The following is a 144179-nucleotide window of genomic DNA, read 5'->3' on the forward strand; positions in this document are numbered from 1 at the left end:
TCTGCTAGATTGAGTCCCGATCCTCCACAGGCCATGTACCCTTAGCAACATCAGAGTGCACTCGTCTACAAGTAATGGAAAAATATTTTTGGGCTTTTTACAAATGCGAACAAAACGGTTCCTGCCAAGACTCTGCTGCCCGCATTAACTGCTAATTTGAAGCTCTGGTAAATCCAACTCTTTGTACTACATCGAACACTAGTGATGACCAGCAACACAAGCTCTGTATTTGACAATACAGCAATGACAGTCTTTGGTGGCCCCCAACACAAAGCTCTAACAACAACCATCTGTGACACTCAACTGGCTCTTCGGACTACAGCAACGACCACCTGCTCCTCTTGGTCTGCTCTAGATGCTACAGTGACAACCATCCATGATGCTTTCCCTGCTCTTTGAGGCTTCCTCCACCGCAGACCTGAATCTTTGCACTGGAATTTGAGAACCTAACTTTTTCAGCAGGACTCACCTGTTCCTTGTGTTCTGTCCAGCTGTATCACTGTCTGCCGAACATTTCCCTGCCCTAGCACAAACAGATGGCTGCTAGTGGCCCTTAGTGCTTTTAGCTGCTTTATCTATCTAAAACTTTGAAGTTGCATATCACCAGTTGTCCCTATTGAATGTTTGTCATTTTGGTTTAATTTTATTTAAGAAAGTTTACGCTAATTTTGTGAATTGTTTGCCCTTGTCTTGTGTTGAATGTTTACTTTATTTCTGTTTGTTTTATGCATAAATACTTTACATATTACCTCTTACTTAAGCCTTAGCAACCAGAGGACTAAAGACTGGTTAATTTAATGACTTTTGTGGTTCACCCAGGCAAGGATTTTGGAAGTTTTTTTTAATAGGGCTTTTATGCCCCTGAATTAATAACTCAATATCTTACAGGTACCATTTTTATCTGAAGAAGTGTGGGAACAATAGATGGTGGGAACGTGTGTCATTCTCGGCAAATTCTAGAAAATTCCCACACAAAAACCTTAGACTATTCAGCATTTTCTTCCAAAGTTTCACATTTACAGGACTCTCTTCTTAAGAGACACTAATGATATCTATTCAAGCCATACATGCCGCAAAAATAATTTGGCACTTTGATTAATACCTCTCCTGTCACTTGCATTACACATATCAAGTTATCTAAATAGGGATATAAATTTTACGTCCTTCAAAACATGCCACAAACACAATTTGGCACTGCGTTTATTACCTCCTTTTTACCAAGCAACGCTATGATGTTTTTAATACGACGGGTTTAATATCTGGGGGTCATACGTCCTTCAAAACATGGCGCAAACATAATTTGGCACTGTGATTAATACCGGTCCTGTCACTTATTACACAACTCACGCTATCTAAATAGGGATACAAATGTTAACAGACTGAGGCTCATGAGCCCGTTTCACTGGGCCAACACTTTCTACATAGTCCCTGTAACGTTCCATGATGTGACGTGCCAGGATGCTCACGGTCAATGATGTGTTTAAGGCCCTGTCCTCATGCACGTCTTTGACGTCCTACAAATTGCGGCACTCTACTGATGCCGGGTTAGACGCCAGATCCTTCAATCCCTCTACTTTTCGAAATCAAGTAAGTGTACGGCAGCGCCCCACTGCATATACGCAAAGCCCTCTCGGGCCTCCATTTAATCTTGTTAGACAGCAGCAAGCTTTCTGCATATGATACCCTTAATTTGCCACACTCTTCTCTTGAGAATGAGCTTAATATTGATAGACAGCAGTACGCTTTCAGCACAAGATACCCATGACATCCCGAGATGGGGCGCACATCTCTCCGGATAATGCACTTTGTTATACAACAAGAGTGAATCTGTGCACCATTATTTATCGAGCCACACCCTAATTAATTATTTGGTTGTTGGTTGCCTGTTGCCCTCATTCCATTTTACGGGTCTATAGTGATAACTATTGTTATTCCACCGGAACACGGTTAGTCTCATCACTAACCAGGTAGCCATGTGTTTACCCCGCGTTCTGTTCCTTTTCTAAGACGCTCCGGCCTTCCATTTTGAAACCGGTTATGACAAACCTCTCTTCTTTATCTAGATACTTTGGATTGATTCAAAGCACTCTGTCAGACACTTGTGCTGACATATACGCCATTTTTACTTTGGGTTTACTCCGACTACGATTGCAAGCCACTGAACTACATTGATTTAGTTCCATTTAGTAAGTAATATCGGGAATACTACAGAGTTAGTCTCAAACAGGATTTACTGACCCACATAGGACTGTTTCCTTCTCCTCCCCCAGGAGCCTCTCTGGCCCTCCATGAGGATTGCACGGCGGATGCTTTGTGTCTGTGCATCGCAACAGTAGGTAGCATACCACTGTCAGATACTAGTAGCGTACATAGCCTCCACTCCTTACCCTTACACTTATTTCTCAATCACTCCCCGAGTGCCCTTTCTAGTCCTGAAGAAGACTATGCCGCGAGGACCCCATCCAGTCCTGCCCCAGGGGGTTGAAACTTTGACAACACACAGACTCTAGGGATACTATTTGCAAGAATCACCTGTCCAGCCGAGTCATGTTGTACATTGTGAACTCTTGACATATTCCAGGCAGAAAAGCTTGTATAATAACAAATTGATGTGTTTATGTCACGACTACCTTTTCACTGTCCCTATTCTTACACTCCAACACTCACCTTGATCCCACCCTTCTCTCACTCCCTGAGCACTGTACTATATTGCACTAAGAATGATATTGAGCAACATGCTTGCTTTTAGCCTCCTAATGCTTTGAAATAAATCGCATTTGAGATTTTTTTGCAATAACATTGAATCATTTGAAGATTTCGCTTTATTATGCCTCTTTGACTGTGTCTTTTGTACTGCTACTAGAACCTAGATTTATTCATTTATATTGATTCAGCTACCAAGACCAGCCCCCTCTTGTTATATACTGCACCTGTAGTCAGAGCCTGAGTCTTGTCCTTGTTAAGTTTATACCCTGAAAGAGAACCATATTCAGTGCAATTATGTCTATTGTCCGTAATGCAGTAGCCAGGGTAGAGGTCAGAATGGCCACAACATCAGAATGGGCTAGAACTTTAAGCTCTAACTGATGTATTTGCAGTGGACAAATATCGTTGGTCATTCTGAACCCTTGGATGTAGGGCTCGATATATAGCGCAAACAGTTGGGTTGCCCCTTGTGATAATTATAGGGTCCAGGGAATACGAACACAAATCCCTAACATTCAAGCCTTTATACTGTTGCTGAACTCAATTGACGCACTGAGGACCAAACCCAGACGCATCCATAATTGCCCAAAGAAGTGCTCAGGAAACCCAGTTGAATGCCTTTTCTGCATCAAGCATTACAATTCTGTCCCCATCGGCCGACCCAACTTTCAGGGCTGTAATGGTTGTATTAACTTGGCCGGTGGTATCTCGCCCTTGTACAAACCCATATTGGTTCTCATCAACCAAATCACAGAAGATAGTCTATTAGCCCGCATCTGACTGTATATATTTTGAGTCAACATTGATCAGTGAGATTGGGGAATATGATCCACACACAATGGGGTCTTTCCCCTTCTTGGGAAAGATAACAATATTGGTTTCTGACCAAGATTGAGTCACTTGCCAGAAATATTTAAAGGAATTAAAAATATCACAAAGAAAAAATGCAAGAACCTGTAGAAAGGCCGCATTGAATTCAAGAGGGATTTTGTTTGGACCGTATCCTTTTCCCCTGGCGAGTTGACTTACTGCATTCTCAACTTCGAGCAGGGTGATTGGGTCCACCAGACTAGAACGGTGTAGCCCAGTAAGTTCACAATGGTAATACTTAACAAGAAATTGATTGACAATATCTACAGAGGTCACCCGGTGCTCCTTATATAGATTTTGATAGTACCTAATGAATTCTTCACAAATGAGTGTTTGATCATTAACTTGCTTACTCTTATCATTCTATCCTTAATCCAAAAAGAAAGTATTCACCCATCTCTTCATTGTTTTCAAAAGCCTAGAAAAGATGGTGGCACGTGGCTAGTTAGGCGAGGAGGTGAGACCCTCCTAAGCCACCTGTGGGAAGAAACTGCATGGTGGCTTGAACAAGGCTGTGGTTACTTACCTTCTTGCTTTGAGGACAGTGGGAGTGGCTGTTGGCTTTTCTCTGCTCCTCGGCAGTCCTGTTTGAGACTTGATGGAGTAGTGAAGCAGCAGGGCCAAGGGAGGAAAGTTGTGATGATGGCTGCTGAAGGCTACAGAATGGTGGGTGGGACCACTTCTCCTTCTGGGGCCGAGCTTGATGATCAGAGAGGAGGGCTTTGTGGCCATGGGGAGTGACAGATCATGGCTCAGTGAGAGCTCCACCAGAAAAAGAGACATTGGTGCTTGACCTGGAGTAAGACACGGCTCAGAATGGTTTCAGTGACTCATGATGAACTGTCTTGGTTACAGGTGCAGGCTATTCCGTGTCTGGCTCAGCTACAAAGTTGTCAGAAAAGGGATTGTAGCAAGGATTGTGAGCTGCATCCCTGCAACTTGGTTTCTTTCTTCCTTACTGTGGTTCAATCTCCGGCAACTATTGGTGAAAATTAGCTGGAGGAGCTGTGATTCTCTGCAGAAGCATTTCCCTATTCGTTATCTCTGCAAACTTTTGGTGAAGTTAGTAGTTGGGGGGTGTCGGTGCCCAAGACTCTTTGATTCACTCTACTAGCCTGCAGAGGACGGGAAGTAAAACGCTTCCGCCCTCAAAAACTGTGACTATAAAGCCAACTGTTAAGGCTACTAATGTGGGGAATTCATCTACCACTATGAAAGGGCCACAGTGTTCTGCTTCTAAATTTGATGTGGAACCGCAAAATCAAAATCAGGACAAGACGCTTGGAGCTTTTTCAACCCTTTTGGGAGACATGGGAGTAGCCCCCTGCCTAAATATATTTTTTAAAACTCTTTTATTTTGCAGATGACAAATGCAAACAGAAAGCAAAACCATGACTTTAGTCACATAAAACAAAGCCGCCATCGACAAAATCCCAACCTTCCTTGATTACACAGTTCGGGTTAGTAGATAGTGTTTGCCTTCTATGTCTGTCTCCACCTCAAAGTCCACTAATGAGGGTGACATGTTGTGTTCTTGCCATGTTAATGTATCTGCTCAAGGCAGTGTCCACATCTCTGACTGGCAGCAGTGTGGGGTCATGTACAGTGGTCCAAAGTTCTTGTCCATAGTATCGCTTCCATGGCCCCCCAAACCTTGTGGGATTTTCTGGGGCATCCACTGCTCAGGTTTGTAGTACTTTCAGCAGCCATGTGTAAATCCATCCCCCTTGACCACTCTTTTATCTAAGGTTTTTTCCACTCCCAGCATCTGGACACATCATGCTTTGCCACTGTCAAACCCAGGGAGGCAAAGCACAGTTGTGTCCTGGTAACATCAACTTCACTCGTGATCCCTAGGAGGACAAATGCAGGGTTGAGCAGCAGTGACACCCCCAGTATCGCCCCAATCCTCTAATTATGGCCTCCCAATAGGCTTGTACAGTAGGTCATGTCCATATCATATGATAAAAATCAACCTTTACATCTCAACATGTGAGACAATTTGGTGTCTCTGAATTGACCATCTTAAGGATATTCTTCCTGTCGTAATATACTCCATGTAGAGTTTTATATTGTACAAGTTTTAGCCTTGCTTTGATGGCTATCTCTCTGGGATGCATTTGGGCCTTTCCATGAGGGAGACTGCCTTGTCTGCGAGCTCTCCTTGCAGTAGTCTCCCCTCTAGTGTAGCCTATTCAGGTAGGTCTGTGCATAATATGTCCTCTGTCTGCCACACATGGTGCAACTGTGCATACTTAATAAACTGGGATCCGTACAGGGAGTATTCCTGACTAATTATGTCCAAATGTTGAATTCCCCCCTTTCCAGGATGTCCCCAGGATGTGGATATACCCAAGAGATCCCAGGCCTCAAATCCCTTTAATTTGCGTAGTTCTCTGATCCGTCCCCCTTTCCAGAGCAGCATAGCCTTTATGACCCAGTTTGTCCACCCAATAGCTTTCGTTGCTCTTTCCCATTCACCTATGGTGACTCATGTTGCTGGCAGTAATTGAGAAGTGCCCTTTTCACCATAAAGATAGCGTAGATGCATATGGGGCTTTATCACTTCACTTTTTAGTTGGTATTTAGGGTGGTCCCACACCCACTGTGCTCATTCAATAATGGGATTGGATGAGCAGCCCAAAAGTAGGCTCCTATATCCGGTAATGCAATCCCGCCATTGTAGGGGTTATGCTGTAACGTCTTCAGAGCTATTCTGGGATGCCTTCCCTGCCACAGTAGGGATCTGATGTCTCTCTCTAGCCAGGTGAACATTGTCCAAGGGAGTGGGTGGTATGTGTTTTGGAGCGTGTAGAGAAGTTGGAGAAGGGTAATCATTTTAAAGATAGCAGCTCTTCCAAGCAAAGAGAGAGGGAGGTCTCTCCTTCTCTCCACTTCTTGTTTGAAGTTCTGAAGGACCTTCCACAGGTGACGGTGTCTACATCTCTCTCTGGGGTGATACAAATTCCCAGATACTGAAAGCCTTCCAGAACCAGTAAGGTCTTCAAATAGTGGCAACCATGCTGGGGTTCTTCTAGGGCAGTAAAGTAGGGACTTATTCCAGTTGATCCTGTATCCGAAGTGCCGTCCACACTCGTCTATAATATTGACCAAGACAGGGATGGTGGGGCCAGGGTTAATGTCATATAGAAGAATGTTGTCAGTGTAGACGGAAATCTTTTCTAGCTCTTCACTGTTTGATGGTATCCTAAAACCATGGATTTCTGGGTGGTGCCGGATACTAGAAGCAAGTGACTCAAGAGTGTGCTCTAACAGAAGTGGTGAAAGGGGACAACCCTGCCTCATCCCCTGTCTTATGGGGAAGGGTGCTGATATTCTCTCATTTACTTAGACCAGTTGCCATATTATTATGTAGCACTAGTCAGCTGTGGAATATGGGATCTATAGTTCGTTTGGCCAGTAAGCACTCTAGAAACTGCCAGTGCATGGCATCACTTGCTTTTACAGCATTCAACTATAGAAATATATGTGGTTTATCTTGATCCTTTACTTCCATCAGCGAGTTGTGGGCCGTACAAATATTTAGTCTAGGGGCATGTCTAGGCATGATGCCTGACTGGTTTTCATGGATGAAAGATGTGATATATATTTAAGGAGACAGGCTGCTAAGATTGTTGCCAGTATCTTTACTTCACCGATCAATAGGGATATGTGGCTGTTGGAAATGGCCCTTTTTGGGGGGTTATCCCCTCTCTTGTTTTTCCTGAACTATGTTTGTGGGCAGTAGGACTTTGAGCACTTTACCACTGTTGATCAGTGCTAAAGAGCATATGCTCTCCCTGTAAATTATTACTGTGATTGGTTATTCATGATTGCATATTTGTTTTACCTGTAACGTCCCTAGTAAAGGGCACTGAGTGTGCCAGGGCTGGTAATTCAAACGCTACTAGTGGGCCGGCAGCATTGATTGTGCCACCCACATGAGTTGTCCTATAAAGGTGTCTCAGGCATGCCACCGCAGTGCCTGTGTGCAGTCTGTGAACTGCCATGTTGCCCTGGCCAGTGTCCACACGTGCCAGGCCTGACCCTTCCCTTTTCTTACACATTAAACATCCCTATAGTAGGTCAAAGGTACCTCCCTGGGCAGGGTGCAGTGTATGTGAAAGGTAGGACATGTACTAGTGTGGTTGACATGTCCTGATAGTGAAATACTGCCAATTTCGTTTTTCAATATTGAACGGCCATCTTGCCCAAAGGATAGAATGGGGAATGCTGTGTCCCATGTGTACCTGCATATCTCCCCATAGGAGCAAGATGGGAAGCTGAAGTCTGGTATCCCTGAACTGAATTTGACACTGCATCTTTCATGAAGGATGGTTTTTAAATTCCATGTTTGAAAATAGCACTTTTAGAAAGTGGCTATTTTCCTGGTCCACCTTTCTGTGTGCCTCTGCCTGTTAGAATATTGACTGTCTTGTTTGTGAGTGACAGGGGCTGGGGGTGGCTGCAGGAGGCTGGGGGTCAGCCCTAGGCTGAATAGACCTCTCAACACTTAGAGTGGTGGAAGTAGTTGCACCTGGGCCTGAATAGGACTGTGCCTGCCTTCCACAATGCTGGCTCCACCTCCTGAGGTGTGTCTGATAGCCCTGGCCCACACTCACAACGAAAGAAGACTATGCCGTGGCAGAGGGCACCCAGAACTGGTTGGGACTGGATCCTGGACCCCTCACACATGAAGAACAAAGACCTTTGTGGTATAAAAGTAAGACCTGAAACCCCAGTAAGATTAGACTTCTACAATCAAGAGGAACCTCTACCCAAGGAGATCAACTGAAGAGACTGAAAAAGGAAGACTGCCCTTGCTGTGTGTTCTGCGCTGACCTGCAGTTTGCTGATTCTACTGAGGGTGAGGACAAGGGACTTTGCTGTGTGCTGTGTCTCTCCCTGCTTGAAAACAAGGACTTAGCTGTGTGCTGTGTCCTGAGAGTATCCAAGGACCAGAAGAGAGCTGGCCTCCTGTTAAAACTCAGGAACACAAAAGTTTATCAGAAGAAACCATTTTTATCAACATCTGAGTGCGTGTCTCTGCTCTCTGACTGTAGCCTCCTGAGCCTGCGCCTTCACGAAGCTGCCCATGTGCTCCAGAGTCCAGACTCTGTGTGCTCAACGGCACACAGCTGGGGGCCTGTCATGAGGGCTGAGCTTCCTCGGGCGTGATCTGCCCAGGATCGTGATTTAGTGGGCTTTGCAGACAACTGAGGGTCTGCTTTGCCCTGGATTGCTGCTCCAGTGTGTAAATCACTAACGCTGGCCCGGGAAACGCAGGATCTCAAGGTCTGGCCCTTGTCTCACCTGTGCGTTGTTCCCTTTGCCCAGCCCCGATCACCGCTGCCAGCCCGGGACAACTCGGAATCCCTGACTCAGCCGTTCGAGACCGTGACCTTCCTGGACAGCTGGAAGCATGCCAAAATCAACGCCCTTCTGAAGAAACCCAAGGCAGATCCGAAGGACCTCAAGAACTTCCGGCCCATCTCTGCTCCCGTTCTCAGCAAAGGTAATCGAGAAGACCGTCAACAGACAACTGACCCGCTACCTTGAAGAGAACAACATCCTGGACCCGTCCCAGTCCATGTTCCGCAGCAACCACAGTACCGAAACGGCCCTCATCTCCGCCGCAGCCGACAGCAGGGTCCTGCTGGACAATGGTTAAACTGCACCCTTCATCCTCCTGGACCTATCAGCCACCAACGACACTGTCTGCCACCGCGCCCTACATACATTCCTCTGCAATGCAGGGATCCGAGACAAGGCTCTGGAATGGAGCACCATCTTCCTCTCCAGCAGAACCCAGAGCGTCCTCCTCCCCCCTTTCAGATCAGAAGCCTCCGAGATCACCTGCGGCGTACCCCAAGGATCATCCCTCAGCCTGACACTGTTCAACATCTACATGGCACCACTCGCCAACGACACCTATTTCATCCTCTCCCTCACCAAGGACCTTCTCACAGCCAAAACCAACCTCCACGAAGGAATAAAAGCTATTCCCAAGTAGATGAAGAACAGCCGTCTGAAACTGAACTCTGACAAGACAGAGGTCCTCATCCTTGGCTACACCCCCTCAGCCTGGGACGACTCCTGGTGGCCAACCACACTGGGAGCAGCACCGATTTGCACCGACTATGCACGCAACCTGGAGTTCATCTTCAACTCTACACTCTCCATGACCAAGCAACTCAACGCCGTTTCTTCCTCCTGAATCAACACCCTACGCATGCTCCGCAAGATGTACAGGTGGATCCCCACCGAAACAAGAAGAACAGTCAGCCAGGCCCTCGCCAGCAGCAGATGGGATTACGGCAACGCCCTCTACCCAGGAACGACAGCCAAACTCCAGAAAAGACTCCAACGCATACAGAATGCCTCCGCACACCTCGTCCTCGACATCCCCTGCCGCAGCCACATCTTTGATTGAGAGACCTGCACTGGCTACCCATCAACAAGAGGATCACCTTCAAGCTCCTCACCCACGCACAAAAAGCACTCCACAACACTGGACCAGCATAACTCAACAGAAGACTCGCCTTTTACATCCCGAACCTACAGCTCCGCTCCGCCTACCTCGCCCTCGCCACCGTCCCCTGCATCCGAAGAGCAACCACCGGTGGCAGATTCTTCTCCCACCTTGCCGCCAGGACCTGGAACACCCTCCCCATTCTCCTACGGCAGACCCAGGACCTACTTACCTTCAGGAGACTTCTCAAAACCTGGCTATTTGAGCAAAAGCAGCACCCTTCCCCCAAGCGCCTTGAGACCCTCACGGGTGAGTTGCGCGCTTTACAAATGTTATGATTGATTGATTGATTGAATTGGGTAGAAATCAATTCTTGTTTTGAAAGTCCCAATCATGGTGTTACCTTTTAAATTCTGAGTTTGTGCTTCTCAAGACCAAGTACTCTTAGAATATACTTTCTACCAGTACACATGACTTGGGAATACTATACCTTCTAGTCCTCTGTCTGATGTAACATTTCCTATACATTCATTTACACACTTTTGAGTCATTGTCTCTGTGCAATGTGTATAAAACAAAAGAAACGCATGTGAGAGAGAGGGGTTTTGGAGGGTTGAGAGGCACTGTTAAAGGATGGTAGTGAGGGAATCCATGGAGAAGGATGATATTGGGGGCGCCAACAAACATTTTAGCACCAGGCAACACCAGAGCTAAAGCCAGCCCTGACACCAATTCTGACGCGGGATCTGCATCCAACTGCTGACACAACTTTCCTGGCTCCAGCGAAAGCAAAACACCCCCTGGCGACCAGCTTTTCAAGTCAACAATGGTCGTCTTGTGATCCTCCTCCAATGCAAAGTGGCAACTGTGGCTCGTCACATGGATCTAGACTGAGTAAAATGATAAACCTTCTCCCGGGACAAGCCTGATCCCTGGATCCAACAGGCCTCTATCACGGTCAGCCTGAACTCTTGACTTTGACCTGAGCCAGCGCACACAGATTACCGCTAGTGCTTCTTGTCCCAATTTTTTTCTACAACTTTTAAAATCCCACTTATTGGATTTTCTTTAGTGTCCTGGTGTCATTTAATTTATTAAAATGTACATTTTTCTAAATTGGTTTGTGTTTTTACATTATTACTATTTAAGTGCTGCATACATACATCTAATAAACATTTAAAAAAAAATAATATTTAAGTGCTGCCTACATACTTTACACATTGTCTTTAAGTTAAACCTGACTGCTTTACTTACTTTTGTGGTTGATCCTGACAGGGATTGGGTTTAGTCGTTGAGTGGATCCCCCATCTCTCTCAACTAATAACCCAGGGACATATTATCAAGAGAGGCGATAAAATTATCGCTGTTTTAGCAGCAGAAAACTGCTGCTGAAACGGCAATAATGGGCTTGATAATATGCTCTATGGAATTCCAATTGAAGGTCATGTTAGATATCCTTCACATTTAACATGGGCATTTTAGCTGCAGTTTTCTGCCGCTAAAGCAGCGATAATTGTATCGCCTGTCTTGATAATATGGCCCCCAATTTCTCACACCTATCTTGAGCAGTACCATTAAGTCTCGCTTTACAAACTCACCGCCTTCCACGTCCTGCCGTTTTCTTTTCAGCAAGGTTGATTTTTTTTTATGATAATGTAATTAGTAGACGATTCTAAGAGTTTTGAAAACCTCCAACATGTGCCAAAATGAAACATAATCGGAATAATTCTGATAGAGTTGGTCTAAAATTAATCTTTGCCGGTGGTGCGTCGTGCTTCAGGCACATTGATCATGATATCGACTGTGTCACCAGTGTCTGGTTTTGGCAAGTTCAAAATGAGCATGAACGCACCACATGGATTTTGATACAAAGTGCATCAAAAGCCACCAGAAGAACGTGTTTTATTGCCGCAGATCCATCATAAATAGGTCACTTCAATCACTTGCTTTGATGTGTCTCCTTTGAAACTGCGTTTTATGACATGAATAGAGATTTATGGAGCAGTGCGGCACATGTTCCCATTATTACATCTACTGCCTGTAGCAAGAGGCGCCATAGTTGCAAGATATGTCCATTTAATTTAAAAAAAGACAACAGACAAGAGAGCAATATTTTGACCGCTTTGGTAATAAATAGAAAGCTGCAGGCAACACGTAGCAAATGGTGATTTGAAGCTACAGGTAGAAAGCTATCGAGGAAACTAACGGTTAAGATGAATAAAACAAACAATATAGATGCAGGAGAAGAAATATTTTATTCCCAGGGGGCAGGAAGAAAGGGAGCTCCACACATTTTCCAATCCTGCTTCCTGATATGTCCCCGGTAAGCGCATTATCATTGCTAGTTACCAAGATGCTTATTTATGAGAGCCTTGTATCACTTTTGCACCACATAAAGTGGTACATGCATGAAGCAGGACTCTGATAAAGAATTACAAAGCTATTCTGCATGACTTTGAGTAGTCCTATAAATCATGAGGAAGGCAACACGGCACTGTGGCACCTTCCTCTGCTCGCAGGAGGCGTTGCATGAGCTTTGTGGTGGGATTTTTCATACAACACCAAGGGAATTTGACACTGCCCCAGATTTAGAAATTAATGTAAAGCTGAGAAAGCGCCAAATTTGGACGCCTCCTGAGTTGAGGCGTCCGAGAAGAAATATGTTTTCCTCTTTCGATGTGTGGTGCATTTTGCAGCACACGTAGAAAGAGGAAAACACATTGAGTGATTGTTATTGGGCAGGAAGGTGCCCCTTCCTGCACAATAACAAACCTCCCTGCAACTGAGACACCCTGGCACCATGGTACAAGGGTGTCTATGTTGGCGCTAGGCTGGCAAACAGCTCACGAAGGACAAGAATGCACCCCATTGCTTAAATACAGCGCATTTCTGCACTTTCACTTTAGCATAGAGCAGCCCAGCAAGATGTTAAAAGTGGCACAGGGCTCTCATAAATAAACACCTGCGTATAATAGGAGCTCTTGTTGGAACAATTCAGGTAAAAGTGTGTTTTGATTTCTTTTCTGAAATAGGAATATTTTGGGCATAGATTCAGTCTCTGAGGAGCATCGCATATGTTCCATACTTAAAATGTATGGATATGAACGCGGTAGTTGTGCCAGTGGTTAATGATCAGCCACCACAGGCCAGCATACTATCAATCACAATATCTGTAGAGCAGAGGCCTCTACACTCATATATACAGCCTACTCATTAAGTAGCATAGTGAAGTGCATGATCGAACTGGGACAAAAAAGCGTCCCAGGACCTAAAATAAAAGTGGGTCCCGTTATTGGGTTAGAAAGCTAAAAAATTCCCTCTGTGTGCAAATCGGGGCAGTTTTGAAATTATCCAGGTTTTGCAAGGTATGGAAGATTACATGGATTTAAACTTGCTGCAGGCAATGTTTGTTTGAATATCAGGGAAATCGACAGTAGAAACCAGCCCAATAGGCCACAAACTAGGCCCACCAAAAGCCAGATAACAGCCCAACCACTGCCCTGTTAGACCAGAAACTGGTCCTACAATCCAGTCTTACTTGGTGATGTGACATGACCAGTATTGTGCACTAACCCCTGTCCTTAGGGAAGATGTGTGCACTCCAACTATCATGCCAAGTCATTGCTAAATGCAGGGAATGAGGCACGAGAAATAAATCGGGAAGGGATGTTTTCAAAAATCTTCTTAGCTGTTGTTCTCTCCTGCAGGTGGATCTATAGCTAAGTGGTGTAATACAAAGTGATGGCGGCCCCCTGAAGAATGTTGCAAGGGTCCTCTGAGTCTCCGATATCTCATAGACATGTATTGGCTTTGGGCTGAATGTGTCCCACCTTGAATGGTTGGGCGCCCCAATGCACCATAGGGCCTGCAGGGGCATGTGCTCCTCCTCTACTATAACTACACAAATATGACCTTCAAATGTATCCCCCAATCCAGAAAGACCATCACCCATGCACTCATGACAAGTAGACTGGACTACGGAAATGCCCTCTACGCCAGAATCAGTTCAGTTCAAACGTCTTTATTTCGATATATTTCATCATAAAAGACATCATAAAACACTTTCTTCTACTATTTACAGCATATACCATAACAAGATACTTAAAAACTTGCTTAACCAAAAATTCCCAAACCCATCTCCTACCAGTACAAAATTACACATTTACACAGAAATACTAAAAGGTTAATTGGTTAAAATACAAAAAACAAAATTAAATTTGCGAATAAAGACGTTCCAAAAAATACATTACTGTTTAAAACAATCAATTAATCGACTAACAGGTATCGGTTGGGTGCCTAACACTAATAACCCAAGTCCAACCCAAAAATATAGCTACAGCTATGGCCACGGGGACTGATGTTGTCGTCCTCAGCAGCCATAGAGCCTCCTGTCCCATCCGTGTTCTCAGGTAGTTACAAATTGGTTTTAACCATTTTCTCCGGGGGGCTAGGTATGCGGGACAGACAAAAAAGACATGGCCAATAGACTCTATCTGATCACTACACCACGGGCAGGTGACCTTGGACTGACCCCCCCATTTCTTTGTAAAAGATCTTAGTGGTAACGCCCCAACTCTAAACTGGTGGTACAGTTTCCTATCAATACTCTTGGTGATAACATCCCAGTAAATTTCAAACGAGGGGTCGAGCTTATGATTCAGGAACCTACCAGTCAGGGAAACTGAATCAGACTGGGCAATGAGCTGATTCCTTTGGGCCGCCCAAAAAAGATCCTTAAATGCCCCGTTGGCAGGGAATACATTAATTCCAGGGTCCAACTACAGCTGACTTAGCCCATGTTCTCCAATATAGATTTAACAGTCTTAAACCATGGAAGATTACCAGACTACGGAAATGCCCTCTGTGCCAGAATCAACAAATCCCTGTTCTGCACACAGATCCAGAACACCGCGGCCAGACTCGTCCTCCCACGTCAAAAACACATCACTCAACATCTGCAAGACTTCCACTGGCTACCTGTCGAGAAGAGAGTAACCTTGATACTACTCACCCACATCTACAAATCCCTCCACAATACCGGACCTCAATACCTCAACAAAAAAGTCTCCTTTCACGTACCCACCAGAAACCTCTGCTCCGCTGACCTTACTGAAACCACACGCATCTGCAGAGCCAGAGCGGGTGGAAGAGCCTTCTCCTACATCGCGGCAAAGACCTGGAACTAGCTCCTTATCAACATCAGAAGCTCCCCCACTCTGCACACCTTCAAGAAGTGCCTCAAGACATGGCTCTTCAGCTGACTCTAAGCTGCAGCCCCACGCCCTGAGACCCTCACCGGTGAGTAGCGCACTTCACAGTTCCCAAAATTGATTGATTGATTTACTGTTGACAATTTCTTTCTAAAGACAAGAGTTTGTTCATCATACGTAAATTGACAACATCTATATTTTCATGGTAGGAAAACTGTTGCTAAGCTTCCTCCTGCTGTACCTGTGTGATAAAGGAGCTGGCTACCTTTTTATATATATTTACTGCACCACAATTCTTTATTGAAGTTCCATATATATCAAATGTGAATGTATATTGGGCAATATACCAAAATGTGTTATCATGATTCGCTAAAACCCCCTCAGAAGTGCAACAATGAGCTGAGAAATTGCCAGTGATTATCTGGAGAACCTTAAACAAACTGCTTTAGCCCTTAAAGCAGGGTGTGAGCTTAGTACAATAACTCATATTTCCTTCCCACCCCAGATATAACCCTCTTATTGATAAATACATGTGTGGCATATGAGGTCAATTACAAGTACCTTAGAAATCCACAGTCACAAGGATGAAGAAAGAAAAAGAGAATGCACAATGGCACAAAAGTAAATTAGGCTCAACAGAAAGTCCAAGTCAGTCTGTACAGACATGGCTGACGGTCAGTGTACCCTGGACTGAGGTTGGCATTTGATAATGGGCCCTAACTCCTCAAAGCTCTGCAGTTGATCATTGCGTTTATAAATCAGCCCCTCAAATACAGCCATCTGATATGTGTCTTCAGTGCCAAGTCCAGGATGCTCATTGTGTACTTGACTTCCAATGATGTAGGGTACCTATTTTCGCAACACACAGTGCAATAGCCAACCATCTATTTGCATTAGTCGTAAGAGCTGGGAACCCAGAGAGAATATGTAGAAGGAACCAGAAGGGCTTGTAGAGGGGCAGATGTGTGCAGAATATTTTGATATAGGCCCCTATCTGATGCCAGTAGCTCCCCACATCTTCAACACTATAAGTTAGTAATAAGTTTCGCCACTTGCAATTTCACCCATAACCAATGCCAGTGATATAAGACTTTTAAAAACCTGTCCTTCAGATGGGATTCTCTGCAGTCTTTGTTTCAGTGCAGTATAGTAAGTGGTAGGGGAAGGCACCAGTGTGAATGGGGGGGGGGGGGAGGTGGTACTCCCAAGTCTCCCAGATAAAGCATGCACCATTTGGAGATAGCTCAGTTTCTGTGCATCAGGAATGCCGTTTTCTCAGTGGAGCACAGGATTCTTTTTCAAAGCACCCTGAGACAGGATATTATCAACATAACAAATGTTACACCCTTTCCAAAGAAACCAAATAATTCCTCCCTACCAAACTGTGTGGCAGTGTTGCACCATAACAGCTCTTTAGAATGAAGATGGGTGGGGATTTTCAGAGGAGTATGGGCTTCTTCCAGGTGTTTTGAGAAGTATGGATAATGGGGTTAGAGAGCGATTTGAATCAAGAATGTTATGTGTAATATATTTCTTGTTCAGTCCTCGTGTTCAAGAGATGGTCATCTACATCCCAGGGGGGAAATTCTGGGGATGTCCTACATGTAGATGGAGTGTGCCATCTGCTGTGCCAACCAATATAATTCTACATTAGGTAGGCTTAGGCCCCCATTAATGGACGAAGAGTATAGGGTTGAGTTTATCAGTCTCAGTTCATCTCCTCCCCATAGGAATCAAGCAATGGTTCATTGAATGTTTGTGGAAAGGGTTGCAGAAATTGAGAAAGTTATCATGCCAAATGAGCAGTTTAATTTGGGCCACGGGTAGATTCATGTGGGCCCAACAATTAATATAATTTTTATTTGGTCAATGATCGGTAGAAGGTTATCCAACACCATGCCTTGGATACCATGATTACTATAAACACAGAGATATTTGAATTTAATGATCAGCTATTTGAATGGGAGGGTGCCAAGTGTTGCTTTTGTAGTGTTTTGGGATAGTGGTAGTGTCTTGCACTTGGACCAGTAAGTTTTGCAACCCAGGAATTTGGAAGAAGAGTCCAATTGAGTTTTGAATGAAGCGTCTGAGTCTAAAGGGTGGGATAAGGGTAAAAGGATTTTGTTCATGTAATAAACGCCTTCATCTCTTTTGTCATTGTGGTAATCCCATTATTTGGGAATGGTATTACAGATAGCAATCACCAGGGGTTTTAGGGGCAGTATGAACAGTAAGAACAGTAGCTAACAGACTTGTCTAGTGCTGTGGTGTATGTCAGAATATGTGGAACTAAAGCCAAAACAGCTAACCAAGGCAGTACTGGGCATAATGCAGTCCCTCAGTTAATGTAAGGAAGTTTGGCCTGATCCATGTGTGTTCTGTCATCCAGGACAGACATCTCTGTTCTACTTGATCGAAAACCTTTTTAGCATCTGGAAAGAGAAGGACTCTGTTCTCAACATTGCTTTGTACCTACCAGACTACGTGGAGATGAGTACAAAGATTATTAGTTGAGTAGAGGCCCAACACAATACCCACTTAGGAGGGATGAATTAAAAGTATAATGATTTTGTTCAGGTGGTTGTCCAGAAGTTTAGCTAATGTTTGAATATCATCATTAATAACCAATATAGGCTTCTAGATGAGGCAGTTAAACAGATTTTTCCCAGTTGGGGGTTTACATAAATTCAGGTCCTAAGAAAGTCGTCATTAAGGCTACCCTTATTGTAGGAGAGTAGGATCTGCCTACTATGGTTACCCCCACTTTTTGCTTGTGTTTCACTGTTTTCCAGCTTTCCAGGACCCCAGCCTAGCTGCTCCCTCTCTAAATTGATTGCATGTACTTTAGGAACACCCCAGTTTAGTTACTGAGGTACCCTTGTGAGTCCCTAGTATATGGTACACTAGGTACTAATGGCATAGTTTTCCCAGAGGCCTACCAAGGGCTGAAACATGTATTATACCACCCCTGGGAAGCCTTCCAAAATGGCACCACAGGACTGCTCCTGCAGTCTGGGTAAGGTGTGGAATACACCCCTTACTAAAATATAGGTTACATATATCTACCGTTAAACACTGACACTTTAAACCTATCAGTCACTCCTATGGTAGGCCTTATCAATCCTGATGACAGAGTGCTTGGTTTTGTGTGAGAGGATGCTCATGCATGAGCAGGACCCCTCTGCAGCTTTCGGAATCTATTCTCTGAAGCTGTTCTGTGATGCAGCCAGACCATATACTCAAGTGCATTATAACATTGCGGTAAATACTATCTTTGGAATGGTGCATGGAAACATGTTGTGATGGGTGTCAAACACTTTGGAATCCTAACCCCCCCCCCGCCAGTCCTGGCAACAGGGGTAGCATTCCACCCTTCTAGAGGGAGAGAAATGTACACACTGGTCTGCCCGGTAATAGTTTAAACGAGCCCCAGCATCACAAAATGGATGCTGCAGACACAGACACGCGCCTGACCTCCTGCTGCTGGATGAAACTCCGGCAGGGTTGGCGTGGCCAATAGGTTTCCTGTCACAGGGAGGTGTAACCACCTCCCAGACTGGCTTTAGTGTATTGGGGCTGGGTGGGTGCACTCTTAGAGTGCCAGAAAGCCTGCACTGAGGGCACATTTGGTGTCCCTGTGCATAGTCCACTTCAAACAGCCCACTCAGCCCCTTCTCTGGTGTGAAACTGGGCAGAGGAAATGGGTGTAACCACCCCTCTTTCCAGACCCTCCCTAAGGTGGGTCCCCAGAGTATATCCAACCCCTTTTCCTAGTAACAGGCAACAGGGCTTTATAGTACACCTGGACAAAACTCTGAAACTGAATCCTGGAACTTCAACGCTCTACTAACCATTAGAGGACAGAAGAATCTCCCTTGGGGTCAAGGAGTGACTCCCCTGTTCAAGCAGGCATCAACAAAGCATTTGCCGATCTGTATCTCCGAAGCTCCCACCGGACTTTGAAGTATTTGCAGCCCAGGAAGAGGATTTTCAAACATGTTGAAGGCTGACACGAGTCTCCAGCAAAGCTGAGATCGGCAGTCCATACGAGTGACGTGGAACCAAAACCCTGGACACCATGCACATTTGCTAAGTACTCGCAGCACTCGACATCTTTTGTGGGATAGCTCGAATCCAGCTCCTGGTTGTCGTCGACATCTCCGGGACCTCGTGGCTGAAGAGTCAAGCTTCATCTTCTTCACCTGTAATCACCCGACATCGGTAGGCATCCGGCTATCAAGCTCCTGGTGACGTGGAACCAAAACCCTGGACACCATGCACATTTGCTAAGTGCATTAACTTCCCAATCTTTTCTGAAGTTGTGGTTTGGGTTACTTGTACCCCCAGCCCCGAGCATCATCTGTATTGAAGATTGTGGGCATACACTCCACAAGTGTTCTGTGAGCCTGCTTCTTGCATTTCCACTTGAGGCTCCTTTGCGATCCCTGGTCATTTGACTGGTGGGTCCCCATGAAGGCCATTCTGATTTACCTTGGGCTTACTTAGTTGCGCCAGATGTGCCCTGACTCTCCACTATGTGGTGAGTCCTTCAGACCTTGCTGGTCTGCACCGAAGCCTACCTCTGCTTTTTGCATGGGTTCCTGTTGCCAAGGCTTGTTGGTTCCAATCTGAGCCCCTATACCGCAGCACTCGACATCTTTTGTGGGTTAGCTCGAATCCAGCTCCTGGTTGTCGTCGACATCTCCGGGACCTCGTGGCTGAAGAGTCAAGCTTCATCTTCTTCACCTGTAATCACCCGACAACGGTAGGCATCCGGCTATCAAGCTCCTGGTCACTGGCAAATGACCAAGACTCTGTCCCCTCTGCTTTCAGGTTCTTCACATTTTTGATCCAGGCTTGGATCACTCCGGAAACTTTCCACTTGGACGCCAGCAGCACTTTTCAGCAGATCGCCATTGAAAACGACGATGAAATCCAACACGAAAAGATACGAATGCACCCGGCTTCCCTGGGTGAGGTAATTCGAATACTCCAGTGCGCCCGTGGGTGTTGACTCTAGAACCCCCTAGTTCTAAAGGGGTTTGCTCCAAGTCCTCTTCTAAGAGTCCTTTAACTTTAAAATTCCAACCACTACTTTCCCCGTAGGAGTTGATGGTGATTCGCGGCTGTGTTCACACACTGCACGTGTCCCCTGTGGGTCCCCTGTGTCACTACCTTGGGTGGTTCCTGGTGGCTCTAGTGGTTCTAAAGGCTCTAGGCCTTGTGTTTATGCAAGTCGTGGTCCTTATACCATTTTATTGATGTATGGGTTGGTACGCCCCTAGGGCTCCACGTATATTGTGCTAATTTACTGTGTGCTATTAAGTTTTCCTTGTATACTTTTGCCTCAAGCCTCATAAAGAGACTAGTGAGATGTGGTTAGAATAAATATATGTTAGAAATGGGATCTCTGGTTGGCTAAGGCTTGCACCAAGGCCAGGCTGAGACCACCACTCTAGTCAGGGCAAGGGAGTTACACGTCAAAGATAACTCCTGCTCACCCCCTTAGTAGCTTGGCATGAACAGTTAGGCTTATCCCGGAGGCCATGTGTAAAGCATTTGCGCACGCACACAGCAACAAAATCCCAGGCACACTACAAAAGGAACTCCACACAAGGTTATATCAAAAATAGCCTTTGTATTCTCATAACACATTAGAATTGTAAACACATAATATACATGGTGCCACCTGGCACTGGGTCATATCTACAAGGGATTATATACACCTGAAAGGGCCCACTGGACCACTGTCAGAACCATCAGAAAGCGAACTTAGTAAAAGTAAAACAGGTCATAAAAATACAGTTAGTAACCCCTGGTAATCACTTTACTTAGCATCAGCCTGTAACACAAACAACATTATGCACAGTATCACATCAGGCACAAATTACATTCTGCGCCAACCTCACCAGCAGAAACACATTATGCAATCCTCTCATAAGTCTTAACACATTAGACCCTAACCTCCTAAGCATAACTCACATTAGGGGCATAAATCACACAGTGAACATAATCTCATTAGCATAAACCATAATATGCAAAAAAAACTCATAATCGTAAAAACCACATTTAGAGGTATAACACAGGGTACATAAAACATAGTAAATACATTACATTTCGTAGCACCACAATCATATTAGGGCCTGGCACCCGTTAATCTATTAGTCCCCCTGGCCATTGGCCATCTTAAAGGGGGCTCAAATGCCCTATGTCCAAAAGTCAGGGCGCGCTGCCTAGGCATCGAAATTCATGGCTGCGGACTCTGCGCAGGCCTAAATGTTGCAGCTGGCACTAAGTGCTGTGCAGCTGTGAAGGTCAGGGGCAAAGGAGTGCATCTCACTCCTAACTCAAAAGGTATGTCCCCAAATAAAGAAAAACCTAAACGGTGCAGCTGCCTACTACTTGCTGGGCAGCTGGGAATATTAAAATGCGGCTTGGGTGCTCAATGTGCCCTTAGAACAAATGCAAAAGGGTTGTGGCTGCCCGCACTGGTGCAGTGCAGCTGAGAATCAGGTAAAAGGGGGCCCTGAAACATCTGTGCCTAGAGGCCTGACTGGGGCTTCTCTAAAATAATGTTTGACCCTTAAACTTTTCAGTTGCCCACTGTCAAGTGGGGCAACTGTAAAAAAAAACATAAGGCCACTACTGGAGCAAACAGGGTTCTGAAAAAAAATATGCCAAACGTTGGAGCCACACAGGCTCTGTAAACAAATTATGCCCCCAAGCCCCCATGGGGACTTCGAAAACAAATGGTGGCCACATTGGAGCGGCCCTCTACCAAGCGGTTCTGTCGGGTAACCAAACAACTAATTTGCAATATATACAAGTTTTTAAGAAAGGCCGTCTATTAATACACATTTTCAGAATCCTATTTGTTGCTCGTTAATTCCATTGGGATTCTGGGATATTAGGGCCAGTTGAAAAATGTCGACGTTTCGACCCTTCCCGTGCCAGGTTGAATAAGGTTGCAGCAGGTCTTTCTCAAGACGGGTATATAGGGTACGAGCAACAAATAGGATTCTGAAAATTTGTATTCATTGACGGCCTTTCTTAAAAACTTGTACATATTTGTATAAATTGTCCATACTGCAAATAATCACTGTACATATTGTATGTGTCACATGATCTTTATTCACTATTGTCACTTGTTGCACTTTTTACTATGATATTGACAGTCATTTATGAATTGTTTTGAATGCATTTTGAAAAATATAAAGATACATAGTTTTATACAGGCTTCTCTTTTCATTCATTGTAAGAGCCTGTTGTTAAATCTTGTCAGAGGGAGGAGTAAATATTGAATGCAGATAGAATTTGCAAATTAGTTGTTTGGTTTCCCGACAGAACCAATTTTCTACCCAGGTTCTGAGGGACACAGGGTCAACCCCAGTTTTTCATGAAACTCTACCAAGCGGGGCCGCACAGGGGACCAAATCACAGGCATGGGCAAAGAGGGCGGGCACCGACAATGTGCCCTACACCAGCGTAGGATTCAGCCCTTACTCACCGGGCTCTCTCTGACGCTGCTCTTAGCCTCCTCACTACTCAGGCAGCTTCTCTGAGGTGGGAGGCTCCGTCCAGCCTCTTCACTCATGGTGCTGACCTCCTCTGGGCCTCCTCGTGGGCCCCAGGGCTGGCACTCCTCTCTTCGCACGGTAACTCTGCTGGGACTAGGATTTCAGCATGGAGCCTGCGGGGTTCCCGATGTCTCCTCAGGCAGCCGGGGGGTGCACAGGACTTCCTCCGCAAAACCAGAAATCCCACCCGCCACCAGGCACATTGATGCCTGACTTCCGCTTTTTCCGCAGCTCGGGCCAGAGTGGTGATCTATTCCTTGGCACAGATGAGGTGAAATAAGTCAGGTAGGCACCCGCAAAGGTCACAAAGAAGGCGGGGTGGGCACCCACCTGTAAATAAGGAAATGAGCAGGTGGGCTCCCGGCATTAAAATTAAAGTACAAGAGGGGTGGGCACCCGCTCATCGTGCACAACGGGGGAATCCCTACATTGAGGATTCACTCTCAGCAGTGATGGGCCGCCCAGCGCTGCAAAGCTCCAGCATTCCTCTCTCCTGGGGCAATCAAAGTCCAGCGCTCCCCTTCAGGATAAAAATAAAAAGCGCTCACAGGACGAAAAATATACTGCAAAGGTCCTGGGTCCTGGAGGGTGAGAAGAAAAAGTCAAAAAGGGTTCCAAGAAGTTCTCACAGGTGAAAAGGGCAATGCATGGTCCAGGGAGGCAAGCCCTCATGGTAGCCCTCCTGGTCCCTAGCAGCAGCACGCCTTGGTAGGGACAGCAAACATGAACTGAACAATTTTTAAGGGGTCACAGACCCTATATTTATAACAGTAAATCCCTTTGTGTCATATTGTAGGGCATGGGAGAACCAGATGCAACTGGTTCAGGGGAGCTTTGGAGCACTTTGTTTTTCTCGGCTCCTCTCTCCTTTGTCAGATGGGGGCTCAGGGATCAGACGCACCACAGGGGGTGGAGTCAGCATTATGAAGGGAAGGCACAGTCCTATTCAGGTCCCAGGTGTAACTCCTCCCTCCCATCTGCATGCAGATCTCTCTATTCACCACTGGGCAGACTCCCCTTGGCTCCTGGAGCCACCTACCCCTCACAGTTCCTGTCACTCACAAACCAGACTTGCAATTCTTATCATGCAGGCAGATACACAGTACACAGAAATGCCAACTTCTAAAAGTGGCATTTCTCCACCAGTCCTCATAAATCTGTGCACACCATTGCTCAGTATTTATTCTCACGAGTTCACACATACTAAACTCGCCCCTGCACTCCTCTCATATCAGGAATTACCATGGACACACATATCCCCCATGCATTCCTATGGGAGGGCAGGCCAATCTCACCACACGCACTCAGAGAGCGCACGCACTTTACACTGGGCCACAGTGCTGAAGTGCACAGAGGCCTAAAATCACAACAGCTATGTCAGAGCTTAAGGCAAAAAGTTCGGGGGTGAACCTTCCAAAAGGGCCAAGTCCAACAATACATATATTTTACATAGATCCCTGATGTGGTTCTCCTTTCATTTGGTAATTCACGAGATTATAGACTGCTAAAACAAGCTGCTTTACATTCCTTCGAGACTTAGCCTGAAGGCTTCTCTCCACAACTTCCAATAGAGTAGCTTTCAATAAAGGTTGTCTTTAACCTACCATCATTAAAGGGTTGTTTGGACTGGTGCAAGGTGCCCACTAGAATAGTGGACAGCATATGCCAGGCCAACTTCTCACACCTATCAATTAGTTTGTTGAACACCAAGGCAAGAAATGGGATAGTCTGTGCTTTAGTCATTAACTTAAGTTTTCATTGGAAACATTGCCTGTATGACCCACTAAGTGCTACACCCTGGTGGAAAAAGACCTTCTAGAAGTACTAGCTCCCTTCTACTTAAGCCACCTAAATTTAACAAAACAAAAACCTTCAATTGACTCTTTTCTGGAATCGCACCTACTATTTGGAACTCCCTCCCTCTGGAGACCAGGGGCAACTCTTCCACTTCATCTTCAAGAAAGAAGTAAAACTGCTACTAGTCAAATGATCCTCTCACATTGAGGTCACACCTCGCAGGCAGTCCTTGTGTGAACTCTTCAACTTGTTTCTTACCATTGTGAAATTCTGTGAGCGAAGTCTACCTGTCTGCAACCAGTTCTGCATCAACAACTCCCAACATTGGTGTTAGTCATGATCCAAGGGGTCCACCAAGCTCTGTCCTACATTAAAAGTGAATAAAGTGCCAGAACGCACTTGTACAATGCTAATATGAACTGTGTCAAGATCGTCCAAGAAAACAACAGGGCTCCTCCATCGTGGTATTCTTTGTATGACATTGGTATGTGATGATCATAGTGGCTGGCTCTAAGAGGCTGTATTCAATGTTTCTTTTCCAAATGCCTGGTTACAGGGCCAGAAATTGCTTCAAATTGAGATTGCTGGGTCCTTAGAAATCCATGACAAAGGGGACGTGGCTATTCTCAAACCAGTACAAATCATGTTTTTTCACCTCTAGGTAGATCTGTTGTGCTTGTTGATGGCGTACACAACATGCTAGGAAGTGGCACAGATTAGAGTTGAGAGGAGCCACATGTGAGTGCATGGGATGTGCTCCCGTGAATTCCTAAGGCAGTGTGAAAGCGGTGTTCATCAGGGTTGGAATGGGAGCACTGAGGAAGGCCGCCACATCTTCCCCTTCATTCTGTTTTGGTACACCTTAAATGCGAATATTGTCCCTGTGGCTGAGGTCCTCTAAATCAATGGTCTTCCGGCACATGTGCCATAACTCCTGATCCCAGTCTGATTGGTTGTCCAGGTGCCTATCCATACTCAACATTTGCCCCTTCACAGTTGCGAGTTGTGCCTGGAACTTGATGATTTCTCTCCGAAATGATTAGACCTTGGGTGTTGATGAGGTGACCACAGTGGAAATGAAGCTTTTTTATGCCCACCACTTCTTTTAAAATCCTTGCTTAGGCAGTGTCCGCATTGTTTGGAGCCATGGCTATTGTAGATAGTGAGATTTTTACCTGGTGGTGGTTAGCCACAGCTTCTTCAAACTCAAGCTGCCTCATGCGTTATACCTTTGAAATGGACGAATAGAGAGTAATAGGGTTAGTGTGCAGGATGTAGGAGGACCTGCCTCAGTGATAAGATATAGTGCCATTAATACCAAATTAGGTGCATGAAGAGTTTAGTGTAATCATCCAGTGGGGATCCTTAGGGTGGCAGCACTGGTTAGAAGCAGCCGTTGGCAATTAAGGGTCTTTGAAATCAGCCAGTCAGTTGCATTAGTCAAGTAAATAAACAGAGTGTATTGGAGAAGATAGCCTAAGCAATAATTTCCAAAATGTGGAGGCATGAGCCCAACCCTGAACTGTAGAATGGTCTTTATGTTTTGCAACTGGTTCAAATGTAAATCGCTCTGACACCTTCGGGTAAAGTTTGCGCTATATAAAATCGCATTAAATAATATAAATAAAAAATAAAATAAATAAAACCTAGAGGCAAAGTCAGAAGAGAGCAATATGGCCATTTAAAAGTTGGGCCTTCTGTGCAGAGCGGTCTTCATTCACCTGTTCCAAGATGTTGGCCTGACACATAGTCCTCTGTCTTTGAGGACTTCCGGTAAAAGCAAGTTTGGGCATGGCCACTGGTAGACCGTCACTTCCAATAGAGGGCCATTGATGACTCTCATGCGTCCCACACTGACGGTAATGATGACAACTATACTGGGTTGGGAGGCCGGTGTAGGTGACATCGTTATAAACAGAGGCTTCCTGGTAATGGATGCAGTTCCAGTGCCACAACAGCTCTGTTGGGAAGAATCTCACACTCAGGATAGTGGCTACTGCTCTCAGAGGGGCACATAAAATTATCACATCCGATAGGTGCCAGGGGCGCCTTGCCCTGCTGCAGGGACCCATTGGAGACTGCAGGCCCTTTCGCAGGCCATACAATAGTATCCACGCTGCAAACTGGGACAAGCGTGTTCTGAATTATGCAGCCAGCACTCTCTCTTTATGAAATATAGAATTGCCACCATCAGGATAAGATCAAGGGCTTGTGGCTCCGCATTCACCCAGGAGCTTCAGGGGTGAGCAGTCGTTCCATCATCAAAATTCAACTTATTCAGAATTTCTATGTGCTTGTCAAACCTAGTGACAGGAGGACATGAGATGGCTTGATTTACTTGCTGAATATTGTTACAGATGCATAGGAGGAGGCAATGGTGGAGAAGCGTGGCTCAGTGGTTAGAGGCGGCAGACCCGGAAGCTGAGATCGACTGTGGACCAGGGTTCGATTCCCCGCCTCGGCGGGTCTCGGGCTCAAAATTCCACAGACTCGACAATTCTCGCTCTGGTGCCTACTCAACTCATGGGGTCACACTCTGCGACTCTGGGCAATAGCTTGCTTAATCTCCACTACGGCCCCTTGCGGCGGGATGCCTGGCTTTCACCTTGTGGACACCCTGCCGTGGTTTCTCACAGGGGAACACCAGGACGGGTTCCCTAAGCAAGTGCCGGGACGCTTACGGGCAGCTGTGCGCTTTACAAGTCCAGCACATTTACATTTACATTTACAATGACCTCCCTTCACCGCAATACGTCATCCTGCAACGTGTCCTGTGCATTTCACCTCAGCTACGCTCCCGGATACTGAGTCAATTACTTCATCTGACAATTAAATTGATTGTAAGCCTCAATTTTAATATACAAAATGTTACATGAGAAATACATTTGGAGTAAATTCACTTTTTCATGCTGAAAGCGCAGTCTGGGTTAAATTGTTTCTCGAATCAGACTGTTTAAGGCTAATCGAAAATACTGTCTATTTATTGTCTAAAAACCATGTTTCACCAAACGTCACACATTTTTCATGATAAAAGATTTTGGTTTTAACAAGCAAACATGCCACAAGTGGTAGGAAAATCTTTCAAACAGAATTGAGTTTCACAGTGAGCTCTATCACCAATTTTGGCTCAGATATTAGTGCTAAATTACAACTCATTTTGGAAAAATGTCACCACTTTGAATATTCCTGTTACTTTACCAGGGCCAGTTTTATATTAACAAGAGTGTGTGCAGATGGTTAAGGGAGTCTTCACCTTATGTATGCAGTTAGGCTTAGAAGGATAAAGAAATGTATAATGTTACTATTCATGTTTATTATATAATAGCTAAAACAAATGGGCAGGCCTGAATATATTTTGCATCTAAAATCCTATACATTATGTTATGGGAGATTCTAGCATGCAAAAAAGAATAGTTATTAGTAAGACTTGATCTGAGCTTTGCTCAATGGCACAATTTCAACCAATGATTTCTTAAGACATTAGAATTATGAATCAGAAGTTTGGAGGGATAGAAAGCTTCGCAGCTTTGAAAACCAGGAGATAATATTAGAGAGGTCACTAAGTGGAGGAATTATTGGGCTTTAATTCCCTATCTCACAGTTATCCACAATTAGAAGGTGCAAAGCTACCTATCTTAGTAGTCACGTGTTAATTGGATGCTATTATGGATGCTAGCAATTGTTGGTGGTGCAATGTTGCAGGGATTCTGCACAAATACAGAACTATGTGCAGGAAATGGCCCTTGGTTTATAGGGACTGAGTCTTCCTACCACCTTAGTACCCACAAACCCAGGACAGACTAGCTATAGTGTCTCACTTGCTCTCCTCCTCACTCACAGAGAAACAAACGATTAGACATCCAAGAACACAATACTCCCAGATCTCTCAAGAATCTAGTGACCAAGACACACTCTTTCACTCACTCTCTTGTACTTGGCCACAATAAGATCTGACGGAGACACAAAACTGTTTAAAATATTTATTTTAACTAACGAGTCGTAACATGAAGTATACAAGCCACAACAAGCAGGAAAATGAATAGTACAAATATTATCAGCATAGCAGTCAGTCAATAAATCTTAAAGGGAGATGTCATCATAATAAGACAATGAAGAAAGGACTATAGTGTCTAACATCCCTCCCTTTGCTAAGAAGTATTATTATATAATAAAAGATCTCTGGGCTTTGTCAGCAGACCCCATACCTTAGCCTATAGATGGTAGATCTACAGCATGGGTGCTCTTCTCCCTGGAAAGGTCCCTCTCCAAGTTTCTCTCACATGTTCGTGCACCACTCTTAAAACCCAAGTAGGCTGTCCAAACAACGGCTGCATCGGTATGTTTTGTCTAAGGGCTAAGGACTGGCCAGAACAAAATAACAAGGGGCATTGTTTTTTGACCTTGCACATAATGTTCAGTCAGAATTCCAGGAACATGCAGAGTCAACACAGCAATGAGCTCTCAAGTGAAAGCAGTCTTTGAAATTATTGCATACAATAAAGATGTGTAGTAACGTGTGCAAAACTGCAGGCATGTTGCAATGTGCTCATGCTAAGTAAGTAAAAAACAACAATGTCCCTATGACAAGTACATCTGTCACCTTGGGGATAACTGTCACAAGAGAGGTAAGACTCTTGTCACCCTCCTCCATGAGGCTTTTTTCTATTTTAAGGAGAGGCAGGCCACGTAGCTCTCCTACCCAAGCCATATTAGGTCCTGCGGACGCCATACCCCAAGGTCACAAATTAAAATAAAGGGTGTTATAGTCCCAAGTTAGAACCATGTAGCGAGGCAGCTTATTCCTTACATTGTCCTACAAAATAAAATTTCAGCAGTGAACTTTTGCAAACATTTGCATGCACAATAATGTTCGATTAGTTTCTCTGAAACTACTTTGTTTACAAATCCAGCTTCTCACAACATTATGCCTTGAACATCATGTACTAAGACTCTCTGCGCACTAGGTACGAAAGCCATCCTATCTTCATTCACAGGGCAACAGCGCTATCTACATGCCCATAACATAACTAATCTAGCATGCACATCGCGAAGGCTCCTTTCTATTGTAAATATTAGGCATCCTTAATAGATTGGTAGAGGAGGCACTTCTGCTGATACTGAAGGTCCCTGCATGCAGAGAAATCACCCTGCACTGGTCTGACATTCTGTGAGGGGTGTCCAACTCAAAACCAAGATGGGTCCTTCACTCTCTCCTATCATGGAATGGGGTTGGATCGTCCCTTAGGGGAATTCTTGGCTGCCCACCCATACACACTCTAGGTACACTCAGAGTGGAGTCCATTAGATTACCGTGTTTTGCATATATGCCTGCATATATTCATTGCTTCAGCACCATGGTAGAAATGTATCTATTGTTCACACTTTCAGTGCTTTTAATCACGTTTATCTGCTTCTTTCTACAAATCATTGCAGCACATGTATTTTATTGAAGAATAACATTGGTTCAATAAATACTTTGAAAACATCCCCCGTGTATTCTGTATATTTCTCTGAGAATAAGTACACACGAGTGACTAAGCGAAAGGTTCTGTACTGTTTCCATGATCCCTGAGTGATAAGGGTTGTCATGTTCAGTGGTTGCCAGAGTTCATTCGCTCACTGATAAGGTTAGAGGGACTTCTGTTGGCACTGAGAGTGAGCTGGTCTATAGGCAAGCATATCCTGCAGGGGTGTCGGCAACCAGTTTAGGCACCAAGCCCTTAGTTTAGGTTTTCCAAACAATTCACAGATCCTATAGGTTTGTAGGAACTACAGCACATGGTGCCACCAATGTTGGTTAGGCAGTTATTTAACAGTCATATCTGAGTAGTTCAGTTGTGCTTTCTCAGAGACCCCTACTCACATGAAACAGGGGACGGCCATAGTGGGAAAAGGGAATCTGCCTTAGCTGAGTAGGTATGTCTATTGTTTTGTCTGTAGGTTTTATCAAGCTTGGAGGAATAAAGATTATTCTCATATTATAAAAACTGAATCTCAATATGTATATTCATTTTTAATATAAAACATTTTCATTTTTTTACAATGTTCGAACATGGAGAGGACGTTGAAGTAGATACTCTAAATATTTCTGAAAACTGCAGACAGGTAGTTACTATGAAATTATTACAACATGACCCCCCGGCAACGGGTAGAGATGTTACCTTCATGGTTGAGGCATGCAAAGCATTCAGGACAGAGGTAGTCTATTCTTGCGTTAGATTCCCAGCTGTAGACCAACGCACAAAATTGTTTCATACTTACATTGAAGCTGAGACACCAGAAGTATACTTTCCATACGTGGACATGGAATTCCTGTTACTTTCCAAAAGCATATAAATTGGTTTAAAGGCGCCCGCTCTCACACCGTAGAAAACGTGAGACTCGGTCTTCTCAGTAAAGAAGGAGCAACCTGCCAGGCCTTTGCTTCGTATACACCACATCCAGACAGTCACACATTACCAGCTGCAGAAATGTGCACACTATACGAAGATTTAGTAAAAATGTACAGAAATCTTATACTGTTCATAATGCAAACACATAGTTCAACCTGTGAGGGCTTGCACAGGCTGCACATCCTCAATTGGCTAGTACAGCTATCAGCTCTCAAACACTGCATGTCATAATTTGAAAAGTTCCCACCAGTCAGAAGCAACTACATTTAGGGAAAGCACAAACAAAGCAAAGCTTGAAGCGTTTTTTTCCCATAGAGGTCCACAGGATAAACATAGAATTCTAACAATTTGCTTGACAATGAGCATGACTTGACCAATAGAAGATTCTGCCACTTGAGGTACAGTCTTCACTGCCGTTTACACCACAACTCATGGTACCCCTTTATTAGCAGTAATACCAGATGTATTGAAACAATACTGAATGAATACGGGCCAGACCCTGCCATGGGATTAAGATTGAAACTAATAGGCAATTTTCCCACATTTCTGCAACTATGTTAAGCAACATAAAAGGGGAGGCAGCCACAATGGCTATACGCCAATGTCTGAGGTAATTCACCCCTATACAACAGTAGAGGGAGTTACCTAAAATTATCGCAGAAACATACGCCTTCCAGGGAAGAGATAGTCTGGGAGTCAGACCTGGGAAAACAGTGGTTAAAGGTAATTCTGACTAGGATAACTCTAAGCAAGCACTCGATTCTTCGAAAACAAAATGGGATAATAAACAAAAAATAAACTAAACAAACAACAATTACGGAAAGTGTCTCCTCAGCAGGAGTGCACTAAAAGGAGAAACAATCTCAGAAACCGTGACAACATTAGAAAACCTGAGAATTATCCTTATACTGATACATGTTCCTCCTATCCCTTTCAGGATCAATCTGCGAATCGCTCAGAAAGAGGAGGACGGTCAGAGCAAAGATCAGAAATAGCGAGACAAGCCGAAAATGGAGAGACATTGCACTTCAGAAAACAACATAAAACAAGAAGGAAAAAAAATCCACAAAATCCAATAATAAAATAATAGCAGAAATTAAGATCCAAAATACCTAGGCTGCTGAGGACACTGCTTCTGAATGGGAACTGGGCAGTGACAATGCTGGACAGTGCAGCAGAAGTCACAATAGTTCGCCAGAACCTGATGGATTTTCTGGAAGTAGTAGCACTGAGTGATTATGTCACAGTGGAAACACCTGATACAAGAGTAAGTGTCCCACATCTTTTACACAAAATTACACTCCAGATAGAAGGGGACACATAAAGACAGATGAAGGGTTGGCCACCTTAGTTCGTAATAGATTGCTGAATGGGTGAAGAAGTCATTTTACCTGCTTTCTCCAGCCTCGTAGCAGTCAGAGAAAATTGTATTCACACAGGAGTGGGCGTCAGCATTAACGCCTGCTCTATACTGCGGTCATGTTTGGTGGGATCTTCATCAAGAGATCCCGTTAAAACTTATCCCTCAACTACAGAGACAATACCCAATTAAAAATAAAGCAAATAAACAAGTCAGGGGGATCTTAGATTAATTTGAGTACCAGGGTGTAATAGAGAGTTACACCTCATCTATAACTAATCCTTTGTTTCCCGTAATGAAACCTGACAATTCATATCATTTAGTCTTAGATTACAGACTTTCAATTGCATCCACACACACATTTGCAGTTCAGAATGCACACAGTGCCACACTGATGAATAACATTGTGCAGACGAAATACAAACCAACACTTGACATCTCATATGTTTTTATTTGACAGAATATAGCCCCTGGAAGTAGATATTTGACTGTATTCTCAGTGCTAGGATCTCAGTGGCAATTTGTTATTTACCACAAGGGTATAAGAATAGCCCTGGGCTGTTCTCAGCCAGAGTAACAGAGTATCTTCAAAGTGTTGATTAGGAGGCGGTGTCCTATGTAGATGATATTTATCTGATGGATGATGCATTAGTGGAACATTGGGCTAGAGTAAAAACATAATAGTGGGGGTTGCTTACCTGGGCTACAAATTTAATTTAAAAAAATCTAAAATAGCCCACCTCAGTGTCTCGTTTTTGGAATACGAGTTATCAATTTTTAGAAATATGTGTACTGCTTTAACCTCCAACAATTCATTCCCCAGGGCTCTTTTTTAATAATAAAGGGGAGAGGGCTGTGTGCCCCCCTCCTAAGTTTTGTTATACCCTAGAAACCCCATCCCTGAGGGCCGTATATTTCAATTAAGGTGAGGGGGCTGCATGGACCCCCATTTCAGAGCCTTTTTAGGCCCAGGGACCCAATCCCCAAGGGTTTTTCTTTTATTGAAAAGGGTGGGGGATCGTGTGCCTCACCTCCCTGCAAACGTTGTTAGGCCCTGATTACCCATCCCCAAAGGCAATGTTTTTCAAAATGGGAAGGAGGCCATGCGGCTCCTCTCCTCGAGCCTCTAAAGGCCCCTGGTCAGCCCACCACAGATGCTGAAATCATACAAAAATTGGAGGGGGCCAAGCAGCCCACCCCCTGAGCATTTTCAGGCCCTAGGGACCCCAACCCCCGGGGCTCACACTGATAAAGATTGGTGACCTGATGTCTACCAAGGCCACCACACAACACATGTGTTGAGGGCCATAGAGGAGCCCCAATACCCCAGCAAGCTCCCTGCATGCAGTGAGATCCAATATTGTTCCCGCTCAGCGGGAGCAGCTACTAATGCTGCTCCCTCCGGGTGAGAGTAATAGTTTTGTCAAGACTCGGTCTGGGACACTGGCATGAGTCAGGGAGTCTGGCAGTGACTGGTGCCAGGGAAGACAAAGTAGGCAGAATACTGGGTACAGAGCAGCCCGAGATCACACAGAGAGTCAAAGGAGAAAGGGAATCCTAAGAGGAAGCTCTGTACAATAGAATAGGTGAGTTAAGGTTCAGAAAGTACAGGCCCTCAGAGATGATTTAACATTCGGAAAAACTACACAGAGGAAGGATGTGCAAGACATATATATTAAAACAACATTACCAATGAAGGGAATGTGGGGTACAGCACTCGGGGGCTCTACACGGTAAGACTGAAGCTCAGTAAGTTCCTCACCCACAATTGCTTTTACAGATACTGACTGCAAATACCCACATATAGGATATCCATACAAAGGCAGGGTTTGTGGAGTTGAATCCTATGGTGATGTTTTTATTGTAACTCAAAGACAATAAACACAGTGAACAAGAAACACCACCTAGGTTGTCAGCTGACCCCATGGATCCTGGCGATCAAACTGGAACACAAAATGCAGTAACAGCAAAGGGGTAGAACTAAACACAATCAATCAATCAATCATAGCATTTGTAAAGCGCACTACATACCCGTGAGGGCCTCAAGGCGCTATGGCGGAAGCAGCTGCTGTTCGAAGAGCTAGGTCTTTAGGAGTTCCCTGAAGGATAGGAGGACTTCAGTCTGCTGTAGGGGGATGGGGAGGGTGTACCACGTCTTGGCGGCGAGGTGGGAGAATTATCTGCCACCGGCTGTCACTCTTTAGAAGCGGGGGGCGGTGGCGAGGGCGTGGTCTGCGGAGCGAAGCTGGCGGGCGAGGTTGTAGAGGCCGAATCAGCTGTTGAGGTAGGCTGGTCCGATGTCGTGGAGTGCTTTGTGTCTGTGGGGGAGGAGCTTGAAGGTTATCCTCTTGTTGATCGAGAGCCAGTGCAGGTCTTTCAGGTGGGGTGTGATGTGGCTGTGGCGGGGATGTCGAGGATAAGGCTTGCAGACGTGTTCTGGATGCGTTGGGGTTGTTTCAGGAGTTTGGCCGGGGCTCCTGCGTAGAGTGCCTTGCCGTAGTCCAGTCTGCTGCTGATGAGGGCCTGGGTGACTGTCCTTCTAGTTTTGGTGGGGATCCACTTGAAGATCCTGCGAAGCATGCAAAGGGTGTTGAAGCAGGAGGAGGAGACGGCGTTGACCTGCTTTGTCATGGAGAGTGTGGAGTCGAGGATAATCCCCAGGTTACGTGCATGGTCGGTGGGTGTAGGGGGTGCTCCCAGTACAGTTGGCCACCAGGATCCTGATGTCATCGTGGCGGCGATGAGGGCAGATTCGGTGCTGTGGTTGCTGCAGAACCCAGGCTGCGATGGATCCTGGATGTTGTTCTCTTCGAAGAAGTTGGTCAGTTGTTTGTTATTGGCCTTTTAGATGACCTTCGCCGGGAATGGGAGCAGGGAGATGGGTCCGAAGTCCTTGAGGTCCTTGGAGTCTGCCTTGGGTTTCTTTAGTAAGGCGTTGATCTCTGCGCCCTTCCAGCTCTCCCAGAAGGTCGCTGTCCCGTAGGAGATGTTTATGGTTTTCCGGAGGTGGGATGTGAAGATCCTGCTGGCTTTGTTGAAGGTGTGGTTTGGGCAGGGATCTTGATGGTGTCGTCGACGTTGATGTTGGTCCCGGCGAGCAGGTGGTTGCTGCGTGTGGTGGTCGTGGGAGCGGGAGTGTCAGTGGTTGCCGGGGTGCTGACGGCGTTGAAGCTGTCGTGGATGTCTGTGATCTTGCGATGGAAGAAGGTGGCCAGTGAGTCGTACAGCTCTTGTGACGGTGGGATGTCATTGGTGTTGGAGCTGGGGTTGGAGAGTTCCTTTACAATGCTGAAGAGCTCTTTGCTGTTGAGTGCGTTGTTGTCTATGCGATCTCTGAAGGCGGTCCTTTTGGCGGATCTGATGAGTTGGTGGTGTTGGCAGGTGGCATTCCTGTAGGCTGAGTAGCTTTCCGGTGTTCTTTCGTGGGTCCAGTTTTTTTCTAGTTTTTGGCAGGCTCGCTTGGAGGCCTGGAGGTCTTCAGTGAACCAGCTGGCTTTCTTGCTGGTGTGGGTATTGGGGGGCTTCTTGAGCAGGGCGAGGGTGGTGACGCAGTTGTTGATCCATTCACTGAGGCTGCAGGCTGCGGCATCGGGGTCGGTCGGCTCCGTGGGTGGGCTCTGGGCAAGGGCGGCGGTTAGCTGGTCCTCGTGATCTTGCCCAGCTGCGGCGGGGTATCTACTGGGTGTGGTGGTGTGTGGTGGGTTTCTGGAAGGTGAAGTGGATGCATCGGTTGTCGGACCAGTGGAGTTCGGTGGTGCAGTCGAAGAAGATGTGAGGGCTCGCTGAGAAGATGGGGTCAATCGTGTGGCGGGTGGAGTGAGTGGGTGTTGTGATGGGTTGTCTGAGTCCGAGGTCGCCAACGTTGTCTATCAGGGTGGAGGAGTTGGAGTAGGTGTTCTCGAGGTGGAAGTTTAGGTACTCGAGGAGGATGAAGTCTGTGGAGGTAAGGGCATGTGTGCTGATAAAATTGATGATGGAGTCGCTAAACTGCGGTTGGGGTTGAGGGGGTGGAACCGAGGATGAGGAGCTCCTTCTTGTTCGAGTTCAGCTTCAAACGGCTGTTCCTCATCCAATCAGCGATGGCCTTCATTCCTTCATGGAGGTTGGTTTTCGCGGTGTAGTGGTCCTTGGTGAGCGAGAGGCTAACCTGGGTGTTGTTGGCGTAGGAGATAATGTTGAGGTTGTGCTGTCGGGCGAGGTGGGCGAGTGGTGCCATGTAGATGTTCAACAGATTTGGGCTGAGGGATGAGCCTTGGGGTACGCCGCAGATGATCTCGATGGCTTCGGAGCGGAAGGGGGGGAGGTGGACGCTAGGGGTTTTCCCAGAGAGGAAGGAGGTGGTTTAGTCCAGGGCCTTCTCTTGGAATCCGGCATCGTGGAGGCGTGCTCTTAGTGTGCGGTGGCAGACTGTGTCGAATGCAGCTGACAGGCCCTGGAGGATGAGGGCCGCGGTTTTTCCGTTCTCGAGCAGGATCCTGATGTCATCGTGGCGGCGATGAGGGCAGATTCGGTGCTGTGGTTGCTGCAGAACCCAGGCTGCGATGGATCCTGGATGTTGTTCTCTTCGAAGAAGTTGGTCAGTTGTTTGTTATTGGCCTTTTAGATGACCTTCGCCGGGAATGGGAGCAGGGAGATGGGTCCGAAGTCCTTGAGGTCCTTGGAGTCTGCCTTGGGTTTCTTTAGTAAGGCGTTGATCTCTGCGCCCTTCCAGCTCTCCCAGAAGGTCGCTGTCCCGTAGGAGATGTTTATGGTTTTCCGGAGGTGGGATGTGAAGATCCTGCTGGCTTTGTTGAAGATGTGGTTTGGGCAGGGATCTTGATGGTGTCGTCGACGTTGATGTTGGTCCCGGCGAGCAGGTGGTTGGTGCGTGTGGTGGTCGTGGGAGCGGGAGTGTCAGTGGTTGCCGGGGTGCTGACGGCGTTGAAGCTGTCGTGGATGTCTGTGATCTTGCGATGGAAGAAGGTGGCCAGTGAGTCGTACAGCTCTTGTGACGGTGGGATGTCATTGGTGTTGGAGCTGGGGTTGGAGAGTTCCTTTACAATGCTGAAGAGCTCTTTGCTGTTGAGTGCGTTGTTGTCTATGCGATCTCTGAAGGCGGTCCTTTTGGCGGATCTGATGAGTTGGTGGTGTTGGCAGGTGGCATTCCTGTAGGCTGAGTAGCTTTCCGGTGTTCTTTCGCGGGTCCAGTTTTTTTCTAGTTTTTGGCAGGCTCGCTTGGAGGCCTGGAGGTCTTCAGTGAACTAGCTGGCTTTCTTGCTGGTGTGGGTATTGGGGGGCTTCTTGAGCAGGGCGAGGGTGGTGACGCAGTTGTTGATCCATTCACTGAGGCTGCAGGCTGCGGCATCGGGGTCGGTCGGCTCCGTGGGTGGGCTCTGGGCAAGGGCGGCGGTTAGCTGGTCCTCGTGATCTTACCCAGCTGCGGCGGGGTATCTACTGGGTGTGGTGGTGTGTGGTGGGTTTCTGGAAGGTGAAGTGGATGCATCGGTTGTCGGACCAGTGGAGTTCGGTGGTGCAGTCGAAGAAGATGTGAGGGCTCGCTGAGAAGATGGGGTCAATCGTGTGGCGGGTGGAGTGAGTGGGTGTTGTGATGGGTTGTCTGAGTCCGAGGTCGCCAACGTTGTCTATCAGGGTGGAGGAGTTGGAGTAGGTGTTCTCGAGGTGGAAGTTTAGGTACTCGAGGAGGATGAAGTCTGTGGAGGTAAGGGCATGTGTGCTGATAAAATTGATGATGGAGTCGCTAAACTGCGGTTGGGGTTCAGGGGTGTGTAGATGAGGATGCCTCTGAGGATGGTGTTAGGGTCGGTGTCGATCTGGAAGTGCAGGTGTTCAGCGGTGCTGAGGGTATCATCGGCGTGTGTCGAGATTTTGAGAGTGTTCCTGTGGAAGATGGCTATTCCTCGTCCTATTCCGTTGGTGCGGTCCTTGCGGGTGATCTTGTAGCCTTCCGGGATGGCTATGGCGATGTCAGGTGTGGAGGAGGGGTCAGCCAGGTCTCTGTCAGGAAGGCGAATCCTGGGGTGTTGGTGTTGAGTATGTCCCAGTTTGATGGCGTGTTTGCGGGCGGAGCTGGTGTTGAGCAGGATACATCTGAGGAAGTTGGGTCCTTCGGTGGATGGATTGGTGGGCCCGATGCTGTTGAAGCCACAGTTCCGGCAGGCGAAGGGTCCTTGGGTGCGCTTTGGGGCGGCCTGGTAGGACTTGTATGATCATACGGTGTTGAGTACGTGGAGGGTGCTGGAGTCGTAGCGGAGGTGGGCATCGTGGTGTGTGCGGGGGCCCGGAGTTCTAGCGCTGGGCACGTATGGGCACAGACAGGCTAGCCTTAGGCACACCTTTGGCGCGTCAGGGGCACGCCTGCTGCGCGGGACCGCTCGGCAGCCGCTGCAGGGCCTCCATATGACGGGATGAAGAAGGGAGGAGCAGCTGGGAGGTGGGAGCAGGGTGGCGAATGAGAATGCAGGGGGTGGGGACATGGGGTCGCAGCATCAGGAACACAGAGTGGGGAGCGGGCAGGGGTCACAAGAGGCACGGGGCACAGGAGAAAAAGGGGCACAAGAGAAAATGGGCACAAGGGAGTGAGAGAAAAAAAAGCAGAAGAGGTACAGTACTTACAAGCACAAGAAGAAGGCAGTATTTAGTGGGGCACAAACCAGTAACGAGCAGCAGCAGCAGGGGCTGAGGTCACACAGGGGGGTTGCGTGACCTCCATATGAGGGGTTGAGGGAGGGAGGAGCAGCTGGGAGGCATGAGCGGGGTGTCGAATGGGAATGCAGTGTGCGGGGGGCAGGGGACGCATGATAGACAAGGAGGTAGCGAGGAGGAGTGCTTAATAGGAAAGGAAGGTAATCACAGGACACACTTAGCAGAAAGCAAGTAACAAACATACAAGGTAATTAGAAGCAAGACAGCAGGGATAGAAAGACAGCAAATTAGGAAATGGAACCAAGCAAATGGGAAGAAAGGTAAGGACTGGAAAAGGATATACAGAAGGGGAGGCTACAAGAATATACTAGACTAGTGCAGGTTCAGGAATCAAGAAAAAAGTAGCATTGAAGGAAATGCTGGGGCAGGAACAAGAATTGAGCTAAGGCTCAGGAGTCAAGGTAGCACTGCAAGCAGTGCTAGTTTTGGTACAAGGAATTACTAAAGCTTGGCACTCTAGGTATCACTGCAGCCAGTGCTGGTCCAGGAACTGAGAATTACTAAAGCTTCAGGGGTCAAGGTAGCACTGCAGGCAGTGCTAGTTAAAGGAAACAGGAAATCGTTACAGCTCAGGAAACAAGGAGTAAAGAGAGCCTGCAAACAGTGCAAATCAGTAACAAGGAATCACTATAGCTCAGTAATCAAGGAAATTGGATTAACTATATTTCAGGTCTCAAGGAATATCAAAAGCTCAGGAAACAAGGATCAGTCACACTGGAACACAGCTACAATGGCCAACACTGTCCTGAAGGGACCTGGCGCTTAAAAGAGCTCAGATTAATCACATGTATCAGGTGAAAGCAGGCTAGCAGAAGCCAGCACAGGTGAGCTAAATTCCTCCACTCATCCTTGACCTGCTAGGGTGGAGATGAAGCACTGAGCAGGGAATTCTAGGTTATGAAGTGTCAAACATGAGCAGGCTGGCTTCAAGCATTAGCTGGCTGGCTTTCACAAAACCCGGCATGGATTGGGAATGGATGACTGTTTGACCTTGCACCATTGGCGTAGGTCTCCCTTCCCTTTTTGCGGTTGCCTCATGTATTTGTGCTGGTGTTAGATGCTTTTGGGACTGTGCAACTGCTGTCCAGTGCAACAGTGCAAGTGCTCCCTATTGTAAATTGATGTATTAATCAGTGGTTCCATGTTTGGATATTTGGTTCACTTGTCAGACCCTAGTACAGTGCACTAAGTGTGCCCAGGGCGCGTAAATCCAAATGCTGCTGATGGGCTTGCAGCACTGGTTGTGCCACCCTCAGAAGCAGCCTTGTAAAATGTGTCTAAGGTCTGCCATTGCAGAGCCTGCGTGCAGTCTAGTACTGTCATGCTGACTTGGCAAGTGTACCCACTTGCCAGTTTCTAAATCTTCCCTTTTCTTCATATCAGACACCCCTATGGTAGGCCCACGGACAGGGTGCATTGTAAGCATAAGGTAGGACAAGCCCTGATGTGTGTGGCATGTCCTGAGAGTGAATTACAGCCATTTTCATTTTTCAATATTGCAAGGCTACCTGTTCTCCATAGGCCAGAAGGAGCAGTTAGAATATTACATTATAATCCTAACTGACTCAGATACCATGGTGAAAATTTGAGTTTAGTATACCTGGACTCAGAATGATAAAATACATCTTTCAGTGAAGTTGATTTTAACATTCTGTGTTTGAAAATACCACTTCTAGAAAGTAGGTCTTTTCTTGTCTAACCTTTCAAGCCTGCCTCTGCTAGGTTGTGTATACCTTGTCTGGAGTGACAGGTCTGGGGGATTCCAAGAGACAGGATGAATGAGCCCTGAGGTGAATAGAGAGATGTGCATCTAGATGGGTGGGATGAGTTGCACCTGGAACTTGAATATGGGTGTGCCTGCCTTCCACAATGCTGGCTCCACCTCCTGGGGTGCAGCTGAAGTCTCTGCCCTGCATACTGAAGGAAGAGAAGGAATTCTGTCAACAAAGTGCTCCAGGGCTGTAGGAGCCTTCCACAGTGCTGGCTCCACCTCCTGTAGGGCGTCTGATGTTTCTGCCCTGCACTGTGAAAGGAAAGGAGAAGTCTGGTAAAGAGAGTGTTTCAGAACTGGGTTGGACTGGGCAAAGGCCCCTCTCCCCTCAGAGAACAAAGGATTTTGGGGAATAAAATTTGGGACCCTAATCCCATGAATTTGAGACCACTTTTGGACTACACGAAGAAACCTCTGCGGAGGAGAGGACCCTGAAGAAACGGAGGAGAGACTATTCCTAAGCTGGAGTGCTGCTTAGGAGATTGGCCTGCAGTGGTTGCCTTACAGCCAATGAGAGGAGAAAGAACTTTGTGTGCTTTGCTTTCAACTTGTGAAGGATCTCGAAGGGCTTGGAAAAGAGCTTGCCTCCTGCTGAAGTCTCAGGGACAACAGACTTCAATCCCCAGCTTCCCAGAGTTCTTTTGGTAGTGCCTGCTGCTGTTTGGGCTTTCTAAGGGACTGCGTGTCGCAAGGAGCTGGATGTGCAACTCACTGAAGAAGAGGCGTGTCGCTGTCGCTGCTGCTGATGTCGTACTTCTGAACAAGGGTGTTGCCGCTGTAGTTGTTGCACTGCTCCGCATCGAGAGAAGCGTCTTGCAACAAAGAGGAAGCATGTTGCCGCCACTGCTGCCTGCCGTCGCACTTCTGAACAAGGGTGTCACCGCTGGAGCTGTCGTATTGCACCGCATTGAGGAAAGCGCATCGCATCCCCAGAGAAGCCCACCGCCGTCAGAGCTTCTGCCGTCGCATTTCTGAACAAGGATGTCCCTGCTGTAGTTATAGCATCGTACGGAAGCTTCAAGCAAAAGTGAGAGAAGAGTGTCGCAGTGGAAGCTGTTGCCGTCACATCGCTGAACAAGGGTGTCACTGCTGCAGTCCACGCATCGAACCGAGAACTTATTGCATCAACGGAGAAGCGTGCCACATTTGGAAGATCTTCACGTATTTATTTCTTTGAACCGGAACTTTGCTGCATTTCCATTGCTGCACATTACTTGTTGTGGAAGCACATCGCATCATAAGGTACATTGACGCAAAGTGCTGCATCTTAAGAACTGAACTGAACTATGCTAAAACTACCATCTTAAATTAACAGTATTGTGTATTTTTGTCATTTATGGTCTTGTGGTAAATCTATATAAAGTATACTTATTTTTTATATAAAACCTTGTGTGGTGTTTATTTGTAGTGATGACACTGGGTTACTGTATGTGATCACAAATGCTTTACACACTGCCTCTGAGATAAGCCTGTCTTCTCGTGCCAAGCTACCAAGTGGGTGAGCAGGGGTTATTTAGGTTTGTAATCCCCTTATCCTGACTAGAGGCAAGGGTCCCTCAAATCTAACAATGACAATTTGCAAGTAGAATCAAATGACTGGAAGTCAGTATATGCATGATGGGGAGGGTTCGGAAGATTATTAGAACACTGGAGAGCCCCACAATTAAGCCCCCTGGCGGTGGGCACGAGAACGCTCAAAAGTCTACTCCCATTTTGGAGGAGCATTCAGCTGAGTGTAGGCTTTGCTCAGTTCAAAAAGCGTTATTGGATTCTTGTATCACACAACCATAAAAGCACTTAAAAACAGGAACATATTAAATCTTAAAACATCTAAAAAAGTTTAAAGTTTTTCACATAATCAATTAAAAATTAATCCATAAAAATACTGTATCTTTTGTCTCATTACACATGCATGAATATGTTACAATGCTTTTCCTAGGGCTGACAACCTGCTTTAAAAACATGGCAACCCTCCATATTATATGTACATTTTCCAGGTACTGTAATACAATGAACTCTGGGTGGCATTGTCTAATCTCCATAGATTTCAATATATTAACGATCTAGGTCTTTCTTAATTCATTATAAAATTTACAGAATAAAACAACTTGCCTGGTGGAATGTTCTGACTCATTGTCACAAGGGCACAGTTGTAAATCTCTATCCCAACCATTCATTTTAGGGAAGCTTACCAATTTATGAAAGGTCCCAAATCTAAACCTTGTCAATAAAAGCCGGTCATAGCACCCGGGGACAATTGTCAGATAAGGTTGAATATTGAGTGTAGTTAAAATCATTTGGTTGTAACGCACAGGAGGCCTTACGACCTCTTGAGTTAATCTACAATTATCCAATAGTGAAAGACACTCTTTTTTTTGCTCTTTCCTTGTGAGTCTCATCATAGTACTAGGATCTGTAAAATTTTCTGGATGGCCAAGGTCACGCATAAAATCTCTCACATACCTTAGTCAGGGAATTGATAGTGCTCCCTCCAGTGTTAGGCTATTTGTTAAAATGACTTGATTAAGTACAGTTTTTGACGATACCCAGATTCTGTGCCATAAAAGAATGGGCACCATTTTTATAAGATCAGCTATGTACGATATACCCAATTCAGAATGACAGGCAAAGGAGGATGTACTACTTGATACAGCTAAAATGTAACATAAAAATGTGTTTTCCACAGTTTGCAAAGAATACACATCTACAAAACCCCATATCCCAGCCCCATAGATCACAGTTGCAATGCAGTTTGCCTTATATATTTGAATAAAATCGACTGGTGGCTTCCTGCCTAAGTTTCTTGAAAATCTTAAAATTTTAGAGAGCGCCCTTTAAAACCCCCAGTTTCTTTGCGTGGACTGCTCAAGCCCAATGGTCATTCTCGGCAAAAAGTATAACAAGGTATGAAAAACTTTTAGCAAACGTAATCTTCTGTCCGTCTATATACATATTCCTGCATTTACGGCTACAGTGGCCACACTAGTAGAGAAAGAGGGGCCCCTTAGGCCCAAAGGGATAGGGCAATGTACAGTGAGTAAAGCTAGATTCTCTTTAGATAGCTTATTCTAATCTTGACCAACAATCAATCAGGCTACCACACACAGACCAGGTATTGCCCTCACTTAACTCGCTTGTCCACCATACAGACGATTGAACCATATAAAACAAGGAATAACACAAACCATTTAAAATTAAAAAAATTATACATTCATTTATACATCTTAAAAAGGATTTTGGGTTTCAGTAGAAAGCACTATCCATGTACAGTACATCACATTAATACTAAAACAAAATTGATCAATAGCACATCATAAAAAAGAGATTATGAGAAAAATAGACAGTTACAATATGTCTTCAAATGTTACACATACGTCAAATAACAATATCTGGAGCACAGAATTCAGTAATTTTATGGTTGATACTCTAAACCATGCCTTTTGTTGACGAATTGCGTATTAGTATTGAGGCATCGACGCGTTTTGATGGTCGAAATTACATTTCCATCTTTATCAAGACAACATTACATACTCTCTATATTTGTTAAAATGGTTTGTAAGATCACCTTTTAATCAGAGGAGAGAGGCACCTTCCATATTATAGTTTGTCATTGATGCCAAATGTCTGGTTAGAATTATATTGCAAATCGAGAACACTCAGGTTAAAATTTCTTTTCAAATTCCATCTCAGAAGGATACCGATAAAATCTCCCCGTCAGAGGAAGCACTGCTGATATGAAGCTAATGGTCACGCTTTCTCTCAGCCGGCTTCAAACGTCCTCTCAGATAAATTGGAGGTCGTACAGTTTTATCCTCCCTGTAGTATTTAGGGTAGAACCTCTGTGAAGTGCTGAGCGATCCAGCGTAGGTCTTTTCCCTAATAAAATCCAGCGTGGATTTTATTAGGCAAAAGAAATACGCATGTAGGGGTCCTTCTCACCTATTTGCATGTTTTTGGCCCAGGAGGTGTGCTCCCTGGGGCCTCGTATGGCTCAGAGAGGTGACCACGTGTCCTCTCTACCTAGACATATATATATATATATATATATATATATATATATATATATATATATATATATATATATATATATATATATATATATATATATATATATTCACAGAAAAAACCATAGGTTATAGTGGATATATAGTTAGGAATTTGCATTTACAAAACCTTGAAAATTCAATGAAAAAACCATTGGTTTTAGGCCATATATAGTTAGGGATTTGCATTTACAAAACCTTATTTTACTCGCATAAAACCATTGAAATTCCATATATAGTTATAAGCGCTAACTATATATCGCGCACCCGCAATCCACTGCTGATGATGTCACATATTACATCATTCATGACATGGTTAGTGACATCACTGATGACATCACTGATGACATCTCAAATGACATCACTGATGACATCACTGATGACATCATCCAGTGACTGTATGTTTCTGTAAAGTTAAAATATCTCTTACATATTGAAGAATGAGTGGATATATAAGTGTCTGGATGAAGGATTTAGTAGGTGCATGACTGACTGTATGAGTGAGTGATTAAATGTGTCTCACTGAGTGCATGGGTTAGTGACTAAACTGTCTTAATTTGTGCATCATTATGTCTGTTGTTCTGTAAACTGTTGCATGTGTTGATAAGTAGCTATATGAGTAACTATATGGGTTATTGATTGGTTGCCCAAGTATTTGTATGGGATACTGAGTGTGTGTGTGGGTGGCTGGGAGGTGTGTGACTCTGTGCATAGATGTGTGAGCAGTTGATTCACTAGATGTATGGTTTCAAAAGTGCATGTGGAAACAGCTGTATGGGCGGTTGACTGTGTGCATGAGTGTATTGGTGAGTGAATGGATATCTCAGTGCTACATGTCAAAGTAAGTACATATGTAAAACACAGTACATGTGAGAGTTGACATATATAAATAACTGTGCATAAGAGCCAGTGAATGTGTGAGTGGCTGTATGGATCATTGTGAACTTGTATCAGGGATTGTATAAGAGAGTAAATATGTGTTAGTATATGTTTGAATAAGTAAAGTTTGTATAACTGTATATTTGAGGAAATAGAGGTGTGATTGATTCTTTGCATGACTGACTAGGTGTGTGAGTAACTCCATGGATGAGTGACAGTCTGTGAGTGTCTGTTTACACTGATTGTATCTAAGGTTATATTAGAGTCTGAAGAGGTTCATCATATTATCACATGAATGATATCATCAGTGATGTTATCAGTCATGTCAAATGAGATGTTTTCAGTGATGTCATCAGTGATGTCATTTGAGATGTCATCAGTGATGTCATCAGTGATGTCACTAACCATGTCATGAATGATGTAATATGTGACATCATCAGCAGTGGATTGCGGGTGCGCGATATATAGTTAGCGCTTATAACTATATATGGAATTTCAATGGTTTTATGCGAGTAAAATAAGGTTTTGTAAATGCAAATCCCTAACTATATATGGCCTAAAACCAATGGTTTTTTCATTGAATTTTCAAGGTTTTGTAAATGCAAATTCCTAACTATATATCCACTATAACCTATGGTTTTTTCTGTGAATTTCATTGGTTTTTTAATAGCAAATATGAAAAGCTTTAAAATGTCAAGTACGTGATAGATAAAAACATTTTCGTATTTATGCACGCTGATGTGCTTTGAACGCTGCACCCCCCCCCCCCTCCCCTCTTTTGTCTTAGTAGTACTCTCTCTTTGCAGATACTGAAGGGTAGTTAACGCAGGCCTTTACCCCCGTTGTAATCCGTCGTGCCTGCTTGTCTCTCCATTTGATTGATTGTTGTCCAAGCATTTACTGTTTTAGAATTGGTTCTCTTTGGATCATTCTCTATTTACAAACAAGCACAAAGTCGCAATACTCTGTTTAGTCTTTGCAGATAGTGAAAAATCGTGTAAAAAAATAAAAGTAATCGAGCAAAATCAGTAGGCCACTAATTGGATCTCTTTTTGACCTCGCTAAAATAGAAATATTAGGAACAACCCTTCATGAGAAATACGAAAATAGTGAGATGAACTGAGCTCCACACCATGAGGGCTGCAAGACAACTCGGCTCCATCACCCATCCCGCACAAAATAACGACAAACCCTATGCAAATATTAAAAATATAGACAACACACCAGCAAAGAAACAGGGTAAAACATTTTATTAAAAAACTATTTACATAACGTTGGTTTATAAGATGATGTCAGTAGTGGACCGATGTGTGAATAGGTCGAAAGCAGCACAAGGCTCCAAGATCCGGATGGCAAGCTCCTGGATGTTGGGTGCCATAGTTCAGAGTTCTGAGTTTGAGCCTTTTTCAATGCCTGTGCTTTGTTGAATCAAAATGGCGGCTTGACACAAAGCTGACTCAAGCGTTGCTACTGATGCTATGCAGACCAAAACTGGTTTTCAGTTTGTACATTTTTCTAGATTTTTCAATCCAAGTTTGGTTGACTTTGTAGAACGATGGCTTCAAATTTTCAACATACGGTGTGGTGGCGCTGACTGGGAGGGGCCGCTTCGCTCCTGCCCCCTCCCCAAGTAAGATTTTCATACGTGAAAGTACGTTAATGGTTTTGGTCCCTGAGTTGCTTCGATGTCACTGCCATTCTCAAATGGCATAAGTTCTGGATGTTGGGTGCCATAGTTAAGAGTTCTGAGCAGCGCTTGTAACACTGTCTGAAGCTTATTTCCACCTACTGCAGCTTCACTATTCTCAAAGTAAGTGAGTGTCGTTTATGGACCTGACTGCATTAGAAAACAATGTGATATGTTACCTTCCTAAACAGCTTGACGGAGGCCCCTGAGGGGCGGTGTGATGGCCATGGACTCGGAGAAGACGCTTGGCTCCGACACCCTCCCCAAGTCTTATAGCACTGGTGTAGCCTGAGATCGCCCCCGACATAGGCGGCCGGCTCCCGGGGTCCGGCGGAACTTTTTGCCTTTTGATGACTCTTCAATTCTGAACCTTGTCCCATCCAGCTGAGTTGCGCCCACTCTTGCGGCTACAGCGTCTTGCCCACCATCCAGCTGAATTGCGCCCACTCTTGCGGTGCAGCGATAGGCGGCTGCCACAGGACTCTCAAAATGGCGGCCGGCTCTTCGGTTTTGGGCCTGGTCCACTAAAATGGCCCTGGGACACCTTTGAACTCGGACGCTTCCCTGATAGGGCTTGGGTCCCATTCTCGAAAAGCGTCCCCTCAGCCGTGAAGATTCTACAAAAGTCTTGGGGGCCTCCGACTCCCGCAGGCTTCTGGTGGGGAGCGGCTGCCATGATTGCTCGTGGAATGGCCACGACGGAGCTACGAGATGGTAGTGGTCTAATGCTGACGCCAGCTTTAGTCTGAAACATCCAGAAACACTGTAGACTACCAATTCGATCAGTTCCGGTAGCGCCCCAACATGACCCGGAAGAGAAGAACTTGCCCTCCCCTCTTTGACTGATGGTTCTTGTTGCCTGTCCCCTCTGTTGTCATTTAACAGAACTTTTTGGACTGCTGAAAGGGGTTGTGTTCCGAACGCTGGTTGGTGGAGACATTTTGACTATATTCTTGACCTACGTTGTCGCGTAATGCGTTATATGACACGCCGCGTTACCGCACCCGGAAGTGATCCGAGGCGCGGCGCGCAGCGCGTAACGTAAGCATAACAGGTCATGTGACTTGTTAATAAAACTTTTCATTGGTTCATTTTACTTTTGTTAATTTAATGATGAAAAGCTTGGTCATATGACCTAAAAATTACGCTTTTTATTGTTTTCGAACAATATTTTTTTTTCAAACATATGTTATAATATTCCAGACTAATGTACTTTCCCGGAAAATTTACAACTGTCTTGTAAGTAAAATATATTCCTTTTTCGAGAAAAAGGGCATTTCTTCCTTCCATGACGGAGCCGTTGAGTAAAAGAGATTCGGCCTGCTGTCTTAGTCGCCGATACGCCTGATTATCAGATTCTTATCGATCACTTTATATTGCAGACATGAAAAACACAACTGCCCTTAAGCATTTATCTTTACTGCGTTCCTACATATTATACCTTTTATCCGTCATGTAATTGGACTGCTTTATTTCACTTGCCTTTACTGATTCGAAAACAGTGACTAAAAGTAAAAACTTTACCAATGTAAATACTACTACCGTGTTTTGTTTTAAAAACCTTTATTGTGAAAATGTCAGTATACAAAAACGGGCCTATAACCACGTGGGCCGGCCACGGAGCAAACTGAAATCGTATATGATGAGGAGACATTTACACTGTAGAAGAACAAAACGAGCGGGCCATTAGGTTGCAAGAACAAAGGTGTCTAACAGTTGCGCAATCGGTGGACGTACATTTTGTAATTAAAATACGACAGGGCCACTTACAATAACATTTTCTAGATATACATTTGCGGGCAAGGAGTTACGAGTCCCATTTATACCGGCGCCATTTTGGGCGAGGCCGGGCAGGTCCAAGATATAGTCAAAATGTCTCCACCAACCATCGGCCAGACCAGAACCCCTTTCGGCCCTTTATGCTACAAGATGGTGTCTTCCATTCAGAAAATATTGTTGGCAGCATTTTGAAAGGAAACAGAAACAGCCGTTCTCCTAGTGAGTTTCACATTGTTACATTTAGGAAGAATGTTGAAGAGTAGTATGTGGAAAATCTGAAGCCATTTTTCTACAAACTCTCAATCAGACTTGGATGGAAAAAAAAAACCTGAAGAATGTACAAACTGAAAACCAATTTTTGTCTGTATAGCATCAACAGTAACGCTTGAGTCAGCTTTGTGTCAAGCCGCCATTTTCATTCAATCAATAGCGTCCCCCTGCACACATTCAGGGACCTGGTCGTGTCTTCAGATGAAACGGATTGTAGGAAAAGAAGCAGAAAGGAAAAGGAAAAAAGTTCCGCCGGACCTCGGGAGCCGGCCGCCTATGTCATGTGCCACCTTTGGCCACACCAGGGCAATAGTGAAGCTGCAGCAGGTGCAAATAAGCTTCAGACAGTCTTACAAGCACTGCTCAGAACTCTCAACTGAGGCACTCAACATCCAGGACTTGCCATTTGGATCTTGGCGCCTTGTGCTGGTTCCGACCTATTCACACATCGGTCCACTACTGACATCACCTCATAAGCCAACGGGGCACCCCACGCCGACTTTCGGCGCAGCATTGTAGGATGGCCACACCAGTGCGGCAACTTGCTGGACACAACATCGGGGCCATCCAGATCTCGGCGCGTTCGACTCACTGTACCGCAAGAGTGACCGCAACTCAGCTGGACACGCCATCTTTCGGCGCAGCATTGTAGGATGGCCACACCAGTGCGGCAATTTGCTGGACACCACCTCGGTGCCATCCGGATCTCGGCGCGTTCGAGTCACTGTACCGCAACAGTGACCGCAACTCAGCTGGACACGCCGTCTTTCGGCGCAGCATTGTAGGATGGCCACACCAGTGCGGAAATTTGCTGGACACCACCTCGGTGCCATCCGGATCTCGGCGCGTTCGAGTCACTGTACCGCAACAGTGACCGCAACTCAGCTGGACACGCCGTCTTTCGGCGCAGCATTGTAGGATGGCCACACCAGTGCGGCAATTTGCTGGACACCACCTCGGTGCCATCCGGATCTCGGCGCGTTCGAGTCACTGTACCGCAAGAGCGGGAGAAACTCAGCTGGACACGCCGTCTTTCGGCGCAGCATTGTAGGATGGCCACACCAGTGCGGCAATTTGCTGGACACCACCTCGGTGCCATCCGAATCTCGGCGCGTTGTGCTGCCTTCGGCCTATTCGCACATCGGTCCGCTACTGACGCCGCCTCACGTGCCAACGGATTTTCTACGCTTTTTGTAGCCCTATGCCGCATAACAGGTCATGTTGTGGAACAGGAGCCCAGATTACTACCAATGCCCAGGCCGCTGGCGCAAACCGCCTCTTAGTTCCCATGTTGGATAGTTACCAAATAAAGAGACGGGCGCTGGAAGCAGGAATCAAGAACAGAGTTTAATTCTCATGAGGAGAGCCAGTCATTTCGGACACGAAACACGGTGTCTTTCAGGAGGTGCTCTAACAAGTGAGCTGAGACTCTTTCTTTTATACCTTACAAAACACTTGATAGTACAATCAGGACAGTGTGACGCAAAGGAAAAGACATCCCTATAATCCTCGTGTCAATCCTACCCCACGTATGTTCACAATAGGGACCCTTGACCTGCTGATAAGAGGGGAGGGCAGTCACGCAGCTGAGTGTTCCGTCAACTGTTTAGGATGTGTGCGTCTGATCATAGCCCAGGGGGTGGGGCGGCTAGGATCAATAGTGGGTCCTTTGAAGAGGAGTGACTTCATACAATATGGGCAGTAAATGGTATCTCCTGGCTTAGGCGATGGCCTCGGACATGTGTGGTCAGCCGGGCTCGGGGGAAGGGGTCATCAAAGGAGTGGTATTCATGCTGCGTGGACAATCGAGCGCGGAGGGAAAGCTTGTCAACAGAGGGGCATTCATGGAAGGAAAGGAGGTGTTGGTCAGGCGCGGTCGTGGCTCTCAAGGACAGGGTCTTGCAGAAGATGAAGGTTTATGACTTGCCCATGTGAGGAGAAGGGAGGGGTAGCCAGGGTGGACACTGGGACAGAGTCACATAGAGAGAGAGATCTTATGACCCGTACAAGAGAGAGCGGGGGCAGTCAGGTGCAGCTGGGGAGGGCTATGTCAGCTAAGGCGAAGGATGCCTCTTCAAGAGGGAAATGGGGGGGGGGTTTGTGCGGGTCAAGCAGGAGAGTTGCCTTTCACAGCAGGGTCGCGCAGAGGGAGAGGGTTTCATGGTCTATGCATGAGAGAGGGGGTGTAAGATACGCGCAGGAGGGAAGCCGGGGATTCCAATGGGTAAAAGGCCATGGTGCCTAGAATGGCTGTGCATACGCATATAGGTATGGGCTCTTACTGGCAGAGTGATACGGTCAATAGTTTACGGTATTCATGGTGCTCACAGGGAGAGGAGTGGGAGAAGAAGGGAAATGAATGCTGTTTATGTACATTAATTTCTTCAATTCCCACAGTCGCCCCTTTTTACATTACAGCAGTCATTTTTGTAATTGATGGGGTAGACAGGCATCGTGGATGAATCAGCATTTTGTCGATACCAACATTTGGCGTACAATCATAGACAGTTGAGGTGATGGGCAGAATGCAGCACATAGGAAATTGCATTTCGTTGTGTTCCTGACAATTAAACGCACTACATAGCATAAATCTTTCTAACTTAAAAATGTGACCAATGAACAGTTTTTGACCAGGTAGTTGAGAGCGGAATTCAGTTCAATACACAAGATTTCTTCGTCACAGTGTCTTTTTGTCATTGAGCCATCACTGGTAGGCTCTAGTCCGTGTACTTTCGTTGGCGCTGTTGAGCACCGGCGGTGGAGCTATAGGTCCAGCTCGGTTCTATCCTTACGCGTTGCAGGGTGCGGTCAGTCCTCTGCTGTTAGACCACAGTCCTGTTCCCTAAACAATCCGTTTGGCGGCGCCTTATGCTCGGCACCTATATTTTTCCGTGGCAACACCCTATTCCCATATGAATGCAGTTCTTCCTTTTGGCAAAAAGTCACGTAGAAAAGAGGGTGAGTGTGGTTCAAATAGTCGATAGGAGAGAGGGCGGAGTTGGGTCAGAGTTCCTGGGACGCACAAAAGGGACCAAGGGAGCAAAGGATAACAAGCAGGCAGGCCCATCAATCGGGCCCAAAGAAGGGGGACGGAGACTCCAGGCACACGTGGGTTAGCAGACGGAGGGCTTCAAGGCGGCCCGTCATTTTTCATGTTCCACGTTGAAATTGCGGTCTCGTCCCGTATCTTGTTGCTCTGCAGCTCCACCTTTGGTCGAGGTCACACGTGTCCCAAGATCTGCAGTCAGGCTGTACGTCACATCTGACCCATCTCCTTCGGTGATCGTGAATCTTTGAATAGGTACAAAACAAGCTTTAGAGAACTGGTCAGGGGAAGACATTTATGCATGTGAATTCCTCCCTCAATCTAACGCACCTGGGAGATACGCTCATTGGTCACAGTCAGAGGTTCATTTACCAAGCAGTGCATATGTCGGCATTCCTACTGAATTCAAGCCAAGCTTTATTCATTGTCTACACAGGTCACATATGGAGGAAAGTCAGACTCTTATCAACTGCGTATGTCATCAAACTCAACATTTCGGAGCCTCCAGGGAGACTCATCTTTCTGACCTGAGTCTTAACAGTCTAACATTTCCCTTCAAGGCTGGCTAACCTTTTCAAACAGGGCGGGGGCGCTATCATCGAGTGTCAGGGTAAAACAGGTTCTTCTCGAGGGACGACAGTTACTCATGGTCATCATGTTTATATCCGGGACAGCCACTGGGGTCTATCAAAATGGGGCGGGGATGCTTCGGGCGCTCGCGCTTGAGTGCAAAAGGGGGTGGGGCAATCTGGTCATTGGGGGTCAATCTAGACGCTGGCGTTCGTCTCTGAAGAACAGACATAAGGTGCCATTGACATACAGTTCCCCTATAAATGGCCAGATTTGGGGGACTTTAGTCGTCTTACCTGTCCTTTCCTTCTCAGCCAATTCAAGTTCATTCATTTTGCAGAAAGGAGAGGCAGTAATATGGCGAGATACAATCTTTTTAGTTTCGGTCAATTTCGCTGAACACCTTCGCGTTCAATATGTATCAAATCAGACTGGTGCCGGTGGGGCACAATTTTACCAAAAAGAGGGAGAGAAAATAGGGAGACTCTCATAGAGAGTGAGAGTCGTCCGCAATCTAAACGAGCCATTCGGTACACGTATGACATGTAGAGAGAGAGAGAGAGAGAGAGAGAGACGTGTACGAAAATAGGTCATTTAGTGCGCTCACAACACAGAACAGCAAAGGTCAGGTAACACGCAAATACAGACAGAGGGAAGACATAAATCCGTACATTACACACACACAAACTCAGACAGGGAAGACGGCACATGCATTACACATATATAAGACATTCACGACGAGACAGGAAACAACAGGTGGCCAACAAAATCCATATTATATCCTACGTATCTTTACTATCCTATTTATCTATGTGCTTAGCTCTTTCTACCCTTCCCTCCTTTTCCTTCTCGTTTGTTATGTCTGCGAGCGTTCTCAATTGCCAATACTTACACCTCAGTTGGTCGGTCAGAAATGAACCTGGTCGTGCTATTTACCCGTTGTTGGATCTTAAACCATTTTTCAGTTCCTTCCTTTGGTGGGAAGTTCTCCAGGCTGAGGCAACGGCAAGTATTGATCGGGAGAGCAGTCGGACAGCTTGGCTATATCTATAAGAGTGTGAGAAAGGGGGCAGTGCATTTTGAACATCAGCAACATTTCTAACTTCCCAGACGGGTGGTGCCGTGGTAACCCTTACCCGTATATTTTTCTTTGTCCTTTCCCTACCTAGTCAAACGTCCAGTTATATTATTTAACGCGTCATTTCTAGTCAATTTTTCGTCATTCAGTACCTGTCCAGTTTCTATGTCAGTCCATCCTCCCAGTTGCTATGTTCTAAGGAGGAACGGTCATGTTTAAGTCTACGTCTTTTTAAAAACTTATCGTTATGAGGACTATGCACATATTCCCTCCTTCCCTTTTTCGTCGGCGGTTCGACCATCGCTCTCCCATATTTCAGCCGACGTTCTGACGTGACCTGCAGAAGGGAGGAAAAAGAAGGGGTGGGGGGCAGCATTCAAAGTACATCAGCATGCAGTAGTCCGAAAATGTTTTTTACCTACCACATACTCGACCCATCTCCACGTACTGCATTTCTTTACCATCTCGGCGTTTAAGCCCAGAGGGACCAGTAATGTCAGATAGATAATCATTGACGATCTGCGTATCTACATGAGCTACTTGGTCGTAACCCTCTTTGTCGGATGCAAGGGTGACGGTCAGGTGGCATTTCTGTGGTGTCGTGTTAAGGGTGTCTAAAACACTTTTCTGGCTGCCTGTGACACATAATGTAGCTGCTAAATATCTGATCCTTTTTTTTATCTACATCTTTCATCATACTTATTCTTCGCTCACAGTAGTAAGATATCCAAAACTCATTAATGCAACTGCTACAACCATGCTTTCTTTTTCAAAATACTTTTAATAAAAAGTGTTGAGGTACAAATACAGGCCTACAACTCAGTGGGCCGGCTACGAAGCAGATCGAAACTGTACATAAGAAGAACGAAGTTGGTGGTAGTTCATTGCATAAAGTGCAGCAGTGCAATAAAATCGTATTAAACTTCCCTACAGAGCAAGCATGATGCATGTCAGTAAATCATCTTTAATAAGTTCATAAATTCATTATCCAATGTTCATTCATTACCTAAATTACACCAATTCATTTTCCAAATCATAATCAGTACCCACCCTAAGTCAGTTCATTGTCAGGTCAAGCACATACTCAATATCCTTCGTATCTACTTTCATTATACAAGAAAACTACATACATATCTCGGGGCAAAAAGCTGCGTGGTCAGGGTGCAACAAAGTTTATTCAAAAAGTCTCATTTTGTGTCGGCGCCATTTTGGGTGGGGTCAGGCGAGTTCCAGCACAGTCAGAATATCTCCAATGACTCGTGGTTGGACCAGAACCTTCCGTTGGAAGTTCAAAAAAGTTTCGAATCATGTGGTTAACAGTTCTAACAATATGGACCATTAGTCAAAGAGTGGGGAGGGCGGCAACAATTTTCCTACCGGGTCATTCTGGTGTTCCACCGGAACTGAACAAGTCTGTGCCGTGGCTGCATTTTAGCCATTTCCCATCCGAGGCTGGCGCCGGCAGGAGTTGCACCGATGTCGTGGTTCCCAGTGAGGGGGCGGGGGCGCCCATGCGGAGGGATCGGGGTGCCCCCCGGCTCTCATAGAATCTTCAAGGTTGAGGAGAGAAGGCATGGGGTGCGTGCCCGTCCTGGGCAAAAGACCGCTTTTTGATGTTGACCCTCTTTAAGTAAGAGCATTAGGGTGTCGCTGGAAGCCTCCACCTGGAGGGAGGTGGGGGAGGCTCGTTCGCGTCACCTCCCCCTTCCAGCGACCCCGCGCCGTTCCTCGGCTCCGTCGCTTCGATATTGGCCGTGCTGGCTATTGAAGATGGGGGGGTGGTCGGCGGCTGAGGCAAGACAGTCCCCCCCCCCTTCCTTTTCGACAGGTGGCGGGACTACCTCCAACTCTCCAGGGGTGGACATGTGGCGGGACTACCTGTAACTATGCAGGCGATGGCATGTGGCGGGACTACTTGCAACTGTCAGGCGTTGGGTGTAGCTGCGGCCATTATAGCACAAAGAAATGCCGCCATCCTTGCCTTGGCTTCGGCCTTCGACGAAAGCCGGATCGGGTGAGAGAGAGGGGTGGTCGGTGGCCGAGGCAAGACAGCCCCCTCTCTCCCGTGGCCTGCAGGGCGGCAGAAGAGGAGGGATGGAGAGGTCCCTGTCATTCTTTGGACCGCCCGCCCAACATCATCTCCTACTGACCGCGGCCAGGCGAGTCCCTCGTGCCTCGAGGCCTCGCCTTCCGGATGGGCGTAACCGCGGACCTGTTGCACTTCGGGAGCTTCCGGAATGGGGGTAGGTACATATTGGATTGTTTCTATTTCATGTGACCGTTATTTGGGCGTGGCGGGAAATGAGGCAGACATGTTGGGAGCAGGAATAGGCAGTAGAGCCTAGCTACCTTGTGGGTTTTTGCTGTCAAACTTTTCGCCATTTCATATTTCTCTTTACGAACTATTTCTAATGTTTCTTATTTTTAGTGAAGTCAAAAGCTCATCAGGGGGTTACTGACTTAGCCTGATTTCTTTTTATTTTTCTTTCTCTTCTTTAGCGTGTTCCGAGCTAAAGCTTTCTGTTAGTAGGGAACGGTGATCACTTCATATTTTTATGTGTCCTTTTCACTAGGGGGTACTTCTGGACGGACCAGACGAGTTCCCTCCAATAAATGGTCCGGGGTGGAACTAGATTATCGATCAAAAGGGGAACATATATTCCTTCATTAGGGTATCATCCTGGACAGACCGAGCGATGTACTTCCACTTACTAGGGTAGCCTCCTGGACGGACCAGATGGTCTACTTCCACTAAATGGCCCATGAGCGGGGAGCATATGTCCTCCATAAGGGTGGTCTCCTGGGCGGACCATGCGAGCTACCCCCCAAATAACCAAACAGTGGGGAGTGGGTAGGACTGACGAATTCACAAAGGGGCATAACCTACCCTTTACTACTTGCAAAGACTAGACAGAATATTTCTATTCCACGTTGTTTGCAAGTAGAAAATACCTCAAACGAAACAATTCCTGGAACAACGATGTCCAGGCAACCAACCAATCAGTGGGGAGAAAAACAGGCATGACGGATTACAACGGGGACAAACGTCTGCATTACCTGCCCTTCACTATCCAGAAAGGAAGACAGAATATTTCTACTCGTCTCAGTTTGTAGACAGGGAAGATCTCAAAGAGCAACAATCGATTATTAATCGATTTCAAACAATCAGTGGGGAGAAAAGTAGGCATGACGGATTACAACGGGGACAAAAGTCTGCATTACCTACCCTTCTCGATCTGCAAAGAGGGACGATGTTCCTATTCGCCGCTGTTTGCAAACAGAGAATGTCTCGTTCTCCAGAAGAGAACCAATATGTCAAGTAGCCTTCAAAGCTAAATGAACCAATACCAACAATATCAGTATACAAATACCGATTCCAATACAATCAATCAATCAATCAGGTGGATAGAACCACCCTACCAATCAGGCGTAAAAACACCCTACTTAATCTTACCCGGACCGGACCATACGGACAGTTCTTCGACTTCCTCCTCCAGCGCCCGATCGTTCTCTTACTCCATGTAGCATTCCTGTGGGATTCCAGTCAGGACAATAGGTCACTCAAGAGAGGTCCGTTCAGAATTGGCGAAGTTCTTTTGATCGGCAGCCGGGCTAGGGCCCTCTCAAGGCAGGTATACTCCGATCATTTTAGATGTTCGCTTCTTTGTCTGGATCTCTCTTACCGAACCTTATGTCACTGATGGGCCCCGCGTTGGGACGCCAATTGTGGAACAGGAGCCCAGATTACTACCGATGCCCAGGCCGCTGGCGCAAACCGCCTCTTAGTTCCCATGTTGGATAGTTACCAAATAAAGAGACGGGCGATGGAAGCAGGAATCAAGAACAGAGTTTAATTCTCATGAGGAGAGCCTGTCATTTCGGACACGAAACACGGTGTCTTTCAGGAGGTGCTCTAACAAGTGAGCTGAGACTCTTTCTTTTATACCTTACAAAACACTTGATAGTACAATCAGGACAGTGTGACGCAAAGGAAAAGACATCCCTATAATCCTCGTGTCAATCCTACCCCACGTATGTTCACAATAGGGACCCTTGATCTGCTGATAAGAGGGGAGGGCAGTCACGCAGCTGAGTGTTCCGTCAACTGTTTAGGATGTGTGCGTCTGATCATAGCCCAGGGGGTGGGGCGGCTAGGATCAATAGTGGGTCCTTTGAAGAGGAGTGACTTCATACAATATGGGCAGTAAATGGTATCTCCTGGCTTAGGCGATGGCCTCGGGCATGTGTGGTCAGCCGGGCTCGGGGGAAGGGGTCATCAAAGGAGTGGTATTCATGCTGCGTGGACAATCGAGCGCGGAGGGAAGGCTTGTCAACAGAGGGGCATTCATGGAAGGAAAGGAGGTGTTGGTCAGGCGCGGTCGTGGCTCTCAAGGACAGGGTCTTGCAGAAGAAGAAGGTTTATGACTTGCCCATGTGAGGAGAAGGGAGGGGTAGCCAGGGTGGACACGGGGACAGAGTCACATAGAGAGAGAGATCTTATGACCCGTACAAGAAAGAGCGGGGGCAGTCAGGTGCAGCTGGGGAGGGCTATGTCAGCTAAGGCGAAGGATGCCTCTTCAAGAGGGAAATGGGGGGGGGGGGTTTGTGCGGGTCAAGCAGGAGAGTTGCCTTTCACAGCAGGGTCGCGCAGAGGGAGAGGGTTTCATGGTCTATGCATGAGAGAGGGGGTGTAAGATACGCGCAGGAGGGAAGCCGGGGATTCCAATGGGTAAAAGGCCATGGTGCCTAGAATGGCTGTGCATACGCATATAGGTATGGGCTCTTACTGGCAGAGTGATACGGTCAATAGTTTACGGTATTCATGGTGCTCACAGGGAGAGGAGTGGGAGAAGAAGGGAAATGAATGCTGTTTATGTACATTAATTTCTTCAATTCCCACAATGTGACTTGTTTATAAAACTTTTCATTGGTTCATTTTACTTTTGGTTTCCTAAAGATGGAAGGCTTGGTCATATGACCTAAAAATAACACTTTTCATTGGTTTAGAACATTTTTTTTTCCCAAACGATGAAAGCCCCACCTTGTTTCTGGCTCATTCAGACTGAAGCTGGCGTCAGCATGAGAGCACCACCATCTCGTGGCTCCGTCGTGGTCATTCCGCGAGCAATCATGGCAGCCGCTCCCCACCGGAAGCCTGCGGGAGTCGGGGGCCCCCAAGACTTTTGTAGAATCTTCACGGCTGAGGGGACGCTTTTCGAGAATGGAGCCCAAGCCCTAGCAGGCAAGCGTCCGAGTTCCAAGGTGTCCCAGGGCCATTTCAGTGGACCAGGCCCAAAACCGAGGAGCCGTCCGCCATTTTAAGAGCCATGTGGCAGCCGCCTATCGCTGCACTGCAAGAGTGGGAGCAACTCAACAACATGGTGAGCGAGACGCTGTAGCCGCAAGAGCGGGCGCAACTCAGCTAGATGGCCGCCACCTGGGGAGGCCCGTTCACGCCGCCTCCCCCACGCCCCCCCCCCCCCCCGGGGCGCCGCACGCCAATTTTCGGAGCAGCATTGTGGGATACCAAAACCAGTGCGGCAGTTTACTGGACATCACCTGGGTGCCTGTCGTACATGTTGTGTCAGCCATGGGACACTGGACACAGTCCCATCAACATCTCAACGCGTTCTGCTGCCTTGGGACTATTCGCACAACAGACCGCTACTGACGAGGCCTCCCCCCGCACCACCCGGGACGCCCCACGCTGTTTTTCTGTGCTGCATTGTAGGATTCCAAAACCAGTGCGGCACCCAGGCGACATCACCTGGGTGCCGTCCAGAACTCTGCACGTTGTGCGGACTATTCGCACAAAAGACAGCTTCTAACCATTGTTGCTTTTTGAGTTGAAAAATGTTTAAATGTTTTTAGTTTTTGTTCCGTTCATTATAGTTAAAAGTTAATAAAGTTTTATAATCTTACTTTGTTGGAGTGTTATCTATTTTTTTAAAAACGGGTGAATAGGGCCTTGAATCGGGTTATTGTCATGTGTGGGCTTTGGAAGTGTGCTGCTGCAGGATCGGACATTTCAAACTCAAATGCACGTTCTTTTTCTTACCTTTCCGAAGCATGGAGCGCAATAGCAGGCAGAGAAAGGGTGATGCACGTGTTGAACACTACCTGACCTGGCAAGTTGCTGGCAGTGCCCCCCCGCCCGCTCCTGAAAGAGGGTACACACACACCGCCGCCCCGAGTACTTCACAAATCATTAAAAGACCATGCGCTTGTTCATGAGGCTTAAATGGTTTATCACCTCTTCTAGAACCCCTGCATCGACCCTCTGACGTTTCCTGGAAAAATTACCATGTAACACAATACCAAGCCCTGTCAGCTGAAACCCCCAAGGAATCGTGGGGCATATTATCAAGGGGGTTTATCTCCGCTTTTTTGGCTTTAAAAGCCATGAAAGCGGAGATAAAATTATCTCCCTATTACCAAGCTGTCGCTAACACCAGTTAGCGACAGCTAAAAGGAGATAGCGACCATCTTGGGCCCCGCTTTGCATGTCAGTGATACTTATCACTAATAACATGCAAAGTGGCGTGCCAAGATGTTAGCGACTGGAAACAGTCCCTAACATCGCTTTCTCCTATTACCAACTTTTGGAGATATTCGCGCTAAGCGCGAATATCTCCAAAATCTAACACCTGCCCTGAGCAGTTCTTAGCCATGTTATCCAATGGGAGGTGGATAACATGGCTAAGAGCATTTGCTCGATAATACATGAATATCGCTGACTTTTCTGCGATAATAGCAAGGTTTATCTGCGATAAAAATCGCCGATGTGCGGCGATAATTTTTGTCTCTAAACAAGTTAGAGACAAAAATTATCGCTAGTTGTTCGTAATATGCCCCCGGGTTTTTGCTTGCAGAAATCGGGAGGCGGGAGACTAGCACTGAAATCAGTAGTCACACGCCTGAATCGGGAGTGTTGGCATGTCTGAAATCTCTACAGCTGGGGCCATAAACTACATCCGCAGGGGTAGGTGATAGCCTGGGACCAGCCTGGCATCTAAAATGGCTGCCGTGCACGACAAAATTGTGGCATTGGAAAAAAGGCAAGATGGCGCAGCCGCTGGAAGAGATGTATCAACATATATCAGCCTCCTCAGCCACCCTCAGGAAACATAGGGGATTAGGATACGTCTCCCGCACCCCCTTATACCTAGTAATTTAATTAACGAAGCACAAAATAGCGAATTCCCGTTTCGCTACCAGTTTGCGGCCCAGTTCGCGGCCCGTGAAGCGCTTCTACCGTGAAAAATCATTTTTTTTTTCTTTTCCCCACGGGACCCTTTAATAACCCCAACAACATTCCTAGGGGGTCAAGAGGGGGATACCTTGCCCCCTTTCATTAAATTCCCCCTTCGTTTTTCACCTCTTCTTCTCTCTCGATCCTTCCGAGAGACAAGATGGCGGCCGCTCCGGACTGTTTAGAATGTTGACAGACACCGGAGAGCCAATCAGCTTTCTGCGCGCAAAGTTCCGAAACGCGAAAAGTAAGCGGACCGGATCGCTGCCCGGAGCGCTGTTACAGATATATATCTTGATTTAAACGTTAATTTCTCAAAATCCACTGAAGCACATATATTGAGACCTAGCAAAGGCACATCGGGCTAACAGTCCCTACAATTTTGCCAAGTTTCGTGCAAATCCATTCAGCCGTTCGAGCTAAAAGTGAGTCCAACCGCCCTATGGAAAAATGAATGGGAAAAACGCGTTTTGGGACCCCCCTTTTTTCTCGGCCCCCCCTTGACGAAACCCCACCAAATTTTCAGGGGCTGCTCAGAAACAAAATGTGCCATTTTCCTGAAAATTTCAGCCGATTCCGTCCACAAACGCCAAAGTTATTAGACATAGAATTTTCAAAAATCCCTTAGGCAATTAATCCTAACTATATATACCTACTGGCGATAGCCAGTAGGTAATATATATATATATATATATATATATATATATATATATATATATATATATATATATATATGGTTGAGCAAAATGCCTGTATCTTGGATAAAGAGTCCTGCACTCATGATGCTTCCAATTAGTTCGGAAACCCGAGCTTCCTCCTGCTGCTCGAATTTTTCAAATTAGCAGGCGATGGTGCTCCCTCCACGGCCATATATATATATATATATATATATATATATATATATATATATATATATATATATATATATATATATATATATATATATATATATATATATATATATATATATTTGTGCCTTGGGGTGGGCTCCCTTGGGCCTGTAAAGGCTAGGGGAGCAGGGGCATGTGCTCCCCTCCCATTATTGAAACAAAGCGGCCCCTGCTGGCATTTGCTCTTTTTTAATGATCACGCTGGATTTTTGATGAGTAGCACGTTGAAGGCCTGAGTCACAAAGATAAACTTAAACATTTGTAAATTGAAAAAATGTAAATTGATACTTGTATAGCGCACTACTCACCTGTAAGGGTCTCAAGGCGCTTGTACGAATACCACTGTGGAACCTGTCTTGGCTTTCCCAGTGAGGGGTCCACTCCTGGTCACCCCCAGGGTGAAGGCCAGGCATCCTTAGCATTGGGGAGATTAAACAGGCTATTGCCCAGAGTTGCAGAGTGGGACTCTATGATTAGAATAGGCACCGAGGTGAGAATTATCAGGTTCATGGAATTTTGAGCCCAAGACCCGCCGAGGCGGGGAATCGAACTCTGGTCCCAGGCTAGACCTCTGCATCAGGGTCTGCTGCTCTAACCATTGAGCCACACTTCTCCACTGTACATTTGTGTACATTTACATTTGCTTTGGTACTCACAATCACAGACTTATAAGTAAGTTGTCACTGCAGAGACTACGTAGTCGGAGGGGGGAAATCCACACTTAAAAAGATGGGCTTATCCTATCTCTTTATGTGTACAGTTCTCCGCCCTGGCAGAGGAGTTTCGACAGTCATAAACTTGCTAGTTACTCCGTGTTTGTGAATGCCAAATCAAACTTAAACTTCCACAAAAGTGTAAGTGTTCCTTTGTGAATCAGGCCCTGAGTGTCTTGAACTCCACCTGGGTAAGTTTAAAACCATCTACCAAATTTCTACTATTTTGCTGCGAGGAAAGGCATGAGTTTGTGGTGTTTGCTTGCCATATTTATAAAAGAATAACTTAGAATAAATCTATTTAGTGTAACAGGGCTCTGTGCTAAGATTCTCCAGAAGAATGAAAGGCTGACTTTTCTCCAAATGCCAACAACTTAGGAACTACAATCATTTGAATAGATACCTGGGGAGGATTGAAGCGCCACTGAAATCTGCCCTCAAGGTAATGCTCAGGCATCATCTAATATGTTTGTATTTTCCCAGAAGAAAAGAGGTTTCAACCTTGGTTTCACTCCTACATGCTAACATTTGGAAAGCGGGAAATTGTGAAAAGTAAAATACATTTATTTTTCCCATTGACGCACATTGAAACTGAGCCAATTTTATACTGGAGAATGCTAACACAAACCCATTATTGGCATAAAAAAATCAGGAGTCTTCCATCTGAATTGGGTTTGTTACCATTATATTTTACTAATCTCTTTGTGATCAGCCTAATAGGTTAATGTTATGGCTTATATTGCATCAAACTGAATTTCTTACACTTCCCTATTACATGCGTTGCTTTTCATTTGACGTTATATATCTGGATTTACTGTGTGTGTGTAACTCATTTATTTTTTAATCTCATATGGATATGAAGTGTCTTTAATCCTTGATTTTACTTGCCACGTTTCATGGTCATAGAGGGCCCAGAGGCCATTTTATTCAGAAGAGTACATTTGCACCTTTCCGCAAGTCGTAACCTCATTTCCAGTGATGGCGATTAGAAGCAGGATTTTAGGACAATACTCCTGTACTCGGAAATGATATCTTTTCAAGGTTGTCTTGTGCTTCTTCTAGGAGATGATTCTGCCACCTGCTCATTAGATTCACATCATTTGGTTCTATAGACTTCCACTGAAAGGAAACATGTAAACTGCCTTAAATTTTAGGGGGCTCATTTATGAGGCTGTGTGTTACTTTTACGCCGCCGGTACGTCATTTTATGTGACGCACCAGTGGCGCAAAAAATGAGCCTTTTTGCGCCATATTTACAAAGTGACGCATCTAGGTAGATGCGTCACTTTGTAAACCCCTGCGCCACATTATACCGGCGCCAGGTATAATGTATGCAAGGGGGGCGTTTTGACGCAAGAAAGGGTCATGGAAGTGACGCAGTGAAATCTATAAGATTTCACTGCGCCACTTCTAGGACACAAATGCGTCAATATCTTACGCGTGCCTCAAAGCAGGCGTAAGACTGATGCAGGCCCTTTCACATGGGGCTTGCCCCATGTGAAAGGACACATTGCTGGAGTTGCGTCCCTTTTGTGACACACTCCAGCAATGCGTCACTTTTGGGCCATACAGATTCGTCAGAAATACTGACGTATCTGTAACTCCTTGCGCCATGATGCGTCATACTATAAATTTGACTCATCATTGGTGTCGCAAGGAGGGCACAGTGAAAAGTGACGCATCGCTCTTTTCATGCAGCGATGCGTCACTTTTCATAAATGAAGCCCTAGATATTTTATCATTAGGCTCCAACTGACCCTTTCTTCATGAGAGCTCTGATCCGTTGAATTGACAATTTTTTTTGTTTATGTTATTCTGTGTACTGCTTGCTACTTTGCATTAAACACATTAGACTTGACATTGCTTCTTTCTTATCTGTTTGCATTAACAATATATATTTTGTTTATGTGTAACCTTACAGGTGTTTTTCACATTATAAAACAAACAACAAAACCATCATGCAGGCTATAAAGGCAATTTCTAACTTACTGTGCATCTTCATTTAAGCAGTGAGAATTCATTCCTGGTGTAAGCAGTAAACGAGTTGGTATGTTCATATTGAGAAAAATTATTGGCGTGCCACTGCTTAGACGCCTTAGGGGCTAAAAGAGTGGGGCTTAAAAATATTGGTTGCTTGGTGCTTAAATAAATAATCCAGACCTATTGGCTTTGCTAATGCTTATTTTTTTCTTGGAGGGAACCAAGGGGCATATTATCAAGGGGGTTTATCTCCACTTTTTTGGCTTTAAAAGCCATAGAAAGCGGAGATAAAAGTATCTCCCTATTACCTAGCTGTCGCTAACACCAGTTAGAGACAGCTAGTAGGAGATAGCGACCATCTTGGGCCCCACTTTGCATGTCAGTGATATTTATACCTAATGACATGCAAAGTGGGCGTGCCAAGATGTTAGCGACTGAAAACAGTCGCTAACATCGCTATCTCCTATTACCAACTTTTGGAGATATTCGCGCTAAGCGCGAATATCTCCAAAAGCTAACACCTGCCCTGAGCAGTTCTTAGCCATGTTATCCAATTGGAGGTGGATAACATGGCTAAGAGCATTAGCTCGGTAATGCATGAATATTGCTGACTTTTCAGCGATATTCATGCTTTGCGGCGATTTTTATCGCATTTGCGATAAACCTTGGTAATACCAAGGTTTATTTGCGGTACAAATCGCCGCAGCTCAGCGGTAAATTTTTGTCTCTAACCAAGCAATAGCGATAATTATCGCTATTGCTTGGTAATATGCCCCCAAGTGTTATCGATTCCAGTTTTGGAAAGAGTGGAGCCTGTTCTATGCCTATAGAGTGTGTGTTCTGCCGATCGAATAATAAATCTTTCATGTGCCCACTGCAACATATTTTACAGGTGTTGCATGCAATTGCCACCAGTATTTAGAAGTGTGATCAGTGGTTCCTGTCCATAATGGCTATTCTATGAAAGTGTTTCAGAAGTCATTACTTAAATGAGGTTATTCTAGTTGAAGAGAATCCATAACTGTGCCACGGTTCTGCCATCCTCAGGGAATTCCTATTTCTCCAACTCAGCTTTTTCATATCCTGGGCTCTTTATCGAGTGCTGCAAGTTTCAATCCAGGACCTTTGTCTGCTGCCACTTTTACTCCTCCTCCTAGCCATTGCAACCTGATGCTTTCCCTTCAAGTTAATTCTCATCTGCCATCCACTACCCTACTGAGTGCTGAGGGGGTCATTCATTCTGATGATGCTTGTGTTCTGTGCTTAATTCCCGATTCTCCCCCCCTGGTGTCATGCCCATCTTTATTTTGTTACTTTCGATTTCTTATCTGGGAAGGTCTCTTCCCAATCCATTGAAACACTGATGTTTAAACAGTGATGTTTTAAATTATAAAACGATAAAGCGCTCTCTGTTTATTGTCTCTATATGTGCTTGTAACATAGAACACTGTCTCAACAGGAATAAATGAGGGGATATAGTTGCAAACATTAAATAATGATAAATAATCCCAAACGCATAGTTAAACATAATTTATATTGTCAGCAAAGGAAATGAAAATTGAATTTCACAAATCATTGATGCAGAATCAACCATGATGTTTAAGTTCTGTGCTACAGTGAAGAAGTGAACACTTAGGGGCTTATTTATGAGCCTCTTGCAGCACTTTTGCGATATTTTTAACATGGGAAAAGTGAGGTACGGGTGGTGCATGGGGCTTTTAAATAAGACCCTTAGGGCTTGTGAGAACATATTAAATGGAGCAAGTGAAACAGAAATAAACAATATTACAGCATACCCAAACTGAATTTAAAGATGAAGCTCTGCAAGAACCATTATGGTAATGAAGACATTTGGTAAAATATTGACATCATTTACAGTCCAAATTTAGCTGTGTGAGTCGCAGGCATTTCGACCTTCATCACTAGAGGTCACCATCAGGCCATAAAAGACACAGCATAGAATGATAACTACCTGGAAGGATTCGTGGGTGCATGGGAGAATTTGGGCAGTGTCTAAGAATCCAAGAGGTGGGGTCACAGTCAGTTGCTCACATCCACAAGGGTATAAATGATTTGGGGGAAATTTCAGAGCAGGCTTGAGGGAGGCTCCCCCGTAGGAGGGTGGCAGTGTATGAGTTCACTAAAGTGGTCAAGATCAGGAGTAAATCAATGAAGGAGCTCAATAGTAAATCGACTGCAGACCAGTATTCAGTCCCAGTTCTGGCAAAGGTGAGTGAATCAAGGCACAACTGAATCAGCGGTCAGCAAATTCTTATTGAATCAGGAATAATGCCCTCTGTACATGTGCTAAGCATACTCTCCTAAAAGTGTCTGAATGCTCCATTATCAGCCATGACTGGGACTCTAATCCGAAACTCAGCAGAAACTTGACTTGCTGGGTCTCCTCTCTGGTCACACACTTTCCTGACTTATACCTTTGACCTTAAAATTAGTTGGTTCTGCTTGGTCTTCACGCATACATCCCTGAGGGATAGCATGCTGCTTTTGTAATTACTTCCAAAGGTTGATTTCTGTTAGAAATGTGCGTCAACTTAACTAGATTGTTATTAATATGTTGGACAGGGTACTACCTTCTCAAAGTAACAACCCATTTTCTGATTGTATTTTTTATATTATGTTTAGTTTGGTGCATATATCTACAGGGGACTGTTTTTAAAAATGAGAGAACAAAACTTAGGGGGTCATTACGATGACGGATAGACTTCAGTCCGTCCACGACTATATTGTATTTGAGACCTCCCGTCTACAAGGTGGTGGTCCCACAAGGTAAATTATGATGCAAACGCCACGGTGGCGGTTGCATTGCCCATGTTTTGTATTGCGGCAGGTGCTGTGCTGTGCAGCGACAGCTGCAAGACAAAACAGACACCCAGCATTTATCCCTGCACTACGTGGCAGGCATCATGCAGTGCCTTCCACATGGTGCAGGGATAAGTGCCTTGGTCCCTGGGTCAGGGGTTAAGGGTGGCCGCTACTGGCCCCCAAATCTGTTTCCGCCTCCTGTTTTGCAGCAGGTTGACTGCCGCAGAACAACCAACAGAAAGGGATATTGCAATCCCTACGGTGGTGCCTGACAGACACTGTCACCATTTTGGGACTACAGGGAGTTCTGACAGGCGATCAGATACAGACTGCGAGTTTCTGACCACCAACTGTCCAGAAGCCATTTTAATATGGTGGACGGATATCCCTGTTCCGATGGCAGGGAGACCCAAAGCCTGTCAGTGGCAGTCTCCACACCATCGTCCTCAGGCCCTTAATTATGTAATAAAAAATATAGACTTTGAGGAAAAATACCCTTTAAATTAATTTTAAAAAATACATTTGACCGTAGAAAGAGAATATTGTTCAAATTTCTATTTTTGAGATGGAGATAAGAAAATGCTGTGTTACGAATTTGAATGTTTAGCATCTATATGGTATATAATAAGTGTACCCTGACAAGCATAGTTCTTCATAATGTAGGTGGAGATCACACCCTATGCCTTGAAATATTATCAATTAAAAATAATGGGGAACCTGCTATTGCCTTAGAACAAGCATGTGCACCTGACAAACATTAACACTGGAAGCAAATAAACACTGCCCATTTCTTGGGGTCTTTTCTCTTCTCCTTATGCTGCAAGATGGTGTGGAGCCACCTAGGCATTATCCAGAGTAATGAAGAGGTAGAAGAAGTTCACTCAAGTGGAGACAGTAGTGGATTAATGAATAAAACTGCATTGGCTGTTCCCAGACACCTTTATTTGAGTGAAGGAAGTGATCCTGTGCAATAGGATCTCATGACTGGATTGAGGGTGGTGGTATGTACTGTAGATGATATTAGGCAGGATGTGAGGAGGCAGACTAAGTATGTGTTTTCCAGGATCATTGTTGCAACGGACCATCCTAGAAGTGATCCTACCTTTGTGTCAGCCCACCTCAATGATCATACATCCTACAGCATTGTAACCTACAACATGGCTTGCATTCAACTCGCCATATTAGCCAACTTGAACACTGACTTGTTATTTGGAGAGGAGTTATCGACTTTAGGCATCCTCGTGCGGTACCAATAATTAATTTAAACATGGGGCAATGATACTTACAAAAAGATGATTACTTTACTGGCCCTTGAGAAGGTATTTGAATCAAATGTGTTGTCTATCTGCAGTTTAATAAGATGCTATGGAATGTACCCATTAAAGGAAAGATTTGAAATTCAAAGGGCTATTGTGAATATATTGGATGAGATTGTGTTAATTTCTTTTGAGTACCATCCATTTTGGAATGATTCTACCTTTTGCATGTTGGCGATTCAGAAAAGGGGGTGGTGATGGACAGAGTATCTGAATTAAACAGAACACTCATACCCAGTCAACAGATCAGGGCTTGATCCATCACCGTTTTTAGCTCACTGCACCATCCCAGCTCAGAACCTGGCTATATGCAAATTAGTCTGTCCCTGGCACAGTGCTGGTCCCCGGAAGCTTGTTTCCTTCCCAGTATAAGAATTGGCTTGGTAGTTTGGTCTGCCCTGTTCCCATGATGCACTGGGCCAGGGACAGACTAATTTGCATATAGCCAGGTTCTGAGCTGAGATGGTGCAGTGAGCTAAATAACGGTGATGGATCAAGCCCTGATCTTTGGACTGGGTAAGAGTGGTCTGCTTAATTCAGACACTCTGTTCATCACCACCCCTTTTCTGAATCGTTTTGCATGTTGGCAGCAGCATCTTTGGCAGCTAGTTGATGTTTTAAGAGAGTACCAACATTTACATTGGAAATGGCTTTGAAGTGTACAAGCGTGTGCCTCATCTGCTCTGTAAATTGTCAATTTACAAAAAGGGGGTGGTGATGAACAGAGTGTCTGAGTTAAACAGACCACTCTTACCCAGTCCATAGATCAGGGCTTGATCCATCACCGTTATTTATCTCACTGCCCCATCCCAGCTCAGAACCTGGCTATATGCAAATCAGTCTGTCCCTGGCCCAGTGCATCATGGGAACAGGGCAGACTAAACTACCAAGCCAATTCTTCACCAGAAAGGAAACAAGCTACCGGGGACCGGTTTCTGGCATTTCAGCCTTCTTCGGCCCGGCTTGCTTGAATCCTGATGGAGCAGTGAGAAAGGGACTCATGTCTGAGTATACCCTGCCACACCTATAGTGGCCAAAAACAATTTACAAAAAGGGGGTGGTGATGAACAGAGTGTCTGAGTTAAACAGACCACTCTTACCCAGTCCATAGATCAGGGCTTGATCCATCACCGTTATTTATCTCACTGCCCCATCCCAGCTCAGAACCTGGCTATATGCAAATCAGTCTGTCCCTGGCCCAGTGCATCATGGGAACAGGGCAGACTAAACTACCAAGCCAATTCTTCACCAGAAAGGAAACAAGCTACCGGGGACCGGTTTCTGGCATTTCAGCCTTCTTCGGCCCGGCTTGCTTGAATCCTGATGGAGCAGTGAGAAAGGGACTCATGTCTGAGTATACCCTGCCACACCTATAGTGGCCAAAAACAATTTACAAAAAGGGGGTGGTGATGAACAGAGTGTCTGAGTTAAACAGACCACTCTTACCCAGTCCATAGATCAGGGCTTGATCCATCACCGTTATTTATCTCACTGCCCCATCCCAGCTCAGAACCTGGCTATATGCAAATCAGTCTGTCCCTGGCCCAGTGCATCATGGGAACAGGGCAGACTAAACTACCAAGCCAATTCTTCACCAGAAAGGAAACAAGCTACCGGGGACCGGTTTCTGGCATTTCAGCCTTCTTCGGCCCGGCTTGCTTGAATCCTGATGGAGCAGTGAGAAAGGGACTCATGTCTGAGTATACCCTGCCACACCTATAGTGGCCAAAAACAATTTACAAAAAGGGGGTGGTGATGAACAGAGTGTCTGAGTTAAACAGACCACTCTTACCCAGTCCATAGATCAGGGCTTGATCCATCACCGTTATTTATCTCACTGCCCCATCCCAGCTCAGAACCTGGCTATATGCAAATCAGTCTGTCCCTGGCCCAGTGCATCATGGGAACAGGGCAGACTAAACTACCAAGCCAATTCTTCACCAGAAAGGAAACAAGCTACCGGGGACCGGTTTCTGGCATTTCAGCCTTCTTCGGCCCGGCTTGCTTGAATCCTGATGGAGCAGTGAGAAAGGGACTCATGTCTGAGTATACCCTGCCACACCTATAGTGGCCAAAAACAATTTACAAAAAGGGGGTGGTGATGAACAGAGTGTCTGAGTTAAACAGACCACTCTTACCCAGTCCATAGATCAGGGCTTGATCCATCACCGTTATTTATCTCACTGCCCCATCCCAGCTCAGAACCTGGCTATATGCAAATCAGTCTGTCCCTGGCCCAGTGCATCATGGGAACAGGGCAGACTAAACTACCAAGCCAATTCTTCACCAGAAAGGAAACAAGCTACCGGGGACCGGTTTCTGGCATTTCAGCCTTCTTCGGCCCGGCTTGCTTGAATCCTGATGGAGCAGTGAGAAAGGGACTCATGTCTGAGTATACCCTGCCACACCTATAGTGGCCAAAAACAATTTACAAAAAGGGGGTGGTGATGAACAGAGTGTCTGAGTTAAACAGACCACTCTTACCCAGTCCATAGATCAGGGCTTGATCCATCACCGTTATTTATCTCACTGCCCCATCCCAGCTCAGAACCTGGCTATATGCAAATCAGTCTGTCCCTGGCCCAGTGCATCATGGGAACAGGGCAGACTAAACTACCAAGCCAATTCTTCACCAGAAAGGAAACAAGCTACCGGGGACCGGTTTCTGGCATTTCAGCCTTCTTCGGCCCGGCTTGCTTGAATCCTGATGGAGCAGTGAGAAAGGGACTCATGTCTGAGTATACCCTGCCACACCTATAGTGGCCAAAAACAATTTACAAAAAGGGGGTGGTGATGAACAGAGTGTCTGAGTTAAACAGACCACTCTTACCCAGTCCATAGATCAGGGCTTGATCCATCACCGTTATTTATCTCACTGCCCCATCCCAGCTCAGAACCTGGCTATATGCAAATCAGTCTGTCCCTGGCCCAGTGCATCATGGGAACAGGGCAGACTAAACTACCAAGCCAATTCTTCACCAGAAAGGAAACAATCTACCGGGGACCGGTTTCTGGCATTTCAGCCTTCTTCGGCCCGGCTTGCTTGAATCCTGATGGAGCAGTGAGAAAGGGACTCATGTCTGAGTATACCCTGCCACACCTATAGTGGCCAAAAACAATTTACAAAAAGGGGGTGGTGATGAACAGAGTGTCTGAGTTAAACAGACCACTCTTACCCAGTCCATAGATCAGGGCTTGATCCATCACCGTTATTTATCTCACTGCCCCATCCCAGCTCAGAACCTGGCTATATGCAAATCAGTCTGTCCCTGGCCCAGTGCATCATGGGAACAGGGCAGACTAAACTACCAAGCCAATTCTTCACCAGAAAGGAAACAAGCTACCGGGGACCGGTTTCTGGCATTTCAGCCTTCTTCGGCCCGGCTTGCTTGAATCCTGATGGAGCAGTGAGAAAGGGACTCATGTCTGAGTATACCCTGCCACACCTATAGTGGCCAAAAACAATTTACAAAAAGGGGGTGGTGATGAACAGAGTGTCTGAGTTAAACAGACCACTCTTACCCAGTCAATAGATCAGGGCTTGATCCATCACCGTTATTTATCTCACTGCCCCATCCCAGCTCAGAACCTGGCTATATGCAAATCAGTCTGTCCCTGGCCCAGTGCATCATGGGAACAGGGCAGACTAAACTACCAAGCCAATTCTTCACCAGAAAGGAAACAAGCTACCGGGGACCGGTTTCTGGCATTTCAGCCTTCTTCGGCCCGGCTTGCTTGAATCCTGATGGAGCAGTGAGAAAGGGACTCATGTCTGAGTATACCCTGCCACACGTATAGTGGCCAAAAACAATTTACAAAAAGGGGGTGGTGATGAACAGAGTGTCTGAGTTAAACAGACCACTCTTACCCAGTCCATAGATCAGGGCTTGATCCATCACCGTTATTTATCTCACTGCCCCATCCCAGCTCAGAACCTGGCTATATGCAAATCAGTCTGTCCCTGGCCCAGTGCATCATGGGAACAGGGCAGACTAAACTACCAAGCCAATTCTTCACCAGAAAGGAAACAAGCTACCGGGGACCGGTTTCTGGCATTTCAGCCTTCTTCGGCCCGGCTTGCTTGAATCCTGATGGAGCAGTGAGAAAGGGACTCATGTCTGAGTATACCCTGCCACACCTATAGTGGCCAAAAACAATTTACAAAAAGGGGGTGGTGATGAACAGAGTGTCTGAGTTAAACAGACCACTCTTACCCAGTCCATAGATCAGGGCTTGATCCATCACCGTTATTTATCTCACTGCCCCATCCCAGCTCAGAACCTGGCTATATGCAAATCAGTCTGTCCCTGGCCCAGTGCATCATGGGAACAGGGCAGACTAAACTACCAAGCCAATTCTTCACCAGAAAGGAAACAAGCTACCGGGGACCGGTTTCTGGCATTTCAGCCTTCTTCGGCCCGGCTTGCTTGAATCCTGATGGAGCAGTGAGAAAGGGACTCATGTCTGAGTATACCCTGCCACACCTATAGTGGCCAAAAACAATTTACAAAAAGGGGGTGGTGATGAACAGAGTGTCTGAGTTAAACAGACCACTCTTACCCAGTCCATAGATCAGGGCTTGATCCATCACCGTTATTTATCTCACTGCCCCATCCCAGCTCAGAACCTGGCTATATGCAAATCAGTCTGTCCCTGGCCCAGTGCATCATGGGAACAGGGCAGACTAAACTACCAAGCCAATTCTTCACCAGAAAGGAAACAAGCTACCGGGGACCGGTTTCTGGCATTTCAGCCTTCTTCGGCCCGGCTTGCTTGAATCCTGATGGAGCAGTGAGAAAGGGACTCATGTCTGAGTATACCCTGCCACACCTATAGTGGCCAAAAACAATTTCCAAAAAGGGGGTGGTGATGAACAGAGTGTCTGAGTTAAACAGACCACTCTTACCCAGTCCATAGATCAGGGCTTGATCCATCACCGTTATTTATCTCACTGCCCCATCCCAGCTCAGAACCTGGCTATATGCAAATCAGTCTGTCCCTGGCCCAGTGCATCATGGGAACAGGGCAGACTAAACTACCAAGCCAATTCTTCACCAGAAAGGAAACAAGCTACCGGGGACCGGTTTCTGGCATTTCAGCCTTCTTCGGCCCGGCTTGCTTGAATCCTGATGGAGCAGTGAGAAAGGGACTCATGTCTGAGTATACCCTGCCACACCTATAGTGGCCAAAAACAATTTACAAAAAGGGGGTGGTGATGAACAGAGTGTCTGAGTTAAACAGACCACTCTTACCCAGTCCATAGATCAGGGCTTGATCCATCACCGTTATTTATCTCACTGCCCCATCCCAGCTCAGAACCTGGCTATATGCAAATCAGTCTGTCCCTGGCCCAGTGCATCATGGGAACAGGGCAGACTAAACTACCAAGCCAATTCTTCACCAGAAAGGAAACAAGCTACCGGGGACCGGTTTCTGGCATTTCAGCCTTCTTCGGCCCGGCTTGCTTGAATCCTGATGGAGCAGTGAGAAAGGGACTCATGTCTGAGTATACCCTGCCACACCTATAGTGGCCAAAAACAATTTACAAAAAGGGGGTGGTGATGAACAGAGTGTCTGAGTTAAACAGACCACTCTTACCCAGTCCATAGATCAGGGCTTGATCCATCACCGTTATTTATCTCACTGCCCCATCCCAGCTCAGAACCTGGCTATATGCAAATCAGTCTGTCCCTGGCCCAGTGCATCATGGGAACAGGGCAGACTAAACTACCAAGCCAATTCTTCACCAGAAAGGAAACAAGCTACCGGGGACCGGTTTCTGGCATTTCAGCCTTCTTCGGCCCGGCTTGCTTGAATCCTGATGGAGCAGTGAGAAAGGGACTCATGTCTGAGTATACCCTGCCACACCTATAGTGGCCAAAAACAATTTACAAAAAGGGGGTGGTGATGAACAGAGTGTCTGAGTTAAACAGACCACTCTTACCCAGTCCATAGATCAGGGCTTGATCCATCACCGTTATTTATCTCACTGCCCCATCCCAGCTCAGAACCTGGCTATATGCAAATCAGTCTGTCCCTGGCCCAGTGCATCATGGGAACAGGGCAGACTAAACTACCAAGCCAATTCTTCACCAGAAAGGAAACAAGCTACCGGGGACCGGTTTCTGGCATTTCAGCCTTCTTCGGCCCGGCTTGCTTGAATCCTGATGGAGCAGTGAGAAAGGGACTCATGTCTGAGTATACCCTGCCACACCTATAGTGGCCAAAAACAATTTACAAAAAGGGGGTGGTGATGAACAGAGTGTCTGAGTTAAACAGACCACTCTTACCCAGTCCATAGATCAGGGCTTGATCCATCACCGTTATTTATCTCACTGCCCCATCCCAGCTCAGAACCTGGCTATATGCAAATCAGTCTGTCCCTGGCCCAGTGCATCATGGGAACAGGGCAGACTAAACTACCAAGCCAATTCTTCACCAGAAAGGAAACAAGCTACCGGGGACCGGTTTCTGGCATTTCAGCCTTCTTCGGCCCGGCTTGCTTGAATCCTGATGGAGCAGTGAGAAAGGGACTCATGTCTGAGTATACCCTGCCACACCTATAGTGGCCAAAAACAATTTACAAAAAGGGGGTGGTGATGAACAGAGTGTCTGAGTTAAACAGACCACTCTTACCCAGTCCATAGATCAGGGCTTGATCCATCACCGTTATTTATCTCACTGCCCCATCCCAGCTCAGAACCTGGCTATATGCAAATCAGTCTGTCCCTGGCCCAGTGCATCATGGGAACAGGGCAGACTAAACTACCAAGCCAATTCTTCACCAGAAAGGAAACAAGCTACCGGGGACCGGTTTCTGGCATTTCAGCCTTCTTCGGCCCGGCTTGCTTGAATCCTGATGGAGCAGTGAGAAAGGGACTCATGTCTGAGTATACCCTGCCACACCTATAGTGGCCAAAAACAATTTACAAAAAGGGGGTGGTGATGAACAGAGTGTCTGAGTTAAACAGACCACTCTTACCCAGTCCATAGATCAGGGCTTGATCCATCACCGTTATTTATCTCACTGCCCCATCCCAGCTCAGAACCTGGCTATATGCAAATCAGTCTGTCCCTGGCCCAGTGCATCATGGGAACAGGGCAGACTAAACTACCAAGCCAATTCTTCACCAGAAAGGAAACAAGCTACCGGGGACCGGTTTCTGGCATTTCAGCCTTCTTCGGCCCGGCTTGCTTGAATCCTGATGGAGCAGTGAGAAAGGGACTCATGTCTGAGTATACCCTGCCACACCTATAGTGGCCAAAAACAATTTGCTTCAACTCACTATATTAGGAAAAAAGTTAAATATCTCTGCTATGGCATGTTTGATTTAGGAGACGTTTCACAAACATGGAAATACTAGAAACAACATTTGTCCTGCTTTTTTGCGGCTATAACCTAGAATGCTTGGCCCAAATCATATGATGCTATTCGGTCTTTTTAACCAAACACAAGCAGCTGTTAGCTAGGAGACCACCTGCTTCTAATTTCACTGCTCTGATGGCCACCTACTAAGCGCCATTGTGAAGCTGATGAAAACCATAAATGATTAACTTAGGAATCTGTATGTCACATGTTTAGGTGCTTTTAAGTGTTACCAAGGTGCATTTCGCCTGTGGAATGATCATTTACATTATAATACTGATTTCATATACTGATTTGGTTCTAAATAACTATCAAAAAATTAATTCATTCATCCATCACACTCTATCACATTCCTGCTCAAGGGAATCCCAACACTACAGCACGTATGATCAAAACACCTATATTGTTTAATCAGAATCTGGCTCCTCATTCATGTCTTACTATCCTCACTCTACACACACATCATCCTTCACAAAGAGGCACACATCCCACACATGTAACTCACAAAGCGCAGTCTGCCACAACTGTTTCCAAATTTTCTTTCGACAGTACCCTTGTGTGCAACATTACAGGTGACAGGTGAAACAGCAGCAGCCCCTTCTGTGGCATGGCCAAATGTACTACTAAAACTTAAACCTCTCTTAGAAAACATAAGAATGCATAGTGGAAGGCTCTGCAAATAGGTCTGTGAATTGCATGTTGTAGTAAGTGAGCTGTACTATTGTAGTAATACTAAATGTACTACAGAGTGCAGTGTGTGAATAGGTTCCGGGTCGACCAAAAACATTCTCACACCTCATTCTTTGTACACTTTAATAGTCATAACTGTAACTTCACCCACTCTTCACCCATCCCACCATGGTGGAGGTGTGAACGCCCCACATTTGTGTCCGCCAGTTGTCACAGAGGCAGAGGGTAATGAAAACCTTCAGGTATTCCAATTGAACCTTAGAAGGCCTCATGATGGCTACATTTTGTTGAGAAAATGTGTTATATATGTAACTTTGAATGTGTGACAGAACTTAAAATTAAATTGACATTGCATTTACTACCCCTGATAAGTCGTTGAAGCATTTAACTGCAAGTAGCACACTACTTAGGAGCTCAAAGTAAGTGGTCAGTCCATTGGTTATTGGGATAATTAAAAAAAAATTAAAATATTTTTTTATTGAGCGAAGCAGAGGACCAAGAGAGAATAACAGAAAATATATATATCAAGAATATTGTCTTTCAAAGGTTTTTAACAGCTTTGGGTACAATTAAATAAATTCTAATTCATCATGTATTCAAAAATACTCATTTTTGTATAAAACATCATGTATTCAAAAATACTAATTTTTGTATAAAACAGCAGATATACCACCTAAAAGTGCCAAATGCATTCTATTTCCTAATACCATTTTACAATCACAGTAATCAATGCCCATAATTCCAGTGATGTCGGGCCCAAATTAATAGTACCAGTTCCTGGAATACAAAAAAGATGTTCACATGCCTAGCCAGAAATGTTAACATCCATAAAGTGTCTAGTGCTAAAGTGCTTGAGTGCTCAAGTATCCCCCAATCACCATTGTAGTCTATCAAGAATTATTTGTGCAATGGCGGATCCAGAAAGAGATGTTAATTTAACTGGCCTAAGCTGTTAGAATACATAAAGTGTCTTGTTCTAAAGTGCTTGAATGCATATATACCCCCATACTCTGAACAAATAGAAAATGTAAAATACATAATAACGAAAAATTGCTACAACATCCTTTTTCCCTGACACATATATATTTCAATGTTGACATATTATTACTATAAAAATGTTACATGGAGATTGAGAATTCACTATTGTTATAATACTTCCAATTTTCAATACATTTTCTCGTGGATCCCATTCTTTTGGCATAGGCCTCTTCAAAAATGTTTAACCCCTCTCATTTTATTGCCCCATTTAAAATAGGATGGTATCTCCTCAGACCTCCAGTTTTGAAGTAATAAGAAGCGGGCCATCAAAGTGCAAATTGCCATATAGGATTCTTCTGCCCTAGACAAATCGCTTCTTTTAGTTGAAATACCAAAGAGCGCGATCCCAGCTTCGGGTTCAATCACTTTATTAATATCCTGACTAATTTAGGAGAAAATTTTGGACCAAAAGTCAAGCAATTTGGGACATGTATAGAAAATATGTAGCCAATCTCCCCCCTCCAGGAGTTGGCATCTAAAACATTCATTCTCTACTCCTGAAAAACGTTTACTTAGCGCTTTAGCAGTTAGATAGGCCAACCAACGTGATATAAAGAACATTTTCTTGAAGTTGGCAGCCCGAAGAGTCTTACTACCTAACTGGGCAATCCGTTCCCATTCCTGTCTTGAAAAGGAGCAGTTAGTTTCTTGAGATATTTTAACCAGGATTTCGTCAACTATGGGGGAATCTTCACCCTTTCTCAGAAACTTATACCAGTTACCTATTTCCGTTAATTTTATTTTATACAAAGCAGTAGCCATCGGTGAAATGTCTGGCAGTAAATTGTATTTATTTATAAAATTAATAATCTGAAGGAATTCAAGAAATCTCGATTTTAACTTATTGTCAGATCTTACCATAATTTCCCGCCAAGTAATACGTTTCTGTGCTACGAAAAAGGAAGCTAAAATTCCAAAGCCTAGATCTTTCCACTTTTGAAGTTTGTTCGACTGTATTTGAAGCCCCATACTCTTACACTCCTCTAATTTCAAGTAGTGGAGTCCACCACCCCCTCCCCGCTTGATTAAAAATTGCAATCTATACACAAAATCCCGAACAGTCTTATACCTGGTCTTTTTTGGTAATTTTGCTGTTTTTAAAAAGATCGACACTTGAGATCCACCCTCCTGATTAATTTTTTCATAGAAAAACATGTCAAATAAACCATTGGGCTTCAGTAAACATGCTGTGAGGTCCATTATCGCTGCCATGTAATACATACGTATATTTGGTAGAGCTGGGCCCCCTCGCATAGTTTCCAGCTGAAGTATAGCCAATTTTACCGTTGAAGCTTTTTTGTTCCACACAAAACCCCTGATCATGGAATCAATCTCTCTGAAGTACTGAGAATGAATCCTTAGCGGTATGTTTCAAAAAAGAAAAATCAATAAAGGAAGAATTGACATTTTTACCAAGGCCACTTGGCCAATCAAGGTCAATGGCAACAAAGTCAATTTTTCTAACACATTTTTAATTTTATTTAGCATTGTCGAATAATTCAACCTAAATAGTGATCGAACTGATTGGAAACATAGATACCTAGGTATCTGGTTCTTTTTTTAGAGCTTGTGTTCTTAGATTTCCAGGCAGAAACTTACAATCCAAATTTATTACTAATTCCTGGGTTTTGTTCTGGTTAATCTTATATCCACCAATTAGTTCAAATCTACAAAATTTGCCCAATGCCAAATACACATTTGATCTATCAGGATGTAAACATAAAATAATATCGTCAGCGAATAGTAAAATGTTTAGCCATTCGTGGTATAGGTGGCTTAATATCAATGTTTCCACGTATTCTTATTGCTAGGGGCTCGATAAAAAAAGTGAACAGGATGGGGGACATCGGGCACCCTTGCCTGGTACCTCTATTAATGTTCACTGTACCTATCGAATTGGCGTTGACCACCACCCTTGCTTGTGCATTGTGGTAAATATTTTTTAACATATTTACTATTCCCTAAGAGAACCCAAACTTTAACAAGCCAATAAATAAAGCATCCCAGTTTACTAGGTCGAAAGCCTTTTCCGCGTCGAACATTGAAATTATTGTTGGAATTTTAATATTAGATACTTAGTCTAACGCCTGTATTAAATACTCGGTGTTTGAGGCCCTCAATCCTCCCTGGATAAAGCCAGACTGGTCAGCATGAATTAATGCCTGGGCAATCGGGGAGAAACGCTCGGCCCATATTTTCATCAAAAATTTTAGATCTGCATTAAGAAGGCTGATGGGCCTATACGAATTGACGTCCTTGTCATCCTTCCCCTTTTTGACGAAACTCACTATAATAGATTCCTTAAAGCTCGAGGAGACCTGTTCTCCCAATCTAATAGCATTGAATAGCTTAGCCAAAAAGGGAGTCAAATCTTTTACAAAAAGTTTATAAAATTCAATTGATAGCCCATCGGCCCGACATGCTTTTGCCCCAGCAATTAATTTTAACGTATCTTGAATTTCTAATTCTGAAATTTCACTCTTAAGTTTATTTGACAACTGAGTAGATACCGCAGGAAGCTGGACTTCATCAAAATAGCTGTGTATACGATCTGTCCCCACCTCATATTTTTTTGAATACAATTGAGAGTAATGGTACAAAAACACTTGAGCTATATCATCCTTGTCACTGACTCTATTTTGTGTCTTTGGATCAATAATCTCCATAATCATAGATTTCTCCTGTTTAGTCTTTGTCTGCCCTGCTAGCATCTTTCCCACCATTTGGCTCTCCTCATATATCTTTTGCTGGTAGGTTTTAGAGCTGTTGATTTCCTCAATTAAAAAAAACTCTTTTAAAGCAGCTTTAGCCCTTTCCAGTTGTATAACAGCATCTGCCCCCTGAGGTAAAGTACCTCTAGAGATTAAAGCGTTTGACAAGTCTGACTGAGGTTTATTGATCTTGTTGCGCCTCTCTCGCGTCTGCGTGGCAGACCTTGCTATCATATAGCCTCTAATAGCTGCCTTAAAACCTCCCCAGACCGAGAAGATTCCTTCTGTACCCTCATTCCTGTTAAAAAACTCCTGTATCCATTCCCTAGTTGAAGCCACCCACATAGAGTCCTGGAGGAGCAGCCGATCCATCTGCCACCTGGTTTGAGCCTTCACTCCTTCTTCGATCTCGAACTCGACTGCAACTAGAGAATGGTCAGGAAAGGGATTGATCCCCATAGAGGTGTCTATATCCCTTAGGAACCGTGAGCTAAGAATTAAATCAATCCGGGAGGCTGTGTGAAATTGATTGGAATAACATGTCAATTCAGCCGCAGAGGGATTGCAGAGCCGCCATTGGTCTACTAATAAATGCTCCTGCTTTAGGGCTTCTAAAACTTTATTAGTCTGGGGTTTCAATTCTTTTTTGGTTTTATTTGAAGTATCTTTCTTCAAATCTTGGATAAATTTGAAATCTCCACCAACCACAATCTTCCCCGGGATCCCTCTGAGCAATTTGGAGATCCTGAGTAATGAGACATTGTCAACTATAGGACCATAATAATTTATCAGATTTAGCGTTATCCCATTCAACTTAGCCTCGACCCAGATCCATCGCCCATACGGGTCCCTCCTAATTTGCCCGAATTCCCCAGGAGGATTGCGGCTGAAATATATTGCCACCCCTCTTTTAGCTAACCCAGAAGAGGCAAAAAATATGTGAGAGAAATACCTGGGAAGATACAATTTGGGGAAATTTGTTTTCAAATGAGTTTCCTGAAAAAACAGGACCTGTGGGGAACGGGAAACTAACCACCTAATTAACGCTCCATATTTAGACTTACTTAATATCCCATTGACATTAACAGATAAAATACGACACCTAATGATCATTGTTCTTCCCTTTCTTTTCAAATATAACCGTAAACATATACCACCAATTCACAACTTTCCTAACTGAAACACCCTTGCTATTGCTCATTTTACACCTAGACTTTTTAACCCCTACCCCTCCTCTTACACCACCAACCCCCCCCAGCCCTCCCTACAAGAGGTGAAACCCCTGCCTCCCCACAAACTACACCTCCTACACGCCCCTGTTACTTTTAGGGGTGCCATGTGATTGCACCCAGGTAGACCCTCACCCCAGCGATATCTTATACTCAGCAGTTAACAAGCTAAATATAACAGCCTTTACAAAAATGTACTAAAATTCTTTTTTTTTTTATTCATTTTCTCATTTTCTCCCTTTTTCCAAATCCTAAAAAGTGACAGAATACAAACATCCCTCTTCACCCCTTACAGCTATGAAACAGATGTCCACCACCTTACTGAGGTCCTGACATTCCCTTAAGGAGCTCCTGCGCATCATCTATGTTAGTAAACATGTGGAACTTCCTTTGACAGGGACACGTAGCTTAGATTGTTGGGCAATAGATGCCTGCGCTCCTTGTGCTTTTAATAGAAAGAGCAATTTAACAAATAACTTCCGTCTCCAGGCCGCAGCTGCCGACATGTCTGGGAAAAACCTACAATTCGACGTTTCAATTAATGGAAACTGCTTTTGTTGTATGGCCCTAATAAGGATCTTCTCCTTAATCCGGTAATCAGAAAAATTGACTAATATCGTACGTGGACCACTTGAACTTGGTAAAGGATGAAACGGGACCCTATGGGCACTTGTAATAGTCAAGTCTCCACTGAAGTCCGGAAGAACCTTTTCTTTAATAAAGGACTCCACCCACTGCAGTACCTGAGGTCCCACCACCCTCTCAGGAACAATGCTAAGATTTGATCGCTGAGAGTGGTTCTCCAGCTCTTCAAGTTTATTTTCCAATATGATTTTATCCTTGTTAGCATCGCGCACTTTAGTGAGCAGTCCCGACATCTGGTCCTCCAGCTGGGAGATCCGCGACTCTACTTCCTGTACTCTGCCGGGAAGGCATGTGACTGCTTCCTCTATTATATTTAATCTGGAAAGCAGAGAAGAAATGTCGGTCTCTTAGGACTTCTTAATGGCTCTAATCTCTTCTAGAATTAGGTTGAGCAGCGTTTTGGTTTCCAATTGTTTAGTCGCCCCTGTCGCTACTGCTGGACCCTCAGTTAAGGTATTCAATAATTCCATTTCGTGTTCAGGAAAAGGCACTTGCTGGCTTTGTGTGGCCTGTGATTGCAAAAGAGGGGTCAGATTGTTCCCATTTGGAATCTGCTCTTGATTCACCTGGATAGGCGAGGCTGCAGGCTGAATTGAAATTTGCAACGCCGAGTTACTGCAAGATGGAGAGACCGGAAAGGCCGGATTTGGCTGGCTCGATTCTAATTCTTGCGGCAAAATAATGAGGGTTGAGTTTGGACCTGAAGGTAAAGGTAGCGGATTTTGATTGTATAAAGAACCTGGCGCCACCATGAGAATTTCTGGAGATGTTGAAGCTGAGAGACTTAAATCCGAGGGACACTGGTCAGGAGATGCAAGGTCAGGAGCAGTATTCTGCGATGAAGATAAATTGGTCTGAGGGGATAGGCTGTACCGTTTTTTTCACAAACAAGAGTAACTCCTTTCTACCCCTTCCTCCTTTTTGCCAAATTCGCCCTTTAAAGATGCTTCTACCTGATTTGGCATGTCTCGGGAGACTCTGTTGTTGCTCTCCAACAATAGCTCACCCTCTTCTGAGCTCTCGAAGCTGGAGTTATGAAGATGAGACTCCCCCATTACTCACAGTTTACTACCTCCCGCAGCCTGATTTTAATTTAGTACCTTGGCCAATTGCGTTTTTGTCTTTAGGCCAATGGCTGAATCCCCTCAGGATACTAACCGATCCAATTTATCACGTCTCCCCATGTTAACCTGATCAGTCAGACTGAAATTGTAGGGAAGAGCCAGCGGGCCCGAAGCTACAGCACCACTCCAATGTCCAATTATCCGATGTCCAAAAACCTTGTATTACCAGCCAGCAGAAAGCTTTTCTTCAACTAACTGCACCAATTGTTTGTTTTATTTGATATAACATTTAATTGCTGCACTTTACGCCCCCCTCACCTGCTGGCCTCTCTCATGCTCTCTCTGCTTCAGATCCCCAACCTCCTCCTTCCTTGCCTTGGGTCACCTGGTTATTATAGGAAACAGGGGTCCTAGGGAGTTACGATGTAACAGGAGATGCTAATATAGACCACAATCAGTACTATATTTTTTATCGCCCAGCCGGGCGTAGAGTAATTTATTAAGAATAACATAGAATTACATTGACCTAGAAAGGGTCAAAATATGAGCAACAAGATAGGGTACAGTCCTGTACCTATCCCGCAAGGTTGGAAAACCAATAGAGTCAAGCAAGGTAGAAGGAAGGAAAGAGGTTTTTCAGGCAAGAAGAAAAGATTTTTAGAGCCAAAGGATGGCTTGCGATTTCAATAGATAGTTTCGCAAAGTACATCCAACAGTGTCAACAGTAGATTATACAAATTAGATCATATGTAACACTGTTCAGAGCGTCGACGTTTCGATCCCTAAGGGCTCTTAATGAAATGGGATCATCATCAGGACAATTTACAATCATAGCCTGTATTACAATGCGAATGCCTGTAAGGAAAAAAGTGGGGGAAAAAAAATAGAAACATAAAGTAAGGCATCCGCCTGAATTGATAAGAATTTAAAACCAATCGACAGGGCCCAAGTGCTACTTATAAAGGCCGTTGCTGTGTTACTACTCACGGACAATTGACTAGTGTGAAGGTGAGTAGTGATATTCATAACGTTTAAAAACAGGGTGGAAAAACGGCGCAGTGACATGGTGATAGATCTATATCAGTGAAGATGGTGGTCTCTTCTTTGTGAGCAATTCTTGAAGCATGTGCAGTGGTTCCATATGTCGGATTTGGGAGCATGGTTGGGTTCAGTTGACATGCGGTGGTGGTGAAAGTGGTTGAGGGTTACAAGTGGGCAAACTGACTGTCTGTGGGCAGTCATCAAGCCATGGTCAAAAAATTACCTTCACAAGTCCAAGATCAAGGTAGTGATGGCATGATTGTTTCTTAGTTGGAGAGGATTTCTCTTTCCGGCTCTAGGAGCTGATTGCTGTATGGTAAAAGAACATTACCATGAGCGGGTTTATGAGGGCAGTGAAGCCGAGGTCAAGGGAGCAAGGATTGAGGCTTACCTGGCCGCACTTTGGGCAGCCGTGGGGTGGAAGTGGAACACGATGGTTTCTTCCTGTTTTAAGAGTGGGTTGACTCCTTTGTTTTGATCCGCAGACTCAATACTAAATGACAAGGATTAAAATTACGACAAGCCCTCCAAATGGCAGTGGGTTCGAGGTTGAGCTGCGTTTGGGAGTGGGCTTACCTTACTTCTCGGTGGAAGCGGCGGTGGGGTGGTGGGAGAAACTCAATGGTCTTCTCCCCCTTCAATGGCAGCACGAATCCGCTGTGCAGAGGTGTCTCTGGGTTGTTCTTTTTAAAGCCGGAAATTGATAAAGGAAGGACTAGGTACCACTTCCTGGTACCTGGCGGCCATCTTGGAGTGGCAAGGTCGGGATGGCCAGAGTACAACTTGGTTGTGTTTACAGTGGCCATTTTGGGAGGGGCGTGGGTGATGACGAACAATTAGAGTGAGTGAATTGTGCAGTTTTGTGCTCATAACCGCTAGTAGTGAAGGCCGTCTGTGCTTCTCATTCATACACATTGGATTTGACAGCAATTTAAGAACGCATTGTTTTAGTCTTCACATTTCCAATTCTCAAAGTCTTTTCAATTTGTAGTGATACAGGAAAGTCACTTATGTACATCCAGTTGAGCATTCATAGTAAGGATGTCCAGTCCTCTGTTCGATTCAGTCCATTGCGAATAGAGTCTAGCAATATGATACACTTCAGCTCTTCTTTATTCAGGAGACTGGTCATACACCCCCCTCTCTGGGGAAGTTTCAGTGCCTTTAGTACCGTCCAACGGATGTCATCCTCATCATGGTTGGTCTCCAGGAAGTGTTCCACCAAAGGGGCATTTGGCGTGCGGCATCTGATGCGGCTCCTGTGCTGGCAAATCCGGGTCTTGATTTTTTGAGATGTCTGCCCAACATAATTTTTGTTGCACGGACATTGGATCAAATAAATAACATTGCTAGTGTTGCAATTTGTAAGTGTGTTGCATTTAAAGGTGACATTATCAAACACAAAGCTTTTCCCTTCAATTGTTAAGTTACACACTGTACAACTACCACATTTGACGTGTCCGACAATGGGGGACAGACCCCATGCTGACTCAAGAGTGGAAGAATTGGTAGGACTAGGTAGTGCTGCACGAACCAGATGGTCCTTTAAATTCTTGCTCTTTTTAAATGCAAACAAGGGACGTTCGATCTCTAGAATTCCAGCGTTAATTACTGGCCAATGTCTTAGGATCATTTTTCTCAGGTTGTTGGAAATGGGGGAGAATGTTGTCACACAGGCTATCCTGTCCATATTTTTCTTTGGGTTTGGGACAAGGAGCGTTTCACGCGGGCGGTAACAAGCCCTTTTGAGGGTGTTTTTGATATTTTCCTTGGGTAGCCCCTATTCTTTAGTTTGTTGGCCAGGGTAGAGCTTTCTCGAAAATAATCCTCCTTATGGGAACAATTTCGCCTGATTCGCAAGAATTGGGAAAATGGTAAGGAGTCCCTCAGAGCCCTGGGGTGATTACTTGAATACTCTAGCAAGGTATTTCTCTCCATGGGCTTTCTATAAAGCTTTGTCAATAGCTCGCCTTCCTGGTGGAAAATAGTCAAATCCAGGAAATTTATGGAGTTTTTGTCAGATGTTTAGGTAAATTGGAGTCCCAAACAGTTATTGTTCATCCAGTGTAAAAAGTGGCGCAGTACATTGACGTCTAATCTCCATATCATGAAGATGTCATCAATGTATCTGCGCCACATGATGATACCGGAGAAGAAATGATTAGAGGGTACAAGAATTGTCTGTTTTTCTATTTCGTCCATAAACAATATGGCCAGGTTCGGGGCAAAAATAGCGCCCATGGAGGTCCCCTTGATTTGTTGGTAGAAGTGACCTTGGAATGTGAAAAAATTCTTTATTAAGCAGAGTTCCAATAACTTGCAAATGAAAGATGTTGGAATAGCATGTGGGCGGGGGCGGCTATCTAGAGTTCTCTGTATAACAAGTAACGCCGCTGTTTGTGGAATATTCGTATACAGAGACTCCACGTCCATGGTGCACAGTGTATCGGTCAGGGGATTGAAGGGATGGTGCTCGATCAGGTTGATCATGGACATGGAGTCACGTACATAGCAGAGTGTTGGGGGGACAAATTCTTTTATAAAGAAATCAACAAAGGCCCCTAAGGGTTCTAAAATGGAACCGCAAGCCGAGACAATTGGGCGGCCTGGGGGGGTACTGAGATTTTTATGAATCTTCGGTAGCGTGTAAATTACCGGGATTGTACGACTTTTCACGTTTAAGTAATTCAACTCTTTTTTGGTCAGGAAGCCTTCTGTTACTGCCTCAGTTGTTATTTTCCGTATTAGTTCCTGAATGGACTTGGTCGGGTTGGATGCGAGCCTAAGGTAGTGGTCTGTATTGTTTAGTTGTCGTTGGATTTCACTTGTGTAAGAGTCAAGCTCCTGTATAACAATTCCTCCCCCTTTATCTGCACTTTTGATCACTATTGAATCATTACTTTTTAGAGAGCTAATGGCCTCTTTTTCTTTTAGTGTGATATTATATGGTATGAACTTTCTTTGTTGTTTCATATTTGAGAGGTCCTTAAGTACTAGTTTTTCGAATGTAGTGACCTCTGGCTGTATCATACTAGCCGATGGTAAAAAGGTCGAAGGAGGGCGGAAAGGAGTTTGAGCATTTATTTCCCGGGATGGGTGGATTTGGAAAAATGCTTTTAAGCGTACTCGTCTGAAGAATCTTAAGAGTTCGGTATGTAGCTCCATAAAGTTAGGTGCCACAGTTGGAACAAAAGTGAGGTCTTTTTTCAACAGAGAGAGTTCGTCTTGTGCCAGCAAATGAGTGGAAAGATTAAAGATTGGGATGGTGTCTACTGTGGAGGTAGTCTGTGTTACCATTGGTAATAATTGTTCCGTGTCCTCCGTTTGCCTGGTGGATTGACCCATCTCTGGGGTTTTTTGACGCGCCCTCGTTGAGGTGGTTCTTGCTGGCCTCTCGGTAAAAAAGTACTCGAGTTCTGATGTGCTCCACCACGTCTCGATGTACTGGATCCTTCACCGGCGTCTGAATTGTCAGACGACTCAGCCGAAGTATCGGAGAAACCTACCAGGTTTTGTCTCCTATTAAATCTACCCCACGGTCTATTTTGTTGGGGGTTGTTGTAAGCCTTAGTCGTGTAAAAGTCCTTTTGCAAGTAAGGATAAGTTGTTTCGATGTTATAGGATTTTATGTCCTTTTTCACTTTGTTTGATTTTTTATTCTGCTCTATTCTGTAGAACTCTGCAACAGTTTTGTCTACTTGTCAACCAATGACGGGAACAGGTTGTCCCTATGTAGCTAAACCCTGATATATATTTTGGGTTGTCCGTAAAAATGCCTGGTATATTCCGAACTTGGAGGCCTAAGGGGATTACCTCAGCTTTGAGATAGTCAGTTAACATCAACACCATTAACTGTAGGCGGACTTGCTTTTTCCTCAGTTTTTCTAATTGTTCAGGGAGTGAGGTATTTACTTGGTTAGAGATGTCTACATTTTCCGAAAGCAGCGAGGGTCCTGAACATAGATGTTTTTGATAATCGTCTGTGTACAGTGGGGCCAGATTTGACATAGTTACCCTGTCGAAAAAAGTGAGAAAAGAGGGGGAGGGGAATTCTCCGTGTGGGATTGAGTATACGAACAGTGGGGTATAGAAGTACTAGGTACTAGGGGACCCAAACTAATTAGTTTGGACAGGATGTGAGACCTTGCAAACCAGCGTTTGCGCTCAAATCATTTTGGAACACAAGGAAACCAGTAGAGGGGCCTTCGGACCATGGGTTAATTCAGTTATTATAGGAAACAGGGGTCCTAGGGAGTTACGATGTAACAGGAGATGCTGAAGTGTATCATATTGCTAGACTCTATTCGCAATGGACTGAATCGAACAGAGGACTGGACATCCCTACTATGAATGCTCAACTGGATGTACATAAGTGACTTTCCTGTATCACTACAAATTGAAAAGACTTTGAGAATTGGAAATGTGAAGACTAAAACAATGCGTTCTTAAATTTCTGTCAAATCCAATGTGTATGAATGAGGAGCACAGACGGCTTTCACTACTAGCGGTTATGAGCACAAAACTGCACAATTCACTCACTCTAATTGTTCGTCATCACCCACGCCCCTCCCAAAATGGCCACTGTAAACACAACCAAGTTGTACTCTGGCCATCCCGACCTTGCCACTCCAAGATGGCCGCCAAGTACCAGGAAGTGGTACCTAGTCCTTTCTTTATCAATTTCCGGCCTTAAAAAGAACAACCCGGAGACACCTCTGCACAGCGGATTCGCGCTGCCATTGAAGGGGGAGAAGACCATTGAGTTTCTCCCACCACCCCACCGCCGCTTCCACCGAGAAGTAAGGTAAGCCGACTCCCAAACGCAGCTCAACCTCGAACCCACCGCCATTTGGAGGGCTTGTCGTAATTTTAATCCTTGTCATTTAGTATTGAGTCTGCGGATGAAAACAAAGGAGTCAACCCACTCTTAAAACGGGAAGAAACCATTGTGGTCCACTTCCACCCCACGGCTGCCCAAAGTGCGGACAGGTAAGCCTCAATCCTTACTCCCTTGACCTCGGCTTCACTGCCCTCATAAACCCGCTCATGGTAATGTTCTTTTACCATACAGCAATCAGCTCCTAGAGCCGGAAAGAGAAATCCTCTCCAACTAAGAAACAATCATGCCATCACGACCTTGATCTTGGACTTGTGAAGGTAATTTTTTGACCATGGCTTGATGACTGCCCACAGACAGTCAGTTTGCCCACTTGTATCCCTCACCCACTTTCACCACCACCGCATGTCAACTGAACCCAACCATGCTCCCAAATCCGACACATGGAACCACTGCACATGCTTCAAGAATTGCACACAAAGAAGAGACCACCATCTTCACTGATATAGATCTATCACCATGTCACTGCGCCGTTTTTCCACCCTGTTTTTAAACGTTATGAATATCACTACTCACCTTCACACTAGTCAATTGTCCGCGAGTAGTAACATAGCAACGGCCTTTATAAGTAGCACTTGGGCCCTGTCGATTGGTTTTAAATTCTTATCAATTCAGGCGGAGGCCTTACTATATGTTTCGTCTTTTTTCTCCCGACATTTTTTTCCTTACAGGCATTCGCATTGTAATACAGGCTATGATTGTAAATTGTCCTGATGATGATCCCATTTCATTAAGAGCCCTTAGGGATCGAAACGTCGACGCTCTGAACAGTGTTGCATAGGATCTAATGTGTATAATCTACTGTTGACACTGTTGGATGTACTTTGCGAAACTATCTATTGAAATCGCAAGCCATCCTTTGGCTCTAAAAATCTTTTCTTCTTGCCTGAAAAACCTCTTTCCTTCCTTCTACCTTGCTTGACTCTATTGGTTTTCCAACCTTGCGGGATAGGTACAGGACTGTACCCTATCTTGTTGTTCATATTTTGACCCTCTCTAGGTCAATGTAATTCTATGTTATTCTTCATAAATTACTCTACGCCCGGCTGGGCGATAAAAAATATAGTACTGATTGTGGTCTATATTAGCATCTCCTGTTACATCGTAACTCCCTAGGACCCCTGTTTCCTATAATAACTGAATTAACCCATGGTCCGAAGGCCCCTCTACGGGTTTCCTTGTGCTCCAAAATGATTGCATCACCTGGTGGCTGTTTTCAAGCTCCGCCACCACCCAGGCTTTTCTCCTCGATTTCTTGTTTACTGCCGACCAAGACCGCTCTCCATGGCGTTTTTATTTTTCCCCGACCTCTCCACCACCACCGCCACCACCGCCACCACCTGACCCAAGACCACCTCTCCTTCAGGAAGAAGCTCAAGACATGGCTGTTCGAGCAGTAGCAGCACCCCCCCCCCCAAGCGCCTTGAGACCCTCCGGGTAAGTAGTGCGCTCTATAAATGTCTTTGATTGATTGATTGATTACCACGCATGTACCATGCACGCCGTTTCCTTATCAGTCGTGTCACGATCACAAAAGAAGCATTCTTCTGAAAAAAGGACAGCCGCCTCCTTCCTCTGCTTTAGCCGCAGCTTTTTAAACTTCAAATTACAGCGTTCACGATCCTCGCTGGAGTGGCATAAACACAAGCCAGGTAGAACGCTGACATTGTGGGGGGGGGGGGTGTGATCACCTACGACTGTCCGGATGTGTGGCGCTCCGGCATAGCCCTCCGCAAACTGGAGTGGCTGAAAAGTTATTGGGATAACTATTGTGTTGTTTATTATTAAAGGGAGCAGTGACAGGCTTTCAAATAAACTGAAATTAGACAGACAGACAGGCATCCGGTTTAGAGTAGTGTGTATACACATGAGGCCGGTAGCAGGGAAGCATATGAGTGTTCAAAATCAAATGTAAATCAAATGTAAGTGTATGTGATTTTTTCATGCAGGGTTTTACAAACATAACAGGTGGAGATCCTGTGTGATATCATGCAGTCTACAGATGTAATCCTGTAGAAACAGTTTTAAATTCTGATCTAAAGGAATATGGATTTCAACCATCTTTCTAGAGACACAAAATTTTAAAGAGATGGCTGATACGTTCCTCAATGCAAAAAGCAACCCAGCGCATGTTGAGACCCATTTACGAGCACAGAGACATTTGATACCATCCAAGTACCCTTAATTACCATTTGACACAATTAAGAAAGCTTATGTGCATGTTACCTCACACCCGGAAAACCACATTTTGGAGCAAACCCTCCTAATTTTCCTCAGGTAAATTTAAGTAGATTCAAAATGTGTAGGTTATGTTCCATTTTACAGTACTTAACTCAGAATAGGAGATCTTTGTCACAGCTCTAAGTCCCTATCCCTAGGGCACTGGGTTTTAACAGGTGCTGCTATTGTCGCCCCTGGGGCTGGGCACTTGTAATGAGGATTTTGGAGCTTCAATGTAATATCACTTAACACAATGTTAAGACTCATAAGGGAATAATCTGCATAATCATCAAATCACTTTCTTCGATCTAATTAAAACATAGATCTTAAAAGTACAATGGAACATGAAGTACATTTTCATAAAGTGTCAGTTAATATACTGAAATATTACATATTATATTAGTACAAAACTTATACGAAGGAAACATCAGCATAAACTTGTGCAGAGGTATTAAAAAGACTCGAGGGACTGCCAAGCACTCGGGGTAATATAGTAATGTAGCTGTCATTCTATTATTATTAAATTCATGTTGGGTACATATTATATCATTTTTCAATAAAATGAGCCTTAATAAGTTAAAAATATTATCTTTTATATTAGGGAAACACTATTAAAAAAGGTTAAAATAAACAGTCAGTAAAAATCTTAAAATTGCTTTCAGTATAAAAGGGTAAGATAATAAATGCAGAGCATTAGCGAATTTGAAGGGCTTTTAGTGGACTATCTGCTTTCCATCAAATCCCAGAACCTACAAATGATCTCTATGAGGGAGCGACTGTTGGAAATAAATGATATGGTGGACCCAGCAACAGTGGCGGCTCTTACACTATGGCAGAGGAGCGTCACACTACTGCTTTCAAGCAGTGCGAGAAGCAAACACATAAAAACTTTCAGTTATTATCATTTTATGTTTGTGCTACCTTGTGGGTGGGTGGGAGGAACTGCTCTGCTCTGTGATCAGGGCAGTGGAGGAATAGTTTGCCAACTCCTAAGAGCGCAATGATTTTTTGGTCAGCCCTCTCGGGCTGCCCAAACCAGTCATGCGCACGTTCACACTTCTCCGTGCAGGCTGCATTACAGCCTGCATGGAGAACATTCCCGCATCTCCAGTCACAGGATGAGCGTTGTGTCACGGCACTCAAGCCAATCACAACGCTGCATTGCAGCATTGTGATTGGCTTAGGGGGGAGCCTGGCTTCCTGCTTCCTGTGAGGTTCTGCGATTTCAGATTTCGTCCCGTATCTAGCCGCCATTTTGTGTCATGTCGCCATTTTTGTTGCCCTCACTCAGGCGGCAAGGCAAACGCAATGCTTTTGCTTTTCCAGCTGCTACGTGTCCTTTCAGTTAAAAAGTAACTCTATTGTCCTTGTTCATGAAACCCGATGTCAGGGTCTGGCCGACTTCGTTAATCTATGTCTGGTTCGATTGATCCCTGTCTCAGCCGACTATTTGCCCTCTCCTATTCTTCACGTTTATATTATCTTATCCGACTGGCCTTCGCTATTCTCTCCTTGTATGCTCCTGTTACACAACTATCCCTTGAGACACACTAGCATGTCCTGCCACCTGCGAGAGGGGATTGTGAACACCATCACTGACTAATTTGCTGGGAGGGGTGACACACGGGCTCCGAGAAGAGGCGTATACTGCGATACCTGATAGCTTGTTTTCCAACTTTTCCTATTGGTTCGTTTTGTGTGTGCGGGGAGTGGGATATTGTAAATGTGTTTAGTATAAGAGATGGTATGCCACGGATTGAAGTGGCAGTCTCCTTAGAATTTACACTCTGTATGTACTTCTAGGACAACTGTGCTTAGCTGCAGCTAATAAACCTGGCTTCCATGCTCAACGGAGTGTCTCGTGTCTCTGTTATTAACAAGGCAGGTGAGCCCGGGGATTAAGGCGTGCCCTGCGCCGCCCGGTCCCGTTCTCCAACTGGCGCCCAACGTAGGGCGGTTTCAGTGGTAGCGGTTCAGCCCGTGGGTCATGAGAAGCCCCGCAAGAAAATTCCGGAGGATTCGCGAGCCACACCAAGCGACCCCTGTATGTCGAAGTGGACCGAAGGTCTTTTGCAGCGTGGCTATTCCTTTCCAACAGCTGCTGATGACTGCTGCCCTGACTACTGCCCTGCCTTGGACCCTCTGGTGATGATTGGTATCGCGAGACGTTAGATTGACCTCCGTTGGCGTGAGAAGACCATCTAGTTAAGTATTCGTGGGTAGCGCCCACTTCTTTGTTTTGTTTTAGATTTTTTGTTATTTGCCTGTTGCAATAGTCGAAGCCGAGGGGTGAGTACTTTTGTACTGTGTTCTTTTGCTTTCACTCCTTGAAGTTAGTGAACGGATCAGTGTGCTTGAAATGCCTGGTCTGAGCAGACTTAGGAAACTCTGTTGTTTTTGCTGTTCTGGGGATTCCCGGCTTGAGGAATCATGTCCGATTCCTCCGGTTGGAACTCCCACTTATGAGCTCTATTCTAAGCATGGTGTTGGTCCTATTGCCTTTAACGATGCATGGATCCGATACACAAAGAGAGATGGTGTCTTACAGTGGCCACAAAATGGTAGCTTTGAGCCTGACATATTAGATAATTTGGAGTTGATTCTGTTTAAAAGAAAAGCCCGGCCGGCAATGTTTGACTCTTTCCGCCTTTGGCGTAAGGAAGCCAAACAGAGAGAAATTAGGCAAGCTAAAAGAGATAGGAAACTGAAAGATATGACGGTTATACAGGCTGCCCAGCAATTTAAAGACGATGAGACTGATCGAGTGATTGAGGTTTTGGATAGACAGCATCGGATGGCAAAAGATAGGTGCTATCCTGTGTTACCCCCACAACGTAAAGATCTTGAAGAAGATCCTTTAATGTCCCATTTATTGAAATTGCCTCCGCCTTATGCGCCAGGCGCTAATGCACCTGTATTATTGCCACCTGCGCAGCAACCCGTTGTTCAGCCAGGAGATCCGGCTCCTGCACCCTTGGTTCTTCCAGTAATACCACCAACCACCAGCACCCCCTTTGCCACAACCTTCTGTACCTCAGTCTCCTTTGCCTTTTGTATCTCTTGTAACAGGTAGCCCTTCTTTGCCTTTGCTTAATACTTCATCTCCAGTTTTACTCCCCACTTCTTCTCCGATTCGTAATAGGTTAGTTGATACTGTTTCTGGTCTTTTCTCCCCCCTCTTTGGTTCGTTTAATAGGACCCCTGCTTTTTCTAGAAGACAATCCCGTAGTCAACTCCCAGATTCTGAGGAACGGGTTGTGCTTGACTCCCTTGCTCATAGGTGGATGATGAATGGTCCATTATATAGTGTACCCGATATATTGAGTACCTTTCTCCAATGGAATGCGCCTACACAAAGATACGTATTCAATGTTATGTGTGACACGCTCATTAAAGGATGGGAGGATATGGAATTGGATCTAACTCCTCAGGGTTTATTGGAGATACAGGATAAGTTCGATAAGGGACTTAAAGTGGGTCCTGATGTTCAGGATGCCATACAGACACTTGTTACTTTTAGAACCTTATATTCTTCCCGGACTATTCCCGAACCTGATCCTGCAGTTAGACAGAAAACGAAGAATTATCCTATGAGAGAAGTTCCTCCAGTATGGAGGGAAGCAGTTCCGCAAGTAGGTGCTGCCCCACCCGTCCCTGCTCATTTTCAGCGTGTATGGGTACATGTTCCTTGGAAGCGAGCTGAAGTATTAGCACCTAAGCAGTCTTTGCCGGACCTTCGTAAAAATCCTGCTGGTTATTATAAAGAGTTGTCCCAGACTGTTGATGCATGTCTCATGAATTTGGCCGATATTGATATGCTGATGGGTAATGTAGTTCCACAAGCATTATGGGCTCGGATTCGTAGAGAGGACCACGACCAAGCTTTAGGTGATACTTGGAATGATATAGTTGCTGCGGATGCAGCACAAGTGGGTGGTGCTAAGCCAGATGATTTGATTACACAGTTGCCTGGTAGAATTATAACTTTAATGAAGACGATGATGCCTGCCTTACGCGTCAACTGGGATAAGTTGGCTGCGTGCAAGCAGAAGAAAGATGAGAGTGTTTCCGATTTCTTTACTCGGTTTGAAGAGACGTTTATTGACCATAGTGGTCAGGGCTTTAGTACTGAAGGGGGACAGCGATTATTTCTGGATACATTTGTTTTTTTTTTTTTTCGGTTTTTTTTCGGTTTTTTTCAGTGGAAAGAGGTAAACATTTAATTTTTTAACAGTTAGAAAAAATTGAACAAAACAAAAAAGTGGCCATTAAAAAAGTATTTACATACACCTTCATAATTCACAGCTTGAATCCACCCCCCTCCCTCGTAGTAAAACCGGAATGCAGTGACGGATATCACCCGAAGCCAAGGACAGACAATTAAACCAGGTCAGCATTTTAAAACCACAACAATTTTAAAAGGATAAAAACAGAATGTAAATGCATAAGTCTTTGTCCTGGGGCCAGCTGCTACCTGCACGAGTCTTGAGCTGGTGAGTTTTAGTAGCTTGGGCAGGTGGCTCCAGGAATGGCACCAGACAATCTCAACCTCTTTACAAAAGGGTCTCCCTCCCAACACCCGTGTCCAAGGACAGCCCCGAGAGAAAACTCCAAGAACCATATAGTGGTTAAGTGGGTGATTGGTGTAGAGTGGCTGTGGGCCCCATCAGGCCACTCCTAAAGTAGATACCAAGTGTCAATCTAGGCTCCATTAGGGCGCGTCTCAGCTGCGTTGGTGCCGTTTAATTTAAGTGGGGAAGGAAGTGTCATGTCTGGGGATTGCAGAGTGAAGCGGGTGCAGAAACCGTTGTGCTGTTAACAGGGCAAAATGTTCTGAAATGGGTCCGGAGGGTATGGTTTATGGCCAGGGTGCTGAGCAATGGCACCATGGAGCAAGTGGGGCTTTGTGTCAAGTGTCCAGGTGCAAGAGACCCAGGGTTTTATGAGGGGGAGGAGTGTCCATAGGCCTAAGCCCGTGTCCAAAGTCCACCTTAAGGGGCGGCTTGAGTAACCTCTTCCGCTTGAGGTTCCACTGATGGGCGCTCTTCGGATTCTACAGGTTTCTCTGGCCCCACAACCCGAGAAGGAGCCTGAGGCGGCTGCTGATCCAGTGAAGGAAGAAGTAGCGCAGCCGGCAACAGATAACCCCGAGCCTCCCCAGGCAGAGCCCGCATGGATACATTTGTTTTTAATTTGCTTCCTGAATTGTCTCATAAGTTAAAAGATTCTGAAAGTTCTTGGGCTGTTTCTTCATCTGCTCAAATATTGGCTACTGCTCAATATTATGAGAATAGGGACAAAGAGGAAAAAGATAAAGCTGAGAAGAAGACTAAGGATTTAAAAACAAAACTTCTTCTTCAGCAGGCTTATCCTCCTCGTTCCGGTCAGCGTCAGTTCCAGCAACCTATTCAGTCTCAGAGGTTGCTGCAGAAACCTGAGCCTTTTGTTCCGCGACCATTCCTGGGTCCTAATCAGTGCACCTATTGTAAAGAGGAAGGCCATTTTAAGAATAGCTGTCCAGTTTTATTACAGCGTAATGGTGGATTTCAAGGGCCTCGAGGCTGTGGTGGTTTTCAATCAGCACCTAGAGGTAGAGGGCGAGGTGCGTTGCCTCAAGGACAGCGTTCCTTTCCCCCTCAGAATACTTCGAATTATTTTGATCACCAGAATACTCAGTCTGCGCAATATTACAATGATGATTATTGTGTTGAAGGCGAGGCTCAGGATTTTTATTCTAGTTAGGACAGCCATGGACAAAGAAAGGGAGTCGTATCAGTTCCAGTGGATCAGAATGGGCCTTATGTTGAGGTAGTTGCTTTGGGTGTTGCAGAGCCATTTCTTTTGGATACTGGTGCAATGAGAAGTTCTATGATCCATTCAAAACTCCCTGGGGCACCTTTGTCTGGCTTAACAAATGTTTCTGTAGGATTTTCTGGCGCCCCAGTTGCTAACCCAATTTCTTGTCCTTTGCCTCTTTCGATTGGTCCTTACGATCTGGAAGCTCCACTCATTTTGACGACTGGTTGTGGAGAGAATTTGCTGGGTCTGGATCTGTTGAAACGTCTTCATGCAACGTTGCACTGTTCCCCCTCTGGTGTGCGTCTTACTTTGGGCAAGAGATTGGTTTCTCCCATATATCTATCGAAGGATAGTTTTTCACCTGAGTTGCAGTCTCTTCCTGCTACGCTTTGGGCTACGGGTCCGAACGATGTTGGTTTGTTACAGATTCCTCCTTATGTGGTTACTATCAAGCCTAATGTCAAACTGCCACGTATTCCACAATACAAGATCTCTAGTGATGGTGAGCGAGCCTTGATGGCTATTATCTATGATCTGGTTCAGAAGGGCGTGGTTGAGGAAACAAGAGGTAATGTTTGTAACAGTCCTGTTCTCCCCGTTCTTAAACGTAGCGATCCTTCTCAACCCCCTGTGTATCGTTTTGTGATTGATCTTCGGGAGGTCAACAAGATTGTTGTTCCCCATTTTCCTGTTGTTCCAGATATCACTGCTTTGCTCACTATGATACCTGCCTCAGCGGCATGGTTTTCTGTCATTGATCTAAAGAATGATTTCTTTAGTATTCCAATTGCTGAGGAAAGTAGAGATATTTTTGGCTTCTCTCTTGGAGGCCGAAGCTTCCGGTTCAAGCGTGCTCCTCAAGGTTATTGTGAAAGTCCCTCTATCTACAGTCAAGCTTTTAAATCTCAGCTTGACGCGTTCACTTTGCCTTCAGGTGCCACTTTGATCCAATATGTTGATGATTTGCTGATCGCTGCTGATTCAGAGGATGTTTGTAAGGATGTGACGGTTTCTTTGTTGCGTCATTTGTCTGATTTACATCATAAAATGTCCCCTTCTAAGTTACAATATTGTCGCCAAGAGGTTACCTACTTAGGTCATCTCTTGTTGAAGGAGGGAAGACGATTGACCCCAGAACAAATTCAAGCGATTGCACAAATGTCTGAGCCAACCATACAGAGGGAGGTACTTGCCTTTCTGGGCATTACCTCATATCGTAGGCAATGGATTCCGAATTTTTCTTTGTTAGCTATGCCTCTGCTGGCGCTGACGTTGAAAGATATGCCACAACCTCTCCCTTGGACCGATGAATGCCAAAAGAGTTTTTCTGATTTACGTAATGCTTTGTGTTCTGCACCTGTGTTAGGTACTCTGGATTACAGTAAGCCTTTTACACTCTATGTGCATGAAAGAAAAGATAAGGTTGTGCATTGTCAGTTTTAACACAACAATTTGGAGACAAACAACGGCCATGTGCCTATTTTTCGGCTACGTTGGATCCAGTAGCCAAGGCATTGCCTAGTTGTCTCAGAGCTACAGCAGCGGCAGCAATTTCTTTCTATTCGTCAGTCCGCTGGATTGGTATTGGACAACACTCTTGCTGTTATGGTACCACACACAGTAGATACTCTTTTGAATAGGACTAAGACACAACACCTTACAAGTACTCTCTTGTCTGGATATGACCTAACGCTTTTTGCTAGTCATATACATATCAAGCGGTGTAATACTCTGAACCCAGTGACATTGTTGCCCATACCAGATGAGAAAGGCATTCAGGAACAGCATGATTGTTTTCTCCGAACAGAGGAGGAAACAAAGGGCAGAATAGATCTGAAAGATACACCACTTGTGGATCCGGACGGGATCCAATGGGTGGATGGATCTTGTTTCAAGCTTCCAAATGGAGAGACAACTGCAGCCTATGCTGTCACTACTTTGCATACTGTAGTGGAGAAAAAAAAAATTACAACAAGGGGTGGTGAGGGACAGAGTCTCTGAATTAAACAGAATACTCTCACCCAGTCAAGAGATCAGGGCTAGATCCAACACAGTTTTTTAGCTCACTGCACCATCCCAGTTTCAGAACCTGGCTGTATGCAAATTAGTCTGTTCCTGTCCCAGTGCATGATGGGAACAGGGCAAACCAAACTACAAAAGCCAATTCTTACACTGGGAAGGAAACAAGCTACCGGGGACCGGTTTCTGGCATTTCAGCCGTCTTCGGCCCGGCTTGCTTGAATCCTGATGGTGCAATGAGCAAGGGACTCACATCTGAGTATACCCTTCCACGCTTAGGGTGGACAAAAATATTTACAACAAGGGGTGGTGAGGGACAGAGTCTCTGAATTAAACAAAATACTCTCACCCAGTCAAGAGATCAGGGCTAGATCCAACACCGTTTTTTAGCTCACTGCACCATCCCAGTTTCAGAACCTGGCTGTATGCAAATTAGTCTGTTCCTGTCCCAGTGCATGATGGGAACAGGGCAAACCAAACTACAAAAGCCAATTCTTACACTGGGAAGGAAACAAGCTACCGGGGATCGGTTTCTGGCATTTCAGCCATCAGGATTCAAGCAAGCCGGGCCGAAGACGGCTGAAATGCCAGAAACCGGTCCCTGGTAGCTTGTCTCCTTTCTGGTGAAGAATTGGCTTGGTAGTTTAGTCTGCCCTGTTCCCATGATGCACTGGGCCAGGGACAGACTGATTTGCATATAGCCAGGTTCTGAACTGGGATGGTGCAGTGAGATAAATAACGGTGATGGATCAAGCCCTGATCTTTGGACTGGGTAAGAGTGGTCTGCTTAATTCAGACACTCTGTTCATCACCACCCCCTTTTCTGAATCGTTTTTGGCCACTATAGGTGTGGCAGGGTATAGTCAGACATGAGTCCCTTTCTCACTGCACCATCAGGATTCAAGCAAGCCGGGCCGAAGACGGCTGAAATGCCAGAAACCTGTCCCCGGTAGCTTGTCTCCTTTCTGGTGAAGAATTGGCTTGGTAGTTTAGTCTGCCCTGTTCCCATGATGCACTGGGCCAGGGACAGACTGATTTGCATATAGCCAGGTTCTGAACTGGGATGGTGCAGTGAGATAAATAATGGTGATGGATCAAGCCCTGATGTTTGGACTGGGTAAGAGTGGTCTGCTTAATTCAGACACTCTGTTCATCACCACCCCCTTTTCTGAATCGTTTTTGGCCACTATAGGTGTGGCAGGGTATACTCAGACATGAGTCCCTTTCTCACTGCACCATCAGGATTCAAGCAAGCCGGGCCGAAGACGGCTGAAATGCCAGAAACCGGTCCCCGGTAGCTTGTATCCTTTCTGGTGAAGAATTGGCTTGGTAGTTTAGTCTGCCCTGTTCCCATGATGCACTGGGCCAGGGACAGACTGATTTGCATATAGCCAGGTTCTGAACTGGGATGGTGCAGTGAGATAAATAACGGTGATGGATCAAGCCCTGATCTTTGGACTGGGTAAGAGTGGTCTGCTTACTTCAGACACTCTGTTCATCACCAACCCCTTTGCTGAATCGTTACTGTAGTGGAGGCAGCACGTATTGTACAGAATTCAGCCCAAACAGCTGAGTTAATTGCTTTAACGAGAGCATGTGTTTTGGCGAAAGGAAGGAGAGTAAACATCTACACTGATAGCCAATATGCTTTCGGTGTAGCTCATAGTTTCGGTCGCTTGTGGAAGGAAAGAGGATTCTTTACTTCCCATGGGACTAAAATACAGCAACGTCAGTTGGTGACTGATCTTCTTGACTCACTTGCTTTGCCTAAACAAATAGCAATAATCAAGTGTAGGGCTCACAAAAAGATTGTCGATGATGTGGGCCGTGGGAATGCTTTTGCAGACGAGGTAGCAAAAGAGACAGCGAGAGATGTTATGAGTCGAATGTATGTTGTGGGCCCTGCAAGATGGATCAGAGAAGGAGGAATGTGCGAGGACACAATAGAAAGTGTGAGAATGATTCAAGAAGAGGCTACTGAGAAAGAGTTGAGTAAGTGGAGAGAAAGCACAGGAATGTTGGACGCGACTGGGTGTTGGACGGAGTTGTCAGAGCATCAACGATGGCTGTTACCAAACGCCTATGTACTACCTGTAGTTACTATGGCGCATGGTCCAGCCCATATTAGTGCAAAGGGTATTTGTAAAGCTTTGGCTCCAGTATGGCAGAATGAAGGAATTCCGAAATGTGAAGAAAACGTAGTGAAACATTGCATTGTTTGTCTAATGCATAATCCAGGAAAGGGAACCCCGACTCTAGCAGGTCATTTTGTTCCCCCTAAGTATCCTTTTGAGGTATTGCAAATCGATTTCATTCATATGGATCATTGCAATAACCTCAAATATGTTCTGGTGGTGGTTTGTGCCTTTTCCAGATGGATAGAGGCCTACCCTCTAAAGGACAATACTGCCTTATCTACTGCTAAAGTTCTTTTAAAGGAGTTTTTCCCGAGGTTTGGTTTGCCGCGCATTGTCTGGTCTGACAATGGAAGTGAATTCGTTGGCGAGATTATGCAGAAAGTATGTGCAGGTCTTGGTATTAAACAGAAATTCCATGCGGCAAACCACCCTCAGTCAGCGGGATTGGTAGAGTGCTATAATGGTACTCTCAAGCTCAAATTGGCAAAGATTCAGGCGAGCACAGGTCTCGCCTGGCCTGATGACTTACCATTAGCACTTTTGTCTACAAGAACTACTGCTCATTCCCGTTTAGGTCTAAGTCCGTATAAGGTCATCTTTGGGTGACCAGCAAATGTCTGGGGAGTGCCTCGACCTAAGAAATATTCGGACATTCCATACCCAATTCTGATTGACTACTTGCATGACCTCACCACTAAATTACGTGTTCTTCACCAACAGGTTCAAAATGCTTTGCCCGAGGCCTCTACAGACCCAAGTCATTCCATCCAACCTGGCGACTGGGTCTGCGTGAAGAATTTTTACCGGAAGCGGAATCTCGTTGGGGCCCACCATGTCAAGTGCTGCTAACCACAAGGACGGCAGTGAAGGTTTTTGAGAAAAAGAGCTGGGTCCACAGCGTGCACTGTAAAAAGATACCCCTGCCCTTGCCTTTTGACCAATGGGTTTGAGAGGGTATAGCGGACAACGAAAGTGAGACAGTGCCCAGATTTGTACCATTTAGTAGTGTACGCCTGGACCACACGAACTGTGAGAAAGAAGACGACGACGTGTTACAGGAGGCCGTCCCAACACATTTGTGTTTGAACACTGTGAATCCAGAAACCTTGTTTAAGGACCAGACGATCCCCAATAAGACTCGATATAATTTGCGACCGAGAAGGGTCGAGAATAATTGAATTCTTACGATTTTTCTGGTCATACCTTTTTGCATACCAAGTTGCAGGGTCACGGTATGAGTCTTAAGCTGTGACCTGAGTAGTGACCTAGGTTCCACAGGACTTGCAGTGTCATAGGACGGCTAACAACCACAGCTAAGTGATCTAGGAAGATTATCGTGAGCAACGCCTTTAGAGTAATGGATGAAAAAGTGGAAATTAATGATCAAACTGTAAATATGAAACAACGATTTAAGAAACTCATGGTTAGTCCATGTGGGTTACCCTTATGTCTTTTGATATGTTTATGTACTCTATTAGCGTGTGGAAGCTGGATTGTTTATGTCCTACAGCTGTTACCTGTTCCTACTTCTGTCCCCATATCTTTTTCTGCTACTGCCTCCCCACACCGGTTCTATACACTCTCAGCACATGAACAGAATAGGAGGACCGAATACTTCAACAATTCGTTCATTCAGCTATTGCACCAACATCAGTTAGTAATGAATACTACTGATTGTTGGGTTTGTGGGCTTATGCCTCATAATACAGAGAGAGGCATGCCATCTTTGGTTTTTCCATTCTCCTATGAAGGTTCCGACTGGGCTTATCTGGCTATGTTTTCTAATCTTTACCAAAATCAGTTGCAATATCCTCCTGGCAGTCCATATGGTGGTGGAGCAGATTTTAGTCATAGTACTTTGATTAAGGGAATTGTGACTATGGCTAAGATTGCTCAGATTAGCAAGATTCCTTTAGATGAGAAGAGAGCATATGATGGATGGAACATAACACGATAAGTCACTAGCCTTACAGAAAAGGCTAAACTGAGGAGCTCTCTGCCAATCTGGACTGTACCCCATCGAGGTAATTTTTGCTTACAAATTAATGGTCAGAATTTCAAGAATCAGCCAGAGAGGAGTATCTGTTCTTATACCTATGTCTATACACCTCAGATTCCCTCACCGTTAGTGCCATCACAAGGCACATATTTCATCTGTCATGATAGAGCCTATACATGGCTTCCTTCTTACTTCTCGGGAACATGTTATGTGGCTTTTCTTCTTCCCCAAACATATACCCCTCCTTCAAGTCATCACAAAAAGAGACATGGTAGGGGAGTCTTTGACCAGAAGGACACAGCAGGACAGGAGGCAGCTGACTTCATCAAAGGGTTGCTTCCTTTCTGGGGCCCAATGGCCAATAGCAGAGACATCAGACACCTAGCTCGTGTTGTTGAGGCTACCATAAACAAAACTTCCGGAGCCTTGAGTAATGTGACAGCCGAGCTTCAGACGGATCGTCTTATGACTTTACAAAATCGGATAGTTTTAGATATTATCCTTGCAGATAGGGGTGGAGTCTGTAAATTGATCGGGTCTAGTTGCTGTGTTTACATTCCTGATAATGCCCCTACAGTATACCAAGCTATCTCTAAGTTACATACCATCTCCGAGTCTATTCACTGGGACACAGGAGATTGGTCTGTGATGGGATGGTTTTGGGGACTACTGTCCACATGGGGATGGAAGATACTAACTCTCCTTGGAATGATCTTGGCTATCATCTTCTCTTGTTGCCTTTGTGTGAAGTGTGGACCTGTAATATGTGGTCTCTGTGCCGCTATGTGTGTCCCGAAGCATGCAACATGAAAAACAGAGAACATTAGAATGATGTTACAGCAACAGCTCGAGGACCTCATGGCCATTGATATCGATTCAGATTGACTTGAGTCCCTGGTGTATTGCCTGAGTAATGGCATAAGGAGGGTCTGAGGTTCTGCAATTTCAGATTTTGTCCCGTATCTAGCTGCCATTTTGTGTCATGTCACCATTTTGTGTTGCCCTCACTCAGGCGGCACGGCGAATGCGATGCTTTTGCTTTTCCAGCTGCTGCGTGTTGTCTCAGTTAAAAAGTAACTCTATTGTCCTTGTTCACGAAACCCGATGTCAGGGTCTGGCCGACTTCGTTAATCTATGTCTGGTTCTCAGCCGACTATTTGCCCTCTCCTATTCTTCACGTTTATATTATCCTATCCGACTGGCCTTCGCTATTCTCTCCTTGTATGCTCCTATTACACAACTATCCTTTGAGACACACTAGCATGTCCTGCCACCTGCGAGAGGGGATTGTGAACACCATCACTGACTAATTTGCTGGGAGGGGTGACACACGGGGTCCGAGAAAGAGCCGTATACTGGGATACCTGATAGCTTGTTTTCCAACTTTTCCTATTGGTTCATTTTGTGTGTGCGGAGAGTGGGAAATTGTAAATGTGTTTAGTATAAGAGATTGTACGCCACGGATTGAAGTGGCAGTCTCCTTAGAACTTACACTTCTGGGACAACTGTGCTTAGCTGCAGCTAATAAACCCGGCTTCCATGCTCAACGAAGTGTCTCTGTTAGTAACAAGGCAGGTGAGCCCGGGGATTAAGGCGTGCCCTGCGCCGCCCGGCCCATAAGGCCCGGTTCTCTACTTGTACCTGTGTTGGAGGCAGGAGACGAGGAGCAGAGACGCGGGACCCAGCGGCGGCAAGGTAAGTGATTTTTTCTCACTCCCTCCCGCATTCGCTATACCCTGTGTGCCCCCCCTGCACCCACCCACGAGCCATGTCGGCCCTGATTGACCGGCAACAAATGCATTTTGACCTGTCCTTGGAATATAACAGCATGGACCATGTTGCTCTTCATTGTCACCTAACTATGCACCTGCTACTATATTTATTTGATCACACACACTATCTATCGTTTAGGTAGACAATACATGCATTTAAGGGGAAAAAAAGTTGAAATGTTGGCATAACATGATGAATGCCTTTAATCCAGACACACCAAAGTATTCTGATTGCGGAGTGACTGTTTTACTAAATAGTCAGATGTAAACTCGTTGGATCACATTGTAGATGCCAACTGGAATCTATGTCTGGAGAATATATACAAAGCTTTAGATGTTATGTCAAACACTCCAGCTATAGCTACAACATTCAATTTCATGTTTGCATTAATGAGGGATAGTATACATAATCATAAAATAAGAAGTACATCATCCAGTATAGGTGGCACAGATCAGATAACACATTATGGATTAAAATTGTATCAAAAATATTGGGTGCCAATTCAGATATTTAAAAACGTGTCAATTCCTGAAGGTAGGTGGGCAGTGATACCTGTCCTCAAACAGGGTAATCTTGCAAATTCTAGCAATTTTAGAATTTTAACCATACGTGGCGCAAACTTCCAAACTTGCTTGCCAGAGTGCTGCTTGATGGCCAAAATTATAGGCCACAAATTTCATGAGGCCGAAGGCGATGGCGCTTTGTAATGGAATGGACCTCCAAAATTACTTCTAATAGCTTTTCTAATGTATAAATGAGGATATTATATATTTATCACATAACACATCACTTTTGCCACTACAAAGCCCTTAAAAGCAGCTGTTTAAAACTTGATAATACCCATTTTGCCAATCACAGAAGGGCTGAAAGCTGAGTTGACCTTGCTGCGATTTGAACTCACTGTTCTCAAATCACCCCAGATTTCTCCAGCGAGCATACAATTTATTCAGCGATGCTACCTCCTTGTGTTAAAGGTGAACGAGGTGAGGTGAGGTGAGTTACTGCGTATTTTTGGTAACTGCCAGATTTATTGGCCTTTAGTTTTGCCACTTCTTTCAGTGGAGTTGGCAGAGCAAACAATTACTTGAATAGCATCTTTCTGTAGCAGCCACTAGCGTCACGGTGAGGCCAATGGAGGCGCAGGTGCCTGCAATGAGCTGGCTACTGGGAAAGGGTAAGAGGGGTGCCTACAAATTAGTAATGGGAAACCCACAAGTGACGGGACATCACTACTCACTTGTAGTAGGTATTACAACTAAGCACGGGCATTTTTCTTACTACTGGCACATTCTGTTGTCACATTGTGCCTATATGAAGAATATATTGCCTACCCATTTACAGGAGATCAATCATTTTCACCTATTACATTTCATTTCTGTTTGTTTTATATCCCCAGAGGGCTCTACTCACTCCTATCAATGGATTCTGTTTTAAATCAAGTGTGTTATTTTATGTTTGAAGGACATCCACAAGAGGACCACGTTCATTTTCTACATATCTGCTGAAAGGATCCTAACCTGAGTTTTCATAAAAATGTATTGATTGAAATCATAATCCACTGCTTTTACTAAAACTGTAATGAACTTATTTATTTAGCTTTTCCCCTAATTCAGAAGTACTAACTTGGTCCGTGTACATTTTTGCCAAAAATACGTCTAAAATGTGTTCTCTATGTATTCCCTGAATCATCGTAATATATGAGTGCTGATGTTTTTTGTAACAAGCTAAGATCTCTCTCTGATGGGTCATAGTTCGTCAATTAATTACGGATATATTAAATATGGTTGTGGCCAGGAACATTGTCCTTCCTTACTCCATCACTGCTCCTACCATCTCTACGGAAATGCACGAGTGCCCTGAATTTAGAGCATAAGGTCAGCAGTGCGCTAATTAACTGCAAAGAGTGGCTATTTTTAATTATGACAGTATATAGGTCCAGAAGGACAATTGTAAGTCTATGACTCCTAGCAATGATTTTTCTCCTATGCCATGGATTCACAGTTCATTCTCATTCAAAATACTTTTGCACTTTTGTGAGATTACTTAAAAATATACTGGTTCTATTAATTTCTCCTAACTCAGCTAATTGTTAAAGCAATGTTAAACATACATTGTCATTTTATTGCATGTTAAAAAAGAAACATGACCAAGAAATGTAAGAGACACAGGGCCTCATTTATGAAAAGTGACGCATCGCTGCGTGAAAACAGCGATGCGCCACTTTTCATTGCACTCTCCTTGCGATACCAATGATGCGTCATATTTACAGTATGACGCATCATTGTGCAAGGAGTTACAGATATGTCAGTATTTCTGACGTATCTGTAGGCGCAAAAGTGACGCATTGCTGGAGTGTGTCAAAAGTGACGCAACTCCAGCAATGTGTTCTTTCACATGGGGAAAGCCCCATGTGAAAGGGCTTGCGTCAGTCTTACGCCTGGTGTGAGGCAGGCGTAAGAAATTGACGCATTTGTCTCCTAGAAGTGGCGCAGTGAAATCTTATAGATTTCACTGCGTCACTTCTACGACCCTTTCTTGCGTCAAAATGCCCCCTTTGCATACATTATACCTGGCGCAGGTATAATGTGGCGCAGGGGTTTACAAAGTGACGCATATACCTGGATGTACGTTGTTACAACGCATGTTGTAACAACGCATGCCTTTACCACGCAAGTCTTACAACGCAAGTCGTTACATCGACTTGCATTGTAGGGCGTGGATTTAGGAATCTTATAATTTTATATTCCAACACCAGTCCCCGTAACAGTAGGGAAGGTGTTGGAATATAAAATTGCAAGATTTCTTATCCCACTGCTCCATCCAGCGCAAGTCGTAGTAACGACTTGCGTTGTAATAGCTGCGGGGGTAAAGGCACTGCGGTGTAAAAACTGCATCATAAACGATGTTTCCCCATCTACCTAGATGCGTCACTTTGTAAATATGCCGCAACAAGGCGCATTTTTTACGCCACAGGTGCGTCACAAAAAGTGACGCACCGGCGGCGTAAAAGTGACGCGCTGCCTCATAAATGAGGCCCCTATGGTTTTCCACCTATAAAAATCGCCATTGTATTTGACATTAAGGGGAGATTGGGTAGTGGGCACACTGGAGAAACGACAGCAGAATCATGATAGGAGCAGAGGGTGCTACTTTAAATTGTGAGAAGGACAAGCTTTAGGGCGGTGTGACTGGTGCAGCTGCACTGGTGCTGACCTGGGGGGGGGGGGCGAGGAGGCTGTGTTTAGAAATAACATGCTGCAGAGTTCCTTGCATGTCCAGCACTTTTCAGGCAACAATAAAAATGCCAAGATAACGCTGGTGATACATTTTCCCGCTGGAGAGAGAGCAGAGCTGTTTCTAGTGGCCGTTTTGACTCATCATAAAGTAGCAGAGTGTTACTATGCTTGCTGCAAAGATCGTCTACCATTCGGATCACTGAGCTATATTTTATGTGGCTAGCTCACTGCTGTTAGCACCAAAATACTTTTGTTACATGCAGTACATATGTTACAATTCTACTAAAAAACAGTGACCTATCATCACGTCAGCATAAAGCTGCATGGAAACTGACTGGTATCAGTTAAAATGGTATGTTTTCTTTCTCCAGACTTTCATTATCTCAATTTTGCTAAAAAGGGGTTGTTTACGTAGAAATACACTCTTATCAGTAGTCACCCTAAAATCTAAGGTAAGTTTTATATTCTGAGTTGGTGCTTCTCCGGACCAAACACTCTTAAAATATACTGCCTACTAGTTTAATTGCATGTGATTCCTACACCACGTAATCATCATTTTATTATCTAACATTTCCTGTACACTGATTTACACACATATGAATCATTGTATCTGTAATATGTGTGTGATGTGAAGTGCTCTGACACCATACACTGATATGAGGAGCCCTATAAAATGAAATGCATTTGAGAGAGGGGCTTTGGGGCAATGAAGGGCACCATTGGAGGGTGGTAGTGAATGAATCAGCAGAGAAGGAGGTCATTCGGGGACACCAAATAAAGATTGCTACACAGGGCACCCCACCACCTCTAAAGCCGGTCCTGCAGAAGAGATCAGGCCTAGGAGCAACATACCATGGAACCATGCTCGGAGAAACACGAGCCAAGATAGAACTGTCTATATGGCAAAAATGCAATGATTTACAAGACCCAAAATTAAAACTAGGACACAGTGGGTCCGATTCACAAAAGTCATCTGAGACAAAATCATAACTTTACAACTTTCGGTATGAATCGGGCCCACAGTTTTTAATGAGCAAACGCAATAATCCTTAGAAGACCAGAGTTTTTTTTCTACTTTTTAAATCTATAAACAACTGAAACATCACTGCAGTCTATAGTAAACATGAAAGACTGGGTTTCAATCTTATGAGAGCTATTGCAATTAAGAGTGTGAATAATTAGTATTATTTTATCCATTTAGTAATATTTTATCAAGGGGATCGTTCATATCAGTCTGCATCGGTGCAGCCTTCCCTTTCAACGATAATGAATTAAACGAAGCAGCATTGATATGAAGCGTTGCATTGCAAAGCACAAAACAGATGCTATCCTTAGGGTGAATAATTGACTGAAATGAAGTTCCTTTCATTGTCGCCTACTTGTTGGTCAGCAAGTGTTAGTGCAGTGACTGGACGCTATTGATCGACTGATCAAGATAGATGGTGTTGGTCAGACTCACCTCTGTTGTATCAGTTTTTGCTTTTAAATGGGACTTTGGGGACTGTACATCCCAGACAAGGATCACTCTTTCCATTTAAATTGAATAACCACATTGATTCACCCTGGGATTTATTGATAGCCTGCATAATTGGATGTGACTTTTCAGTGTCTGCAGACAGCCTTGTATTAAGGACGTAAGTAAGTTACTATGAATTATTTGACTTGCTCATGGCCAGCAAAACGATGGTTTATAATCTCTTCTTTTTTGTAACGTGCATTCTATGCAGGTGTGCTCAGCGGTTGGTTCCCTACAAGAATAATACCTTTTAGTAATTTTAGGAGAGTAGCATAAAAGAAAAAGTAATTGATTCTCTAAATTATATGTTGCATTCGAGAACAACCGCTACTCCAATTTTATGAACTTTATGTTACATTATAAAATTGCCGGACTAGCATATATATATATATATCTATCTAGCTGTTTAGAAATGGGTAGAAAAATACCTTAAACAGGACTCTTTAAAGTGTATTTATTCCAGCTGAAGATTAGCCACTGTGAGTTGGGTCTAATCAAGATATTTCAAGAATCAGGTATCTTTTATTAGAGTTTTCGACTATAAACATGCGCCACAAGCGTTGATAATTAAATATCCTGAAAAACTGTATGTGGAAAAACATGGAGATGGAGCTAGACTAAAGCTAATGTCAAAAGGTAAGTAATATCTAGTTTCCTGCAATATAAGATGCTTCCTACTTAGTAGGCTACCAGGGAATATCTCTGAATTAATATTGGGAGCCTGTCTATTATTTACGTATATAGTACAATATATCCTATCCTTTGCAGCATAAACAAACCTGATAATTAATGTAAAATAAATCCATGTCAACCACGTTTAATGAACACTACAATGCCTCAAGATATGTATTTACTGACCCTGTATTCCAAACAATGAAGGGCTTCACATCGCTCCATTTCAGCAGTACCGAAGAGTTATCTATGTACTGCCACGGGGCCATCTTTAAATACACCCTTATTTCAAAGTCTAAACCCTGCAACTTGGGAGATAAATGCATGACAAGTTCCCCACTTCCTAAATCTGCCACTCTTTCTCGTTAGGTACATTTCTATACCAAAAAGTAACGTACATTTATTTTCTAAAAAGTGACATTGACTGCGGTACCCGAATCGCGCCTCTACATTGCACAAGCTAGGCTTCACTTTGAGTAATTCTGCATTCCCTCCCGGTCCATCCAGTCCTCGTCTCATTCCTTAACAAAGTGGAGATGACCATCTCCACCACAGAAAAAAAAGAACAGGAGAATGCTGGGAGACCTAAACCCACCCCCTCCCACTGGGAGTACACATGCTGTACCAAGCAAGCATTCAGCCTGTTCTTTTTTTCTGTCTTCCGACAGAATGGGTAATGGATTTTGCTGGTTCTTACCTGTGATGAAGTATTCTTTGCATGTCCTCGTTAGGCTGCTGGGCTGTCCTCACCATCCTGCTGGCGGTCCCCTGGCCTGCCAGGAGTGGAGTTGGTTGGAGGCCGGCCCTTTGTAGCTGGGGTACCGTTCCTCCTGGGTCAGAGGGCACATTTTCCTGTGGCTTGGCCGGTCTGGAGGACGTTCTGCTGTGGCTGGTGTGGAGTGTTCCGGAGCCGTTCTTGGTGGTGCCCTGGGATTCCTGCATGGCTGATGGGGTCCTGTTGGCGTCCTTTTCCTCCCTGAAGGCCCATGCAGTTCTCGTTGTGGTGCTGGGGTGGGCCAGATGTCTGCTTGCCTGGGAGTGCCAGATGCTGCAGTCTTTCCCTTCATCCAGGCGGTTGTTTGTTGGAGGACGCCTGGGCTGCCTGGTGGGACAGTCAGTTTGTGGTGCTGTCTCCCTGCCCTGGTGGTGTGTACCGCATAGCGGTTCCTTTTTCCCTGTTGCTGCCTGCAGCCCTGCCTCCTTTTTTTCCTGTGTTGCTAGGAGGGGTCACAGTGGCCTAATGATTACGGTCATGGATTCTACCTCTGCAGGTTTTGTGTTCAACTCCTGGTGTTCCATGGCTGCGAATTCTCCATCACACCCTACGGTCTTACTACATCAAAGCACATGCTCTCATTAGAGGTCAGGAGTTCGGCAGAGTCAAGCCTGGTTAGGCCCTGGATGGGAGGCTGCCTAGGTATAATAGGTGCTGAAGGCTAATTCACATGGGCAATGTTACTGTTTGCTCTTGTGGGGATGGGATGTTGCCTTCCCTGGGTGGCCGCCTGGAGGTGACTGTCATTTCTGGCTGGTTTCCTGCACCCTTACCTCCTTATTTGGGCCCGGTCTAGCCTGCATGGTTGTTGAATGGGGTCAGATCTGTTTGGTTTCTGGTTCCGCATGGGTGTTCCCTGGTGCTGTGGGCTGTTGGCCTTTTGTTTCCCCTACTCCCTGCTGCTTGGTCGGTGTTTGGGTCTCTGCTCTCTCTCTCTCTCTCTTTCAGGCGGTGTTTCTGGTTGGCCTTCTGCCTGGTGCTGCACTAGTTGTCGCTTTCCGGGCTGGTTGGTGAGAGCAGGCGGTGTGTTTTCCTGTCTGTCTGCCCCGGGGGTAAATATTGTATTGCGGTTTGTCTCCCATTCCGGATCTCTGGCCCTGCCCTTTGAGGTCCCCGAACTCCGGGTTGCTGGGGTGTTTTTATAGCAAATCAATTCAAGACATAAAGGTGAAAGTCCAGTCTATTACAACAGATGATCCAAACCCAATGAAGTTAAGAACTTGTTCATAAGGAATCTTTTTACTTCCCATTTGAAAGCAACCGTGGAGGTGAGGCTGCATACTTCAGGAGGGAGAGAGGTCCAGATCCTCGGGGCAGAGAGGGAGAACCCTCTTTGACAAGTTCTCTTTTTGCGAAAGATCTGTGGTAGCAGGAGGAAGGAGTTAGCACTTCTTGAGGGTCTGCCACCTCCAGATACTTCTAGCTTTTGGACTAGATACCTGGGGGGTTTGAAATGGGGAGCTTTGTGAGACAGGCAGGCAATCTTTAGCTGTATTCTTGCTTCAAAAGACAGCCAGTTTAGAGATTAAATGCAGACCTCAGTGGAGCCAAGGTATATTTAGGGAGGCCACAGAGCGTAGCACTGCCATAGTCTAGCCTCTGCAAAACCAGCGATTTGACCATCTGCTTGAAGTCAGCTTGTGTAAGGAAAGGTTTGAGAATCCTGAGTAGTCTCATCTGGTGAATTCCCCCAATTGCACGCCTTGCTGATATGTTTCTCCATATTTAAATGCTTGTCCAGGGTGATTCCAAGAGATTTGGCTGTATCAATAATGTGGGGAGAGCAGTTGAAGGCAGTGAGATGGTTCAGCCAGAGGTCTAAGTTGGGGTGAGTTTCGGAGGAGAAATAAGCAGGACGTCAGTTTTGGAGGTGTTGAGTAGGAAGTGGTTTTGAGTATTTACGAGGGTAGTGTTGTATGATATAAGATTTTCCGGGGAGGAGATTTTCAGGTAGAGTTGTGTGTCATCCACGTAAATATGGAAGAGAATGTTCATTGAATTTAGTGCATTAGCTAGTGGCTCCAAGAATAAATTGAAGAGTATGGGAGATTAGGTGGACCCTTGTGGGACCCCCATGGAAACTGGTGTGGGCTGGGGTAGGGAGTGGTTCAACTTTATTCTTCGGGATCTGTGATGGAGGAAGGACGAGAACCATCGCAACAACAGATCAGTGAGGCCCATCCAGTGATCCAAAGTAGATAAGAGGTTGTCGTGATTTACAGTGTCAAATGCAGAAGAAAGTTCAAGGAGGATTAGGAGGCAAGATTCATTTTGGTCCAGCATTTTTTAAATCCCATCCATAACGTGAGAGAGAGCCGATGCAGTGCTGTATCCACTTCTAAAGCTTGATTGGTGTTGGTCTAAGAGTTGGAAATTCTCAATGTGAATGCAAAGTTGTGATTGGACACATTTTTCAAGGAATTTGGCCAGAGTAGTGATGTTGGAGATAGGGCAGACGTTGTTAAGGCCGGCAGTATCAGCATTAGTTTTTTTTAGTATAGGTGAAACCTCTGCTCCTTTTTGGCAGTCAGGGATCGTACCTTGAGTCAGTGACGCATTGATAGTCTTTGTCCAAAGGGGGATCAGAACGTCCTTGATTTCTATGAAGATGGAGGGTGGCAACGGGTCTCTAAAATGATTGGATGGGTTGATACTCTGAAGAATCCTATTGATGTCTCTGTCACTGAAGGGAGTAAAGGTGACCCATGAAGCATTATTGTTAATGCTCAGGCAAGTTGGTTCAAGCTGATCTAAGAGGTCCGGGGGGTGCACAAACCAATAGGGTGGCAAGGAAGCCTTCTTAGAATCCAGTTCTACATGATGAGTCTTGATTTCTCAGTAAAGAAAGCAGACAAGGCGTCACTTGAGGGTGTGCTGAGTCCTGGGTCAGGGCAAATGGGGGCATCCACCGATTGTTGTTTAACACTTTCAAAAATTCTCTTGGTGCGATTAGAGGCTTGATTAAGTTGGAGTCTAAAGTAGTTGGCCTTAGCGATCTTGATTAGTTTGTTATGGTGAACAGTCTAAAAATCGAATTTTAAATATCGAGTTGCCAAAATATCGACTTACAAAAATATAGTGGTGCAGAATATCAAAATGGAGTGAAGAAATATTGTTTTTAATATTATCGAAGTTAGTAATATTGAAAGTCATAATATAGTTGTTAAAATATCGATTTGTTTAGTATTTTAAGTGTTAGTATATGTGTTAAAAGTATATATTAAGTTTGTAATGTATGTTGGAATTTTTTTAAAGTAGTGAATTTTATATTGAATTATTTTTGCATATTTTAGTTCCTTAGCAGGTTGTGGGTTAATAGGAAAATAGGGTGGGAAGGCATTTTATTATAATATATAAATTAATATTTTATTTGAATTAATTAATTATATGTTAATCCATTTTTGTGTAATTGTATTCCGTAGCGGGTTGTGGGTTTATTTGGGAATAGGGTAGGAAGTAATTTAAATTAATTAATTCATAAATTATTTAATTAATAATTTTGTATTTGATTATTTATATTATTAATTGCGTAAATTAATTAATTAGTAAATACTTGTAGTTTGAATAAAAATAAATATAATTTTTTTGTTGATTATGTTTATTGTGTAAACATATTAAATGATTATAATTTGAAATTAATTATTAATAATTAATGTATTAATATGTTAAAAGTGTACTCTTTTTAGGAGAGGGTTGCGGGTTTATATGGGAATAGGGTGGGAAGTAATTTAATTGTAATTAAGTAATTATTACATATTGGTATTGATAATTATTGTATTGTTAATTATTAATTGGTCATTACTTTTTATTAATTAATCAATTGATAATTATGTTAATTGTACTCATTTTTAATTGGAAAATACTTGTTATTATTCATTATTTATTGGTATTGGTAACTAATGTATTGCTAATTAATTATTAATTGCTAATTAATTTATATTAATTGATAATTATATTAATTATGTAAACTTTTCTGTGGAGTGGGTTGTGTGTTTATTGGGGAATAGGGTAGGAAGTAATCTAATGCTATTAAAGTTATTATGAATTTTTATTTATTGGTATTTTTAATTAATGTATTGTTAATTTATGATAATTCATTATTTAATTAGAAAAATGTATTATTTATAAGTATGTTATTTTTAACCCCTACGCTATCCAACACTTTCCCTACTGTTGCACTCACTGGACTGGTAATAGTAATTTTTACCCACCCACTATCCAACACTTTCCCTACTGTTGCACTCACTGGAGTGAGAATAGTAATTTTTACCCACCCACTATCCAATACTTTCCCTACTGTCGCACTGTTTGGAGTGAGAATAGTAATTTGTACCCACTAACTATCCAACACTTTCCCTACTGTTGCACTCACTGGAGTGGGAATAGTATTTTTTACCCACCAGCTATCCAACACTTTTCCCACTGTTGCACTCACTGGAGTGGTAATAGTAATTTTTACCCACCCGCTATCCAACACTTTCCCTACTGTTGCACTCACTGGAGTGGGAATTGTAATATTTACCCACCCGCTATCCAACACTTTCCCTACTGTTGCACTCACTGGAGTGGGAATAGTAATTTTTACCCACCCGCTATCCAACACTTTCGCTACAGGTTCACTCACTGGAGTGGGAATAGTAATTTTTACCCACCTGCTATCCAACACTTTCCCTACTGTTGCACTCACTGGAGTGGGAATAGTAACTTTTACCCACCCGCTATCCAACATTTTCCCTACTGTTGCACTCACAGGAGTGGGAATAGTAATTTTTATCCACCTGCTATCCAACAATTTCCTTACTGTTGCAGTTGGTGGAGTGGGAATAGTAATTTTTACTTTCTCACTATCCAACACTTTCCCTACTGTACCACTCGCTGGAGTGGGAATAGTAATTGTATCCCCTACGTTATGCAACGTTTTCACTATTGTTATATTTAATGTACTGTAAAATATTAATTAAAAACAATATGTTTTTAATGTTTTAACTTATTATATATAATTTATTTATATATTTATATTATAGGTTTATTTATATATATGTAATTATATTTTAAAATATGTTTTTTTACATTTTAAAATGATAATTAATAATTATGTTTCACTAATATTACATTATTATATATATGTATATATATATATATATATATATATATATATATATATATATATATATATATATATATATAAAATGTATGTTCATTTTTTTAGATTACCTTTATTATTTATTAATTGTAACTTGTTTTACTTAATTATCAGTATGTTTTATTGGATTATATTTATTATTTAATTAATGGTATATTATTTTTAAGACATTTAAAAAATTCGATATTTTAGCATTCTATATCTTTAACATCGATATTGTTTATTCTATATTTTTGCACTTACCTGTTTGTAGATAGGGAGTCGATATTCTGTCATTCTGTATTTTTACTTTGATATTCTGGTAAGTCGATATTCTTGTATTCTGTATTCTGTCAGTAATCCGTTTGTTATACGTACCCCTTACTTTTCTAAGGACTTTTAGCAGATCCAAGGATGGTTTGGATCTCCAAGAGCATTCAATTGCCCTTCGGTTGCGTCATTCAGAGTTTTGGTTGTCATTGAACCATGGTTTAGAGATTTTTGTTGGATCATTTGTTTGTTGGAGTGGTGCAATAGAATCCATTATACTTGAGATAGAAGAGTTGTAAAGGTCAGTGAGTAAATGAACCTCTGAGAAGTTAGCTTGGAAAGAAAGGGCAACTTTACATTGGGTAGCTAGTTCAGCTGTATTGATATGTCTAAGGTCCCTTTTCCATATCTTCAACTTCTTCAGTTGAGCCTTCCTCAGGGACACCTTCCAGTTAATATAAAAGAAGATGCTGTGATGGTCGCACCAATCACAAGGGGAAATGTTATCAAGTGTGATGGGGTTTCCTTTTATTTAAAATGATCTTGATTGGATTTTTACAGCAAAAATTAACACCCTTCCCCCCACCCTTCCCGGTCAGACAGGTACACAAATAATGATAGCATTTACATTTCCTATTGTAAACCGCATATGAAATTTAAGGCAGCATACATTTAGAACTAGCATGTGAAGGTAAACCACCTTTAAAAAAGGCAAAGAAACAACCAAAGGGCAGAAACACCAGATGCACATAAGCAAGCAATCACTAAAAACAAGTTTAAGCTGTACTCTGAGCTGAGCCCTGAGTCGCACTCCATTGTAGTAGTGGAGACCAAATACTACGTCCCCTAGTACGCCATTGATTAGCTTTTTGTTTATAAGTTGCAGCTTCCAGATTAGAGATAGCTAAAAGCCTAGCTAACCATGGTTGGACGGATGGTGCCGTTGGATCTAGCCACGCAGAGGCTATGCATAGCCGTAAAACTGCCATAGCGATAAAGATTAACTCATGGCCATAACCAGAATGATCGGTATCGGCGACCCCTAGCACCATTACTTCACTAGAGAAGACTATATTCCTTTGTAAGACAGTAGTCAAACATGACTCTATTTCTTGTATTAACTTTGTTAGCCCACTACACAGTGCAAAAATATGAACCAAGTTGGCATTGAAAGCATTGCATCTAGGACATAATGTCCCCTTACCATTTCCCTATTTGGAAATTTTGTCTGGCGTGTAATAAAGAGAAAAAAGGTTTTTTTTAAATTGGGTCTGAAGTTTGGTAGACATTACGATGGATACTCAGTTTTTAGCATTTCAAAAGATTTAATTCCAGCTGAGGTAAAAAAGCAACTTAACTTTGACAATCCAGCCCTACTCCATTTAAGCAGGCAGTTGTCTCTAAAGATGGCACCTGGAAGTACAGGGTGATCTACTAGGGGTGTATAGTAGGAAATGTACCTAGCTTCAACATTTTGGGGTTTCCTTTGGAGAGGATGAGATCAAGGATTTCTCCTTTATCATGAGTTGGCCAGTCACAGTATTGAATCAGCTTGTGATCATCCAAGAAAGATTTAAGGCATGTCACAGCTTGGTCATTGGGGTTAGACCAGTGATGGTTGAAATCACCGAGAAAGATTTGGGACACTACAGAATCAACATTGCCGGAAATGATTTCCATTAATTGTTCAATGAAGGAGAGATTATCCCCCGGGGGTGATAGAATGTATGTAGTTTGCATACCAGGAGGTGGTTACTTTAGATGTTGAGACTGAGGTATTCACTGGAGGAAGGCGTAGAGGACTCAGAGTGAGAAACCGAGAGTGTACTCCATATACAAGCTAGGCTACCGCCCTGCTTCTTCGCTCTGTCGAGATAAATTATGTCATGGGACGGAGGAACTAGGTCTCGGATAGGAGTGGAAGAGGGATTCAGCCATGTTTCAGTGAGGATGATGTTAAATATCTCATTGTGTTGGATGAGGTCAAAGATATCAGAGGCGTGTTTACTGACTGATCTGCAGTTGAGAAGAACACATTTAAGACGTCCCAGTGTGTGGTGGAGAGGCATCTGTGTGATGTTCACTCACTTGAGGTTGTCATTATTTATGACTCTGAGGTTGGGAGGGGGTTCTCTGTTCGGGTTAGCCTGAATGGCTTGAATTTGACAGAGAAGAGTCCAAGGTAAGGGAATAAGAGATGAGCAAATCATTGATATTATTAGATGCAAGATCAGTATTCGTCATTCTAGACGTTAGGGAGAGGTAAGGTATTAAATATAGAGAGGGGAGAATGCTGGGCAGGGCGAGATATAGCGCTAGAGGAAACTGGGCAAATTTTGAAGGGAGAGAAGGGAGCTGATCAAGGGAGGATGCTCAATTGAGAGGGCTTTCAGGTCATGAAGTTCAGCCGTGAGAAGGTGCAGCCGGAGACATAACTTATCAAGGCGCACCACCAGGTCTGAGTGCTGAGTGAGGGGTAAAGTATGTGTAGGGGAATCTAGTAGAGAGGTCGGGCCAGGAAGGGAGCCTGAGAGGTCTAAGGCAGTACTGCGAAGTTCCGGGGGGGGGGGGAGTGGGTCATTAAAGATTTGCAATGTTCCTGATAGTTCGGAAAGAGGGGCTTGGGGTATGAGAGAGGGCAGGTGGACAAATTGTGTCAAGGATGGTCAAATGGGGGTTGAATGGATTCGGATGATCATGATCTGCGGAGCACCATTTCCAGGTCTTCTGCCTAGCGGGTGGCATAGTTAGAGGGATGAAGGCAGGAGGATAATCTGTTGGGAGCAGAGACGGTAGGGCTTGCGGGGACCTCTCAGCTCGAGAGTCACCCTGTATTGGATTTGCAATCAGCGAGTAGAGTGAGCCCATAGGCCTGCCAATGATCTGAGATGGTGGTCGAGTGGATTGATGTAGTCCGACCGGGGACAGGGAGGCTCTGAGATTAACTAAAGGAGGAGTAGAGTTTAGAGGGAGTGGGGTACTCTCAGCTGTGATAGGGGGAATGCTGGTTAAGTCTAGAATATTTGCAGGGCATGGGTAGGGGTCAGTGGAATTTGCGTAAACCGCTTTTAAGAGTGTGGTGAAAATATTGACCATCTTAGCAAGGTTGACGTTAGAGGCTTGAATTAGGATGATACCATTGCTGTAGAGGGAGATCGTGGTGTTAGCATTGAGGGTGGACGAGGGCAACATTGTTAATTTGATGAGACCAGGTGGGGTTTCCCTAGTGCCCAGTATTTGTAGCATGGAATAGAACACTGTCCGCCAACATGCTAGTTTTCTGGTATAGAAAATAAGGTCATTCACAAGAGTTTATTTTTTATTTTTTCTACAGAGTTTTATATAGCGCCAGTTGCATTACATGAGGACACATTCGTTTTTGTTAGGCACGGGGAGATTAAGTCATTTGCCCAGCATCACAGTATGTCCAGAGTAATTGCTGAGACTCGAACCCAGTTCCCCAGATTCGAGGTTGGACGCCCTAGCAATTACGCCAATTCCTCTTCCCGGAGTACCCTTGTTTGCACAGAAGTAGGGGTCTGAAATTAAAGATTCGGGTCTGGCTTTGAGTAAGCGATGTTTGTGTTTTTATCTGCATATTTGGAGAGGTTAGATGGGTAATTGATGATGAAGTCATTGGAACCTGTGGGGTTGGAACTTATCTCCATTCTGAGAGTGACCCCTAGTGGGGATGGGAGCCCGGTTAAAAGTATAAGGGGGTGAGAGAAGGTTTATATATCAAATGAGACGTGTGTAAGCAGGTAGTATTTATAATGGGCAGGCAAAGTAAATTGGGAGCAGGTGGTACTGAGATTAATTTAGGCATCGGGTAGGATGAGAGGCGGAAGCCAGAACCTGGAGAGAACGTAAAAGGATCTAAGAGGACTGGGAGGGGAGGAAACGGGGCAGGAAGGAAAAATAAGTAGTAAGTAAAGAAGTAATATATTATGAGCGGATGAGTTGGGAATGGGCTGAGACACAAGGGACTTGAAGTGGCCTAACAGGGGACTGTTAAAGCCAATATTCAGGATGAATGAGGTGTAGGACCAGATAAGCTGGCCTATATTTACAGGCTAAAAATTGAAAGGCCACGAAGGGAGCCTGACAGGTCTAAGATAGTACTGGGAAGTTCGGGGGGGGGGTCATTGAAGATTTGCAATGTTCCTGATAGTTCGGAAAGAGAGGCTTGGGGTATGTGAGAGGGGGGTGGACAAATTGTGTCAGGGATGGCTAAAAACTGAAAGGAAGTCTTACCTTTGTCTTAACTCCTCTGATTGAATGAGCGGAGCTGACCTCGTATATTTAAAAACCATAAAGCTCAGATAAAAGTCGAGTTGAAGGGAGGCTAGTCATACCTCCCTTTTGAACAAAAGCCCCAATCGCAGTAAGAATCAGTGTATGGTTTGGCAGTGGTTTGTGAACCCAGAGACGGTCGCTATCTTGAGGAGGTGAAAATATAGGAGGAGAAGGGAGGATGCACCTATTTCTGACGAATAGTAACAAATGTAGGCATCCTTGTAAGTAGCCGATACAGGAGCCAACTTGGAGCAGTGAATCAAAAACAAGATGCTGGAAAAGTAATAAATCGATATGTCTTAGCAGAACCAATAACAATCATCTGTAGATTGAAACAGATAGATGCTGAGGAGAGGATGCAACGGGCACTCCAGCTTGACGGATGAACTCCTCCTCTGCCCTGGGTCAGTGACTTCGCAGTTGTTTTTTGCTTGCTTTGTGCTCTGCTGGGGTTCATCTTAGTCCTTGGCCTCTTCCGGCCTAGGGCCATGCAATCCTGAATGCACCTGATCTTCTCTGATCTCAGCAGATACACAGGTTTGGGACTGTTTAGTTGCAGGATGGGAGACCGCTTATAATACCAGATGCTGTAGGCTGCATGGTTCCTCTCCACTCGGCGGGGTGTGCGCCCTTGGGGTTCTAGAGCTGCATCCCTCCTTGGGTTATGGTGTGCCCTTGGGCCTTTGGGTCTATTGTGGGGGCCTTGGCTTTGCCCTTGTCGGCCTTGGCCTTGCTATCCCTTTGTTTGGCCCCTCCTTTGTCTCTGCGGGGGGTTGGTGGTGCCTTTCCTGCTCGGTTGTGTCCAGCCATGGTGGCCTTGGTCTCTTCGTGTTCTCCATTGTGTGTCTGCCTGTGACCTTGTTTGCTTTTTCTTCCTCCGGTCGCTTTGGCCTTGGTCCGCCTCTCCTTTCCAAGGAGAGGCGGTCACCGTGCGCCTGCCCATATCCCCCTGTGTGCCCACCCACCCTTGAGGGCAGGCTTTTTGCCCCTTGTCAGCTCCCATGTGGTGCGTTGGTGGTGGTCAGGGGAATGGGCACACAGCTCACCAACCTCCCTGTCTGCAGGTGTGACTCTTTGTTTGGGTGTGGATCTTTTGGCCCCTTGGTAGTCGGCTGTCTGGTGCCTGGTTTTGCCGGAGCTCAGCCTTCTGTTCTTTTCCTCTGGCTCTTCTCTGTGCCTCCCTGGTGCGAGCTTGACCATGGCATTGGCTTGCAAGTGTGGGCTACTTGGCTCCCTCGCTGTCTTCTTGTCACTTTGTGGGTCCTGGGTGGCCTGCCTATGGCTGGGTCTTGTGCCTTTCCATGATGCCCCTGGTGTTTGGGGTTTTTGGGGTTGGGGCAGTTGTTCCGGTGCCTCTAACTTCAGGCTCGTGGTGTTGCTGTGTTGGTCGCCTCCTGTGTTGTTGGTGTATCTGTTGCTCAGTCTGCTGTCCTCTTGGATTTTGCTGGAGGCTTCATCCGGGTTGGGCTGTGGGCCTCCCTGTTTTTCCATCTTGTTTTGCCCTTTGGCGGATGCTCTTGTGTCTCCTCTTGGTTCGGTTGGGGGTTCCCCCCCTCCCTGTTCCAGCTTCTAGTTCGGTGCCTGGTGGCTTCATCTGACCCAGTCCCGTGTTTCTCCCCTGGGGTTGGCCCTAGATTTTGGTTGGGAGTGTCGCCCTTGGGGGTTTTTTAGCCTCATATTGTTGAGGGGGTTGTGCTTTTGGCCTACCCCATGCCTTCCTTGGGCAGGGTGCTGGGTTGAGTCATGGTGTCCCCTGCTTTCGGGGTGGTTGCCTCGGGCCTGGCCTGTTGGCCGGTCCTTGTGCCCCATTTTCTACTCTGGATTTGGGGGCTTGTCTGCTGCTTTCTGGTGTCTCTGCTGTTGTTGCCTGCTGGACGTTCCTGCCCTGTGGCCAGGGCCGCCTCAGGGTGTTTCTGTGGCTGGTTCCTCTGGGATCTCTGTTGCCTGTGCAGTTGGGTTGGCAGAGGGGCTTGCTTGTGGTCGCTGCTCCATCTCTTCCTGGTTTGCCCGTTTTGCACCTGCCCTTGGTTGGTTCTCTGGTTTGGTGCCTTAGTTCATTTTCGGGCTCTGTCCTCTTCTGTCCCTGCCGCTCTGCCGGGGCTTCACCTTGAGGGTTGGGGTTGGTCCTGTGGTTGGTCGTGTCTTTCCTTTGTCTCCTGCTTTGGGTGGGGCCTGTTTGGTCTCTCCTTCCTTCCCTTTGGCTTTGTTGTGATGTTCTTGTGGGTTCGTTCTGTGGTGGGTAGCTTTCTTCCCTCGACTGAGGGGGATCGCTCTCTGTCGTTGCTGCTGGGGTGTTCCGGTGCTCAAGAGGTACAATGTAGGGGTTATTAGTGAAGCAGGACGGCGATGAGGAGGCAGGAGAGCGGCGACGTAAAGGAGGAGGCAGACACGGGGCAGGTTAGTGTCTTTTAATACATTTTAATTATATTGGGAGAGCGCAGAGCATGGCAAAGTTCCACGGAGTTGCTTTTCAACTCTGTGTAACTTCGCGTAGAGGCACGTTGCCTGCTCCGCCCAGGGTTAGTAATTGGGGGGCGCCAACAAACATTGGAGCATCAGGTGCCACAAGCGCTAAAGTCGGCCCTGCTCATAAATAGTGAGTAGCCACCACTGTCTTACTTCCCCTTCCCACATGCTTTTATCCGCCACATACCTCTTAAACGTTAAATTATAAAAACAGAAACTTTTAAGTAGACACAAAAGTTTATTAACGTATTACATTACAACGTATTGGAAAAAGGTTTTTTTTGTGTAGCTGGAAGCTTTTCAGATCGATCTGATTCTTAAATAGAATAGTTGCATAACCAAATGGATGGTTAAACTCATCCAGAGAGATGCTATTTGGACGTTTAGCTTTTCATTCTCCATCTCTCATTTCATGTTTCTATACCTTTATTTTGCATCTACCAGTATGAGCATACACATATTTAAACGTTGCTGAGATTGTGATAAACTATTAAGGAAGCAAAATACATTTATATCTAAATAATCATGTCAGTAGGTATATACTTTACATGACTAAATCAAACAATAACTAGAACATATTTTAAATACATTGATCAACACAAGTATTTACTTATGCAACAGCACACTTGGATACAGTAAAGTTACTGAAAATAGACATCAAAATGTAGAATTGAATTCCAATGCTTATCAAAAATATTTCTCCTAATTTATAAGCCAGTGAACCATGTAGGCAACCCTTCATTTCCCTATTCTGCTGTATTATCTACCTGTTGCTATGCCCTTTGTAGCTCATTTGCAGTTCACTGTACATTGCTTTGTTTCCCTAATGCTGCATGCACATCAACATTATGGGGTCGATTCCGATTTGGGAAACAAATCCTTACGACGATTCGTATTTGTAGCCGTTATGGTACGAATCGTACAAATCCGTCCGAATCGCGTAGTACGATCCGTAGGTTAGAAATACGTCTGAATCGTGTGAACCGAACAAAAAACAAGGCTAAATCCGATTTGTACGGAACACGTCGCGTACACTGGGATCACCAAACAAATCACTAGAAGACTACCAACCATCTAGAACTCATCAGTCAGGCTCATCCTCAGCATTCCATACAGAACTCATATCACTTCACACCTCAAGGACCTACACTGGCTCAGGACACAAAGGCGGTCAATTCAAACTCCTCACACACACATTCAAGGCAGTACGCAACTCAGGCCCCACCAACCACCCAAACACCTCCTGTTTGTAGGACTCCTACTCCCACATATCCCATGCATACACAGAATCAGCCAAGGAGGGAGGTCATTTTCTTGCATCACTCCTAAACCGGGGAACAATTTCTCACTCCACATCAGAGGCTCCTCCTCTCTTATTTAATTTTACAAAATGCTGAAGACCTGGCTTTTCAATTAACCAACTTAGAATAGGCACAGCTAGACACGAACACCTTCTCAGCGCCAGGATACCCTCATGGGTGATAGTGAGCTTTACAAATACGCATAAAATCTATAGTTGCATCTTAATGGGAATCTCTATAATTTCTCAATAGACATATCCACGGTTGGATTTTACTGTACTATATTGTTGACATGAGAGTGGTCATTCTGCCAGTATATTCCCCTGCACATTTAACAACACCTCCGTATACTGAATACATTTTTTTTGTACCACTCAACTCTAATCAGGCTCTTTGTCTCTCAATAACTCTCTTGCAGATATTTTAAATACATTGAACTATGGAAATAAAAAGGGCAATGCTGATTTTTCTTTGTTGGAATAATGCTTTGTTGCCATCTCGAACTGGCTTGCACTAACTAATCAAAGTAGAAATATAAGTCTCTCCAGAATAGCTTTGAGAAAAAAATAAAGAATGTGAAGCACCAGTCTCCCACACAATTCATGTTTGAGAAGTAGTGAGGGTGTACTCCATAGAAGATCACAAAAATTCTTGTCAGGAATAATATCCGTTCTTTCAAGTCGTCATACAGAGGACAAAACTATTTCAGGTTGCAGTATAACATCTTTATTGTTTTTTAGTGGAACATGGACAGCCGACACGTGTTTCGCCCCCTCTTGGCGAGTTGCGCCGGGGCTTTCTCAAGGCTAGTTTCACATATATAGCATATATTATTATAGTTTCCAATTTTGGCAATATCCAAGATACAGGGAGTTCAATACTCCAGGAGCAGAAGTTCTTCTATGAGTTCTGCTTCCTACTCTGCGCTCTCTGTCAGCTCCTCTGCCGGCTGCTGGCTTCTGGCTTCTCCTCCCCAAGGTGAACTGTTGGCCAATAGTTCACCTTGGGGAGCGTCTTGGTAAAGTGGAATATATATATATATATATATATATATATATATATATATATATATATATATATATATATATATACATACATACATACATACATACATACATACATACATACATACATACATACATATATACATATATATATATATATATATATATATATATATATATATATATATATATATATATATATATATATACATATATACATATATATATATATATATATATATATATATATATATGTATATATATATATATATATATATATATATATATATATATATATATATATATATATATATATATATATATATATATATATATATATATATATATATATATATATATATATATATATAAATCGTATCCAACTCCTGCTCCTCGGACTTGGATGCCAATGTTCACACAGGTACAGACCACGAAATACGCTTCAATATTATGCAAAGGTGGTTTTATTGTCCCATCGTCTCCAGCATGATGCGTTTCGGCTATGTCACTGTAGCCTTGTTCATATGACATTAGGAACCAATAGCAGTCTTTAAATAGGAAGTGCAATCAAAGGCAAGTTGTTTGAGCGCATAGACATAGAAAACAAAACTTAAAGTGCAGTAACATTCGATGTGGCTATCATATGAAAAGTGCAAAAGAGCTGATAAAATATTAAATAGTTAATTCATAAACAATCAATGCCACAAGTAATCCTCAATTGCAAAATATTGTATATGAAGTACAAGACCACATATTAAAAATTAAAGATAATTCGATTTTATAACCACAATATCATTTCTATGACTGCACGGCATAATAAAACGCCCTTAATTCAAAGACTGTTTCTAAAAGCGCTAAAATTACGACTGCCAGGAGGACATAAAGTGCAAATGCAAAAATATATACATGTGCAAATCAGTGCATAGTGCAAATTACAGTGAAACTTGAATAAAAAGATATTAAAATCACCATATCATATTTCCAAGCTAATAAATTCCCCAGCTAAAAAAATCCAAATTAATAAATGGAAGCAAAGGTAGAAAAACATGTTAAAGATCATTATAATGATGATCTAAATGTTAAAAAACTACCCAACATATTCTTTATATTTCGATACAGACACACGATTAAATCTAATTGTCCTGGCATTACAAACCAAACTAGAACTACTGGTTATGAAAAATACCATATTATTCCAAATGATATTCCAGAAGAAGGTTTCCTATTGTACGCAGGGTTATTGAAGATTAGTGTAATACCTATTATGGACCTTACCCAAGAGATGGGAATATTAACAGGAGTAACGGAGTAAGAAACAACCACTGAAAGCAAATATAAATATGAATATAAATGTGAATATAAATATAAATATAAATGATCCCACAGAGCTTAAAATTATATTAGAGGGGATTTGCACATAGCCATGTCTGAATTGGAGTGGGCTAAAGAACGGTGATGGATTAAACCCAGATCTTTTGACTGGGTGTGAGTGTTTGATTGATTCAAATGCTCCGTCCATCACCACCCCCTTTTGTACCACTTTTAGAAGTGGGCATTTCTCTGTGCTATAGGTCTTTGTGCCAGCCTGTATGTGTATTGACCGTCTGGCTCTGATTTGACAGGGGAAATGGGATGTGCATTCACTCCATCCAGTCCCTGGGAGATTTGAGGTGCGTCCTGCCCTGCCTCAGTGACTCATCATTAGGCTGAATAGACCTTGGCTGAATTTAGAGTAGCGGGACGAGTTGTCCTGTGCAACAGAATAGTCTTGGTCTGCATTTGGGGTGGTCAGAGGAGTTGCACCTGCACCTGAGTAGGGCTGTGCTCGCCTTTCAAAATGCTGGCTCCGCCCTCCTGTGGTGTGTCTGGGTTGAAAATATGAGTGGGGACGTTTTGCTCTTCAATAGTGTTTGAAGTGCCCCCCAGAACGAAGATCTTGTGCTACAAGTACAGGGGCTGTGACCCCATGATTGAAGAGAAGACAAGTCATGAACAGCTGTGAGCATGGAGGAACCACCTTGGGACTTTGCTCTTCTGGGATGCTGACCTGCTGCCTGTTGGGCTCAAATAAAGACTGCAGCCCTACCCTGAGGAACCCTTATGCTTGCCTGCTAGCTGGCACCGTGCTGGTGTGCCCCATGTGTTGGGGAAGCATAGCGCATGGGAAGCGTCTTGGTGAGGTAACTGAGAGCGCTTCTGAGAGCAGACCCTTTTTTCTGCAGCTGGGAGAAAGAGCATGACAAGCCCCCTGCCACGTGGTTCTACATGGTGCCTTGTGCGACAGAGGAGAGCACACCGTGGGAGCTTCAGGACTGCTCCAGGGACGTGGTGGCTCGATTTTTGTCTACAACCCCCATTGGCAAGGGGGCCGTGACCTACATATACAAAGAGACGGGTGGCATCTTGCTGCATTGCCCGGCTGCTGGGAGCAGCATCAGGGATTGCCCTGAGAGGGCCTCCATCTCTGTTTCAGAAGGGAAGGCCGGCGTGAAGTGCCTCAGACACAGCGGGACTGCACCATGCACACTGCAGGGCGCCTGCCAGGAACACTGCGATTGGAGAATTGTGTGCCCAGCGGGGGCCGGGTGACTGCCGTCCCCCCACTTCCTACTTGAAGGCCCGCACCACGGAGAAGTCCACACATGGGATGCTGTGCACTTACCTTTGCCTCCTGTTGTGTTGACATCTGTGGGTTGTGGGCATACAGGGAGAGGGGCCTTGGCTGCCCTGTTGGCCTGGAGTAGTAGCCTGGCCCCTACCCCATGTTGGTGGCAACTACACCCCATGTTGTGAGATGTTGCCCCTTTCCTTCTTGGGGGCATAAAGGGGAAACTTTGACTGAGGCCCCCACTCCTCACTGAAAAAGAGGAGTAGAATTGGTGATCCCTGAGTGGGAAAGAACTCCCCAGCCTCAATGAATTTTTCATAGTGTAGGCGGGCATGTAGCCCAGGAGCATACAAGGGGGTGCCGCTCTTACTGTTGTCCTAGGATATAGTTTGTGGTCACCTGGCAAGTTATAGGTGCTATCCCCTGATGTTATTATGCGAGAGGTGTTACATTGTCGGGGCTGCACCATATGGACCCGTAATGTGATGTTTTTTTCTATAATGTGCACGCTACAGGTGTTTACTATGGTGCACTATGGATGATTTGTTTGCATAATGTTATATGCTAAAGCAGGCGCAGATGACAAGCGCAACCCCACAAGCACCCCGGGCGACCAGCCTGGGACCTCGGGGACCGGGAAGGGCAAGGACAAGAGGAAGAGGACGACAAAATTCAGAATGAAGGAAAACAGGATCCTAGTCACGGAGGTGATGGAAAACCATCAACAACTGTTCGTCATCTCCAACGTGTCATTGGGAACCAAAAATGTGAAATGGCGGGACATCGTGGGCAGGGTGAATGCCGTCAGAGAGATTACAAGAGGACAAAGGAAGAGGCCAAGAGGTGATGGATTGACATCAAGCGAAAGACCAAGGAGAAACTTGCAGTAAACCAAAAGGCAGCAATGTGGACTGGAGGTGGGAGCCCAGCGCCACAGCTCATACTGGATGACATGGAGGAGCTAGTGTTGACAGTCATCAGTGTGGAGACTGTGGCCGGAGTCGGGCGACCGGACACTGCTCGACAGGACCCAACACAACCGCAGCAGGGTGAGTGACTACCAGGTACTGGGGGGACTGGTGGAGATGGACACAATGGCACACATGCAAAATTAAGAAGATCACAGTGCACACCCACAATGACTTTGGCTCATGGCCCTGATCTACACACTGTCACAATGTACAAAGCCATGCTGTTTGTATGTCAACATGTACCATGCGGCTACATACATGTAGACACATTGTAATACACCATCTCCCCTTCACATTGCAGATGCACCGTCAACACCTCCTGCACAGCAGTCCCAGCCACTTTTCACTGATGACTAGGAGGACACCACCAGCATCGAGACCAAAGCCCTCCAACACATCATAAATATCATCTGCAACTCACCTCCAGGATAAGGGCAGCCCAGCTGCACTGAGGAGACCCCACCCACTACCCAAACCACCCAGCAGGAGGCACCCACAGACCAGGCAGACTCTCAAGACACCCAGGAGCAAACCAATGCCTCCCAACGCCGTGTGCTGGAGGACCAGAGGGAGACAGCTGAGCAGATGTGAGTGGGGTTTGACCTCATGGCTACCAAACAGGACGCCAACCATGGGTGTATTGGTGCCATCAGGGACCAGCTCCAGTCCCTAACGGATACCCACAGCCCGCTCCATGGTCTTCAATGAGCCCTGACTGACATTGTTGGAGTCATGACGCAGAGAGAAGAACACCTGTCCCCTCACACTGGCTCCAGCAATTCCAGCCATGAGCTGGCACACATGCGGAGGCTCATGGAGGACATGGTGCAGATGGAGGCGGAAAGTAAGGCAGCCACCGCTGCACATCAGCGAAATGTAGCTGGGATCTACCATGCCCTGCAGATCCTCATCATGGAATTGCTGCACAAGGCATGGTGCTGATGAATGCTGCTGCCACCACACCATCCTACCACCCTAATCTCTGCCCCCTGGTATTTCAATGCCTCACAGTGTGGCAGGCCTATCCACTCCGGCACCTGATGTGTCATGGCCACACAGTGTGGCTGAAAATCCTCCTCTGGCCCCTGATGTTTCAGTGGCACACAGTGCTGCAGCCGGTACTGCAACACAGACAGGTGGCTCAGAGCACACATACGAGGACCCGGATGGGATTGTTGTCAGAAGGAGGCAATAGCATTCATGTCCGCTACATGGCCTTTTTCTGCTTGGTAACGCACATGGCCTCATGACCACCCACTGACCCCCGATACACTCCGCTGCACTCACCTTGGACCGTGACATGAACTGCCATATCCTGTTTGCTGACCAATGACACAGTGACCAGACTGCGGACTGACCCTTCCTCTTCCGCAGTACCTGTCATCCCCGGATGGACTCTGGCTGGCCTTCCACGGGCCCATATTGTGTGGTGTGCTTGGCATGGCCCTGTACAGCTCCAGCTGCAAAACTCCACTGGATGTTTAGTAACGCACTGCTGTGTCATGTCTTTCAATTCATGTATGTATGTGTGGATGAAAGTAGGGACAATGATTTCCCTTATGTCAATGATGCTCATCTAGTGGGATGCCAGTCACTGTGTGCATTGCCTATTATGTTTTGGGTGCCGTGGACACTACAAAGGGGACACACGCATTAGTCACTTCTTGGTCCAGACATGGACTGAACAATGCCCAGAGCCCCCGAGTCACTGTTGCAAGCCCTGCACTGGTCTGGCATACTCCAGGCCAGACCACTCCGTTTACGCTCCGAGCGAGGGCCCACATAGCTACCTGTCGCAGGCGTACTCGCTGGTGGTATGCAGGTCACTGATCTAGTTGTCAGCATGTCACAGCCACTCCCTGAGGGCCGTTTTGCAAACACACCACACCCATCCGGCACAGGGTTCACAGGCCATGTGACCCCGCAAATATAAGGGGCCGACAACGTCACATTCCCCTCTGCCGGTGGTGACTGGATGATGGACGCTCCATGGTGCTCAATCATAAAGGGCCTATGAGTTGCTGCGCACATGGTTAGTGGCACCCGAGGCCTTGCAGCCATCACAGGCCTACCACCATGAGGTGCTGACTGGCATTGCACAGGGTTAGTGGCACCCGAGGCCTTGCAGCCATCACGGGCCTACCACCACATGGCACTGACTGGTGTTGCACAGGGTTAGTGGCACCTGAGGCCTTACGGCCATCACAGGCCTACCACCACATGGCGCTGAATGGCTTTGCACAGGGTTGGTGGCACCCGTAATAGCTGAGCGGGTATGCAGCCTACGATGATGACGTGTTCACTGATGTGGTCTCCGCCATTGATGACTCAGGACTTCGCGTCATATGTGGGACCTGCTGGGCCGCGGGGAGGGCCCGCATGATGCGGACCATGCCATGGTGGCATGACCGGAGCCTGGAGCTTGCACGGGCAACTGGTGTCCCTACAATGTGGTGTGCCTACAGATGGACACACCGGTTGCAGCAGGTGAACAGAGGGGCCGGTGTGCCCAGGGGCAGCGGTGTCTCTCTCTCTCTCTCTCCCTTCCTTTCCCTCCCACTCTCTCACTCTCTCTCTCTTCCATCTCTCTCTCTCCCCATTCCTTTCATTCTCTCTCTTCCTCTCTCCTGCTCACTTTCCTTGTCTGTTGCTCTGTGTCTCGCTCCGTTGATGTGCGCATGACAAACGTCCTGAATTTGTGCTTTCCTTTCCAGGCTGCGACTTCAAGATTGTCCCTGAAGGACCCGACAAAAGTCTTCCGGATTGGTGTTTTTTGTTGTTTTTTCCATAAGGTTTTTGGTTGTTACTTCAGTGTTGTGTGACTGTTTCCCGTTATTCTGGCCACACATGCGTGTATTTATTTTGGCAATGTGCGTCGTCATGCGTTTGTTGTGGCTCTTGTGTTGTGCACTGTATGTTTATGTCCAGGAAGGGGGTGGGAGGCCGGGGGTGGTGATGGGGGATGTTGTGGCCCTCATGGGTATTGGAGCTGCATGATCATTGTTTCCATGGCATCTGTGGGTCTTCAGGTGTGGCTCTTGTCTGGGCTCCCTGTCATGCTGTGGGTAGTCGTCTTGCTTAACACCAGCAACAGGCAGGTGTTAAATCCCGGGTGCTATCGTGGCTGATCGCATGTTTTTGTTTCGTTTCGCAGATCTGGCAGTTCGTTGTGAAAGTGGTGTTGTGGTTTTTTCATGTGATTTTGCACAGGAATGCCTACTCTGCATCGCATTAGGGTTTGCTGGTGGTGTCCACGGTGGAGACACATTTTGGGGAAGTTATCGCTGGAATACAGGCGATGTCTGCAGTTTGCAACAGCTTGTGAATGGGGTGTTAGATCTTTCTCCACTTTTGATGCCTTGAGGTGGGGATAAATCAGAGTTAAGTCCTTGTGAATATCCCCCTATGAGTCTCGATTATGAGATAGCTGAAAGGCCAAATTTAGCGTTGATGGTGCTGGGTGCAAAAATCATATTTTTGACTCATGCCCCACCCATTTGACCTCCTCATCTGACTCCCTCACTACCACTAAGCAAAAGTGTTCCTTATCTCTCCATAGTTCCTCTCTGAAATACATTTCATTTCTTGTAAAGTGCTTGTAAAGGGTGGCTTTACTAATCCACCCAGCTAGCCCCATAAAATATAGATCTGTTCTTTGCAACAGGGGTATTAACCCTCTGCACTAATTTATGACGAATCAAAACGGCCAGACAAAACTTCAACTCTCTCTATCCAGCAGGAACATTAATTACAGGAGTAACCATGACATTTTTGAGTGCTGGATGTACAATGAGCTCTGCAACAGGTACTTTTGAATCCTATCTTATTGCTAAACATAACGCCCCCTGAGGTCAGGGCCCCCCCTCCTCTGGGTCAGCGCCCAGTGCGGCCGCATGAGTAGCACTGCCCTAAAGTGGCCCCTGGATAGCTGGATTTAGATGCAGACTGCCAGTAGTCTATAATTGGTGATGATTCTGGGCTGTATCTCTGCACAAAATTCCACCTACTCCAAATTAATCTCACCAGAATAGGAACAACTGCGGTCTGTCTCTGGTCAAATTCTACACGGTATTATTTTTTCCACGTCGATTAAAGGCCCATTTACCGCCAATTCTGAGCAAATTGTAAATGGGTGTAGGACCAATGTGTGAGACAGAAGGAAGATGGTGATGGTAGTAGTAGTAGTAATACTTTATTCGATATTTCCATATCATAAAAGTGCAAACATTCATTAAACATAAAATCAGTGTACAAAAAGTATCACATACATTATACATTTTCATCTTAAAAAATGTAAAACACTCTTTACAATAAAAAGTAATTACAGAAGGCTAAAATCCATTTTCAGTAAGAATCATCAATCTAGATGGTGTTAGCGTTTCTACTTTGTAACGTCTAGCAGCCTAGTCCGTATGAACCAAGCACTAGAGAGATACTTTGCAATCCCACAGACAATGAACATGGAAGATGTATCAGTTAGAAGGATACGTAATGCAATCCTAAAATCTCTAACACCCATCTCTCTGCACACAGGTTTTAACCACCTAGCTCGAGGTAACTTATAAGCCCTACAAGCAAACAAAAAGTGAGTTAGAGACTCCTTCTTGCATGAACAGCCTGGACAAGTAATATCGTAGTCTCTCACTCCTTTCCACCCCGCTATAAACTTTTTCAACGGGAATGTGCCGTATCTCATTTTCAAAAAGAGTGATCTGTCTCTAGGAATTTGGATGTAATCCAAGAGAGGCTCTAACTTCCTGGTTGGTTTATGTTCCAGAAATTGATTGGTTAATGATCCCCACTTTGTACTTTTTAGTTCCTCGGCCTCCACCCACACCCAGTAAATTTTTTTGACAATTTGTTTGTGAGGTGGTGATTGAGAAACCCAAAATTCTGTCATTCCTAGACTCATCACCAACTGTTTTAGTTTATTGAGCCATTTTATTTTTTTGGAGACATTCAAATGAATCAATTCATCCAACACCAAAGCGTATTTAGCCAGTTCTGGTGTCCTTCTTAGGCGCACCCAGAACAGCAAAGGGCGGAGGCGTGCTATGTTTCCAATTGATCTCTTACCCAAATCAATATAAAGGGGTCTTAGAGGGGTTGAATAGGGGAGTGAAATTAGGTCTCTCACAAACTTGTCTCCGGCTCTTACCAAATCCATTGTATTATCTCCTCCCCACAGTTCGGAGCCATAAACCGCCACAGCTAGTGCCTTTCCCTCATAGACTCCGCGGGCCGGAGCTATTGGCCTGCTAATCGATAGGCGCTGGTTCCTCAATATTACTCCAGAAACCCTTTTAAGATTCAGGAGCATTTTTGCTAAATGAGAATCCCATTTCATGTTGTTACATAATCTGAATCCCAGATAGTCAAATTCTTCAACCACCTCCAAAGCGGCCCCATTTAAGGTAAGATGGGCTTTCCTAACCTTTTTTGAGGCTAGCACCATCAACTTTGTTTTAGAGGTGTTGATGGTTAGCCCTCGCTCATCACAGAACACACTGAATCGATCAAGCACTTTCTGTAAACCCGATGGAGTTTTTGACATCAGGAGAGTGTCGTCAGCAAAGAGGAGGGTAGGTGTTTTCTCTCCTGCCAGGTCTGGGGCATCCGCAGAGTCCTCCCTCAAATGGTCTACCACCCCATTAATAAAGAGGGAGAACAATGTCGGAGCCATAACACAGCCCTGACGAACCCCTCTGCTGACTGGCACCCTCTCTGTAAGTTGACCTTGACTACCCCACCGGATTCTGGCGTAGGTATCTTCATGAAGCCTAACAACAAACTGCAGGAGATAACATGGAAACCCCAAGGCCACCAAAACCTTCCAGAGTTTAGCTTGGGGGATTACATCAAATGCTGTTTTTAAATCAATGAAGGCCAAATATAGGCTACCCTTTGCGATGGTCACAGATTTCCAGTATACTGCACAAAACCTGAAAACCTGGTCCATCGTGCCTACATTTTTCCTAAAGCCCGCCTGGAAATGGGTTAAAATATTGTCCTCATAGAGCCATGTCTCAATTCTATTAACTATGACCCTGCCAACTACTTTCTGGATTGTATCAATTAAACTTATAGGTCTGTAGTTGGCACGGTCCTCTCTGTCACCTTTTTTATATATGGTAACGACCTCGGCACCTTTCCAGGATTCTGGGACTGGATGTCCAGCCATGACTAAGTTCATTATATTTGCAATGAGGTCGGACCATAATTTAGGGTCATGCAGAAGTAGGTCACCCGGCAGTCCATCCGGACCTGCCGCCTTACCTGGTATTATATTGGTAATAGCATCCTGCACTTCCTGGGGGACAAAGGTTTCTAGCTGCGTTTGTTTTTCCATATTATTGTTGTTATAAATGCCCGTGAATTGCTCTAGGTCTGCTGTCCCACAATACAATTTGAAAAAATGGGCTTGCCACTGTCCTTCTGTTATATGATTTGGCATTGCCTCGACCCCTCTTTTTTCCAATTTATTGACCAAATTCCGAAACTGGGTAGAATCTTTTGCATTGGCAGCAAGTTTAAGTTGCTGCCAATGATCCTCCTCCCAGTTCCTCTTAGCTACTTTGATAATCCTACTGTATTCCTTTCTAGCTATTCTTACTGCTGGAGGGTCATTACTTTTAATGGCAGCTGTTATTGCCTTCCTCTTTGCCCTACACTCGGCAGTATACCAAGGGGTGGCGTTCAAAGTTTTAGTATTACTCAACCCTTTCTCGTCTCAATAATTAAAAAAACTCCTATTTTGTCTATTAGAATCTTAAAAGAATCCATTGGTTTATAATCTTGTGAAATGGGCTGTATTAGGCAATTAGATATTAACTCTCCAATCTCTGCATGTACCAATTCTTTAATGCTATTTAATTTCCCTTCCTCACAGCTAACCCTACTCCATTTTATTTTCCGATTACAATTTGTAGGGATAACTTCTTTAGCAATCATCCTCGGGGTATTCATTGTGTTAATCTTATTCCCCCAGGTAAAGCTCATACAGAGTGAGTTATGATCACTGCTTGAGTTGGCCTGACCACCATATCTACCAAGCTATCCCAAGATTGTATGTCCATCAATATATAGTCTATACGTGCCGGACATCCCAATCTATTATATGTCATTGCCCCATCGGGATCTGAGACAGTCCTCCCATTGAGTGCCCGTATATTGTGTTCTAGTGTTAGAGCATTCATCTGTATTGCTCTAGCCGACCACTTCTTAATAGGCTTTAAATTGACCAAGGGGATAGATTGCTTCCAGTCGTCTGTATTGAGTCCAACTATCTCCTCATCATCTAAGGGTTCATAGGTGCAGTTAAAATCGCCTCCTACTATCACTTTGGACCTTGGTGGAATAAACGCCAATGTAGGGTTATTGTCGGTGACAATTGCCCACCCTTGGAACCTCTAGCATATACACAAAACAGTTCCTATGTGGTTCCCCCCATCAGGCCCCTCAGGGATAGATGTAATAAATCATTTGAGGGCAAATTGCGGACAGTGATAGCCCAATTAAGTGCCACACTGATCCATATGTGTAGACCACCCGATGGTCGTCCTCTTCCTAGCGTAGTTGAATTGAATTTGAATTTAAAATATTTATATAGCGCAGCGTACACCCAGCGGTTTCTTGGCGCTTCGGAGGCATGGAGAGCTGAGGCAAAGAGATAAAAACAGGATTTAGTGTGGGAATGCTTGGCTGAACAAAAAGGTTTTCAAGTCCTTTCGGAAGAGGGAATAATGTTTGGCCGATCGTAGATGGTCGGGGAGGGAATTCCAAAAGGTGGGTGCCAGAAATGAGAAATTGGACCCTCCCCACTTCTTCCTCCTAAAGCGGGGTACCTGTAGGAGGGATTGGGACGATGACCGGAGCTCCCTGGTGGAGACATATTCTTTTATCAAGGAAGAGATGAAGGCAGGGGCTGATCCCTGGCGTGCTTGAAAAACCATGCAGCCGGTTTTAAAGAGGGAACGTTGCCGGACAGGCAACCAGTGTAGCGCCTTCAGAAGTGGCGTTGAATGGTGGGAACGGGGAAGGCCGTACACTAGCCGAGCTGCCTGGTTTTGCACAAGCTGGAGTTTTCGTAGGCTATAGGCCGGGATGCCGTTGTACAGGGCATTGGCATAGTCCAACCGGGAGAGCACAAGGGCAGACATGATTAACTTTAGTGCCAAGGGGGAGAAAAAGCGGGAGACAGTGCGGATAGTGCGAAGAGTGAGAAAATAGGAACAGACGACAGAGCTGACTTGTGAGTGAAGGGTGAGGTGATTATTAATTTTGATGCCTAGGGTCTTAACTGTAGGAGAGGGAGTGGGCGGGGAACCTAAGGAGGAGGGCCAGAAGGAAGAGGTCCAGGGACTGGAGGAGCCACCGGTGAGGACCAGCTCGGTTTTGTCCGGGTTCAACTTCAGATGGTTGTGGCTCATCCCGTCCCTGATGAAGATCATAATTGTTTGAAAATTAGAGATAGAGTGAGAAGAAGGAGAGAGATTGAAGACGAGCTGGAGGTCATCTGCATAGTTGTATACAGTGACCTCCAGCTGCTGAAGCGCGAAAATAAGAGGGTAGATATGAAGGTTGAACAAGAGAGGGGAGAGAGAGGAACCCTGGGGGACACCACAAGTGATCTTGAGGGGGGTTGCAGTGAAATCCCCTAGCCGGACCACCTGGGTGCGGTCCCGCAGGAAGGACGAAAGCCAGACCAGGGCTGAGCCCCCGATTCCCGCCGCAGGGATAAGTTGCAGGGATAAAATTAGTGGCATGCCCATTTTTATGGAGCGGACCCATGCTCCATGTCTCTTGGAACATACAAATATTAAATGAATCAATAAAATCGTTCCATTCAGGAATAGCCATTTTTTTTGTAATCCAGCTATATTCCAAGAGAGAAGGCTAATAATATTCGAAGTTGGAGCTGGTTCTCTATCTTTTACATTGGCTAATATCAATGCTCCTTTGTCTACTATACTAGAGCTAGTTTGCTCATGACTATTTGAAAACTCTCCCGGGCAGTCATACTCATGACTACTAGAGGGTTCCCCTTTCCTCTCCCCGATATTTGCAATAAGCTCAATATCAGAGAATTCATGACTGCCGGATGTGGACAACTTCTCACTGCCAATGCGCTGGAGTCAATCCACATCTTCCAACCCATATAGCAACGAGATGTGGGTAAATGTTGGGATATTAAAACCATAGTGATCCATATTATGCCCATTTTCAACCCGATTTCCCCAAATTGGTTTTTGTGGATAGCTGAAAGATCGATGAGTGTAACCATTGAATCCTGTACTATGCCTATTTATTGCCCTGTGTCCTAAAAAGGAACCTTGAGGATTCGAGAACGAAGTTTGGGGGTAAAAGTGACTTAGATGGTGCGTTGAAATTCCTTCACAGCCTCCTATATCACACCAATCACCAATGTGTCTGACTGCTCTGAAGTCTTTAAAATTAATAATGATAATATCTCCTGTTCTGCCTTTGGGCCTAGTGCCAACCCAATTTGCACGCCTAACACTTAGAATTTCTCCTTTAATATGGGCTTACAAGGGTCTGTTTTTACACAGCCAGAATATTACTTTATTTTTAAGGGCTTGTTGGTCTTCCCTTACTCCTACAGGGAGAACCGGGACTCCTGCCATGATCACAACGTAAGGAGCGGATTCCGGGGGTAAATCCACTCTTCTATTATTTGAACTTTTTACGTTTTTTGGCTCACTGGGCCCCTTACCCGCTTTTCCGACTAAATTATGTTTATTAGCTGTTTCTACAATATCTCTCGTTTTTTGGTTACTCAATTTAGGTGTTTGTGCTACTTTGGGGACTATTTTCTTCTGTGTAGGGGGAGGATTCTGGCCCTTATCAAGAGATTCAGATAGTGGCATGTTACCTTCTTGGTTAACTTTTAACCCAGAACAGACGTCATGTTGTTTACTTAGCAACAGGGAGGTCTTTACTACTTCCTTTTCCACTGTGCCTAGCTTTTCACTTATTCCCTTTACCCCTTCTATTAGGGGAAGGATTAGAGATTTAACCACTTTTTCTATACTAGGCAACAACTCGTTTATAAATGTTGATGGAGGTTTTTCTGTCATGGTAAAATCAGGGGTAGTGGCAGATGTTCTTTTTGGTTGAGCTTTAGTTATGGGTCTCCGTTTATGACTATTGACACCCTGTTCCTTGCTCCGAAGTTTCCTCTTCTTTGATGGCGGAGCGATACATTTTCGTGACTGGACCTCACTTCTAGCAGGTCATCTTTTGGGGGTTCTTACTACCGGGGCAGGGGACAAACTTGGAGTCATTTCTAACGGTGACTCCACTTCATCTAAATCATTTGTTATCAGTTCTAGCTGTGGCAACCGTGATAGATCATTTACAGTGTGTAAATTGTCAGTAAGTGGAGGGGTCTCATCTAGGTGCTGTCTAAGTGGAGTTACTACCGATTTTATTGCCCCGAAAGAAGAGCGTTTTTTGCTCATAAGCTCCTGGGACAATCGTTTTTCCGTTAGAACAATCTCTTTTTCCAATACAGAAGCAGCCCTAGTGATAAATGCATCAAGAGTCCCCTTTATACTACCCCCCGCCAGTGATGGCCTACCTAGACTATTACGACGGCTCATAGTTCCCTACAAAGAAGATCAATATGGGAAATGATGTAATCTAAAATAAGCAATTTTGTCTGGACAGTCACAGACGACAAACTACGGGATTTACAGTCTCGCACAAAAGGGATACAGAGAATTATTAAATGACTTTACAATCAAATATAATCACACTCACGATGTTAAGGGGGTGGCCCAGCCCAGCCTCCGTCGGCCCCGGACGGCCCGCCCTTTCCCCGGGCTTAACCCCGCGCTTCGACCGGCCCGCTTCCCCTGTGGGCGTAAAGGTCAATAGTTAAATAAGAATAGGAGGGTGCGGGAAGAGGCACCAGGTGCGCGTAGTTGGCAAGGCGCAAGGAACTCTGGGCCTCGCAGTCCAGCACTCCCCCGTTACCGCCCAGTTGTCAATCAGCATCAAAGTTCAGGTAAAAGGGTTAGCTAGCGATTCAGCTACAATCCCACGCAGTACAGGAGCAGTGAAATGGTAAAAGGGACCACATTAGAAACAACAGTGCAAAGTCCACGACTACGAGCGGCTCCCGCGGAGCGGGGGCCGCGAGTCGTATTTAAAGACCACAGGGAGCAGCAGAAAGGAGGGGCGGGAAGAGGCACCAGGTGCGCGTAGTTGGCAAGGCGCAAGGAACTCTGGGCCTCGCAGTCCAGCACTACCCCGTTACCGCCCAGTTGTCAATCAGCGCCAAAGTTCCGGTAAAAGGGTTAGCTAGCGATTCAGCTACAATCCCACGCAGTACGGGAGCAGTGAAATGGTAAAAGGGACCACATTAGAAACAACAGTGCAAAGTCCACGACTGCGAGCGGCACGGTCATGGTAGCAAGGGACAGAGATAGGTCTGGGCTTGCAAGGTAGGTGTTATATGCTCCCCCCACACCATATTAAGGGGTTGGGCATGCGGCATAGGTCACGGACTCTAGTCGGACTAGTCTTGAAACACGAAGCTCTTTTACATTTTTCAGACAGATTTTCCAGCTTGGGGAAGACGTTATGGTGTTCCCGAACCCCGAAAATATCGTAGCAGAAATCACCAGACTAGTTATTATCAGGGAAGGCGGCATCATATCCAAGGATCTGCTCCAACCATCTTATAAACAGGGGTCATAGAGATTTGTCAAAACGCGAAAGCAGTAATTTCACAATTGCTCTGCTGTGCTAAAGCAGTACTGTAAGCTATCCAAAGATGGCACAGAGGACACATTGAGAATTCCATTTCACTAAAAAGGAGTTTTGAAGGTGAAGCAACATAATGTTGGCAATAAATAGCGTTCTTAATGGTAAATAATTTGAAAGTTAACAACAGCCGGTCGTAAGAATTGCATAGTTTCTAAATACAGGCAGGGTACAACCCCAAAGGAGTAATATGTCTGTTTCATTTGCGAACCTGCGTGTGTGCACAAGCTGTGAGCAGTGATGCCGTGAAACGCAAATGTCTCATGTGCCACTGCTTGTTTGTGGGAACAATTTGACAAAATTAACGGTATACAAAACGACTTTGATTTTACCCAATTACGCTCTGTCTCAGTGCATGCCAGGATAGTTATAATAAATGCAAATGCGGTTTGACCATCCATTCATAAAACTGGAGTTGTCTTGGGAAATCAAGAGATGCAAATTTGTAATATACCCGCATTTCCCTAGGTGTCTGTTTTTGTACATGCAAAAGTCAGCAATGTGTGTGCATCATTATCTTTTGAACATGAGCCCCTAATTTAATTTCCAAAAGTCATTAACGGAGAAGCTTCACTAGAAAGCTAAGCAGGGCGAGCTACTGATTTATTACTTTAAAGGAGTGTAAAACTGAAAATATGATGTCACTTCGTTTTGGTGCCACCTTGATTTGAAACCATGCTTGTTGGTGGTGTTAAGTTCTCTCAGACAAAAATATCAACATAACGAGCTACTTTTTGATGCTATTTTATTGTAATGCTGCCTCTTAGCATGCAATATGACGATGAGGCATGATTTCTAATTGTTGTAATAGCGCTGGTTTTTCATTTCTATTTAATTTTTTATGTTCAGTTATACGTTGCCTTCAACTAATGTATGACATTTGATGTACATTACGCCATAATGACTACATATGTAGCATAAAATGTTATTTTTATTGATGTTTAGCTTGAGACAATTAAATTGCTGCTTAATTTGAAGAAAGAAAGAAAGAAAGAAAGAAAGAAAGAAAGAAAGAAAGAAAGAAAGAAAGAAAGAAAGAAAGAAAGAAAGAAAGAAAGAACGAAAGAAAGAAAGAAAGAAAAGAAAACAACAAATAAATGCCAAGGCCAAAACCTTTTCTTAGGAGGTTGTCAGGTCCTGACTGGGGAACCAAAAGTAGTCCTAGCAAAAATGGTCAAACCTGCCCGGCTCCCTTCGACTTTATGCACATTTTCACTCTTTCCAGCCCTCTATTCTCTCTCTTTCCCTGCCCTCTGTCTGTTCTCGCTCTCTGATAGATTTTTCTCTACCTCCCTCTATCACCATTCTTTCTCTCTTGAAGCCTTCACGTGCCTCCAACAATTAACGGGGGGGGGGGGGGGGGGAGTAACAGAGGCACCAGGAGGGGGCCTAGGCTTTCAAAACTGTTCTTCAAGGCTTCCAGCCCTCTGGTGAAATGCCCAGCGGAATAAAAGGTCTCTTGAGCCATGGAGGTTGTGACCGGGATGCCAAGTGCCAGCCCTTAATTTCCTCACTTTATCTAAAGACGTACCTACGTCAGATCTACTACAATGTTTAAATCATGTTTGATTCTGAGCTAGGTTTATGCAGAACTTTGAAAATACCATAACTATATTTCATTTATTGGTTTCTAATTAGCAGCATTCACCATAAAATCCGTATTTACGTTTTTCCATGTCAAGTGTGAGCAGCACATCCACTTATTTTTCCCCTCTCTGTTTCGTATTTTCAGTCAGGCGCCTAAATTATATTTGAGGGTGTGCAGTGACGAGAGTGTTAGCCTGCCATGACTCTACTCAACCGATGATGTTCTATCCAATGACTCTCTCCATGCTCGGGGTGTGGCAACGCCTTGGGGATGTTTAAAGTTTCACTAGTATTACTGCCGTTATTAAAATAAATATATGCATCATTCGCAGTTGGCAAAGATACTGGAACGGCAGCAGATTTTTTCGCATGAAAAATGTACATCTATTTGGCCTCGGTACATTCAGTGCTATTACAGAATACAAGTGTGCCAATTATGTTCTGATGCTCTAAAAAGACTGCAGTTGCTAAAGGGAGGCAAACACATGCTCAAGTTAAGCAGTAATAATAGATTGGAAAGGGAAAGGATTAGGCTTAGTCCAGTGATAATGAAAGTACACCAAATTAAGGAAGTCCATGGAAATCAGTATGACTAGTGCAATACCCATATTTACAGTCAACTACAATTCATATTTATTCGTTTTGTACAGCAAACCAGTAATTATAGTACTTAAAAAAAGTCAAGCTTTCATTCATCAAACGTTTAAAATACGTCACTTTATTATTAAAAACGAGTGTAAACAAATCACATGC

Source organism: Lissotriton vulgaris, chromosome 8, assembly GCF_964263255.1.
Source record: "Lissotriton vulgaris chromosome 8, aLisVul1.2, whole genome shotgun sequence".
Classification (NCBI taxonomy): domain Eukaryota; kingdom Metazoa; phylum Chordata; class Amphibia; order Caudata; family Salamandridae; genus Lissotriton; species Lissotriton vulgaris.